Source organism: Magnolia sinica, chromosome 15 (assembly GCF_029962835.1).
Source record: "Magnolia sinica isolate HGM2019 chromosome 15, MsV1, whole genome shotgun sequence".
In the NCBI taxonomy this organism is placed as follows: domain Eukaryota; kingdom Viridiplantae; phylum Streptophyta; class Magnoliopsida; order Magnoliales; family Magnoliaceae; genus Magnolia; species Magnolia sinica.
This window is the reverse complement of record NC_080587.1, coordinates 9,618,450-9,762,628: the sequence shown is the minus strand read 5'-3', so window position 1 is coordinate 9,762,628 and position 144,179 is coordinate 9,618,450. Positions and strand designations below refer to the sequence as shown.

Here is a 144,179-nt window from a genome sequence, read left to right as displayed (position 1 = left end):
TAAAAGTAAGAAATTTTATAAGTAGTTGAGATGTTGGAGGAAATTAAAAATAAGGTAGATTAAACTCTTATATTTTAATTCCTATGAACTTATATATGCATTGGTTTACGGACAATATTAGTTTAAAGACTTACATGCTTATACAATTAATCTTACATACATCCATCCATCATGCATGCCCTCTAATGATTTGTGTCTATTCATAATGCATGCCCCTAATGATCTCCTTGTCTTCCCGAAATCAAGTAATTCAGGTGTGCAACGGGTTGTAAAATCATAACTAAATTATTGAAAATCATGTGTTGTGAATTACTTGAGTTTTGAAACACAATGATTTCTGGGGTGTCCATTCATCTTGGCATTGCAAATTGTCTGGATTATTTGGATGACATGCAGAAAACACCATACACAAAATCTAGATGGTTCGCTTTATATTAGAAGTATAGGTTTATTCCATCAGTGTTACTTAAAATATAATACAATGTTTTGCAGATAATTAAAAATGTGATAACAACATTTACAAGAATGCTGTGAAATTTTACCACCATGAATATACCACCAAACAATTTGCAGCAGCGGTAGCAGCTAATGAGTAAATAGATATGAAGGTAAATTACTAAACATGTTCCAACATATAATATCCTACACATCGAATAAATGCACATTGGTGATTAGGCTAATCAAAATATGATGCATACAATCATAAATTGAGTCAGATCATAAAAAGAAATACACACCATGAAGATATCCAACTTCACGTTCACATTAGCTCATTTGATGATGGACTAGATCAGATTTTTGGTTTGTGTGCATGCATGTGATGCACATGCCAATCCCAAAAAAAAATCTCTACTCTATAAAGTAAAAAATCTATCAAAAACAGGCTTATTATTTAAATATTCTTAAAATGCCGCTAACCTAAAATCCGGTCAATTGATCCAAACCATCCAGCTGCATGCTATTATTTAAACAACACATTCACATTTGCAAAATACATCTTGTCTTTCAAGATATCCATTTTTTTTTCCATCCAACATGGTTTTGCTACCCATGTGATGCAACCCAGTTGGTTACATATCAAATGATGGCATTTCTGCGCCCACCATTAGAAAACCGATAATTCAAGTGATTGGAATTTAAATATAAACATTTAAAAAATGTAATATAATTTAATTAGTAAATATATACATGCGTAGATAAGAGTACTCGGCAATACAAAATCTGAAGGTTCAGCCTAAACATATAGATCACATTTCTTTTGAGAGAGTAGTTTTGCAAAGTCCCCACCTTTTTTGGTATTATTAATTAATGTTCTTAAGCTTTTATATGGCACATACCCCATCATCAATTCAAACAGTTAATTGGAGGGTATAGTTGGGAGCAAGCCATGATCCAAGAATCACAATGATATAATGGCCCTCACCTTATGAATGAAGCTAATTTAGTCTATTTTTATGAGGCATAGACAAATAGTAAAATACTATTATTGTTCACTTGATTAGCAGATATGGCTGATTTTTTTCCATACTCATGTTAAGTCCAGTTTATTGGATGGGTTGTACTTTCATGTGTAAATGTTAGAAGGGCTTGCCTCGAAACCTTCTCTCTTCTTACTACTACGGTGAGGTTGGGAAAGCTTCTAGGAGTCCACCAATATGCATGTATTTTATCTGCTTAATTTATTCATTTTGTAAGATTATTTTAGGGCATGATACAAAAAATGAGGTAGATCCAAATCTTAGGTGGACCATACCACTTGAAACTTGAAACAATGGGGATTAAACACCCACTATCAAAAACTTTCTAACCCACTGTAATGTTTATTTGCCTTCCAACCCATTGATTGGATCACATCGACCTGAGCAAAGGAAAAATACAAATATCAGCTTAATCTAAAACTTTTGTAAACGCCTTGAAGTTTTTAATGGTGGCTGTTCAATCATTACTTTTCAATCACACTATTAAAAAGTGTCCAGGGTGACCCCAATCCTCCAAACTTTTTGCTTTAGTATGGCCCACCTGAAATACGAATGGGCCTGATGTTTTGGTTCCAAGATGGTATGTTAAGTTGGATTTCACATCATCATCATGCTGGGCTTCATTAAAAAAATAACGGTGTACATCTCTTCCAACTCTTTCCTTTGGTGTGGCCCACCCAAATCATAGGTTATCCTGATGTTTTGGCATTGGAAAATTACACATGTAATGTTCGGACTGAATTTCACGTTCATATCACGGTGTCCTCTAAAAAATTAAGTATGGGAGTTCCCTTTCCTCTCAGAAATCAAGGATGGGCTGGAGTTCCCTTTCCAACCTTTTTCCTTGGTATGTCCCACATTAATCATGGATGAGACAGTTTTTGAGAAGTTAGTCTAAAATTGGATCATGCACCTAATGGTTAAAGCGGATTTTAGAATCACATCACAGTAGGCTCACTTTAACCCAAAAATCCCTTTGCTTCCGATGGTGATGGTGTTTACTGTACTTAAATTCTCATCTCAATAAGTTTTCAAATAGTTTTCAAAACAAGTGGCTGACTACCCACTTGTACCGATTTGTATACAGGTTTTTCCTTACTGATGAAGAGCTGAATCCATATGATTACATGATTTTACTTACTGATGGAGAACTTATTTCTTATTACCTGAGAAAAAAGGACAATCTTAACAGCTATTTAGGTATTACTTAAATAGAAAGGCAAATTCCGAATAACTCTCCTGCAACATGGTCGCTGACGTCGATTTCTACAACCACACTACATCACAGTTGGCAGGTTTATAAGGTGAGTTATTCCCTTTCTTTCTTTCATTTTTTCTTTCTTTATTTTTTTAAAAAAATCTTTTTCAGGTTACATATAGCTTCTTGATATTATTAAATACCAACAAAAGAAATATGAAACATCAGTTATTTTACAAGAAAATTTTAACAATCCTTCTAAAAAATTATATTTGAATAGGGCTTCAAGATCATTGACATTACTATATTTGAGTCAACTAAAACAATAATTATATCCCTTATTAAAGTTTTTTTTTTTTTTCACCATACAAATTATTAAACTTTTCATTAAGGATGTACCTATTTATATACATCTCTGAAGAAGTTAATTATATGAATTCAGATCTCTGCTTGTCACAAGCAGGAGAATCTTGTTTTCATGCATTGTGATTGGATGATTGGTCCATGTCCACATTGAGGATTTCACCACTGCTGCGTTAAATGGAGTGTGTGATGATGTGGCCCAATTAGATTGCAACAAACAGGATTCTCCTAATTGTTACAAGTAGAGCATCCAAATTCTAATTATATATACAAATTATTGAATTTCTCAATAAACGTGTCCCTTTGTCTCTCCTTTTTAAAATATGTTTCTAACCATTCCCACTACTAGTTTTGTGAGAAAAAGCCGTGTGAGAAAAAGCCGCTAAATGAAATTTCTAAAAATATAAAGATTAACAAAAGAAGTGTGATAATTGATAGAATAGTTATATCCCTTATTAAAGTTTGAAGAGCTTACTTATACTGCGGAAAATCTTCAAACCCAAAGATACCCTGGATAGGTTCGAAATTGTTTAATTGCAAAGGCCTTGTTAGCTCTCTCTCTCTCTCTCAACTTTTTTTACTGGAATGATTTGTGGGGTGTCCATTCATCAAAGCATGCATCTTTTCTATTAATTGAATGACATGCCAAAAACAGTGTACTGCACATCCAATCAATATAGAAGGTCCACTTTGTAGATTAATGATAGAATACTTTGACTATAATACAAAGTTCTGCAGATAAATACAAGTGTGAGAAAAATACTTGGTATTTTTTTTTTCATATTAAGAAATATAAAATACAAGTATGGGTTAAGGCGAGATTGATATACAGTGAGCAACTCAAAAAATCATGTAACCCAAAGATAAGACATATTCTGAGTGGAAATACTGTTCAATTTTACTACGAGGGAAAGCAAGCAAATAAAAATGAGATGAAAGAGATAGAAGGAATGAAAATAGAAAAATAACTAATCTCAATACACTAATACACCATCAAAGAATTTTAGGGAGGTGAGGATAATAAAAGTAAAGGGAACTGATATAACGGTAAGTTATGTATTCTCCATTCGAGCATCCGAGGCTAGACCATTCATCAAGTCAATTATAAAACAATTATATGACTGAAAAAACAAATAAAAAAAGGCTCAGTCATTTTTTGGTTCTTATAGTTAATTGGTAGTTAATTGGTTGTTAACAGGTAAGGGCATGTACAAGGTGTGGAACAGCTGATGGAGATGTTGGTCGATCTGTTGGAAAGTCACGATCATCGTCATCCCCTAAATTTATTTCATCATCATCATCAAAGATTATGTTGGTCCTATTTGTATTGGGGCAATTCAAAATCCAGTGAATCGATCCGAATCATTCATTACATCCAGCATGCATTTCATGGAATATGATGGTAAAATTGCCAATTGATTATTCTAACAATTTGATCGGTAGCATAAAAAATGGATGGTTGAGACAATTTATGGCCATATATTTCTAATAAATTTTAATTTTGGGGAACAACTTGTATGGCTTGTAGAATCAGTTTTATCAGATAATCCATATATTTCAATAAATGAAAATAAAAATAAAACTCATGAAACCATTGGATCATCCCGATCGTTCCATTAGGTTGTCCAAGTGTCCAAATGCAACCAGTAGACAGATCCACAACCAAGGGTTTTTTTTTTTTTTTTTTTTCTCGCCTAAGAAATGTGTAAATGAAATCCAATTGGCCCAACATATGCACCCATCATGGCAATACAAAGTCATGTGGACCCAACATGTAAAATCATGACTAAAAACTCCAAAATTCATTTTGTAGCCCACTGATGCTTTGAAATGGCCAGATTTTTTTGGGTGAATCCATTCATCCTTGTCAGGCACATTTTCTGAATGGATTGAATGATAATATGGGATGATGGGCATCTACATCACAACTGGCCCCCTGGATTCTTGCATCTGTCTGATTTTTGGAGAGAACACAAGTGGACACATGACAATTGGATTGGTTGTAATTTAGGCATCATGATGGGCCTCACAAATTTTTATATAAATGAGCTTTTCCTACAAAGATAGTCATCCAACACCATACATGCCAACATGCACTTATGCATGCATGATTACAAGAAAAATGATGGTCTCTTTCTCTTTCTATGGCTATATGACTGGGTGCAGGTAGCAAATGGCACATCAGAGTTAGATCTGGATATTGACATTAACGAGTAAATAAGTGCATTCATGGGGAGTGGTGATGATGAATATGTTGATTTAAATAAACCTGAGCTTTCAAATATCTGGTGCCACTTATGCAACCGAACAGGCTCGAAAATGAGCGTGACGATTTTTTTAATCAGTACCAACCTGAGCCATCAAATCTTGGGTCCCTAACTATTCAACAAAACGGGCTTGGAAATGGCGATGAGGAATTTATTAATCAGACCCAACCTTGGCTGTTGTATCTTTCATGACTGATCATGCAACCATGTTGTGTTGTTTCATTCATGTGAAATGAGAATTATGAACTTCCCCAAACCTGGGCCATTGAATCTCACGTGCCCACCTATATATCTTTCATGACTGATTATGCAACCATGTTGTGTTGTTTCATTCATGTGAAATGAGAATTATGAACTTCCCCAAACCGGGCCATTGAATCTCATGTGCCCACCTATATATGCAGCCAAGTGGGTTCAATGAAAGCAGCACATTTCTTGCCATGTCTCAACCCGATTCTTTGAATCTAAGTCTGCTCAGTACATTCATGGAAAATGACACAGGGATGAACGTGATGAGGTTGATCACCGTCTTCCTCAAGGATAACTACTCCGAATCCATGGAGCTTCTCTGGACTCCTCATAGAGACTTCTTGAATCCACCGTCTTCCTCAAGGATAACTACTCCGAATCCATGGAGCTTCTCTGGACTCCTCATAGAGACTTCTTGAATCCATGAGGAAAAGCAAGGAAAATAGAAAATAAATTCTATAAAATTCGTAATTTGATTGATGATTGAGATAAACGAGTTCACAACCCTTTAAATAGGGATACTAAGCCATGGGAGAAGTAGGGGTGTACATCGAGTTGAACCGAGTCGAGCTGGCCTCAGCTCGGCCACTAGTTGACCTTAGCTTGAACTCGGCTCGGCTCAGTTCAGTCAGCAGCTCGGGCCAATTCGAGCCGAGTTCAAGCCAAGATCTATCCGAGTTCACCATTGCAGCATTTTCACAAACACCTGGATTGCACCTTTAAAATCTCACTGTATTTGAGACAGCAGCAATGGTTTTATAGGTATTTTATCAAACACCTTCTAAGCAACATAAAAATCAAGAAAAAAAAAAAAGGGTGTTGGTTTCATATATGATAGCTTTAAATTTTAAAAGAGAGAGAGAGAGAGAGAGAGAGAGAGAGAGAGAGAGAGAGAACTTCATATATATATATATATATATCTGTAAAAATTTACAAAGTTCAAGCACCGTAAAAAGGTGAACAGGGGAGATCTAACAAGATTTTTTTATTTTATTTTTAAAAAAAAAAAAAAACAATCGAAAGATCTCAGCGAGACGGCCGGGCTAGAGACAAAAATTGACTGGAACGACTAGCCGGAACGAAAGAGAGAACGAAGCTAACTGGGCCTCGTCCCGGGAGAAAACCAAATGGATCCAATTCCCACCTTGTCTAGGAAAGTGAGGCCTCTGATATGCGGAGAAAGAGAGGCAATCTCGCTAAAGAAAGCAGGGGTTTGATTTGAACTACCCAGGCGGGCCATCGCGTCCGCAAGGGCGTTACCCTCCCTGAGAGTATGGGAGAACACCACTTGTCCAGTGCCGACCATGACCCTGATTCGATAAATCCAGTATCTCCATTTCCAGCTTGGAGAAGAGATACCAAGAAGAAAGTTGATGACCAATTGGGAATCAGATTCAACAATAATTTTGTTCATCCCCTTGAACCTACACATCCGAATACCATCATGAATGGCTCTGAGCTCCGCATGAACATTAGACCCGAACCTGTACCCTTTAGTGAAAGCAAAGAGAAAATTGCTTCTCTCATCTCTGCAGATGCCTCCACCCCCCGCTGGACCGAGGTTTCCTAATGCCGACCTGTCAACGTTGATTTTGACCCATCAGTGGGAGGACGATTCCATTTTACCACTGAAATACGGGCTGATGAATTAGGGGAAGGAGACGAAGGATGGACGGGATTGGAGGATCTACCGAACGGCCTGACCTGACTGCTTGCCGGTCAGGGCCCCACCGCAGAAATTGGGCCTGATTTCACTCAGGTGCGGATGTTGTTGACGTAGGAAATCCACTACACAATACGTGCCGTCAACCTGGGAATGGAGGGTTCCACACCTTCAAAAACCACTGCATTTCTCGCAATCCAGACCTCCCATAGGAGAAAGTAGGGGGCTAGGATTTTTAGCAGGGAAGAATGATGAGAAGGAGGCGCCTATCGCTGCCACCATTGAGCTAATCTATCCTCCACCGAGCTAGAATTTTGGATGGGGATCTGAAATCTCCTACTCAGAAAATCCCATGCCGCTTATGCCAAAGAACCTGTCAGAAACAGGTGGGGTTTCATATACGTACCTTCCTTGTCACCAGCCACACTTCTTTGAGTCATTTCATCAAATACTTGGTGAGCAACATCAATATCAAAGATACCAAGTCACCGAACTGGTTCGATCCGAGTTCGATTCGAGTTGGGTTTGATATGAGTCGAGTCGATCTAGGGCCAGCTCGAACTCATTTTCGAGCTCAAAAAATCAGCTGGACTCGGCTTGAACTCAACTTCGAATCGAGTTGAATTGAGCTTTTTCGAGTCGAGTTGAGCGAGCTAACCCGGTTTGTGTACACCTCTAAGGAGAAGTTTTGGAATCAAACTACAACTAAAACTCCTAGAAATTGCAATATAAATAATAAAAATGAAAATAAAATGGGATTTCGACCGTCGTTCTGATGGTATTTCGCAATTTCAGCATGGACAATCTGGCATAGTAGGGTTGGGTGGCTAAACCCTACCCCAAAATCATATGTGGTACGTTGAATAACTCATTTCAGATTGCGAGATACGCTTGATTTAAGGTCTAACAGTCTGGATCACTTCTGTTGTCGACTTCCTTTTTTGATCCATCTTGGCCATGAAACTGTCCGCAACCCGCTCTATATCAGAAAATGATGGTTCCCTATTGTAGCCAACTGGGCTCTGTATGCAATCAACTCATGCTATAAGCCACCTTACTAATTGTTATCAGCAAATCAACAAACACTTATGATTGTTTAAGCCCATGCAGTACCACCATTAGCGATGTGGCCCCACCACAATCAAGTTTCAATGAGGCTCCAGCAATCTCAATATTCACAGGCCGCTTTGATGAGGCTCTACTCCAGTGATCTCAATATTCACAGGCCACATCATGTGAAACCCAACTCAAATCAGAATCATTTTAAGTTTTAGGTGGGCCTTAAAGGAGCACAGTCATATTTTAACATAGCCACTTTCCCATATGAGCCATTAGCATTGCTAGCTAGACCCAAGTTCGTCAAATCCACAGTCCACTCACATGATCGATAGCCCAGGCGGCACTGATGAATCTTGGTCCATTTAGATTTCTAGACTTTTACATGCACATAATATATATGGTGCACATATGTAGGGAGTGATAAAATACATGTTTTGGGAAAGAAGAAGCTTGTATTCTTGAAGCCACACACAACCAGTATTTATATAAGAATGAAGGAAAATTAAATATAGAAAACAATGAAGAAGAAGAATCTACAGAGATTACAGAGGAGATATATATATGGACTGGAATACAGCGATCCTATTCTGCAAATGAGCTGGCTGGATTTGGACTCGTTCCTTCAATACTCCCCCTCAAGCTGGGTCTAAAGATATTCGAAAGGCTAAGCTTGGAAGTGATTGCGTCATGCTGGTCACGTGAAAGAGGTTTAGTGAAATATCTACCAGTTGGTCCCCCAGTGCGAACATGTGGAGTTATAATTTCATGGGATTTAATTTTCTCTTGAATAAAATGACAATCCACCTCAATATGCTTTGTGCGCTTATGAAAAACCGGATTGTTAGAAATGTGAATGGTATCCTGATTATCACACATTATCGGCATATGTCTAGATGGAGAGAAGCAAAGCTCAATCAGAAATTTCTTAAGCTAAAGTAACTCACAAGTTGTATGGGCTATAACACTGTATTCGGCCTCAGCACTGGATCGAGCAACAACCGGCTGCTTCTTACTTTTCCAAGTAACCAAATTTTTCCTCACAAACGAGCAGTAACCGATTGTAGATTTTCGATCATCTTTGGCACTGGCCCAGTCTGCATTAAAAAAAACAGAAATAGACAAGAGTCCATGTTTGGAATAAAGAAAGCCCTTACCAGGAGAACCTTTGAGATAACGGAGAATACAATAGGCAGCATCCAAATGGGCAGCCCGTGATGAGTGCATAAACTGACTAATCACACTCACAAGATGAGAGATTTCGGGTCTTGTAATAGTTAAGTAAATAAGTTGGCCAATGAGTCGCAGATACAGACCAGGATCTAAGAGAGACTCACCAAGGAGAGAGGTGAGCTAATGATTGATCTCAAGAGGAGTAGCAACAGGTTTATAGCCCAGCATACCCATCTCATTGAGTAAGTCCAATGTATATTTCCTCTAACATAAGGAAATACCATAGCGAGAACGAGCAATCTCAATGCCAAGAAAGTAATGCAATGAGCCCAAATCTTTTACCTCAAAGGTACTAGCAAGATGGGACTTAATGCCAGATATAGTAGTAAAATCGTCACCCATAACAATGATGTCATCAATATAGACCAAGACCACTATGAGCCCATTGGTGGTACGCTTCCAAAAAACAAAATGATCAGAGCTACACTGGTGAAAGTGGGTAGCCTACATAGCATGAGTGAATTTGTCGAACCACGCCCTTGGTGACTGCTTACAGCCATAGATGGACTTGCGAAGGCGACAAACTTTATGCTCCTCCCCCTTACGACGAAACTGAGGAGGTAAGGATATATACACTTCTTCGTGAAGGTCACCATGTAAAAAGGCATTCTTGACATCAAGTTGATGCAGTGGCCAATCCAAATTTGTAGCCAAAGAGAAGAGAACCCGAATAGAATTCATTTTTGCAACTGGAGCAAAAGTTTCTGTGTAGTCAATGCCATAAGTCTGTGTGTAGCCTTTTGCAACAAGGTGTACTTTATATCAATCAATGGTACCATCGGGTTTATGCTTGACAGTGTAAACCCACTTATAGCCCACACATGTTTACCGATTGGTAGATCAACAAATTTTCAAGTTTGATTTTTTTTTGTAAGGCATTCATCTCCTCAAGCATAGCATGCTTCCAGTGAGGGTGTGCCAATGCCACATCCACTCGTATAGGAGTAGATACAGAATCAACATTGGCAATAAAAGTTCTGTAGAATGGAGATAATGACTGATAAGAAACGAAATGCTGAATAGGATGAAACGTACAAGGACTAATACCTTTCCCCGAGAAGCAGAAAGAGCCGAGTCAGGAGCAGATCTCGGAGCTTCGGATGATGGTGGAGGCAATGATATGGTGGCTCGCCCTTTTCTGTGCTGCAAGATAGATGAGGTTTGAGTGCAGACAGCCCTGTAAATGGACAGGTCGAGTGTTAGGGCGAGTGGAGCGGCGTGGTGGCAGTGGTGGAGTCTTAGAAAGTGATGGCGGAGAAGGTGAGGTAGGGGACGGTGAGTTTAGCAAAGGGATAAGAGTAACATGTGGGGATAAGAGAGGAGATGAAGCCTTCGGAGAAAAAAAAAAATTGAGAGACTCAAAAAATATCGCATCTAGATTGACATAGTGACGACCAGTATGTGGATCCACAAATTTATAATCTTTTTAGGTAGGCGAATACCCAACAAATATACAAGAGATGGATCTATCTGATAACTTTGTTTGAGATGGAGAAAAGTCATGCACATAAGTAGTGTAACCAAATACTCGAAGAGGAATATCAGTGACATAATGAACTTTCTTAAACAAAGAAATTGGAGTCTAAAAGTTCAAAGCAGAATGAGGCAGTAGATTGGCTAAGTAGCGTGCGGTGAGAATTGCATCTCCCCAATGACATTTGAGAACATGCATCTCAGTGAGGAGGCAACAAGTGATATTCAATAATTGTTGGTTCTTTCTTTCTGCCATCCCATTCTGCTGAGGAGTGGAAGCACAAGTGGTGTTTGACTCGATGCCGTGCTGACGAAGGTAAGAGAAAAAACAGTGGAAAGGTATTCGCCACCATTATCACATTGAAGGACATTGACTTTTATATCAAACTAATTAATCAACCAAACATGAAAAGATCTAAAAGTTTCAAACACATCACTTTTATTTTTAAGAAGATAGATCCGTCTCATCTTGGTAGTACAATCTATAAAAGACACAAAATGCCAGAATCCCATAGAGGAGGGAATAAGAGCAGGTCCCCAAACATCAGATTGAATGACAGAAAACATAGGATCAGAATCTTAATTCAAGACTAAAAGAAATGAAACACGTTTCTGCTTAGATAAAGCACAAGTAACACACTGAAATGTCTTAACACTACCAAAAAAACGATCAAAGGCTACGGACTATTGTAGTTTTTAGCTACGGATATAGACCGTAGCTAGATTGCTATGACTTAAAACCGTAGCTAAAAATGACCAAACCGTAGCTAAAGGATTAACACCTTCACACGTTCATACAACCTAGGATAGCCCCATAAGGGACTCTACGAGGCCCATTAAAACATGTGTGTTCCATCTAATACGTCTATCCATTTTGAAAGAGAATGTTAGGGTAAGAGCAAGAAATAAATTGCATAAAATGGAAAATGAGGGATGACCATATCAACAGTGCCATCGAAAAAAAATCATCCTGACTGACTGAAAGAAGATGGGCGATTGTTCTAGGTTGAACATAAGCATCGAATTGGTAAAGACTAACATGTTCACGCCCACCACCAATCATCTTTTGCGTCCTGAGATCCTGAAACATATAGTGAGATGGAAGAAAAATGGCAACACAGTTAAATTGTTTGGTGAGTGCACTAGCGGAAAGCAAGTTGGAGTCAAGCCCGTGGACAAGAAGGGTCTTGTCAAGGGAGTGCACTAACGAATTGATAATTACATCAGTAGGCCAGCTGATCAGAATCATGAAAAGCCTCCGCACTTGCGAAGATTGTCATGTCGCTACAAAGCTCATATCAAAGGTCATGTGCAGGGAGATTATGTTGAGGGACGATGTCCGATCTCATCACATTAAGGATGGGGTTTGCACCTACGGAGATTATTGGTAAATGCGTTATTTGTAAATGAATTAATTATTGTTTTCTTTCAAATTATAAAATCATTAAAGAAATGTTAACTGGTCTTTCTAGTGGTTGCTTGGATGCTATTTTGAAAAGTTACATTTTCATAAACCAAAATTTTGGTGGGTCACACACTAACTTGCAAAATGAAAGGCATTAGTTGGAATTGCTAGTGATGTACCAAAACAGCATGGCCAAAGATTATGAATCCAAAATAGGGCTGTTAATGGCCATGCTGAACCCAGTGTAGATGCAGGAGCATACTCAAAGTGGGCGGCCCGTGTGAGGCGAGTGGATCATGTGATGTGGGTGGCTCGTGTGAGGCGGAGCCCATGTGATGTGGGTGGGGCCCACGAGGAGGTTTGGCCAAAGAAATAACTCATAGAATGTGGGGCATGCGCTATGAGATAAAGGGATTGATTTACCATGCTCTATCAATTCGAGTTTTTAAAGCAAGTGGTTAATTGTCCTGCATCAAAATGATATCAGAGTAAGCATGTAATTTTTATTATCATTGCAGGGCAGTATTATCATACTATAAAAGTATAAGCTTTTTAGTACCTACAGCAATCTCCAAATTAATAAGGTATTTTCTTATCATATGACATTTTGTTGTAAAGGTATAAAGCTCTCTAACACTTGCAACAATCTCCAAATTAATAAAGAATTTCCTCGAACACATGACCTTCTACCATAGGCAATATGCTCTAGTTCCATGGACACGAGGGCTATTCTGATCTGAACATAAATATCAAAAAATCTCAATCTAATATATATACTCCAAAATCTAAACGGTCCACGTGAAGCAACACCTCATGAAACCCTTGAACCCAATTTTTACTTTGATCCAAAACTCTAGTCGGCCATGAAAAATGAAAACAGTTTCCTTCTCTGATTTACATTTCTCTTTGTTATGGCCCACCAGAATTTTAGATTAGGGTGAAAATTTGTCCCTTGGGGTTTCATGGGATTCCACATCACATGGACCGTTCGGATTAGACACCCATGACACGTGTGCAAAGGTCCACATGTGCTTCGGTGCACTGGTGAGCATGACTCTCTCTCTCTCTCTCTCTCTCTCTCTCTCTCTCTCTCTCTCTCTCTCTCTATTTAATCTAATGAATAAATATGTACACGTACATATCACAATCATTTTTCAAGGGTGTGTGTGCGTTTTGCTGATGCCCCACCTTCTTAGGAACATGACTAATGTCCTTAAGCTTTCAAACAGCACATGGGATGTCCAATCATCAATCCAGATCATTCATCATTGGGAGCAAGCCATGGTGCAAGAATCATGATCGATTGAATGATTCTAACAATATGAATAAGGCTACCTTTGGAATCATCAAACCAAATGTGCTACCTAACTGAGAGATCTCGTGTTAGGTAGCGTGTGCGTTTTTACCACCATTTTTTTTTCCGAACTGAGAGATCTCGTGTTTTGAATCATCAAACCAAATGTGCTACCTTTGGAATCATAAGCAACGCAAAGTAGGATCCATCAAATAGATAGTTCAAGATGATGATTGGACCTATTCTGCTTGTCTACTTTTCACCGTCCATTTTCCATGATATTGATTGGATGCCTAGGATCATCTCATTAGCATTATTTTTGCACCATGACCTATCCCTAATTATATGAATGGGTGGATAGTATAGATAGATGATTGGGCATTGCATGTGTCACTTAAAAGTTTTGGGATGTTGATAAGGTTACAAGTGCAATCAGTTAGACCAAAAGGTATAACTTCCAACCTATTAAGTGAATGTGACGTCCAATCTTCTAATAAGTTGCCCCGTCATGAGGATCACCTTGTGTAAAAATCACTCCCATCTACTCATCAGGTGGTTCACAAGATAGGAAGATAATTTCTAGCCATTGATAAGTAGTAAAATAAAAGTGTTATTTACATGACTGATGGTGTTTATGGGAATGTTATCTGGTGGATGTTACCCTTACCATGTGGGGCCAACTTTATGAATGCATTGCATATCCATACTGCCATCCATGTTTCAGCTTATTTTAGTTCGTTATCCCAAAAATCAAGCATATCCAAATCTCAAGTGGACCATACCAGCAGAACAAGTAGTGAATCTCCATTAAAAATCAAGCACATTTTTGGCTATCAAGCTTAAGTTGGGCTGGGTGTTCAAATTTAAGGCCCATTCCAGCTTGTTGAGTGAGTTTCCGAATGCCAAATATGGTCAGGCCCTCTCCCCCATGAGATCGAGATTTCCGGCTGCTGTAACACCCCGAGTTTTCAGGAGCCATGTAGGAACTTGGCCTCCAAGTTCCTGAGTGTCACTTATATCCTAATTATGGTGATTTGTACATAAATCAGTTTAAATGAGCAATAAAGAAATTGGCTGGAACATAAACTATAACCACAACTAATCTACTGAAATAAAAGCGGCTAAGAAAACACAAGTGTACAGGAACATCAAACGAGTCGCGCAAGGCGTCCCCTGACAAAATTTATATAATAAATGCCCAAAAGAAATGATGCGCTAGATCCTTACTCAACAACCCATAAACAACCTGCACAATCTACGGTGATCTACTCATAAGCTGGAAGTAGGAAAGCTCTTCCTTATCCATGCTCACCCCGCTTAGCTCGTCGAACTTTGCCTCACCTACATCTAGTAAAGGGTCTAGTTGGTGTTTTAAAACACCGTCCCAGAGTGGGAGTGAGTAGCTAACTTTGTGGGTGCCATCAGCCATAAGTTACATCAAATAACAATTACATGATGAATTTAATGAAAAGCACACATTCATAAATCATTTACTAGTCTTTGTTAATGCGTATGCATGAGTTATGTATAATGCATGACCTCACCCACAACACTCCCTCGAACAAGTTCATCTCACGGCTGCGCATGACTAACACTCCATCATTGCGACCTCACTCCTAAGTCGTCAAATCCTACCTAATAGATTGCATGAATAATGTTAGCCGAGTATTTAGTTAATTTCATTCATCCAATAGGTTGGGGAAAGTAGTACACCCTGATGATATCAATGCCCTCATCCATTTGTGAGGCCCCGACCCCTCAACGCGTGAGGCCAGGACTCTACGATCCTTGATCCCATCGGGGTCCCCATCTCCTATTGCAAGCACGTGGGAAGTGCTGGAAAGCAGGATCGCTCGCGGTCACTACGGGGGGGCTCATCACCCTAGCGTAAGCCGATAGCTTGTACACAGTGTCTCATTCCATCATTCCCGGCTTACGAAACTATGGATTAGTTTTCAACTATTGTCAGTGGGCGTCAGTGGGCGATGAGTGTTTCAGGTTCCAAACAGGCATGAACAAACATGGTTAACAAGCATGGTTAGTCAGTTGGTAGACTAGACTGCCCAAGTTCAGGCGAGCACGTAACGCACGACATCGGGTGCAAGCAACCCATGTAGTCCCACTACTGTCGCCCATTCGTGTCCACCCAAATCAGCTAGTCTGGTCGCAGGGCGTCCAACCAACGGGACCACCCTCACAATTCTTAGTTCCTGACTAACCCAGAGAAGGGGTTGTATTCAATATCACTTCTAAGTGGCTAAGGATTCATCTTTAAGTATAGATGGAATTATGCATAAATGCATTAAGTATAAAATTTCAGGATATTAAGATGAATGCAACTACTCTTAACAACATAAGTTAATCGTGTGTGCGTGTGGTGTTGGATTTCCTAAGAGGCAAAGGATAACACGTCACTCATAGCACAAAAATTTAACGAGAAATAAGGCAATCATACATGCTACAGAGAAGATCAAGCAAAAATTGGATGTGAAATGAACATGCAACACCAATTTCATGCCCAAACGAATTAAAGGTCAATCAAACATTAATTTATCATCGCATGCGTGTTAGGTAAACCTAGTATGTAGGTTCCTATCTAGATTTTCTCTAAATTACTCATGCACATCAATCTAACATCCACAATCGTTAAATTTATCGTAAAATTGGCACTTGGCCACCTAAGGATAATGGTCCGCACCTTAAAAGGAGATTTCCATTCTTTGAGATCTTAGGATTTGGGGATTTGGGTAAAACTATCAATTCCTGAATCAAAATCAAGAAAAACAACATTAATGACTAGAAATCTATACTGGGTTGCTTAATTGAAGGGAAAATATACCATTCTTACCTCCGATTCTTAGCATGGATGGATTTGGTGGAAGTTTTATAGTAGCCACCGGTTTGGTTAAGGAAATATCAACCCTACAAGTATCAAGATTCCCCTCACTCACACAAACAATCTCTCCCTTATCCTTCTCTTCATTTTCTCTCCATCTCTCTTTCTCTTTCTCTTCTCCTTCACCCAAAGTAGGGCATAAAATTCGTATGGGAGAAGGGGGTGCCCAAATGAGGCCCTTTTACAGTGCCAAATTTAGTGTAAATGGCCCCAAGGGTTGGGCTTTTACTATACTAGCCCTATGGGAGGAATTTTCTAACCTCTAAGGCCTACTATGGGGTGTACATATTGATATACACCGTAAGATAGTTAGCCCTAATGATGATTTACGTATGAAAATGATCGGCCCACCATTTGGAGCGTTGATTGACAGATATGATTAGAAGTCTGTTCAACGGTCACCAATAGTCGATCGGGGCTACGGCTATACGGATATGAGTAGAGAAATATCCTTACTCTACATGTGAAGTTTGGTCGTAAACCGACAGTCTGAAATTCTCAACTTTACATAAGAGTGGACGACTCAATTCACTTAAATTTCAGCTTCTTCCTTTAGGATATTTGCACTTCTCATGGACTCGTCCTTCGGCTCAAGTTGAGCGATTCTGAATACTACCCAGGTCTGACTCCTGTGATAGGCGTCAAGCTTAGTAAGACGGACATTATTCTATAGTTTTGGAACTAGTGGCCTACTAACAAGCGGTTTAGAGCTTGTTCGGAAAATCGGGGCATTTCTGGAAAGAATTAGGTATTGAGATTTCTCATAAGCAATTATTAGGGTTTAGATTAAATATGTTCATAGTGTGGCCTATTTATAACTAGTGAAAGTAGAGATTTGGTCATGATTATTCTAAACCGTCAGTTTTAAGCTAAAAGAGTAACGGGGTTGATTTGGTCTATTAGTTAAGATCCGGGCCTTATCCGACTTGGCTTCGGTTAGATCTTTAATTTAGTTATGATTGTCTTAATTAGTTAGCGATGGGTCGGTTAGATTTGGGCCTTATGTGAATAAATTATGGGGTTAAACTTGATGTTTAAGTGATCAGTTGGGTTCATTGGTTTTTTACGGTTGATCAATCTTATTTGTAAGGTTCTTTATCGGTACCAGCCGTGTATAAACTCACCTCGAGCATCAATGGTCCATAAGTGATGACGTGACTAGTTATTAAAAAAAAATTAAGGATTTTTGGCTAGCGAAAATTCAGGGTGTTACAGCTGTCGTTGCCTTCCCTTTATGGAAAAGGATCTCCAAGCTGCTATCTATCTTGGACAAGAATGTCCAATGGATTTTCGATCAAGGAGAGTGTAGTTTCTGGCATGATAACTGGTCGGGGCATGGTCCTTTGATTCTCTTGGCTGACATTCCAGTTCCAGATGGGCTACTAGAGCTGAAGTTGAACCAAGTGTTGGATATGAGTGGGCCCATTCCCCCGAGCTCAATTTTCAGTTTCCTCCCTTAGAGCATTATTGATTCAATTTTCCAGGCAGGATTCTGCCTCTCAGAAGGCCCCGATAGATGCATTTGGCCATTCACCCCCTCAGGTGAGTTCTATGTTCGTTCGGCCTGGAGGATCAACAAGGTCAGCAGCCCACGTAGAGAATGGGCCCGTTGGTTTTGGCACCCCAAACTCCCTCCCAAGATTTCCATGTTCGCTTGGTGTTCTTTGTCTCGTGTTGTTCCAGTTGATGGGGCTGTTCAGCAGCATAGTATTCAGCTCGCTCCCAGATGCAAATGTTGCTCGGCCACCTCACCCTCGGGCCCTTCAGATGAGTCTCTGCTCCACCTGTTGATCAACAACGAGCTGGCGTCGTCCACATGGGAGCATTTTGGGCGAACTTTCAATGTCCTAATAAGGCGAGCTCTCTCCATCGAGGCCAGGCTGAATTTTTGGTGGAACTCCCCGCCCGCGAATGGCCTCGCTTCCTTTATGTTCATGGTCCTCTCCTGCTTGATTTTCTAGGGAATCTGGAGGGCTAGAAATTCTGCAAGATTCGACAACAGGCCTCCATCTGCCCTAGTAATTATTGCTAACGTCAGAAGGTGGCTAATCCTTCTTTTCCAGTGGCCAGAAAGGGCTCCCAGTGGTGACCCTGGCTCAGGTCCAACGTCAGTTGCTACCCGCCCCGAGGTGATCTCGTCTAAGATCGTGAGATGGATCAGGCCCCCTCAGGGCTGGTCCAAGTTGAATGTTGATGGGTCAGCCAGGGGCAACCCGGGGCTGTCTGGCGGTGGAGGAATCTATAAGAATGACAGAGGGGCTTTCCTATTTGCGTTCACTAAAGGGTATGGGGTTGGTTCTAGTATTAATGTAGAACTACGGGCAATTCATGACGGGCTTTCCATTAGTTTGGCTAATGGGCTTTCTAAGGTGGCGGTGGAATCAGATTCCCAGTTAGCTGTGGATTTTGTAAATAGAAGGGTCAGGCCAGATTGGAAATGGAGCTATTGGCTTGCCAAAATAGACAAGCTGAAGATGAGAGGCCAGGTTCTCGATCTTTGTCCATATCCTTAGGGAAGGTAATGGGTCAGCCGATGGCATGGCCCGCTCGGGTAGTGAGACCCAGTTTCATTCTTTGATCCGGGACCGTAGGGAGTTCCCATCCCAAGTTAGAGGTCTTCTTTTTCTGGATTTGGTGGGCCTGGGTGCGGTCAGGCAGATTTCTTCCAAAGGGAGCATTTGAAGGTGTCTCCAGAGCAATCTGTTTTGGAGTTGAGCGCTCCTTAGCTTCGTTTTTTGTCCACCTTTTTCCTTCTTTCTTGTTGATCATGATAGGCTTCTCCCAGGTCCTTTTTTCCTGGGAAAGCCCGAATGTCCAAATCCATGTATATTTCCCCAACTTAAATGAAGGTTTCCTTTATAAAAAATAAAAATTAAAAAAAAAAAATGTTGGTATCTTTTCCTCTTTAAAAATTAAAAATAAAAAAATAAAAAAAATAAAAAGAAGAAGAAGAAGAAGAAGAAGAAGCACATTTTTTGCTATGTCTATCCTTTCTTGCTATGTCTCAACTCGATCCTTCGAATCTAACTAGGCTCAATACATTCATGAAAAATGACGGGTCCCTATTGAGGCCAACTGGGCTCCTAATGCAATCAAGCCAGGATATGAGTTGCCTTGCTAATTGTTACCCGCCTATCAACAACCACTTCGATTGTTTAGGCCCAGTAACACCACTAGTAGAGCTGTACATGAACCAAGTTATCTCGATTAACTTACTCGACTCAATTCGGAAAAGCTCAATTCGACTCTGCTCGAAATTGGGTTCCAGCCGAGTCCAAGCTCAACTCAGAACCTGACTTGAACTTAACTTGGTTCGAATCAATTCAACTCAAATCGGCTTCACTTAATATAATATTTTGTAAATATTTATATTTAAATAAATTGCATTATATATTACATATTATATACATTAAAGATGCTAAAATCTAAACTCGAACTCAGCTTGCAGGCTCGAACTCAAACTCGGCAATCAATTTCTTCTTCTCATCTAATTTATTTCTATGCTTGATTGTGTTTTTGTGCGTGCACACATTCGTGTTCAAATTATGTGCTAGAAAAGGATATAATTTGTGTGTATATCCTTTATTTAGGCATGCATCATGTGGGCCCACCCATAAAAGCCCGTCATTGTCAAATCACTTTGATTTGCCGATCTTAGCCATCTGATTCATCCCATCAATGGATATTGAAATGGGCAATTCATATTGATCATGTTAGAAAAGGTCTGATCATTAATCTAGACCCTCCATCATATGAAACTCCATCTTTGATTGCCCATTCATCTCAACTCACTTTGATCAGATGACCCTAACCATCTATTTTTTGGTTTTGGGAAATTCACAATCTATATCGAGTACATTCTAAATGTCTAATAATTAATGTGGACCATCAATCTTGTGAGACCTACCATCGATTGCCCATCCTTCTTAAGTCACTTTGATTGGATGAACCCGACCATTGGTTTCATGATCTGGAAAATGGACGTTCTGTATATAACCTTTAAGCATTGATGTAAATCGTCCATCATTTGTGGCCTACCTTTGGTTGCTCATTATTAGGATTTTGAAATGCGGTGAAAATGTAAAATGTTTTCAAAATTTTATATTTTAGAATTTACAATAGCATGGTTCACCCTTAAAAGATTATCAAATTTTTAAGAATGAAAACCATAAATTCTACAGTTAGGATCGCCGTGAGTGGTAAGATTCCCATGCACTCAGGCAGCCAGATGTTTAATCACAATTATTAGTTAAATTTATATTATTATAAATTATTATGGTTTTATTTTATTTATGTCAGTTCATTATTGGGTTTCTCCATTTATATGGTTAATGCTATATCAAGCATGACATCGTGCACACAAAAGTGCAGACTACCTGCTTTTGGGCACTTCACAAGAAATGTATGTTTTTGCTTCCTTCAAACATATACATTTTATGTTACTTGGCCAACAACTTATACATTTATTATATTTATTTGGCATATCATACAGGTTTCCTTAGCAAGATATTCTCTATGGCAATAGGATAGTGTTTTTATTTTTAATTTTTATTTCATATGTTCCTAAAAGTAAGAAATTTTATAAGTAGTTGAGATGTTGGAGGAAATTAAAAATAAGGTAAATTAAACTCTGTATTTTAATTCCTATGTACTTATATAAGCATTGGTTTACATACATTAGTTCAAAGAGCTTATATAATTAATCTTATATACATCCATCCATCATGCATGCCCTCTAATGATTTGTGTCTATTCATAATGCATGCCCCTAATGATCTGCTTGTCGCCCAAAAATCAAGCTGACCCAAAATTCAGGTGTGCAACATGTTGTAAAATCATAACTTAAATATTGAAAATCATGTGTTGTGAATCACTTTAGTTTTGAAACACAATGATTTCTGGGGTGTCCATTCATCATGGCATTGTGAATCTTCTGGATTAATTGGATGGCATGCAGAAAACACTGTACACAAAATCTAGATGGTTCGCTTTATAGAATAAGGATATGTTTATTCCCTCAGTGTTACTTCAAATATAGTACTATGTTTTGCAGATTATTAAAAATGTGATAACAACATTTATGAGAATGCTGTGAAATTTTACTACCATGAATATACCACCAAACAATTTGCAGCAAAAGTAGCAGCTAATGAGTAAACAGATATGAAGGTAAATTACTAAACATATTCCAACATATTATATACCACACATCTAATAAATGCACATTGGTGATCAGGCTAATCAAGATATGATGCATACATTCATAAAGTGGATCAGATCATAAAAAGAAATATACACCATGAAGATATACACTGCCATAGCAGGGTAGTGACATCTTGATAAATCAATCAGGTTCGCCCAAAAATAGACTTGTCAAGTCATCAAATTTTCTATTGTCCATTGTTTCCATTCATGTGGGAAACCCAATTAGTTGACCAGCCTAGTTTTGGATCCATCAGCCCCATGGGTCCATGGCTGCCAGGTTGGCATATGTTGTTGCATGCAGACTGCATTTGGTGTTTTGCAAATCGCAGTAGTAGCTACGGTCACCATGTAGGAAAAAAGGGCAATTGAAAACTTAAAGGGAAGATTATCCTTTTGTTCAGATCGAAGATGAGTCATTTAGGTATCAAACTAACAACATATTTTGGACCACATGCGAGAAATCAAGGGACAGAGATTTAGAACAGATCTCACATATTTTGGACATAGTATACAATTGATCCAGGAATTGTCTGCAAAATGCAATGGAAAACAACAATAAGAAGCCAGTTTAGCAAGTTCAAATATTCTATTAAATAATCACATTCATATGTACTCACTTAGCTTTGTATCTAAAAGGAGATATTTGCTTAGTACATAAGCAAATGTGTGTGGGATATCCCAGCAGCGCATCTGGCAGGCCACATATGTATGTTGACTGTGGACTGTTGACAATTATTTCAAATTGTACTTCTGGTCCACCAGATCTGGTCTGTAAAAGATAGAGATCTAGATAGAGAGAGAGAGAGAGAGAGAGAGAGAGAGAGAGAGAGAGAGAAATCTGTTGCAGTTTCCTTCTTAAACATCTACTGGCAGCCACCAATTCAAAGTATAAGATTGTTCTAATCAATAAATTATATAACAAGTGTAAACAGATGGATATGATGGGATGGGACCTGCTCTGTGCACTGAAATTTTTCTAACCTCAAAATTCTAGCCCTTTCATTTTGTGGCAGAAAACAGACATTATGTAAATGATGCATGTTCAACTGAGAGAAAAAGGTTAATGAGTCGATGGCTAGGAACATCCAATATGAGAATTGTTTTTTCCTTGGCATGCACAGTGAAACTGTATGGATGATTGAAGTAGAGGCTCCTCTGGTAGAAAGAAAATAAAATAAAAGTGCACACAAGAATTCCAGCCCTACTTGTAGAAACAGGAAACTGTTGCAGTGAGAAAAGATGATCGCATTCAAGCATTCAATATTTATGCATGTGGTATACACGTTTGAGATCGGTCGGTTCATCTATCAGTTGTACTCAACTATGGATGGGCAGTGTGTAAAAACCATTGGAGTATATTTGCCCATTTGAGCTTTTGCTGTTGATTGGACTTACTAGGAACAATCTCTGCCAATAGACGAGTGATTACTCTCTCAGCTTTTGTTGTTGATTGGACTTACTAGGATCAGTCTTTGACAATGGCTTAACCTCTCTCTGTCTACTTTGGCTGTTGATTGTACTTACTAGGTTCAATCTTTGCCAATAGCTTAACCTCTCCAGGTCGAAGGAGTGATTACTCTCTCTCTAACATGCCTTTGGTGTTTGCAGGTGATTTTAATAAGCAGCAGGTGGATACATTAATAATCAGGCTTGCATTTTGGCCCCAAACCAACAATTGTTCAGATCTAGGTTGAGTTGGGATCGGCGAGGACCGTAAATTGTTGACATTGTGGATCCATTGACGGTCCAACTTTCCCAAGAGCTAAGATTAGCCAACAGTAGGGGTGTCAGAGGGCCGGGCTAAGCTTGTCCAAGCCTGGCCCAACACTAGATTTTGTAAATCCCTAATTACGGTTTCAACATTGTAAATCCCTGATTAGGAATTCACCAATGTCTTCGGATATTCATTGATAGCAAATTAGGGTTTTAACATTGTAAATCCCTAATTAGGGTTTCAACATTGTAAATCCCTGATTAGGAATTCACCATTGTAAAATCCTAATTAAGGTTTCAACATTGAATATACTCGATCTCAAGAGAGATTGAGCGGGAGATTGACACAGAGAAAGAGAGAGACCTGAGAGAGGGAGATTGAGAGTGATTGTGCCACATACAGAGGTTGCTTCGCCACTCAATTGAGAGAGAGGTCTCGTTCTCCCAATCAGAATAGAGCGAGAGAGAGAGAGAGAGAGAGAGAGAGAGAGGGCCATGGTGGGTAGCTACTTGAGTTGCAAAGAGAGAAAGAGAGAGAGAGAGAGAGAGAGAGAGAGAGAGAGCAGCGGTCGATAGCTGCCAGAGTTGCAGCAGAAGGTGGAGCTACACACACACACACACACACACACACACACACACACACACACACACACACAGAGTCGGGGTCGTGGAGTTGCAAAGAGAGAGAGAGAGAGAGAGAGTCAAGGTCGTGGAGTTGCACAGAGAGAGAGAGAGAGTCGGTGTTTGTCGTGGAGTTGTAGAGAGAGATCAGAGAGAGAAAGAGAGAGAGTGGGGGCGTGGAGAATGAGAGTATGGAGCTAGGATCGGGTAGGGTTGCCTAAGTTTTTATTTATATAGGTCTTTTGTCAGTGCCTAGTTTTACCTAGCGCTGGCAAATGATCCTAAATAAGCGTCGGGTATACCCCATTTTGTTGTAGTGTCAAATCCCCACAACACTTCTCTTACTGGGATGGATACATTGTAAGTCGAAATGCTGCCAGAATTAATAACTAAACTTATTTGATACTTGTATTTTGTATACTTTATCTTAGAATCAAGGGATGAGAGGATGTAAATGAATTCAGAATAAATAAAATATACTGTGATGATTGTCTTCTCTATCTTTTCTTTATTAGTACTGAATAAGATAATCCCCAAGCCAAATACATTCGTTTCTTGTCGAAACAGAATGGCAACTCTACTGAGGATCTAACCTAGAATCTCTGATTGGGAATTATCTCATTCAATATTAACTTAGAAATTATTTAAAAAACTTCATCACTGTTTGGCGTCATATCGACGCCAAAATGGGGCTCTCGACAGGATCATCCTCCCCTTCATCTCTAAGATAAAGTACAAATTTAGTCGAATACTAACTTATAAATGTCTTGTATTATTCTACAGAACTAACTATAATCAATGGTGATTGTCGTAAACAAGATGACTTTTTTACTTCACACATAATGGATTTGTGATAGAATATGTTGGTAATCAATATCTGAGCCAAAAGAATCAGCCTACATCAACATAAAATGATAAGTCTTGAGCCAGTGCTGGAGTCATAACTGTTTCGCCATTGGGACAAGAAAACAGTAATCAGAGGACCCAGGCTATCGCAACTGTAAGAACAACTCCACCACAAGTGATCAAAGGACCAGTAACCTGAAACGCGGCTAGAAGAAACCCCACGCTTGCTCCGCCAGCACTGTATCTAGGAAAGTCCCCTTGCTCCTTAACATCACAAGATTTCCCGGCCCTGCCTATCGCAAATGTCCAATGGACAAGAAAAGAAAAAGGCAAGTCGCTCGTAGAGAATTCATCAGCCTCCGCATCTTTGCAAACGAGGCCCCAGCAAGCCATATCACGATTAATCGAATCCTGTGGAAGTGTAAAAGAGCCCGGTGAAACTCTTCTCTTATCAAGCCCTATCACCCCGATACACTCTTATCCCACCCCAGCAACTGCTTTGTCAAGGAGTGGAGAAGTTGCAGGGTCCACCACCGACTGTCAACGAGCGCATGGCCGAGATGGCACAGACTCAAAGGACTAACCATATGATATATGGAGGGGTCGAATGGCATATACACAATGAGTTGGTCTCACTAAGTGATTTAGTGGATATCATATACTTACCTATAATGGACCCAACATTTAGACGGTTTGATTTAAAAATTTTGATCTTTTTGCTTAAGCATTTTATAAATATTTTAGTACACATTTATATTTAAAATTAAGAGGTACTTTGATTTTTAAAATATTTAAAATTCAATAATTTCAAATTAAAATATTTAATATATTGCATAAAATAAATTTAAACTATTAATAGGTACTAAAATTTTAAAATATTAAAATTTTTAAATAATTTTACTATACTAAAATTTGAATAGTTTCAAATATGCATACACCATATTTAATTACAAAAATTTTGATTATCAAGAGAAATTTCTTAAAGTTTTCTAATTAAATTAAATTTAAATATTTTAAATAAGTGAAAGAAAGGGATTAAGTATTATACATCATTCCACATGAATATTTCTCTTTCAATAAAATAATAATAATAGTATTATTTTGTACTATTTTGTTCTTCTTTAGCTATTTTAATGATAAAAATAAATACATTTAATTAGATTAATAAAATTTATAATTAAAATTTCCTCAACTAAATATTTATTATGTGATATTTTAAAACGATTTAAATTTTAAGTATTTTAAAATCCTTGATAGTTGTAAATTTATTTATGAGTTTCACTATCATGCCCACACCTTGATGGCATATCCATGTTCACAAAGCTTTTTACATGATAGATGCGATGACCATAATTGATTTGAACCGTTCAATCATTCAAATATCTCAAATACAATCATTTACCTTCAACTCGCTGTATCTACTATGAATATTTTAACTTGTAATAAACTTCTATTCATAAACTTCTTATAAACAATTACAAAGTTGATAGGTCAGAAATTAAAAAAGGAGATAGGGTTGTCACCTTAGATATAAGAGATATCTCTTACAAATACTTTATTCAACGGAATGTATATAAAACAATGCTTACCTGACCAAGTTGTTCATTTGACTTCATAGATGTATAGGGAAGTGAAGATACTCATGATGAGTTTGTAATCTTTAAATAATGTATATAAACCAATGCTTACATGAGTAAGTTCTAATGATTGCAACATGAGTGGTTTAGTTCACCTTCTTTTTAATTTCCTCCAATATCTCAATTAGTAATTAGAAAATTACTTTTTAAAAACATATATATAATAAAAACACTGTATCATGTTATTGAGAATAGCTTGGTAAAGTATCATGTATGATATTATATATATATATAATATTATATATATATATATCATAAATGTGAGTCGTTGGCCAATTAACATAAAATGTGCATGCCGACTGAAGCAAAAACATACTTTTCTTGTGAGATTTTGGCAAAAAAAGTGTGATTTTTACCCAAGGTGATTCTCATGATGAGACAATTTATTAAATGTGTTGTATGTTTGATCGCAGGTAAAAAAATAAATAAATAAATAAATAGTTGAAATTATTGGTTGGGTAGACCGTTGATAGCTTTCCAACTGGTAGGACTTACTAACCTTCTCTCATGGGTCACTGTGTTCATGGATTCAAGCACCCATGTGGTCTGTGTGAGTTGAATGGTGTGTGTAAAAACAATCCGAGGAGTCGTATTTGGTAATTACCCTCCACTAACTACGTGGATGCTGGAAAGGCATGTGGGCCTACATCATGAATGTATTTCATCGATGTGTTGATCCATGTTTTCAGATTATTTTACAGCATAAGCTTTAAAAAAATGAGGTAGATTCCATTATTCATGTTTGGCATGAGCTAAAAAAAATAGACATATACCAAACACAGATACAGCATACATAGGAAACAGTTGATAAAAATATAAATAAATAAAAATTGAAGTTATTGGTTGGGTAGACCGTTGATAGCTTTCCAACTGGTAGGACTCATTAACCTTCTCTCATGGGTCACTTTCATGGGTTCAAGCACCCATGTGGTCTGTGTGAGTTGAATGGTGTGTGTAAAAATAATCCAAGGAGTCGAATTTGGTAATTACCCTCCACTAACTACGTGGATGCTGGAAAGGCATGTGGGCCTACATCATGAATGTATTTCATGGATGTGTTGATCCATGTTTTCAAATTATTTTACAGCATAGGCTAAAAAAATGAGGTAGATCTCATTATTCATGTTTCCATATCATAATAGGGCATGAGCTAAAAAAATGTTAAAAACAATGAGGCATATCCCCATCACAGATAGAGCATACATAGGAAACAGTAATGATTGAATTCCCATTATTAAAAACTTCTTAAAGCATATGGTAATGCTTATTTTCCATCCAACCCGTTGATCTGGTCACACATACATGGAATTTGTGGCCCCCAAGAAATTAATCTGGTCACACATACATGGAATTTATGGGCCCCAAGAAATTTTTAATGGTGAGTATTGAATTACAACATTTTCCTATGGAGTGGTCCACCTGAGGTTTGGATCTGCCTTATTTTGGGGCTTAAAATGGTCTGGAAAAATGGATGGACGGCTTGGATAAAACACATACATCATGGTATGATGCGTGGGTGCGAGACCGTGAACGGACTTCTCGTAAGAGCAGAGGGTCGGCCAGATGGATTGGCCCAGTAATGTATTTTCAAAATCTGGTCTGACAACCAGGTGCGTGAGCCAATAGGGCTACGCCCACCTTCTAAACCGTTTCGCCTATCTGAAACACTCGGCGAGCAGCGTCAATATCAAAATAACCAAGTCACCGAGCCGATTCAATCCAAGTCGATTCGAATTGAGGTTAGATCTAAGTCAAGTCGAGCTTAGGCAAGCTCGAACTCGGCTTAAAATTTGTTCGAGCTCCAAAAACCAGCTTGACTCGGTCCACATCCAATTTCGAGCCAAGGCGAGTCAAGCAAGCTGACCGCGCTAACTCGACTCATGTACAGCTCGAGTGATCAGAGTGAATTTTCCAAACAGTTCACATAAGACCCACCTTAACCTACAAATCCCTTTGCTCCACACACACACACACAACACACACACATATATATAGAAAGGGGGGGGGGTGCTCACCTTGGCACCTTCTTATGTGAGCACATTTACACACGTCATGTGCACGGATTCTAAATGGTCCACGTGATGCAGTACCCCTTGAAACCTCACAAGCCCAACTTTCAGCCCGATACAGAACTCTGGTGGGCCATTGCAAAAGAAAACAATTTCCTCCCTTGATTTGCATTTCTCTTTGCTATAGCCCCTTAGAGTTTTGGATCAAGCTAGGTGCAGGTAAAGGTTTCCGTGCTCTTAAGCCCAATAGATTACCACTTCCGTCTAAAGATTTATTTGGATACTTCGTGGCTAGCCATTCAAGCAATGGCTTGGAAAATAGACACCACAATTTTTATCCTAGCAAGGGGCATGTTATGGAGACATTAAGGCCCACCTTTGATTGCCATCCTTTCAAAATCACTTCAATCACTCCTATATGCTGCTCAAAAATGATTTAATAAATTGTGCCTTCGAAAAAAATAAAAAATTAAATAAAAATCACTAAATGCTTTGCCCGTGGTATGACATGACTAAATTACTCTAATGTGTTTTGTTTTGAAAATATCATTTGAACCAAAAAAAAAAATCTTACCCATTTATACACAGGAACCAAAAATATATAAACATCATATCTTTACTGAAAAGGTCAAACAAAAGTGAAGAAAGCTGATCCCTAATTCCATGCATATAAAAGAATATAGCTTTTCCATGCAAATACATCACATATGCAATGTGCCACCTGTACAACCATTCATGCTCAAGTAGTCTCATGTGCCACCACCAATCATAAGTACTTACGTCTCAATATTCGCATGCACAATAAATACTATATGCACCAAGAAACAATTTAAGTTCCTCACATATGCCACATTCCATCTTAGTCCTTGTTTCAGGAATGGACAAACAGGGGATAAGACAGTTAAACAAAACAGCTTGACCAGATAGCCTAGTCAAAACAAAGCAACCCAGACAGATGTGAAATACACAACTTTGTTTGCATCCAAACAGCCCCTAAAGATGAAGGGCGGCCTGGTGCATGCATTGTCATTTAAAATGCCTAAAAGGTGCAAAACCATGAATTAACATTTAAAATGCCTAGAAGGCGTACAACCTTGATAAGACATTTCAAAGATTAGATCAACCCAAACATCCGGTGGGCCACACATATATTTGGAGGTCATACTCCTATATAAATAGTGGATATGGCACAAAATATAAATCACGGGTATAGCCACAAAGTGGTTGGAAGAATTAAATATCCTCAATCCAAAGATATGAGTTACTTTGTACAAGTTCCTGGTCCCAACAATCCAGACCCCTACCTGTTGGCAATAAAACACATTTTCACGATTAGTATAATCCTAACCTTTCAATTCGTTGCTTGCGACTACAGAATTTAGTGATGCAGCAATGATCCATGTTCAAATTGTGATGGTCTCGGCAATGGTTCATCCAAGGCGAGGGTCAGCAATGGTCCATCCAAGGCGAGGGTCACAAACGCATGATCTGTGTAAGTGAACCATAGACCCCACTTCAACAACTCAAATATTAATATCAGCTGAAATAAGAGCTGGTCGGGTAGAGACGGTAGAATGGGAATATGCAACAACTGCCATACTAAAAGCACTTCTCTTCCAAAAGAACATGTAAAAAAAGAGCTCTTAGATGCTAGTTGTAACTCTCATTGAGAGTTTTCTCATATTCCAGCTCTACTAGTTAAGGCTCCACCATATTCCAGTTCTAACATTTCTTTAGCTGAGATACCCATTTTTATATAGAAATAATAGAGAGAAAAAAATGGCAATACTTCAAAAATCATACAAACATGCATACACATCATAGGACCACAAACGCATGAATCCACAAGCTTATACGTGAGTTACAAGCATGTGCACCGGACCATCTATGACCCACATGCAAACTAACATATGCAATTCCACCTTTCATAAACAAAAACTCAAAAGGTGATGTACAGATAATCTGAATATCAACAAAATCAGATCTGTGTAACAAATAACTAACAAGCCATTTACAACTTTCTTCCTTCTCCTAAAAAGAATCGATATATCTTGACAACAAATACCCATACGTCAGCTTTTGCAATTCTAGAACCCTGCCCTAAAAACTACCATTGTAACATCTCTACCTATCATCTTCCATTCCCAGTATAAGAAACCATTAACCAAATTCACATTGGGGGCAGCAGCCCCAACCCACACTGAACTTCGGTATATATCTGCCTCTCTGTAACAATAAAACCATATATCCATGTGAATCCAAAGTATGATCAGAGGTGCCTTCCATGCCCATGCCTGTTGCTGCGAAAAGAGTGAGACTGATGCAGCCAGACAGAATTTACCGAAGAAAGTAGCATTTGCTGAAAGATAGTTTCGAGTCACTTGACACGGAATTCGTGTCTGAATATTGTCAGATTTTGGGTGAATTTGTCTCTGTTCTTTGAATCCAAGCTCCGCGTAACATCAGCCATCAGCTTGTCGAAACAGAGGGAAAGGCGTGGCCGTTGATCAGCCGGCTGCAAGACAAATGAAATAATGATCGAAGCTCTGAGGAGGCATCTCTGACGCTCTTATTCAAATAAGAAAATTTCGGTATTGTGAATGATCGAAGAATGTTGGAGCTTAGAGCTTACCTGAGAAGCCAAAATTTGAGCTTTCAAATCACTGAATATCTGGAGTAATTACGGTCATGTCAGTAAAGAAACTACTTAAATGATGTAGATTCCATAACTTATGCAATAGCAATCTAAATCTTTCCAACCGTGCATTATCTGGGCTGTTCATCAGGTGGGCCCCACTATTTCTGTGTCGCCGCACAAAAGCCAGGAGTGCAGATCATGTGGGCCCCACATGCATGTTGAATTAGCAGTTGGCCTTTTTCTCGACTGCCCAATTATTTTAATATGGTGTATTGCACCTATTTCAGCCACTACCACAGTGGGACCACCCAATGAACAACACATGTCAACATTCACATTGGTAGATCAACGTGGAATTATATTCTCCTGTATCACATTCGCACTTTAAAAGCCAAAAGATCAAACTCAACAAGGCTCGACTCCCAAGTTGATTAGGTACTAGTTCAAGTACACTCGCATGACCCAAATTAGCTTATGTTTTCCATGCACTCGAAATATCAAGCTCGAGTCAACTCAGCTAAATTAAAAACACCATTCACGTAGAAAATCCATTGGGATAAGGCTTAGAAGAAGACGAAGATGATGAAGATCAAGATGTAAGTAGAAAATCCAGAAAACAGTAATTTGGAGGTTCCAACCACTACCTGTTCATTGATGAGTATCAAGCTCAACATAGGTCTACTAAGACTCCACTGATTTCCACAATCCTCAAACAGTACGATCTCAAACAGGGTTTTCAGTATCTGCTCAAACAAGACAATGTAAGAGTACATCTCTAGATATTCATAAACGAATTAGATGAAGATGAATCCCAAATACTAGGCTAAACAAAAGAAAGGAATTAATGTGTCCTGATGCATCATGATGACAGTGCCCTAAGGGACCAGCTATAAATGGGGGAGTGCCCCAAATATCCACCAGATTGAAGAAATTAACCCTTCGATCAATGACCTGTAAGATGGTTGAAAGAAATGTAAAACAGATGTAAAAAATCCAAAGTCGGGGTCTTCAAATCTGGATATCTAGGTAACCCACCCCCCCATCAAGGCCTATCATATCAACAGTCTGGATCACTGAACCATGAAATGCAGAGTATAGAGCAATGTTTTACAACCCAGACCAGACACTGACCTGTTCTTGACCTGGGAATCCAGTTGGATTAAAAAAAGAATTAACAAATAATGTGGATTTGGCATTGGCTAGGGTGCATTTTGTTTTCCAAATGCATTACAATTTTTTCAAAGAACTGTTGAACAACTGTCAGACCAGGTTTCCGGTTACCTGGCCAGTTTTCATGGCCATTTCAGATCCAAAAAATACAACCAGAGTCTGGCGAGGTCAGGTTTTTTCCTCTCTTTTTTCTTCTTTTTTTTTTTCTGAATGGCAATGAAAGTTCATTAAAAGAAACAGAGGTGCAAGAGAATAAAGGAAAGCCAGAACAACCGTGACCCTCTCGTCACTGACTCAATAAGAGACACTGGCAGCCAAACAAATGACATATCCCATGAAGAAGCATCTGAACAGACAAGCATCAGGACACTACAATTCCTCAAAAAAAAAAAAAAAGCTACGAAAGAGCACTTTGTTCACCCCCGCTGTAACAAAAACTCACTTCTGGGAACAAACTTGGACACTCTACGATATGTCGAGCAAGATTCATTGCAACCGGTGATGTGGGTGGCTCTCCCACGGTAATATTGTTGAAGTAGAAACCAGCCAAACAATCGACAGCAGCAGCACACTGGCACAGAAAAAACAAATTAGTTGATAGAAATAAAGCACTGTAGATATTCAGTGTTAGCCTCGAGAAAAAGTATCTAGTTAAAGCATATGCAAGATAAACAAATGAGGGAACATATAATGCTCAATCCAATATTTGCTCAGCCCAGGAAACCATACAGGCAGGGTCCACCTTTTTGTGACCCAGAACAATTAGATGGTGGGTGAGAGATGCTACACAATGTCCCCCATCAGATGATTCCAACCATGCATTCAAATGTAATGATTGGCTGTCATCGGAAGGGCAGTATCATCTGAAAGGTAAAGATACTAGGGCATCACCAACCCCATGATAGGGTCCACCAGACCAATAATCTGGATCAACAAAAGGTGGGGCCCACTTGCACTACAGCCAGACCAAACAAAAAGATATAGTTTCTTTTAACTTAGCATGATATAGTGATTGCTGAAGCAAAATCAGATATTTAGAATAATATCATACCTGGGATGAGATACTGGAGTCCAAACCTTTCAAACCAGATTCAAGAGATCCGACAATGTGCATAAAGGTGCTTGTATCCAGATTCAGAATGAAAACGATATGGGTGCTAAATAGAACCTCCAAGAAAGCAAAGTATGCCCTGGTAAGCTGGACACGAAACAGGAAGACAAGAAAGAAAAAAATTCTTAAACCAGTGTTTTAAATAGCAGACAGCGTGTACCGTAGTGCTCGCCCCTCTGAAGTGTGAGGCGTAGCTGTGTAGCATAAGCTACACACTACTTTTAGATTTTAAATCAAGGTTGTGCTTGGTTACACTAATATCAAAATATTTTGCACCAAATTAGACAAATTATAATGAAATTTAACAAATTTTCATGATATTTGGTGCAACCAAACACAAGCCAAAATAATGTGAAAGGGCAATGATTAAATATAAAGGCAAATAATGAGCAACAAAACTAAGTTAATATTGCTACTTGTATTATTTTTTACTAAAAGCTTTGAAAAGATCAAACTAATTTTTATTGAAAATCAAAAAATGTAACAAATCATTGAAGACATTAATTGATTTTAGTGTTGTAGTCGGACTCCTGCAGTGGAAAGTTGCCAAAAGAGAAAAAGAATCTCTCTCTTTCCCCTCAGACGTATCTTCATAATTTAAGTCAAAACCTTGTGCAAATGGAGTGGCAAAGGAAAGGCATGGAGGGTAAGGACATTGGTATGGAATCTTCTCAAGGGTGCTTGCAGGGACGATTTCAGCAAGGAGGAGACAAGGAAGAATGGCAAGGGCAAAGTAGAAGGAAGCGAAATGGGGCAAGCGAAGTAGTAGATGGTAATGGGGTTGGGACTAGGCGAGCAATGGTCACAAGTAGAAAAGGGATGGTGGGGACGAAAGATGGCCACAAAATGACACTATCCAAGTATCCAACACTCTACGTCACTAGATTTCCATAAGGTTATTTACTAGTAAATTTCTCGAGGGTGTTTGGGAGAGTGGGGAAAGTCATGGAGGTGGTTGTTCTGAGGGATCGAACCACCATTGCCTATCAAGGCTTTGTGTTTGTTCATGTGAGCATGGAGGAGGAGCTTGCTCATGCAGTAGAAATCTTGCATGGATAAAGCCAAAGTGGGACGAAACTTGTCCAAAAGGCCCGTTTCAAACCTGAGATCAAAAATATGGAGAAGGGCAAAGGTAAGATGGTTAGAGCTGCAACGGTGATTCCGATGAGGGAGGTTAATGGGAACCTCGATGAAGCTTGGGATGTTGGGATGAATTTTAGAGAAGGCGCTTCATCCTATAGGAACATTGTAGCTAGGGGGAATTGTGCTTAAAAGCAAGGGGAGGGGACAAAAGAAGATTTAAAGAGATGTGTTGGTGGTTCAAATCAATCAGGACGCAACTGAAGAGTCTTGGGAGTAGTTGCGGAATTTGATGGTGGCTTCGACGGAGGGGGGAGCCACCCTAGCTCAAATTGAGGGGTGATTGTCGGAGTGTTGTGGTCTAGCACCTGATGAATATTCATTGAGTGGCCCATTGATTCCAACGAGGTGTGGATCTACTTGCACTGATTTACTGCATAACTGGTGTTGTTCACAAAGATGCTCTACTTTACTGCATAAGAAGGTGGGAGGACTTTGTTTTTGGCAAGGAAGATGCATGGTGCTTGGGGAATTCTTTTGGGATTTTGGTTCCGAGATTTCTCCGTTGCAATGGCAACCTGTTTGGCGGAGGTAGTCAAAATCGACCCTGCGACGGTGAACGGGTTGAACCTAGGTGAGGGTTAAGAGAAAGAAATCTCTAACAAATCCAACCTTCCTATCTGTGGTGGTTGGGGAGAGGTGGTTGATGTTTAATATTCAATGGGAGGTGACTAGTGGATGCTCTCTCCATTGGGGTGAAGTCTGGAAGAGCAGGGAGGTCAAAAGAGTGGTCAGAAGTCACGGCGGTTGATTGAAGGAAGTTGAAGGATTTCGGGATGGCTACTCTAACAGAGCTCCGGAAGTAAGAGCTTGTGCAAGAAGCTCAACGAAGGAGAGGTAGGTGTGATTAGTGAAACCAGGGGGTCGACACATGGAGGCTTGTGCTCTGCAAGAGTTTAGAAGGCAGGCATGCCCCCTCCGAGCCTCAGTTTTGAAGTAGGCTCAAAGCTCGAGCCAGTCCCAAACAGTATTTTGCACAAAGCTACCAATGACCTAGAGGCTCGGACCTTAGTTAGGGACATGTAGATGAAGGTCAAGTTGGCATCTATCCCGGCACTCCTCCCAAGTCAATAACCTCAATTGAATGGCAATGAAGATAGACTTGATGTTTTGGAGGACGGCTCTGATGACAATACATGGCAGAGTGATGAGCTAGCGACGAGTGATGATCGGTCGAATTTCGACAAACATGTGAAAGGAGATCCAAATGTTATGGCTTTAATAGTGTCCCTGGCACACGCAAATGTTTCAAGTCCCCCATCACGTGCAGTTCTAATTCACTCTTCGGTGTGTGGGGCTTACTTAAGTAGCTCCGCTCGTGTGCTCCAAGTCCCCACGGGAGATTTCATACCCCTTATATCATCCACAACCATCAATTTCATTGTTCTTCGAGAAGCATGAAGGCAGTGGAGATTCTCTAAAGGGTTTATCAGTGTTCTTCTGAAAGCAGAGTCGGTGAATGTCGCATGATAGAAGGGGACCCTATAGGAGGGTGTATGCATTCCTAAGGCATATCATATATGGAAGGTGTTCTTTTCACAAGAGAACAGGGGATTATGGCAAACGTGAATACAGTGCATAATACATTAGGGGATTGCTTGAGTGCCACATAATTAGAGGAAGGGGAGAAGATGCTAGTTGAGTGAGAGCCAAGATCGAGTCTCTGGAAGGGGTTGTCGTGGTCACTCCTCTTCGAGCTAAGAAGATGGGAGGAAACACAGATATGATATGCATGGCTAATGCAGAAATGGCGGAGATCTATCATGATGCCTTGGATGTGGGTGGTTCGATCTCTGAGGAGCAATTCAGATGGGCCAAAAACATTCTGGAAAGAGTGGGGGAGGCTAGTGGGAATGACCTTTGGGATGTGGGATGAGGACGTCCATGCTTTTTCAATTTGTCTAGGCCATGGGAGCTTAGTGGCAGCAACTGTGCATGGGCCTTGTGTTTACAGTTTGAGAGACCAGTTCTAGGTGGAGCTAGACAGTGTAAGGTATTGGTGGGAGGTGCCTTGGTAGGTAATTTTAATGCGGTTTGTTTTTACTATGAAAAATCTAGGGGTAGGCATATAACCAAGGGTATGAAGCTTTTCTTGGACTAGGTGGCTCCCCACGAGATGGTTGACCTTCCTTTGGGGGGCACCAAATTTACATGGTCCAACAAGTAGGAAAATGCAATGTTGGCGTGTTCGGACATATTCCTAATGTTGGCGGATTGGGTTGAGAATTTTCTTTTAGTTACTCAGCATGGACCGACAAGAATTGTTTTTGATCATCGTCTAATTATTCTGGAGATGGTTGAAGACAATTGGGGTCCTAGACCCTTCAAGTTCGAATTGGCTTAGCTGGAAATTGACAGCTTTAATCAACTTATAGCAGATTGGTGGACTTCCATCTCAGTAAAGGGCTATGCTGGCATTAGATTGAGTATAAAGCAAAAGATGTTGGAAGCTAAAATAAATCTATGGAAGAAAGAGGTGCTTGGTACTTGGAAGGCTGAATTTGATTGGATGGCGGATGAGATTCATGCGTTGGACCTGTTAGAAGAAGGTGGTAGTCTCTCGGAGGAAGTTAGAAAGAGGAGGCCTGAGTTATCCTCCTCTTTTTCCAGGCATTCAAGGAAGAGGAGATAAAAGCGGTAGCAGAGATTTAGAGCATTGTGGCTTAAGGGGGGCAAAATTGCGCGCTTCTTCCATAATAATGCTAGTGAACAAGCTCGTGGGAATAAAACCTCTTCTTTAATTGCGGATGGGGTTCAAACCTTGGACAAAAGTGAGATTTGCAAATCTATAGTTCAATTTTACACAAAGCTTATGTAAGTTGATAGGCGGCCGTGACCACAACTTGATAACTTAGAATATCTAAGGTTCGTTGATGAGGACGCATAAATGTTGGAAGCACCAATTGTGGAAGAAGTGTTAGTTGCGCTAAGCTCCATGTGCGAAGACAAGGTTGCAGGCATTGTTTGAATTATCTCCAATATTATCACCATCTCCAACTTGACGATACCGATAACACTTGTAGCAATACGATAACACCGATAGTATTAGAAATTCCAAGCATCAACAATGCATTGCTAAGTATCGCCAACATATCGATATTGCCAATATTTTTAATTATGTAAATTTTAGGCATCGCTTGTATTGCCAATGTATCGATATCGCCAATATTTTTTACAGTGTAAATTCTAGGTGACGCTTGTATCACAAGTGTATGTAGGTGATATTTCAATAATATCGCCAATATAGAGATAACACGAAAAGTTTGTTTATTAAAAAATATATATTTCAATTTTTTTCTGAGCACATTGTTGTATGCGGTTTTCAATTTGTCAATGCTAATATTGATAATATCTCAATATTATCGTTATTGCAACATGCGCAATATCAAGACCACAATCTTTCATTTCATTTCCAATTATCAATGATTTCTTGGTAAAACATCGTTAGTTATCGATATTCTGGAATATCGATGGATGATTGGATGGTTAGATGGGAAGGTTAGACTGTTTCTTACGACGACACATGCCTTTAAGCCCCCATTGAATGGAAACTTATTGTGTATTCATTCTTTTTGCAAATTTTGTATTCCTAAATATGCAAATATGTGCATTTTAGCATCTCCTGAAGTTTCACTGAAAATTCTACTGTTTTTCCCATATTTTCCCACATTTCTAGTTATCAGCGATATCGATATTGTTTCTGTATCCCCAACCAACAAAACCTATAGCGATATTGATACTTCGAACACTGGTTGTGGGCCCCGATGGTTTCCTTATGATGTTTTATCAAAAATGGTGACACCTAGTTAAAAAGGATGTGATATATTATATTGTGGAATTCTCCAAGCGTGGCCAACTTTTAGTGAGAGCTTCACTCATAGCTCTAATCCCCAAGGTCAAAAGAACATATCATCTTAAAGAATTTAGCCGATTAGTCTTATTGGTGAGCCCTATAAGTCGTTGACCAAGATTCTTGCTTGTTCAAGGGGGCTTTATCGAAGGTCATATCAATAAATCAGGGGGCGTTTGTGGCAGGGAGAGATTTTGGTTAGTACCCTTATCGCACATGAATGCATTGATTTCAAACAAAGAGAGAGGAAGGCCAATGTCGTTTGCAAGCTGGATATTAAAAGGTGTATATCACGTCGACTAGGATTTTTTTAGATTATATGCTTGATCATTTTGGAAGTGGTAGTAAGTGGAGAGGATAGATTCAGGCTTGTGTTAAATCAACTTCATTCTCCATTTGGTTAATGGGTCATCAACAAGGCATTTTTGTGGGTCATAAAAAAGGCATCACGGGGTCTTAGGCAGGGGGTCCAGTAATCTCCTTACTTATTTGTGGTGATATGGGAAGGTTCTTAGTATGATTTTATTTTATTTTATTTTAACAATAGGTTCTAGTATGATGCATCGTAAGGGGAAGGAGAATGAGTTATTCAACGATAAGGCATCAAATGGTGGATGGCAAGTTTCTCATCTTCAATATTTTGGGAAGCAGAAGGTGGATAATCATTGGAAAATTATTGTTTGTTTAGAGGCAGTCATCCAAAAAAGCATTTTTGTGGGTCATCAAAAAGGCATCACGGGGTCTTAAGCAGGGGGACCCGTTATCTCCCTACTTGTGGTGATAGGGGAGGTTCTTAGTATGATTTTTTATTTTTTATTTTTACAATAGGTTCTAGTATGATGCTTCATAAGGGGAAGGAGAACGAGTTATTCAACGATAAGGCATCAAATGGTGGATGGCAAGTTTCTCATCTTCAATATTTTGTGACGCAGAAGGTGGATAATCTTTGGAAAATTATCATTTGTTTAGAGGCAGTCTCTAGATTGAAGGTTAACGTGGCTAAGTCTGAAATGTTGGGGGTGCAAGTAGCGGTGATCTTAGTCATCTTGTGGGTTTATGCGGGAGCAGCTCCAAGTCCTTTCCTACGACATATTTAGAGATGCCTCTTTGCGTAGGGAATCCGGCCAAACACTTATGGGATAGGATTATCGAAGGAATTGAGAGGAGCATAGCTACTTGAAAGGGTCATTATCTCTCTTTGTGAGGTCGGCTAACACTTATTAAGGCGGCTTTCTCTAATATGGCAATGTATTTCATGTTTCTTTTAAAATGCCGCAAGGAGGTTTTGGATAGGCTTAAGAAGCTGAGAAGAGATTTCTTTTCGAAAGGGTACCTCCGAGAGCAGGAAATTCCATCTCCTTAAGTTGGATGAGGTGTGCAGGTAGGGTTGGTCTCAAAAGGTTGGGCGATATGAATATTTCCCTTCTTAGGAAGTGGATTTGGAGGTTTGGATCTGAAGAACAAAGACCTTGGAGGGAGATTAAAGCTAGTAAATATGGAGTGCAAAAGGGTGGTTTGTTTGTGAAAAGTTCTTCGCTTTATAGAGCTTCTCATTTATGGAAGGCGATTGCGGCTACTGCGCATTGGTTTCGGAAGAGGATTGCCTTTGCTTTAGGTAATGGGCATCTCATTCGATTTTGGGTGAACATTTGGTGTGGTGATCATGCGCTCCAAGATCTTTTCCATAGGTTGGCTTAAGAACTTGGGACTATTCACAATAACAGATGACATGTTAGCTTCACCAAAATAATAATAATAATTAAATAATAATATGACCTCACTTTGATATGTTTTACTCCATATACATGCACAGCCTGAGGTACTATCATCGCCGTTGTCATTATCATTGTTGTCAAATGCGATCACATGTGCACATACTATGGATTAAATCACATATGCCATCATAGCATATGAGATCCTGACAAGTATATGCCATGGCATAGTTTTAGACGTGACCAATATGTAACCGCATATTTCCCAATGGTCAGAAATATGACCATTGGGAGCAATTTATTTTTTTCAATTTGGGGCACTTTTACCTAAAAATAGGCACTCATATCCCCTCTATTTTCATTATTCTTTACTACAAAGCTCTAAATCTCTTACTCTTTCTTTTTTACTTTAATTTCTCTACACCTATTTCAAGTGTGCTTATTTTTTATATTTCGTAAGTTGTGCTTGTTTTTTGTCAATTGTATTTGTAAATTAGGTCGTAAGTTGTAACTTATAATTTGTTTCAAGTTATCCATTTGTCAATAAAATTCATATGTTCGAAGTTTTTAATAATTAATTCTCTCTTAATGTGTGCTTGTTGATTATTTTGTTAAAATTACGTAAATATAATATATGTAATTAAATATATAACTTAAACACTCAACTCAAAATACAATGAAATAAGTAAAATAACCAAACCCAATTATGTGTACCAATTAGGCAAATTTTTCCTAATTTTTTAGAATTTTTTTCATTTTTTTCAATATTTTTATTTTTCAAAAAAAATATATATGTGCGAACACATGGGATTATGCAATCACATATGCAAACAGCATATGCTAATCACATGCGATTTGACAACATTGGTCATTATCATAGCACCATTCCAACTATTTGGTCAGCTATTTGCAAATCCTGTTTCAGTAACCATTCCTACCACCTTGATCCAATTCCTTGGTGGAAAAACCTTGGAAAAGAAATCAGTTTCAATCGAAAAAGAAACATCCACCTATTTTGACCGAATAACAAGCAGGCATATACAATCAGGAAAAACAGCCAAAGATATTTGATAAAAAGAAACGTAACCATACATCATAGAAATTGATTTCTTTTTTTTAACACTGTTAAATATCAGTTTCCACAATAAAGAGAGACCAACTGACCATTATGCCTCATTTATTCCATCATAAACCATATAAGTACGTAACGACCTCACATTTTCAACCACCCATGTGACTGCCCTTGCTGCTCAGTGATCGAGGGAAGCCCATAGAGAGCCATCAAAATAGAAGTCCAAGGTACATTTTCAACCCCTTCTCCCTCTCTCTCTTTCATGGATTTCTTGGGTAGTGCGTTAACAGATCAAATAATTAAACCCTTTTGCTTCTGCAACTGGTTGGTAGTAACGAAGCTATTCAAAATCGGTTACATAACAGTAACAGTCATAACCGTTATGTGTTACGTGGCCGTAATGACCGTTACAGCAAAACCAGCCGTAACGGTCCAAAAACATTTTTTTCAAAAAAAAAAAAAAAGGCTGTAACGGCCGTTACAGCCCGTATCATAACGGTAATGGCAGTGGCCGTTACTGCCACTATCTCCGTTATAGAACACCTTGGTAGTAACATGAAGGCTTTTTCTCAATGTAGATATGGCAGATGCGTGTTGCTTGTTGAATAGCCATGGTTTACCTGATATATGTTAGATCTATCACTGTGTTAACAGGTTTGGTTTCAGACAAAGGAATTGGTAGGGTTTCATATGCCCAATATCTGTATTGAGGGTAATGGATGATCATGCACGTTGAGCCGTGATCTTTTCAGTTTCCTAAATCTAGCTCATTGACAAACACCAAACGCTAACACCCACGTGCATCTCAATGAAATGCTGCCCCATACTCTATATTCAATCCAGGCCCCATACTCTCTATTTAATGATATCAGGTTTTGTATTCAACCTTATACCAGAAATTGCTTCATAATGAGAATATTGTGCATATTGTAACAATCAACAGGGACAGAAGGGTCAGATTCATAATATTATGCAATTACAGCAAGATATAGACATGATCACATGAATAATGCCAATTTGAAAGAATCACTAGATTAAAAAGGGTAAGTTACATATTATTTAATAGGAAAATACCCTTATATAAAGAAATACCATTGAAAGACTTCACTTAAACTAAGTACATTCACGAGCACAAATCCTGCACAAGTGACTCCTACCTTTCGAAATGCCAAAATATCAGCTAGAGGAATTGACAGTGTCATCTTCAGAGCAATATCAAGGGCATCTGCAAGAGCTCTATCACCATATAGTTCGAACACCCCGAAGTTGACATAATTTCCAGCCAATGCTGCAATAAGATGTGCATATCACGTTAAAAGCAGCCAACACATACTATGAAGAACGCATATAAATCCTTGGAAAATTATTCACTAAATAAATAAAACAGCAGAAATAGAAATTCCTATGCTGCCTACACTATTAAACAAAAAAGAAAGAAATAATAATAATATTCAACCTAGGATATCCCAATTCTGCCTGGTAGCAATATGCACTGTATCGTCGATTATCCCATGTATCGACAACAATAGCATAATTACTTTGAATTTAAAAATCGAAAAAAAATAAAATAAAATAAAATAAAATAAAAACTAGAAGTCCTCAATCTTTTCAATTTTATTACAGGAATCTCTTCCCAGGGGTGTTTTAACAGCTCCACTTGAGTTATTTGACATCAAAACACAATTTTGGCAGAAAATTAATTGCGACACTTATGGCCTTCCACAAATGGTCTTGCCCCTAAACAATGGAAAACTACTGTGCATAATTTTTTCTTGTAATCTTTTTGAGTACTGAGTGTGTTATAATGTGTATTTTAAGATCCATTTTCACTAAAAAAGTCCCCCATTTTCCTTATGTTTTTCCAACGCATACCATACACAGTGATGCATTGTATCTGTGATATTGATGCATTTCCAGAATGCAATAGTAACAGTGGAAGTGGAAAACAGGACCTAGTTGAGATTGCTAATCAAGAAGTTTTCCAAAATGACTACATTTAGGGTCTTGGGTCGACAATTCATGAAAGTGGAGACTTTGAGAGGGATGTTGCCCATATAATTCAAGCTGAGTGGAAGAAATGGGGATGTGCCTTTGGAGTTTTATGTGATCGCCATGCACCACAAAACTGAAAGAGAAATACTATAGGATAGCTATAGGACCAGCCATGCTTTATGGGACAGAATGTTGGGCAGTTAAGGAACAACATGTTCATAGGATGAATGTATCTGAAATGAGGACGTTGAGATGGATCAATGGCAAGCCAAGGATTGAATTGGAAATGAATACATTTGAGGGAACGTAGGAGTAGCACCGATGCATAATAAAATGAGGGAAAGTAGACTTAGATGGTTTGGTCATATGCAACAGACACCAAGAACTATGCTGGTTGTGAGTGAGTTGCTACAAGTTGACTAAAAGGGTGAGGGAAGTCCCAAAGGACGTGGGTGGAGGCAGTAAGAAAATACGTCATGACCTATGATCCAACTGATTTTATGGCCCTTGATAGAGTGGAATGGCCTAAGAAGATTCATGTAGTCGACCCCAATAAATTGGGATAAGGCTTAGATGATGATGATGATGATTGGTGCATGTTTCTATATCCTAGGGTTACAAGGCATAAAACACTGCATACATACATGCGAGTGTACGTACATACATATATACATGCATTTGTCGAATTTTATGGAATGAATGGAAAACCATGTCTGTCAATTTTTCCGCTTTTTTAAAGCTAATAACAGAAATATCATTAAAGAAAGATCCAAAAGATTGATCAAAGGCATGATAAAAAATGTTGAAAAGCCAAGGGGATATTTGATCGCAAATATCTGATATTGAAGAATTTAATGAAATGTCGAAGCATTGACTTGGCTTTGAACTTCGTGTTTGAGAAACAACCTGAGCAATTATTTCATTCTTTCACAGAAATAAAATAGCTAGGGATGTATTCTCTCTTAGGAACTTTTTTTTTAATTGAAAATTGACTAACTTTTATTAGAAAGAACAATAAGCAAAGGCACAAAGCCCTCAACACGAAAGCCAAATCAACAACCCAAATCCACAATAAAGCAATGGGCTTTGTCGACAAAGCCAAAGCTATCAAATCTAACTTAGCCTTCCTAAACACCTCCAGAGGTGCCACCTACAGTTCACTCCGACCAAATAGGCCACAAACCTGAAAGAATGACGAGTCACCACAATACCCTACCTTGAGGACCTACCACCTCCATGCCAGGCAAGGAGCAAGGATCCAATCAGATCTAGCATTACCCAACAACATAGGACTAGATCAAAAAAATAAATCCGAACCACCCTGGCAAAGAAACAATGCAGGAAAATATGATCCATGATCACCCTCCAACCAAATGAACTTTTTCGGATCCTCCACTGCTCTATGCTCATGGGATCACAAGCAACATGTAGAAAAGATCACACTGAAAACAATCCTGAGCTTGCCTTTTTTCACACACAACAATCTCACTCAGCAAATGGGAAGCCAACATGAAGAAGGCATTAATAAGCAATTCACAGAAAAACCTTTTGTATCCATTGTGTGTATATATATATATATATATATCAATACATGAGTCAAATTGCAGAGATTTTCAATAAAGACACATTTTGTAGAGAAAATGTTTCCAGTGTTCCATTTTTACACTATAGAGTTCTCCTTTTACAAGGATTAACACAACACCTAACTCATTAGCTCTACATAAACCTCCACCTCCTTCAGATTCCTTCTAAACTCAATATCCATGCAAGCTACCCCGAAAATTAAAAGCAATCCTTCACTGCAATGCCATTATTGCTCGTAGCTCTATAAACCTTGGGAGAATAGATGGCTAAGACTCATCCCCCACCCAGATGTCCTCTCATAAACAAACTTTGTCCCTTCCTAAGGCAAGCGCCTTCCTTGAACACCTATTCTGTTCCTTCTTTCCTCATCCTCCGCCATAAAATACTGATGGAAAAAAACTTCTATGGTCACTTATTTAAGCTTTTCTTTAAGTTGCCATTTCCTAGGGCAGGAACTGGTTGAAGTGATTCCTAGCAATCGTGGTAAAGTCATTCTATAGTTTCAAGCTCAAATGGTGATTTCAAGCACTACGATAATAGGTAAGATTACTGTTAAACTCTTCACATCATCAATTTGGTTGGAAGGAGATTTGCCTCTTGGTGACTTGTTAAACTCTCCACATCAACAATTTGGTCGGGAGGAGACTCACTCTTGGTGATCTAATGGCTCAAAAAGCATTCTCAATAGCCTTGGCATTTCTTGAGAGAATATAATGAAACTTATTTCCTTTTGGTAGACACCAATTTGGGTCAGATTTCCCAAATCCATAGCAAAGGAAACCATTTCACCAACAGATTGTAAAGTTTTGGTGTTACTTGTAGTTTAATGACTCAGAGTCCAAATGTAAATTGTATTCCTTAGTCAATGTTTGCATGTTTTCTCCCTTTACTAACAAAATTATTGGTTTATCTACAAAGTTTCTTAAGATCACTATTCAGTTCATGCGACACATCATGTGAAATAAATCAATGTCATATGAAAAAAATCATGGAATATCTTCTTAGAATATTTTTTGATGAACCAAGAATTTATTAGAGAAGCAAGTAAGCAATGCATCATATGATATAAATTAATAATGTCTTTTGACTGTAGCAAAGGTAATACTGAATAGCACACACTGCCACTAGCAAAGAAATGGTTTCAAGTGTTTGAAAAGCAAATTCACTGAAATGACACTGCAAAAATAAACAAAATAAATGGTTGATATACTTACCCCTGGCAAGAATAGTTAGGGAAATCCATATTCCCTTGTATTTGAAAGTATAAACATCAGCATTATTTGGAATCAATAAAATCCTTGACCCATAAGCCACAATTAATTTGCTGACTTCCCGGAAAAGAAGAATCCCATTTGGAGATGATGAGTCAAACGTCAAACGCTGAGCTTTGTTTAACACAAATTCTGCCATAAATTTTAATAACGGGGTTGTAACCTGCACAATTTGATTGTATCAGAAAGGTGACACTTTAAGCACAGGAATACATGACACTATCTACCAACGTAGATCTTTACCTATCAACATAAAGAGAAATAAGAAAACCATTCACTAGTGATTTAGAGTGCAAGAGAACATAACACATGTTTAACATCGACCAAAACTACATATCAGATTTCATTTCACAATGTCAAACCCATGAAAAGCACAACAAGTGATAAGTGAAACAAATAACCAAACATGGACATAAGATGCAGCAGAATAACAGAAAAATAGACAATGAAACTAAAGCAATTAGAGGAATGCACTTGGCTACACTAGGAGGTGGGTGGAGGTAGTAAGAAAAGATTTAATGAACTACAGTTTACTGAAGTTATGGTCCTAGAGTGGAATGGAGGAACAGAATTCATGTAGCCAACCCCAATTAGTTGGGATAATGACTAGAGTACACTAGGTAATGCGCGCCATTTGCTGACTGTTCAAGCTGAGTAGGCTGACTTGTATTACACTGTCACATATGACTTGACTACACTAGGTAATGCATGCCATTTGTTTGGCCTTGATTCAAAAAATAAAGCTAATTCAACTCTCGGGTGGGCTACCCTATAAACTTATACCTAAAACCTCTAAATTTATGTGGTATGGCCCAACTAAGTCTTGGAATACTGTAACTTTTGGGTTAATTCTTTCATCATGATGAGGCACATCAGATAAATGGATTGGAGGACGCATAAACACCATGGTAGTCCCTGCACAAAACTAATGGTGTGTTCCTTCCCAACTGTTTACTATGGTGTGCCCTACCTGAGTTTTCATGATCATGATATTTAGGTTCAATAGTTAAAATGGGGCAGTGTACCAGCTGGACAGGGTGGATCTCATGAAAGTTCCACCCGCATGGCTTTCTGTTTGCGTAACCCCAGTAGGTATAAAGCTGTGAGTTACCAAGGGCGGTTGGGGAAAGTTGTCATTGGTGAAAGAGAAAGTCGGCACCCATCTAGGTTCTTGGTTTCATTTCAAAATATAAACTATTGAGTGGCATTTGCGGATGAAATCTTAACCCCACGTTGTATGGCAAACATTTTCAAATTCCTAAAATACACATCTTTATTTAAAATGTTTATCATGTCCCTTAAATACACAAAGTTATCCACCATTGCAAACTAATTGTGGGGAGCAAAAATGTCCCCCACTACTCACATTATAGTATTAGATAGAAAAAAAAAAAATGGAAGAAGAAGAAGAAGATGATGATGAAAAATGAAAAAAGATAGTTTTCCCCTTCTAATTTTCTGATAATGGTCCATTCTGCTTTGATTAATTGAATGTCACTCAAATGTTGTGCTTTGATCCCCAAAATAGACCTAAATCCAGTATAAAATGAGTTTTTAAGCTTCATGTATGGTTGAAATGAAGAAACAAGTTTTAAAAATAGAGGAAAGTCAATTTTTTCTCTCTTTAAAAAAAAAAAAAAAGAAAGTGGGGGGGGGGCCATATGGCCGCATCATCTTGTACCAAGCCCGTATCGGTAATGATATGGCCTGTAATGACTGCTATGGGCCAAATGGACATTTCTTTTTCAAATGGACTGGTTCACTTCCATAACACGTATTCTGGCGGCAAATACAGATGAAACAACTAAAACCATGGTCACACTATAGTCTCCTAGTGCCCATCAAATAAAAATAAAAAATACAGCCTCCTGGTGCTTCAATAGACTTTTGAGTCCCAGGTAACCAATGGGGTTTTGAATAGCTAAACCCCCCCGTGCCCACTCGCCTATTTTGTTCCCTTTCCGTTGCACATGACGACTTTTGCTTGGTTTTTTATCAAAATTATGCTGCCAGTCACATAATAATAAATATCTACTGTAGGCAAATCAAAATTATTTCATATAAAAAGAAAAATCAAAACAGAAAGAAACTTACCTCCTAAAACAAAAAGAAACATTGATACGACCATTAATAAATACACCGTTGTTATGGAGATTTCTCCTAAGATACTAGAATAAAGCATGTGTCACCAGCAAAATGCAATTTTCCTCAATATACAGGCAAAAACCTTAATGAGCATTTCAATGAAAAGAACACCAAATTGTCACTTTTGTGAAATGAAAAAGGAGCAATGCATGTAAAGTGCCTTAACAAAGTAATAAATGAACAAAAAAAAAATTTGAAAGGTAATAAATTAACAAATATTGCACCTCACCTCTGGCGTATCTGTCCAATGAGATATGGCTTTTAAGAGAAGAGGCATGTGCGAGGGATATAACCAATCAAATAGTAAACCGTATGTTCTGCGACTGAATAAATCAACAAAAACCAATTGAAGTCACTTCCATCAAAATTAATGAGCCTTTCAATTGATCGGTGGTTCTGGAGAAAAGAAAATAAACCTATTTGTTGCCATTGTAATTCCTCTGAGATCCCGCATCAATCCAATCAATGCATATTTTACAGCATCAGTTCGAAACACAGCATCAGGAGTTGATTCCAAACTGATGAAAACCTGAAGAAGCAAACATCATTCATGAATAAAATAAACATCAACAGGGGAAAACCACCAAGTCCCATGTGATTGACATATCATCAGAAACAAGTGCAACAGGATATAATGTTGGTCTCTTTACATTTCAAGGATACAATTAAACCAATCAGTATATTCATGCACATGCAAAACGTTATGCAACTGGAAGAAGAATATGGCACCAAATATCATAAGCCATGCCCATGGGCTAAACGGATAATTAAAAAGATGCCACCTAAAATTTCGTATACTACAACAAAGAAAGTTAAGGCCTTTCAATGGATGGATGCATATTCAAAATGAACACCATAAAACTGTGTTTATGACATGTGTCGCAAAAAATTCTACATAGAAAATATGAAGGAAATACCTGCAATAGTGGATCCATAGAAGATTTGAATTTCACAGGACTATCTTCCATAAATATCAACCAGCCAATAGTGTAGTAAAACGTAGTTCTACTGCGAGAGCACCGGTATTCTTCTAAAAATGGAAAGTGTTCCCTCTGGACATAAAAGGACAAGAAATTAAAATCACGCACAATGCTTCCATCTGCATTCACCAAAAACGAGTTATAGGGTCCTGTGCGTCACCAAATGTAGAATTTTCGAGGTTCGGGATTCTGTACAAGCGCGATCACTGGTCAGTGACCAAAACCGTTGTTATGATAGGTGTCCCACGAGATGAGGGATGCCCGAAAATCTTACACATCGAATGATCCTAACCCTCAAAATCAATGGCCTACAAGCAGATGGTTAGGACAAAACACAGCAACTATCCACATTTAACACTTAGTTCGAAGATCAAAGAGTTAGAACCTTCCAATCTAGGAGATTTCCAGGGCATCCAGTCCACAGTGGAGCCCATCAGATCAACGGTCTGGTTCACTAAACCATGCGCCGCATATGCACAGAATACTGCCTGCCAGCAATCTGTATGTAAGCTGGTACATGATGCCATCAATCCTTTCTTACAAACCAATCGAGCAGAAAAGAAGTAACAGAAAATTATATAAGCATTGAAATTACAGTGTGATGCCCGATTATGAATTTGATAGTGTCTAACTTAAGGAGCAGCTTTCCAGTCATATATCTGCAGAAAATTCCCGGTAGCCAAAACATATTAGTACATTATTCAATATGACTCAAAGATGGCAAAGAAAATTGATTCCCTCTGTTAACTAAAAGATGTCATGAGGTAATAAGACTTAACCCAGATGCAAGCTCCAAGAACAGGCTTAAAGTGTGCTCAATGACCTCCTCACTCTGCATATACAGATGAAATATGGCAAGTTGACTCTCCAACAAGAAAATTAACATAAAATACAAATCTAATGGTCACCTCTGTGTAGCACTTAAGATTTGTAGCAATTTTTCCAACAATGACATTAAGTAAAACGAGATGGTCATGGAGTCCAAGAAGCTCTGACAATCGGGCATATAACTGCTGCAACAAACAAAAAAGAATCAAATATAAGAAACAAAATAATAACACAATGAAGAGGGTGAAGAAACAGGAATTGAGGTATGCTAGAATACATCTCGATGCATTACAAATGGATGCATATGGACTTTAACCATAAATTTAGACCTTCTCAATGACCCGAACTGTTTACATGATATTGCACCCCTTGGATGGAGAACACGCAAAATACTCTCAGATGGAATATCTCAATCCTTTAATTTTAAAAAGGTTATGTTGACCATACATATTCAAAGCTAAAGAGCCAGAAGGGTTGAAATGAGTGCATTGATTGTTATCCACCATACAAGTGAGACCCATCATGAAAACATTCTGGATGATCGGAACATGCCCAGATTCGAAGATTAAAGTCAGTATGCCAGAATGTATTCCAGCAAACCTCACAGGAATTTACCTTCGAAGAATGCATAGCTTGATCGCCTACATAGGACTTCCGGAAATGCTGAAAGAAGGCAAGAATAGCGCGATCGAGCCTTTGCTTGCTTAGATTTCCATATCGCTGTCAAGAGAACAATAGTGGTAAGGATGCAGTACCCCCACCCAAACATGGATATATACTAGTGCAAGAACATCAAGACATGACCTGCTTTGTCCTATTGATGAAAGGGCCCTCAATTGGACCATGACTTATAAGCACAACCAAAGTGCCACTGATGAGTGGGCGTCTTTTGAAAAATTCTTGTAGAAAGGATAACATACAGCCCTACTCATATGTTCAAAAAAATAAAGAGAATGAATGTAGGGCCCAGACAGAATGAAAGTTTATTATAGATATAACATATTGAACTTACTCATCTGTTCAGAAAGTTAAAGAGTATGGATGTTGGGCTTGGCTCAGTGGACATGGTATATTAGAGAGTTTGAGGTACTAGTGCCCCTGCTCCCCATCCTGTGTTACCATAATGCCTGAGGTCGAACAAGTGGCACTAAGGTTCGCTTTGATCCAGGCACATGTAAGAACATGGTTACTGGTATGCAGGTGAACTGGTAGATGATATGGTGCATGTTAAATCATACAGTGCCCATTGAAAGAAAAGGGGGGAAAGTACAGAGAGATATGATTCGTTTTTTGTTATGTATTGTCTAGGTACTAAGTTATATGCATCACCTTGAGTATGCATTGACCTCATCATAGAAAACATACAAAGCAATCGGATTAGTTTTCTATGAATGAAAAGATCCAAAAAAGTAGGATTCACAACCATTTTTTTTTAATATGTATTTTTTTGAAATTATGTTATATGCATCACCTTTAGTATGCATCGACTTCATCATGGAAAGCATACAAAGCAGTTGGATTAGTTTTCCATGCATGAAAAGATATGAACAAGATGAAGGATTCACAATCTTTCTTTTTCCCTCCTCAAAAACATATCTCAAATTTCTATCTTACATTCTTTTTATTATAATTAAAGTGTTCCTCTCACAGTCCAAGGATTCAAAACCCATTTTGGTAAACCGTACAGGTATGCACCAAAACCAGTACATATCGGCCCTATTGGCCGATTTGAGCCAATGCTCGCTAGCAAAAAAAAAAATATGTTGATATTTTAGCAGTGTGATGTATGATACGCAAAAACTTAAAAATTACTTAGAAATTGCATATGTGGCATATAAGACACCAAATTAAACCGTCCAAATTATGCATCCTAATTTAGACACCTCATGGAAGAAAAATGGGTTTATGTGATTATTGATGTCTATCAGATTGGTGGGCATTTACTGGACAGCTGATATATATAACAGTGCTATTTCAACAAACAAGTGTTCACGAATCGGGGGTTAGGATGGTTCAACCAATCTGATTTCGGTGCCATGACTTTGCAACAGTGGATTACACAATTTATCCAGTTTAATCTGAGTAAATGTGTGCCATGCATACAATTTCTGAGTGCTTGCATCAAGCATCACCCTTACAAAGTATCCATTAAAAATGGACTCATATATTGCAGCACACCACTGATATGGTATTGGTAAAAGATACAATGGAGTAATTTTTTGCCCACAATGATGTTTGCATGCAACCCAAGATGTGCATCAACTGGGCCTCACCATGAAGAAGGGATGACACAAAATCACGCTGATCTAAAACTTACATGGACAACAACACAAGAAAAATGGTTTTTTTTTAACGTCCTATTTCATCAAACAAGTGTCCACAAATCAGAAGTTAGGATCGGTCAACCAATATAAATGCCAACTGCTGTAGCTCATGTTACTCGAACTTCAAGTTATGCACTCATGATGGTGACTGATATAAATCCTGATTCTTCCCTGCTGTTATACCTGAGTGTGTAATCCACTGTCTGTGACATTTATCAACTGAAAAACACGTGCTGCCAGCTCTGCATCAATTATCTCTTGTGATTCGGTACTGCAAGAGGGAAAAATAAGACTGATAAACATCTAATGTGCTTAAACACGTTACATGCAAGACTGCAGTAGATGTTATATTACCTACAACCAGAGCTCTGTTTGATCTTAAGAATGGCAGCAATAATATGAACAATCCATGTAAGTTGTCCTTCAACCACAGAAAGTTCATTGCCATCACCACTGGTCGGTATCCTTGCTCTTTCCTGTATGAACCAGATAAACATTTGTCAATGAACAGATTGTAGAGCCATCTTGTTCTCAAGTATATTCTCTAGTAAATACAGTCATCATCCAAAATATGATGTGTCCATACCGTATAAGTTTGCAAAATAGGCTCCATAATCTTTATAACATATAAGCTACTGCTTTCATACTGTGATCCAGGAAAGAAAGCAAAATCTTGTGAGCAAATGCAACTTAGAAAACGAGTACAATTAAGAGACTATATCAGAATTCTACAGTTGCATGGAGCATAGTAATCAATAATCAATGAAATAAACAAGGTGAATAAATAATTTTCTATGTGGATACTGAAATATAAGGGTATGCATAGAATTCCTGGTTCCAAGGCTAATAAGATGCATACGACCAAATTGTGGTTCAGATAAAAAGGGGACATCCCATTCCTATCTCACTTGGGATTCGGGGGCACAAAAGCAGGAAAACACCGGCACACAGTGTGAGTTACAGACCACCGCAAACACCAAGCGTAATAAGTAAACTTGGGAACCCAGCGAACCACTTCTTGGCAGTAACTCAAATGCTGCCTAAACCACTTTACAGTTGATGATGCTGTACAAGTCCACAAGCCATTCACGAAGATTTGAACCTGGAATTTACAGAGGTATGGAAAGCATTCCAGCTGATCCTGAAGAAGTTCAACATTATCCAATGGATTTTCTGATAGGTCATCTGGAAATCCAGCCTGCAACAAATACCCAGCAAGGAAAGCGAAATTTGGAAGTGTCAATTTCTCTCAGTAAATGAAGTCTTAAAAATATATGGATTCCCAGTAGGTGGACAGAAAGTAAACAACAAACAAGAAATTGTACCTGCACAGAGTCCAACCTTGACGTGATAAAACCTTCAGTTATTTTCGGCACAAATTCATCCAACAGACTAGGTGTATCACCTTTCAAATAAGGAACAGATGTCACCAATCTGGACCAAAGCCCTAAAAGGTAGTAGACACTGCTGCTGGCCCACTAGCAAACAGACACGACAACAGAATCAGTTCCACACATCAACAAGGTTCAAGTTCACTTGATACTTTCAACAAACTCAAAGAGACCAAAAAATTCCAGTCGAACCTGCCATGACTGCAGGGACTTGGATGTGAACTCTGCTACTAAGCGTATCCAGTCACTATAGCCTTCAACATTCACAAGCTCCGACAACTGTACCATAAGTTACATGATTCTAAAAATGAGTAAGCATTTTCAATAATATACTAACCGCACAAAAAAGGAAAACTAAGTGAATGGTGTAGTCTCTTGGAATTGCATGATAAATAAAATAGAAGCAACCAGGGAAATATCTGCAAGCAAAGCAGAGAGAAGTGTCATCGTGAGTTAGCATAAAGATGCACAGAGCGGGGTACCTGGTAGTTCACTTTGAAGCGCCCAAGAAGACGACAATACTCATGATAATTATCGTGATCGGCAAGACCTGCACCACAAGCCCAAACATGTAATAATCCAAAGGGAATGCTTTAGGGCTTGTTTAGTAGAAGGATACAAAATACTTTCTATCTTGAAACAACACAACTTATTAAAAGGAGGAAACTACATCTTTATCGGAGCTCTCTCCCTACTCGCTACTCCTATCAAGGATAAGTAAAACAACTTGACTGTAAGGATTCCCAACCTCTAACTTGCCTATTCAATCAGTCCCTTTCGCCTAGATTGGGCATCAATCCATGAATGTGTAAGTGATGTGAATGCAAAACGGGCAGCAAGGTGGCCCTGGACGGTGGCAGCAAGGCTGTCCCACTTGTGGACAGCATGGATGTTACATACATCAGGTGGGCCACACAAAATATGGGAAGAGAGGGAGAGGGAGAGAGAGAAAAAAAATTGTGTGGAGGGGAGGGGAGGAGCTCCGCCACTATGAGCCCTCCCTAGAAATACAATACATACATCATCTTGGGTCCTAAATCTTGTGGGCCCACAAAAATGAAATCAAGGTGGGGATGGTATCCCCACCACAAGATCGAGGGTCTAGATGACCTCAACATGAGGCTATCGAAATAAACATCATGGTGGGGTCCATGGAGAATGGCCCCATCATGGAATGTACATATGCATCTTGGTGGGCCATTGGCCACACCTAGGGTCCAAAGTGGGATCTCTACCATCAACCAGTAGGCCCCACTTGTCCCACAGATTAAAACAATGATCTAAACCTAAGATCACCCACAGTTTGATCTTCCTCTTGGTTCTTTGGCTTCCTTAGCTCCGAGGCTTCCTATTTAAGGGTGGGAGATGAAGATTGAAGGGTTGGATTGAGAGTTTTGGGGTAGGAAGTGGGCCACACACTTGGCTATTTTCTCTCCTTGGAACTTGGACGTTCTCTCTCTTTGAGTTGCTTGGAGAATGGGTAGAGAATGAGAGAGAGTAGGTGGTTGTTGTGTAAGAGAGATGGGATGGAGTGATGAGTGGAATGATGGGTGGTGTGATGGGTGTGAGTGACATGAGAGTTAACTTTGGGGTAACAGGGGATGAGTTACTTGTCTTGGGGATAAAGAAAGTATGGCTTGTGATGGGTTGTGTACTTGACTAGTTGATGTGAAAGGGTGGGTAGAGAGTCTTTAGAATCTCTCGTAATTAGTAATGCACGGTGTTTCCTTGAGATATACACGGGCCCACAGCTCTTAGCCTGCGTATCGCATCGGTGCGCAAGACGCGGTGTTGGAACCGCAATGACGGTTCAGTCGCTAAGGTACAAGTTTCAAGTCGAGTCGACTCAGATCTATGGGATGTGACTTAAAGTCGCGTGCAATCGCTGTCTACAGGTCGCAAGTGGCCGGGATTCAAAGGAGAGGATCACAGGAGTTGGTGGAACGGTAAGACTAAGATACGGGCCTTATAGCTGGCCGCGTCTCCCACTGTGTCGTGGTCAGTTGGAAGTGGGTGTGGCCTTATCCGCTCGGGTGAGGGAGCAAAGCTAAGTTGAGTTTGACCAGCTCGTACATGGGTCCGCTATCGACGAGCCAGGTAAGTATTGGCAGACTACTAGCCAGGCGGATAGTGAGGTCTTTTCCACTCGCTGGGTTGTGCGGCTAGGGAGGCGGCAATTGGAATGTACTAGACCCCAATGATGATCCCAGAGATGTACTGTACTAAGATGTGGAGTTGCATGTTCATCATTTGAGTCATTCATTCACTATCTACTCGGGCTGGTGGTGTGCAACTAAATCATTATGTGTACCTTCGCAATGGCCACGATTTCGATTGGATACACGACCTGTTAGTAGGATAGACAACAAACCTACCATATATTGTTGTACCATATATTGCTGTAATTAAGGGCTGTAATTAAGGGATATAGATGCTGCTGTTATGCTGTAATTAAGGGTTGTAATTAGGGGATATAGATGTTGTAATTAGGAGATATAGATGCTGTTGTTATGCTGTAATTAAGGGCTGTAATTAGGGGATATAGATGTAGTAATTAGGGGATATAGATGCTGTTGTAATTAGGGAATATAGATGCTGCTGTTATGCCGTAATTAAGGGCTGTAATTAGGGGATATAAATGCTGCTGTTATGCTGTAATTAAGGGCTGTAATTAGGGGATATAGATGTTGTTGTTATGCTGTAATTAAGGGCTGTAATTAGGGGATATAGAGGTTGTTGTTATGTTGTAATTAAGGGATATATTGTAAGTAGGGAAAATAATTTCTATATAAGAAAAGGACCACTCGATTGAGGGTCATTGAGCAAATCTGACATGGTATCAGAGCCACTCTTTGCAACCTTGTCTTTGGTCCAATCTTCGTGGTTCTAGGCTCTGGTTTTCTGGTTTCTTGGGTGCGGGTTTTGGTTTGCAGTTTTTTTTTTTTTTGTGCATTTCGAGAGATTCTAGTTATGGCTAACAACGCCAACTCAAAAGTCTTTCAAACTCGGTTTACAGGGAAGAATTATGCTGCCTGGGAGTTTCAGTTTCAACTTTTTGTCATGGGAAAGGAGTTGTGGGGTCATGTTGATGGGAGTGATCCAGTGCCTACCGATCCTACGACGTTGGTTCAATGGAAGGTGAAAGATGCTCGCGTGATGACTTGGATTCTTGGGTCTATTGATCCACTACTTATACTCAATTTAAGGCCGCACAAGATGGCTAAATCGATGTGGGAGTACTTGAAAAAGGTCTATCATCACGATCATTCCGCCCGGCGATTTCAGTTGGAAACTGATCTTGCTTCCTATTCCCAAGGAACACTCTCTGTTCAGGAATATTTCTGTGGTTTTCAGAATCTTTGGGCTGAGTTTTCCGACATTGTGTATGCCGACGTGTCGACCGAGTCCCTCTCTATTGTTTAAGCAGTTCATGAAGTTAGCAAAAGAGACCAGTTTTTAATGAAACTAAGGCCAAAATTCGAGTCTATTCGCTCCAACCTGATGCACAGGGATCCTTCACCATCTCTTGACGTGTGTTTTGGAGCACTTCTTCGAGAGGAACAACGTCTTCTTACTCAATCTTTGCTTCCACAAGAGAATGTTGTCGCATATGCTGCTCAAGGCAAAGGGAGGGTTCGAGACATGCGTACAGTTCAGTGCTACAGTTGCAAAGATTATGGGCATATTGCTGCCCATTGTGCTAAAAAGTTCTGCAACTACTGTAAACAGAAGGGGCATATCATCAAAGAATGCCCAACACGCCCTCAAAACCGACCCGTGAATGCTTATCATGCTACTGCTACTAGCCACACTTCAGATGGGGTAACCAGCACTCAAAATCTTACTCCAGTGTCATCTTCCACTGCTGCTACACCTGCCCTTACACCAGAAATGGTGCAACAAATGATTGTATCGGCATTTTCCGCTTTAGGGCTGCAAGGTAAGGGTACTATACGTACTATACCCTCTCAATCTTGGCTTGTTGACTCCGCTGCATCCAATCACATGACCAGTTCTCCTGATATGCGTAGTAATGTTCGTAAGTACACTGGTTCTTCTAATATTCAAGTTGCTAATGGCCATCGTTTACCAATTACTGGGGTTGGTGATATCGCACAATCACTTACTAATATTTTTGTATCACCTGGGCTTTCTACGAGTCTTATCTCGGTCGGACAATTAGTGGATGATAATTACAATGTTCAGTTTTCTCGTGATGGTTGTCATGTGCAGGATCCGGTGTCGGGGAGGACAATAGCGAAGGGGCCTAAAGTTGGGAGACTGTTTCCATTATACTTTTCCATTCCTAGTATCATTTCTTTGGCTTGTACTACTGTCTCCAATAATTGTGAAGTATGGCACAAATGTTTAGGCCGTCCAAATAATGTTGTTTTATCTCATTTGTTGAATTCTGGTTCGTTGGGGAAAAAAAAGATTCTTCTTTGCCTCATGCTTTGTCTTTTGATTGTTCTACGTGTAAAATCGAAAAAAGTAAGATTCTTTCCTTCCCTTCTTCCGGGAGTAGGGCAAAGAATTGCTTTGACCTTGTTCATAGTGATGTATGGGGCATTACTCCTATCATTTCTCATGCTCATTATAAATATGTTGTGACATTCATAGATGACCATAGTCGGCATACTTGGGTATATTTTCTGCGCTATAAGTCTGAAGTCTTTGCTGTTTTCAAATCGTTTCTAGCATATGTTGAGAATCAATTTACCACTAGCATTAAGACTTTACGATCTGATTCTGGTAGAGAATATGTCTCATGAATTTCTTGAGTTTCTTCGTCACAAAGGAATTGTTTCTCACCGCTCATGTCCTTATACGCCTCAACAAAATGGCGTGGCTGAGCGCAAAAATCGACATTTGTTAGATGTTGCTAGGACCTTGTTACTTGCATCTTTTGTTCCTCCTAAATTTTGGGTTGAAGCTTTAGCTACAGCAGTATACTTGATTAATAGGTTGCCTTCTAAAGTACTAAATTTCGACTCTCCATTCTATCGTCTGCATAAACAACACCCTAGTTTTCTTGACTTACACACTTTTGGCTGTTTCTGTTTTGTGCATCTACCTCCGCATCAACGTCACAAATTCTCTGCGTAATCTGTGAAATGTGTCTTTATGGGATATAACTTATCTCAAAAAGGATTTGTGTGCTATGATGCTTCTTCCAATAAATTTCATATATCTCGTAATGTCGTTTTCTTTGAGCATCAATATTTCTTTCCTAGTTCTATTACATCATCTCCTGCAGTTTCTGTTCTTCCTCACTTTGATGATTTGATGTGCCCTCCTGAACGTTTCAAGCCTGGTTTTGTGTATGAACGCCGTCGACCGACTCTACCCCTTCCTGAGTCTGATCTGCCACCTGATCTCGTTTTGCACCCTCCTCGACGATCTGGCCGTACTTCTCATCAACCGGATAGGTACGGTTTCCCTCATACCTCCTTCACGGCTACCTTATCAACTGTGTCGATTCCTAATTCCTACTCACAAGCTGATAAACATGAGTGTTGGAGAAAGGCTATGCAGGAAGAACTTCAAGCTCTTCAAGAAAATCAGACTTGGGACATGGTCCCTTGTCCTTCTCATGTCAAGCTAATTGGGTGTAAGTGGGTTTTTTCTATGAAACTTCGGCCTGATGGATCTGTAGACCGTTATAAGGCTCGTTTGGTTGCCCTTGGTAACCGCCAGAAGTATTGGGTTGACTATGAGGAGACCTTTGCTCCTGTCGCTAAAATGACAACTGTGCGTACTATTATTGCCATCACAGCTTCTCAGGGATGGTCCCTTTGCCAGATGGATGTGAAGAATGCATTTCTTCACGGTGATTTACAAGAAGATGTTTACATGACACCTCCTCCTTCGTCATCAACGTCAAATGTGTGTAAGCTGAAGCGCTCTCTGTATGGTTTGAAACAGGCTCCCCGGGCTTGGTTTGATAAGTTTCGAGCTACCTTACTTCGATTTTCTTTCATCCAAAGCCAGTATGATTCTTCGTTGTTTCTTCGAACGACTTCTGTTGGTATCAGTCTTCTTCTAGTTTATGTTGATGACATTGTCATCACTGGGACTGATTCTGCCCTCATTGATCAACTCAAGCAAAATCTTCATGATTCATTCCATATGAAGGATCTTGGTCCTCTCCGGTATTTCCTCGGTTTGGAGGTTCAGTCCGATTCCTCTGGGGTTTTCCTGCATCAACATAAATATACGGAGGACTTGATTTCCTTGTCTGGTTGGCAGGACTCCTCTTTAGTGGATACCCCTTTGGAAGTAAATGTCAAGTATCAATGTGAGGAGGGGGATCTCCTTCCTGATCCCATGGTGTTTCGACAATTAGTTGGTAGTCTCAATTATCTCACTATTACACGGCCTGACATCTCCTTTGCTGTCCAGCAAGTCAGTCAATTTCTGCAATCTCCTCGCCACCTTCATCTTGCCGCAGTCCGCCGAATTATTCGATATCTTCGGGGTTCCTCTCACCGTGGCTTGTTCTTCTCTACTGGTACTCCTCTTTGCCTTGTGGCTTTTAGTGATGCTGATTGGGCAGGTTGTCCTAATACTCGCCGGTCTGTCACCGGGTGGTGTATGTTTCTTGGTGATTCACTTATCTCTTAGAAGAGTAAGAAACAGGATCGTGTTTCCAAATCTTCGACCGAGTCCGAGTACCGTGCCATGTCGACAGCTTGCTCGGAGATTGTGGCTCTATGGCTTACTTGCTGAAATAGATTTTCCTCAGTCTACTCCCACTCCTCTTCATGCTGATAATACGAGTGCTATTCAGATCGCTACCAATCTCGTCTATCATGAGCGTACCAAACATATTGAGGTGGACTGTCATCTATTCAAGAAGCTGTTGATACTCGGGTTATCTCTCTTCCACATGTCTCAAGCGATCTTCAGATAGCAGACGTCTTCACCAAAGCTATGACACGACTACGTCATCAATTTCTTGTTGGCAAATTGATGCTTCTTGATCAACCAGCATCAATTTGAGGGGGAATGTTAGTAGGATAGACAACAAACCTACCATATATTGTTGTACCTATATTGCTGTAATTAAAGGCTGTAATTAGGGGATATAGATGATGTTGTTATGCTGTAATTAAGGGCTGTAATTAGGGGATATAGATGCTGTAATTAGGAGATATAGATGCTGTTGTTATACTATAATTAAGGGCTGTAATTAGGGGATATAGATGCTGCTGTAATTAGGGATATTATGCTGTAATTAGGGGATATAGATGTTGTTGTTATGCTGTAATTAAGGGCTGTAATTAGGGGATATATATGTTGTTGTTATGCTGTAATTAAGGGCTGTAATTAGGGGATATAGATGTTGCTGTTATGCTGTAATTAAGGGTTGTAATTAGGGGATATAGAGGTTGCTGTTATGCTGTAATTAAGGGATATATTGTAAGTAGGGAAAATGATTTCTATATAAGAAAAGGACCACTCGATTGAGGGTCATTGAGCAAATCTGACACGACCAACCTCAGATCAGGAGTTTACCATATTGAGTATAGCTATCCAAATTTAGATATGGGACTAGTTTGGATAGAAGTCACTTCTGATGGACCCCACGGCTTGCGACTCCATGTATTATCATCCCGACTACACACTCCAGCTTTGTTGTTTCTTATGCATTGCATCCTCAGCATATGACATTTGGTTTATTATGTTTCTGCATTACGTGGCCTAAATAAGGCAATTGGTATTCGTCAGGGTTTGCATATTGCATCCTCAGCATATGACTTCTGGTTTATTATGTCTCTGCATTGCATAGTCTGGATAAGGCTAACGGTATTTATTGACTTGCTAGTATTTCCGCTTACTCTGGTATTGTACGATTTATGGATTGACAGTATTTTAACTTACTCTGATATTGTATGCTTGGCACATGCGTTGCGCACACAAGCACACACCCTCTAAGCTTCATAGTAAGTTTATGCACGACCATTGCATGCAGGTGAAGATTAGGTCGCAGCCGCATTAGGGCAGGAGCTTGTGCTAGAGCTTTAGAGTTTTTGTTTCAGATATGTATTTCCCTTTCGGCATTGTACTCGATTGATTTTATTAGTGGATATGTGGTGATGATGTTTTTTTTTTGTAACTAGGTTATGCTTGTGGTTATGCTCCTTTACAAAAAAAAAAAAAAATCATGTTGAAAATCCTCCTTGTAGGATCCCAGGATCGGAATCTGGCATATGGGTGACAGAAGCCGAGAATTGAGTACTACGGAGGCTGTCGATGCCAGATTCGGCGATTGGGAATTTTGTGAACACATTTTCCGAGTTTGGGGCGTGACAGAAGTTGGTATCAGAGCATAACTTGGGAATACCTGAGGATAACATCACATATCTACTGATAACTACCTTTCACTGTATGATAGTTGAGAACTTAGAATGATTAGATCACCGAGTTCGAATAAGTTAGAAACTTTCTGATATAGCCCTATCGTGTGTGCATTTGAGAGTGCTCAAGGCTAATAGGCCCCTGTTCCAATAAGACATGGCGCCTAAGAGGGCTAGCCGAGAGGCTCTCACGTCCGAGACCAATGCGGCCCCAACAGTATCATTAAGCGCGAATCAGCTTCAGCAGATGCTGCAGGCGATGATCGCGATTCTTCAAGGGTAGGGCAGTCGACCCACGGATACACCCGCCCAGACTGAGCAGGAGCGCGCGAGCTGCCTTCTACGCGACTTCAGATGGTTTGATCCCCCATGATTCCAGAGAGAGCCCGACTCGTCAGTAGCGAAGAGATGGAGATCTGAGGTGGAGAAGATCTTTGATATCATGAGGTGTACGACCCAGCAGCAGGTCCCGTTGGCGGTATGAGGCCGGGCACTGGTGGACATCGGTCGCCCGCGCGGCAGGGGCCGAGTTCAAGTGGACGTGGGAGGACTTTGTGGACCGGTTCAACCGGAAGTTCTTCCCAGAGCACATCTGTCAGCAGCGCGCTCTTGAGTTCGAGACACTTGTAAAAGGGGATATGTCGGTGTCCCAGTATGAGGCCCGATTTGTCGCGTTGTCAAGATTCATACCATACCTAGTATCTAATGAGGAGCGGAAGGCCCGCCGTTTCAAGGGCGGCTTGCGCCTTGACCTCCAGGGTCATGTCGTTGGGCACATGCTCCCGACATTTGAGCAGGTAGTGCAGATGGCCCAGGTTTAAAAGGCGGATTGGGCTGATTCGCAGAGGGTCCGTGACCAGAGGGGGGACCGGAAGAGGAAGGCACCCTCCAGTGGCTCCCAGCAGTAGCACCAACCGCAGCAGAGGTGCGTCGGCCGCCCAGCATTCCGAGCACCAGTAGCACTACCTCCGGGACCATTCCCAGGTGCTTGCTTTGGATGCGGTAGGACAGGACATCGTAGGCACAAGTGTCCCCATCCACAGCAGCAGTAGCCGAGGGCACCACAACAACCTCCACAGCAGTAGCAACAACCGCAGCACTAGCCTCTGAGGCCTCCCCCGCAGCAACAGAGGCAGCAGTTCAGGCCGCCACAGTGGCAGCAGTAACAGCAGAGATCTCAGAGGGGGCACGCACCTCCCCAGCAAGCTCAGGGCAGATTCTATGCAACCTAGCAAGACCCTCAGTCGTCAGCAGTAGTCGTCAACGATTCGTGCGATCAACCCTTGGGACCATCTTGTTAGATTAGTCATTGATGAGATTGTGAGGCTGCATAGTATCCCAGTTTTGATCATTTCTGACCGGGATCCGAGGTTCAGTAAGAGTCATCATAGTATAGATGAGGCGTCTTGGGAGCACGAGGCTGAGGATCGCGAGTATTATCCCCATCTCTTCATTGATTGATTGTATGATGTATTGTATTGTTGATATATATAATGCTATGTTTCCTCTTGCCTTATGAGTTATGTCTAGTTGCGTAATAGTACAAATTTCAAGGACGAAATTTTTATGAGGGGAGAGCTGTAAGACCCGTAGCCTAATCCGTACTATTCCACCAACTCCCGCAATCCTCTCCGTCGAATCCCGGCAACCCGCGACCTATAGACAGCGATTGCGCGCGACCTTAAGTCGCATACCGTAGATCTGAGTCGACTCGACTCGAAACTTATACCTTAGCGACCGCACCGTCGCCGCGGTTCCAACGCCGCATCTTGCGCACCGATGCGATACTCAAGCTAAGAGCTGTGGGCCCACGTATATCTCAAGAAAACGCCCTCATTACGAATTCCGAGAGATTCCAGAGAATCTCTACCCACCCTTTCACATCAACTAGTCAAGTACACAACCCATCACAAGCCATGCTTTCTTTCCCCCCAAGACAAGTAACCCATCCCCTCTTACCCCAAAGTCAACTCTCATGTCACTCACACCCATCACTCCACTCATCACTCTATCCCATCTCCCTTACACAACAACCACCCTCTCTCTCTTTCTCTACCCATTCCCCAAGCAACCCAAAGAGAGAGAACGTCCAAGCTCCAAGGAGATAAAATAGCCAAGTGTGTGGCCCACTTCCTACCCCAAAACTCTCAATCCAACCCTTCAATCTTCATCTCCCACCCTTAAAGAGGAAGCCTAGGATCTAACGAAGCCAAAGAACCAAGAAGAAGATCAAACGGTGGGTGATCTTAGGTTTAGATCATTGTTTTAATCCATGGGACAAGTGAGGCCTACCGGTTGATGGTAGAGATCCGTGTGGCCAATGGCCCACCAAGATGCATTTGTACATTCCATGATGGGGCCATTATCCATGGACCCCACCATGATGTTTATTTCAATAGCCTACATGTTGAGGTCATCTAGACCCTCGATCGTGTGGTGGGGATGGTATCTCCACCTTGATTTCATATTTGTGGGCCCACAAGATTTGGGACCCAAGATGATATATGTATTGTATTTCTAGGGAGGGCTCATAGTGGCGGAGCTCCTCCCCTCCACACAATTCTCTCTCTCTCTCTCTCTCTCTCTCTCTCTCTCTCTCTCTCTCTCTCTCCATATTTTGTGTGGCCCACCTGATATATGTAACATCCACGCTGTCCACAAGTGGGACAGCCTTGCTGCCACCGTCCAAGGCCACCTTGCTGCCCATTTTTGGGCAGGCTTGGATGGTGGGGAAAACACAAATATCAATTGGATTCCCAGCCGTGTGGACCCTGCCTTATGCATGTATTTCTTCCACACCGTCCATATGGTGGGACCACCCCAGCCGTGGGCCGAAAGACAGGCCAGGCCCAGCGATCAGGCTGCTGTCCAGCAGGCCTGGACATTTGAGGAAAACACAAATATCAACCTGCTTCCAGTGCAGGTAGGCCACACTGGCGTGGACCCCAACTTGATGTATGTGTTCTATATCATAAACCATCCATTTGCACGGCCTAGATCCGGTATGTTGTGGGCTGCACCGTAGCAGCAGCAAGACCGTCCACCTACTGACTGTCTGGACAAAGGGAAAACACAAATATCAGCTTGATGCTACAACTGGTGGGCCACTCCCGTGGACCCCACCTTGCTGCATGTGTGTACCCACACCGTCCATCCATATTTCCAAGGCCATGGGCCCATTTATGAAGCAGATCCAACACCCAGATGGGCCAAGCACTGCTGGACGGGCGTCCAGCAGCTGCTGGGCCGGCCAACCATGATATATATGTTTTATCCTTGCCATCCATCTGTTTGGAGGCCCACCTGGACAGGGCCACATTCAGTGGGACCCACCATGTATATGTTTCAGTCCAGGCCGTCCATCTGACTGGACGACCAGTGGGCCAGGTGCTGCTGGACTAACCGTCCAACAGGATGTGTGTGTTCTCATTCAATACGGAGGGTGGTTCAGCTAGACTTCATCTTATATCATGCTTTGGGCTTTTGCAAAGCATCATGGTGCAGGAAAAGCAGTCTTTGGCCTACCTAGCTTACACCGGATAACATTAGAGTTGTGATTCTTAATGTTATGTTTTTTCTTGGTCTCAAGTGGTGTGAATGCAATTTTGGATGGACCTAAACGAAGAGGAAGTGGGCATCAATCCATGAATGTGCCCCATTAGCATAATATATTCATCGTCTCCTCTTCACTTAGGTCCATCCAAAATTGCATTCACACCACTTGAGACCAAGAAAAAACATAACATTAAGAATCACAGCTCTAATGTTATCCGGTGTAAGCTAGGTAGGCCAAAGACAGCTTTTCCTGCACCATGATGCTTTGCAAAAGCCCAAAGCAGGATATAAGATGAAGTCTAGCTGAACCACCCTCCATATTGAATGAGAACAACACCCACCGAAACAAATTGAAAAAAAAACAAAAACAAAACAAAAAAAAACAACAACAAAACAAAAACAAAACAAAAACAAAAACAAAACAAAACAAAACAAAACAAAAAAAGAGCATACATTTGTATCAAGTAAAACTTCTATTTGTATCAGGTGAAACCTCTGCTTATCATCTGCCCCTAACAAGAATATATATCAGTGGGTAGATATCTGCTATTCCAAACTAACAAATTAGAGACATGTTCCTCCATTAATCAGGTCCAAATATCTCACTTTTCCAAACATTGATCTTTAGCCTTGACAAAGCTTCAAAGCATCCCAGAATCTTCCTTACATATATAAACTCCACATCACAAAACAACAATGTATCATCCACATATTGAAGATGGGTAAATTCAGAATACAATTTTCCATTATGAAGCCTTTATAAACTCTTCTCCCGACTTATCCAACATTCTGCTAGAGCTTCAATAACCACAACAAAAGAAACGTTGATAGGGGGATCCCCTTGAGCCACGGAAGAAGCATTTGAGCAATCCATTCACAAAAACGACAAAAAAAAAAAAAAAAAAAAAAGATGCCAATCCCACAAATTCCAGTTCTATATCCAGCTCCAAAGTGCAAAATATAATGGTAGGAACAGCTACTGGAGTGCAAAATCAGTATTTAACATATCATTATTGTGATTTGTTTCGCACCCCAATATCGTCGATGATATCACAGATTCACAAATAAAGGAAAACGCATCACTATCTAAGAGAAACATTAGGAAAGTGGTGCAATTTTTCAGTGAAACCTAAGGAGACGTTAAAATACACATGATTACAAACTTTATCATAACATGAAGCTCATTTCGATAATAGATCTTAGAAGGGGTGAGGCTTTGAGCTCCCATCTCCACAATATTCCAAAGCTGATCCACATGGCCTTCACATGAAAGAAAAGTAAGAAGGAACAGATCTCACAAACCAATTAAGACCAGAGAAGTGTTCCACTACTGCTAAAGGAAAAAAGTGTCGGACTCCGGTCTGCTCTGAAGTTGCGGGCTATTCAGCAAAGCCATGATTTAATTGACTGCTTGACATTTTCCACCCCAATCTTGGTGCGTTGGTTAAGAGTGGATTGCCCCAGGATTCCATGGTCCATGTCTACCACTTCTAGTTCGATCTACAGACACTGATATGGGCTGTTTTCTCAAAACACGGAAGAGGAGACTAAAAGATTGAATGGAGAGAACAACTATTTTTAGGTGATCATAGCAACCCAATTTATAGGCCCACCAAGGCCTTTACCATGGCTTAAAACAGTAAAATATGTGATGAAAAAACATTCAAAGTTGAGGAATAAACCAGATTTGCAACAGTTAAAATCAGCTAGAAAAAGAAATTAAATTCATAAAAATAAATTATTTGGAACATGAAATCTAGATCAGCTAGAAAAAAGAAATTAACTTCATAAAAATAAAATATTTGGAACATGAAATCAAGCAATGACCAGAACACACCACATCATGGCACAACCCAACATAGACCGACCAGACTTTTCGCGGCAACACATGCAAGTAAATTTTTTTCCGGCAACCTCACCCAAGGATCAAGCATGGAGAGATTTCTCTTAAAAGGGCTCAAGATGGAAACCCCAACTATTTATAAGGTGAAAAGAAATCCTCTCCTTATCCAATGCGAGACAACAAACGATGTTGACTTTTGCAAACAAAATTTGCTTTTCCCTTCAAAGTCCAAACTCAGAAGACTGCTTTGATAACAAACCCCCACCAAGTGTCATCTTGAACAACTTACTACATCTTCTCCTTTCTGAATTATATTCATAATGTACAGCTGATTTCAAGACTAGATCTTTAAGGAGCAGAACATCTCTACAATGCATCAAAGACTATCCATATACAGCCTTTTAAGCAGAAGACGTGTGAAGAAAACCATGGAAACTTTCTGCCCTCCAAGCTACCTTCATACAATTAAGCTCATTATGACTCGATATGAGTTGATTGTCGACATGATAACCAACACACTCTCTCTCTCTCTTCTACCACATAAATTGCTCATTATGAAATAGATCTGAAATCACTTTTCATCGTCATCATCTAAGCCTTGTCCCAATTAATTGGGATCTGCTAAATGAATCTTGTTCCGCCATTCCACCCTATCAAGGGCTAGACCTTCAATTAAACCATAGGTCATTGAAACTTTTCTTACTATCTCCATCCACGTCCTTTTGGGCCTTCCCTAGACCTCAACTCATACCAACTCACTCCTAACCGTTGCGGTTCTTGGTCTCCATTGCACATGACCAAACCATCTAAGTCTACTTTTCCTCATCTTATTACCCTTTGGTGCTACTTATAACTTCCCCTGAATGCATTCATTTCTAATTCTATTGCCACTCATCCATCTCAACATCCTCATTTCAGCTACACATCCTATGAGCATATTACCAAAAAGCTAGAAGCACTTGGTATACTGCTAAAGAAAATAATTACAAAACACAGAAGGTTATACTATGAGCAAATTATCTAATGACGAAGCAAGTACATCTAAGTCACAAATCACAAGTCAAAAGCTCTAAATGAGGTTTCCAGATTGCAAACTGCCTACCATTAACCTTCAAAACTTCCACAGAAAACATAAAGTTTTCTATTATGTCAAAAAAAAAAAAAAAAAATCCCATGGTCATTGAGAGGAAGACCAACCAATTAACAATAATATACTAATACATCCAAAAGCAAACAGCTCAATACGGAACAATAAGTATCACAATAATCAAGAGGAGATCACAAAATTAGTCCGAGAGGTTGCTGACTACCAAAAGTTTAAAGAGTGATTTTAAAAAGTAAAGCAAAATTATCATGGTAAGTAACAAATTATGAAATACTCAGAAAACCAAAAACAAACAATGAAAGCAATAAGAAACAGCGAATTATTCTTCAAATCATCAAAATAGATTCGCACCTTGCCCTGTTTGCAGAATCTCTTTTGTTCCTGTCATTAGATGGGCAAGAAATTTGGATCGTTCAGTATCACTGGTGAACAAAGACCGCCTTACAGAAGCAAGTCGCACTAAACACTCCAACGCCTGAAAATATGAAACAAATAAAATTATATCATCAAACAGCAGGTCCGAAATAGCAAGGAGTTTGAACAAAATAAAGTACTTCCCTCTCTCTAGACGTGATTGAAGAAACAAATAAGAACTTGTATTGAGACAGGTAGCTTGGTGGGTTTTGAATTAGAGTATAGTAGAAGGTTTACAAGTTGACAGTATTTAGCACATTCATGAGGAGCTTCTTAATGCTACCAAGGGGACTTATGTGACAGAGATGCTAGCTCAGATCTGAGAAGGATTAGTAGACAGCAATGATCGACTGTTTTTTGGTACTTTCTTTGTAATTTAGGTGGATGAATAAGATGCTTCCTTAATGCTACAAAGGGGGCTTATGCAAGTGCCGAGATGGGTGGCAAAAATGTTATTTTCTTTTCTTTTCTTTTCTTTTTTTGGCCCAACTTCCTTTGTCATTGAGGTGGATGCAGTGTTCAGAATATTGGTATCATATTATTCATTATATGAATCAAAAACTGAGGATACAGAAATATGTCGTAGTATCACCGATATCATCGATTATACACAGAAAAATAACAGGAAAAAGGTGGAATTTTTCAGTGAAAATTCAAAAGATGTTAAAAGATACACATTTACACGTGCAGGAATCAAAACATTGCAAAGAACAACCATACATAAAAAGTTTCCATTTTATAGGAGCCTAACCATGTGTTGTCGAAAAAATCAATATAAATCAAATCTATAGAATTTGTAGTGAATCGATAGATGGGCCAACACCCATTCATATAACAAAATTTCTACATTAATTAACAGTGAAAAACATTTTCCAATTAAAAAAAATGGAAAATTAGGATTTCACCAATTTCCCCCATTCCTCACCTAAATGTTAATTTATTCACAACAAATCCATGTCAATGCATGAGAATCATGCATAAACATGGATTTCCATTAAATCTATGCCGACATTTGGGGGGGGAATGAAGTTTCTATAGATTTTTCAACACCTTTGAGTTCCGGCTCACCTTCGTTTTGAGTTGAGATTTCTCCCCAAATCCAAACTTTAATTCAATAAAAAACATGAGTGATCAAAATCAACTAAAGAACAAAATTCCAAAAAAAAAAAAAAGGTTTTTGAAAAAAAATCAATTTTTCTATCAATTTTTACCTATTTACGGATGTTTCCCTGATATTGAGAATAATATCACTGGTATTGGGGATATCATTGATGCTATCATCAATACTAACAAACTTTTATACAGGATCATTCTCAAAAGATTGGCATGCCAATAATATCACGAAATATAGGTGATATTTAAATATATAAAAAATTAACTTCCAACAATTTCTCCATTGCCGACTTCACAATACCAATAATATTGCCAATATTATGAACACTGGGTGGAGATAGGAATCTACCACAAATTATGAAAATTCCTATTTAAACATGACTGGTGAATCAGAACATTTTAAGCAGCTGACCCCAAATAGCTGGGACATAGGTTATGATCGTGGTGGCAGGGGTGGGTGGGCGCTCTAGTTCAATGCCATGCCTTTGAATATCCGCTAAGTAATGACATTTCGTCCATATCGACCATTGCTTAATGGTATTAGTCACCCCCATTACGCGTTGAAGGGGAAGAACCAATCTATTATGAATATGAAAAAACAAAAACAAAAATTAAAAAAAAAGGTCGTATCACCCGTCCGTATCAGCACCAATACAAGGTTGTTCTTGTTCCGGCAGACATGGGCTGATGCAGCCATTAAGGCCTCATTTTGATTTTTTTTTTTTTTAATTTTCAGATTCTCTTTTTTTTTTCCACTTCTTTCTTCATGTCAACCATGAAGGAAGCTTGGAAACTAATTTTAGACTACATCTAAGCTTATTTTGAGGGTCAAAACATAAGATTTTAGTGATTTGACTAATCAAAGAGGAATGGACCAGAAATATAGGAAGAATGGGTAAAACATCACTTATTTTCATTTTTCAATGTTCTTTGGTTGTATTCATGTGTAATGGACCCTAGTCCACCAAATCATGCTTGATTTGTGTTCAACTATGATCTATTTGGTTGACTTTCAGCAGGCAAAGCTGATAGACAGCATTCTTATCAAATAATGGCATGATACATCATTGGATGCATGGTAAAAAAATGCAAAAACGATAGATTCTGATGTTTTACTCTCTTTTTTTCCCATGTTCCGTTTTTTAAGATTTTTATTTGACTTTCAGCAAGTCAAACCAACAACAGCATTCTTATCAAAAAATGGTCTGATACACCATTGCAATGGATGTTAAAAACACAAAATAAAAATTAAAAAAGATAGATTCTGATATTAAACATTTTCCTATTTTTACAGTGTTTTTCAATATTTTTATGCGAAAAACTTTCAGCCAGTATGGACCAGTATTGTCTGATATATGACCCATAATGTATCATTTTTTTACCCAGCCAATGCACCCAGCGACACCGTTATTCAAAACCTTGTTCAGTGCATATCAATCAGCCACCACAGTTTCCTGGCAAATTGTTATGCCATAGGTATGCTGAATTTTGATATGCAATATTTCGGAAGGCAGACTTCAAAGGGTGATCATGTGAAAAAAAAAAAAAAAAATGGTGATAGGATAATCAACTTGAAGTATCTCCAAACAAAATAACATACTCATATAACCACAATTTCTATCCTTAAATAACTAATCAAGAAGATTGTGGTTCCAATTGTGAAAGAGCTAAAACCCATTATGCTTAAAGCAAAAGTACAAAATGAAGATTTGCTTGCCAGAATTGCATGAGAAAGAATGAATGTGGAAAAGAGCAACTTCCTTGACAGTTTGACAAAAATCAAATAGTTAAAAAAGGAAACATTGAGCTTCTCATTTGCTAACCTCCTTTGAGAGTGGGGGATTAGTGATTGCATAATAATCAAAAAAGATCTGCAAAGTTGAAGGATCTTCCAAGACTGATTTCCAAGAAGATGGGATCTGTGAGATGACCAAGAATAAATATTTTATTTCAACTACTCATTAGAGCAAAATCTCTACTGCAACCCAAGCTATCATTGCGAAAAGAACACTTCCATCCAAAAAAATGTATTTATGGTTTTAAGAGACTGGTTTACCTGCACAGTACCAAATTCATCTGAACTTTCATCTAATGATGTCCCAACAAAATCGAAAGATAAACACTTCAGTGAAAGAGAAAGTGCTAATTCCTGCAACCTGTTGACGACTGCATATGGCTCGAACGATAGAACAGAATCCCAACAAACAGAAAAAATGAGACCATCAAAATGATGCAAAAGTAACGAAGGCTCTGGCATCATTATATCAATAAGCCAGAAATATTTTATTCAGAGCACAACATTGCAGATTACCATCACTCTTAAGCTGGCGTAGTGATGTTAAAGATATTTGGAAAATTTGAAAGAGCGACTGATCCCTGAAATGGCATGCAACTCTCCGATGATGTGTCGAAGGCAATCCCGGATTAGGCTGAAAAATTCAATGGTCAAGAAACATATTAGCAGGGACAAAGTTTAGTGGAAGATGTATCTGGTCATAATCTACTTATATGTCAGCATGCATGCATGCATACACACACACACACAAATATATATATATGAACTTCGGTAACAGAAGAAACAGTGTAACTGGATATATTCCACAACCAATTATGGATTTTAAAAAAATCCTTCACATAGAGAAGAAACAGTGTGACTGGATAGAGTCCACAACCAATAATGGATTCTTCAAAAAAAAAAAATCCCTCACATACAGGATCAAAGATATTTCACATGCATGAACCCGCAGTTACTGTATAGCATGCTTGTCAAACTATATAAGGCCAACGATAATATAGAATGTCAGAAAGTTGCTTGATAAACAGCAGCTTAAGCAATCTTTGCACATAGTGACAGATGAGTTTCAAGCATTGAACTGTATAAAGACTAGCAGCTGCACTCACACAATAGAGAAGATAAATACACTGAACATATTAAGAATGTTTTAAACAGATCCCTTGTCAATGAAAGTTTCCCCAGTTTTTGGAGGTCATGAACTTTACTGAAAAATTCCCAACTCTAAACCTCCATGAATTCTTAAAAACTCCGACAATTTGGAAACCACCACCAATTATGCATGATCATTTCAGAGTGGACATCAACCAGATTATATGCAACAAGGCCAAGAATCGAAGGGTCTAGGCGAAGAAAAAGGGAGAGAGACTGTTTGCAGAGGGTGTGAAACAAAGATGTGTCCATGGAGATATGACTCAACTCAGGCCCTAGAGGTTTGGGAGAGGATGTGAATTATCATGGAATTTGAGCAAGGGAAGTGAAGGTGACCTTAACAAGCATGAGCAAAGGAAAGGGGGTGGGAACACATGATATACCTATATAAGTGTGTAAGATAGAAAGTGAAATAGGAATGGTTGGGTTAACTAGTCATTTCAACAAAACTTCTAGGCAAAAACACACATACACTCTAGATGAATGGAAAAGAAGAATCCTGATAACTACTTCCAAGACTTAAGGAGGTGCACAAAATTGCTCAAATATTAGGGGATCAAATTTACAAGTCAGGCTAAAAGAACGAGAGGAAAGTGTAAATCAGAAATGGATTAAGATGGTGAGAAGGGATGTGAGGGTTGTTTACTTATTGCAGATAGGTCCTCATACAGGAATATCGACCAAAAATATTCAAAAGATGGGATAAGGCTAAAATGACTAGGGTAATGATGCATGTGTGTCTCTCCACAAATGCACTTATAGATATATGGCTGAGTGTATTGCATAATGTTCAATCCAGGTGCAACAAGGTTCCTCCGGTGGTGAAAGTTGAAACAAGAGTCTACCTGTTTGCCAAAAGAAGCTAATGATCTCGTGGATTCCCTACCTAATTGGAAGCTTTAGAAACCTTTGTTTGTTAGGCAATCCTTCATGCCCTTTATCTTTTTTTCTTTTTCAATTGACAAGAAATGATGTTATTCGAGGAAAAAGGAGAAACAGGAATTCATTAAAGGCAATAGATAAGCGTCTTCCATTACAAGATATGGCTTACAAACTCTTGTTGCCTGAAGCCATAGAATCAGCTTTCCTAGAGGCAGACCTAAAGTAGATAGGTCAAGTAGTAGGTCCTAACTTGATCTCGTTACTCATGAAAGACCACCTCCATGGGACACAACTCGACCTACCAGAGGCCCAAGGCAAGGCACTTTGTAAACCACCTTGACGATGGTCAAATCCCCTTAGTTGCCTAGAGAGCAGCATCAACAATTAACTTCCACCAGTTGATAGGAGCAGCTTCCAAACGACCTTTTTTCTTTTGGGGGGGGGGGGGGGGGTTCCAGATTTTTTTATTAATTGAAAGATGAAGCAATATTATTCATGCCAAAAGCAAAAGAAGACGACAACAAAAACAAAAACAAAAACAAAAACAAAAACAAAAAAAAAACACGCAAAGTGAAAAATAACAAAAGAAAAGAAAATACAACCCCACCCACAAGCCCTGCCTGAAAAGAGCTCAAGGCCTTAGGGCAACCAATCAAACAGAAACTGAAGGGCCTGGTTATGAACAACCATCGTTGACCTATTAAGATTCTGAAAGACCCAATTATTCCTCTCAAGCCAAATCAACCACACGCTAGCCAACAATGCAAGCCTCCATTTGTGGACCCCAAAGGAACCCCCTCCTCCCCCATGCGATTTCCTAAACAAAATGTCAATCGAGCGAGGCATCATATAAAGAGACGTCTACATATCTGAGGATGCCAGACCAAGTAATCCTCGAGAAAGAGCAATGAATGAATAGGTGATCCATCGACTCCATCCCCAGACATAGCAGACAAACAATAGGAAGCACCGTATTTCTTTTGGAGGTTGAGTCGACAATCAAGATCATATTCCGCCCCGCAGGCCAAGCGAACACAGCTACCTTAGGAGCCCATAGGACCACACGTGTGGTATGTAAACAATCCCCGACATGCTCAAACTAGGAGAGGCGTTGGTACAGAGAATCTACTAAACTTCTCATAACGCCAAACAAGGGAATCAGCATCATTCGAAGAGAGGAACAAATTCTGCAAACAAGACAACAGGCAAAGCAAGTCATCTAATTCAGAGTCTACAACAAGGCGAGGCCCAAAACCCTAGCTTAAAAAGGGGCTAGCCACAGAAATGTTAGCCCTCGACACAAATTAGATAGGCCCAGGAAAGGTGCCCGAAGCGAGAAATCCCCACACCAGACATCTTCCCAAAACCTAACTCTAGACCCATTACCAATAGCAAAGCTAATATGCTCAAACACAACAAGGGCAGCTCTGGCTATAGCTTTCCACGAAAAATGAGACACAATAAAGGGAGGAATCTTTAATCCACCAACCCATGAGGGATAAACCATACTTAGCAACAATGATATTCCTCCACAAATTATACTCCTCCACCCCAAACTGCCACTCTCATTTACCCAACAGGGCAAATTAACGATCACAAAGCTTCTAATCCCTGCACCCCCCTCATCGTAAGGTCGGCAGACCTCAAACCAATTAAGGAGATGGAATTGAATTATCGAAACCCCTCCTTCCCGTAAGAAGTTTCTTCTGAGCTTAACAATACCATGAATAACCACCGTAGGACATAGAAATAAAGATAAGCAATACAGGGGAAGGTTTGAAGTAATATCAGGTCGGATAATAAGAATAAATAACAGGGGGAAGTTTGAAAGATATTAAGGTTAGCCTTCCCCAATAGAAAGCAACTTGCTTTTCCAGGGGCTTAATTTCCTTGAATTAGTCCTAGTTTTGGATTGGTCCACTACAAAAACGCCTTTAAACTCATCACTAAGAAGGTTGCAACTCACCAAATTAGACAAATATATCTTTGATGCAAATCCATGGAAGAGCAACTCAAACATTCTGCCATCTTGCTCTTTTCAAATACCCCACATGGTCGCATGCAGGAGCATTCTCCATAACACTTTCCCATTTGTTCTAAACTGGTTAAAAGACCAAGCAGAGCATAATGCACCAATCAATTTTGGATGCACCCACGAAATCTCAAGATTTTGGAAGAAGAATGAATACCAACTTTAAAACTCACAATGCAAGATGAGATGGCCCATCATCCCCTTGTCTTTCAAACAAAGAAGCAAATGCTAGGGAGAACCTGATTCCATTCCTCAAAATTGTCAAAAGTGATTATTCTATTAAAAGTAGCCTTCCAATAGAAGAAGACTTCAGCCAGGAGTACCCCAACTTCAGCAAAAGGCAGCTCAAACTAATTTCCCATGGCAAGGGACCTAAAGAAGTCCCAAGGGACAAAGCAGCACCTATTCTGATATCCCTCTCGTTTACTAGAAGGCAAGTCTATAGTTGCAAGAAGCGTGAAGCTAAGTGGCAACAGATCGCATGCAAGATGGGGGACAAAGCAAGATGGGGGAACATCTATTTAACATGTTAGCAAGTATTGTGGAGAACGAGTTCGAAGCATGAGTGGCACCTTGATAGAAGGATTGTGCAAAACCATCTTCAAGCATACTGAACAAATATGATATAGCATAACAAATTCAAAATGCAAGAGGTTCCATTAAATTCCAAATTCCACACTTCTCTACCCATGATATAAAACCAGTTCTTGACAGGGTCATTTCTAACTGAAAGTGAAAATAGATGCAGGAATCTACGTGCTAGGAAAGAACTTCCAATCATGTGTTCCTAAAATCTATTCTAGCTCCATTACCAACTTGAAATCTCATTCCTTCAGTGAAATAATCCCCACATCTCTTGATGGGTCAGTAAAGGATGAGATGTCGCTCACTTCTGCTCCTAACCCCACCAGGCATCCATCCCTATCTCTTTACCATATTAGCTAGCCATAATATTCCTCCAAATCACATCACTTTCGCAGCTGAATCACCACCACTTTGAGAACAAAGCCCAATTTCTATCTCTAATTCTTACAATTCCACTACCCTATTTGACTATTAAACTTCTTCCCATTTCATAAGATGAAATTTATGGCCACCCATATAGTCGTCAAAAAAAAAAAAAAAAAGTTTATCATCTCTCATCCCTCCCAAAGAAAGTTTTGTTGAATCATCTTGAGCAATGTTTTCGAATCGCATGCAACAGCAAGGTGATGTGCGCATATGCAATCAAGTAGCCCCTTTTTTCTTTGAAAAATTTAAAAATCAGAAAAATCAAGAAAAATGGTGAATTTATGAAAAATTAGGAAAAAAAAAAAATATGTAAAATGCTATAAGTGTAGGGACTTGTTTTTATAGTTTTATAACCAACTTCATTAAAGTTTCATTAAATTTATTACATCTATTAGACTATTCAAATGAAAATGATGTGAAAAAATCAATGCATCATTGCATATACTCAAATGAATTCAACTAACAACTACTCAAATGAATGCATTAGACTACTCACATTTGAGTAGTTGTCAGTTGTTAGTTGTGTAGGGTATCTATAATGAAAATCTCCCTAGAACTAGATTGATTACGACTGCTCAAATGAATGCATAATTGCATATACTAAAAAATGTGAGAATGAGAGTGGTGAGAGTATTATAGTAGTAAGAGAGAGTATGAGAGTTAAGCTTAAGAGAGAATATGAGTAATAGAGTAAAGAGAGAGTAGGATAGAGAGAATAAGAATATGAGAGTATTAGAGTAATGAGAGAGTAAGAGAGTCAAGAGAGAATAAGAGTATTAGAGTGAGAGAGAGAGAGAGAGTGTGTGTGTGTGTGTGCGTGCGTGCGTGTGCGTGTTTAAGAGGCTTTAGGGCGTTGAAAATGGAGGGGGAGTGCTAATTTATAGGCTAAAAGTGAAAGAAAATTAAGAAAAGAAGAAAATAGAAACAGAGAGTATGCGATGGCAAAACCGCATGAACTGATGAACATGGCTTATGCAAACACATAAGCCCCAATGGCCCCAAAACCGCATATGCCACTGTGGCATATGCAGTTCAAGGACCCAAAATGGTATATGCCGTCACATAATCGCTCATGTGGTCGCATACGACAACATTGATCTTGAGCATCTTAGCGACCCTTCTTGGGATTTTACAGAGAAAAAACTCATGCATTGTGAGATTGGCAAGTGCAAATTTAATGTGTAATATCATGCCCCCTTCACCACCCACCCCCACCCTAGCAAAAGACCCACCATTGAAAGCTGCTTTTTGAACCTTTAAACCACTGGATCCCAAGTAGATAATGCACATGGATTTGACCCAAGCAAAAGCCTCAAGTATTTTGAAGGAAGAGAGGTCTGCTCACGGCCTTAGACACAAGCACCCTAAACATGTCATCCACCACATTTAGATCTGTAAATGTTGGTAATAACACTCTTGGACAATTAGATCTGAACACCCACAACCACTTCAAAAGCCTGAAGGTTTCCGTTGATGATGTAAGCTTGAGAAGGATCCTCATCATAGAAAATGATTGTTTCATCCTTAAAATGAAGGTGAAAGATAGCTATCTAAGACTTGCCAACTCAAAAGCAATTGAGAAGTCCCCTATCCACCACACTCTAAATGAACTTCGTAAGGCTTTTAGCCACAATCACAAAATCCAGCAGCTCTCCATTCTGACAGTTTTCTGGCTACTTTGAGGAAGAGGAACTGTGGTTGTTTCTAGAACTCCTCTTCCCCTTCAACTCAAATCATTGCCTTGATCTTCAGAGATATTGTGGAATGGTCTACTGGCCTATGCTCTTCTGGCAGCAGTGATCCACCCCCCTAGTGTCTGTTGGGCCTTTGACCCGGTTGAGTTGTATAGTCATTTAGGCCTTTCTTTTTGTTCTTTTCCTTTTTTCTTTTGTTTTCCTGCTTTTCTATCTGTTTTCGTATAGTTGTGTTTTCTATTTCTTGTTTTCTTTTGGCCTTTTTATAAACCATCTTCAAAAAAAAAAAAACAAGGAGATGGGATATCTTTATCAGGGACCCCTTTAGCTTTCAAAGAAGCCTGAAGAAGATTCATTAAACAGGGTAAAGATGTGTGTAGACAAGATACAATCCTCAGGCGACTTCATTCATTTATTGCTAAAGTTCATTCTCCTGGACTGATAAGAAAGGAAGGACCACTCTACATGACTATGCATCTTTGCCGTATCATCTTGCGAAGAAACTTGGGTTCCTGCTCCTTCCCCTCAAATCAACACATTCATTGGCATTAAGGATTTCAAAATCTGAAGATTGTTGATGCCCATAGAAATTGAGACAACACAAAATCCATTACGTCTATGAGGTGATTGGCAAGAATCTTGAAGAGACTTCCCACAAAACTAATCAACCTGAAGACGGAATATATCCATAGCCTCTCTTCAGCACTAGACTAGGGCCCCGTTTGTTAAATCTGAAGTCTAAAGACCGAATCTGAAATCTGAAGCCTGAATCTGAAATCTAAAGCTTGAATCTGAAATCTGAAGTTAAAAAACTTGTTTGATAATTATGGCTGAAGTCTGAAAATTAAGTACTGAATCTGAAACAAACTGTTTGTTAACAAACATCTTAAATGTCTGAAACATGTTAATTTGACACATATGCCCCTATCTCTCGTTTGGAAATGTTTTACATTATTAAGAAATTATTTTTTATTAAATGAAAATAAAATCATTATACTTAATTCAAATAAACTAAAATACTTAATAAAAAACTAAAATATCATCATAAGGCCCTCAAATCCTCTTAGCAGGAAGATAGTCACTATGTGTTGTATAGGATTGAACGCCAATAGCAACAAAACCTTCAAATAAGGCCCACCTTATATTTACATGCTATCCAAACCATTTATTTCCCAATTGGATGAAGTGAAAACACCTAAAATATAGCTTGATACAAAACTTTTGTGGCCTATTTAAGTTTATTTTCCATCCAATATGTTCATAAGGTCACAAATACCTGTATGAAGAGGGGGGAAAAAAAAATTTATATTGATCCAAAACTTCAGTGACCCCAAAAAGGGTTTCAATGGTAGACCTTCAATGCCCAACTGCTTTTTGCAACTTATTTTTCGTCTCGAGCTTTAATACGAGCTCGCCAAATGGATGGACGGTTTGGATATAACACATACCTCATGATGGGACCCACAGAACTTCTGACGTCAATACAATAGCTATATAGCCGTTGTGCGGTACACCAACAAATCCGCATCCTACTTGGATGCGGATTAGCTATTGACAGGTTGAATAGCGAGATTCGCTACCGAAGTCACATCATCAAGTTCCATGGGCCCACTATGATGTATGTGGGCCCACTATTATGTAGTTGCTTTATCTACACCGTCCATCTATTTGGAGATTTAATCTTAGAGCATGAGTTAAAGAATGAGGCAGATCCAAATATGTAGTTGACCCCACCACAAAAAACAGTGGGGAGATTGATGCCTACCATTGAAACCTTCCTAAGGCTCACTGTGATTTTTATTTGAAATCCAACCCGTTCACAAGTTAACATAGACATGAAAGAAGGGAAAAAACAAATATTAGCTTAATCAAAAACTTTTTTGGCCTATTTAAGTTTTTAATGGTGGGCGTCACTCTCCCCACTATTTTCTGTGGTGAGGTCCACTGGAGCTTTGGATTTGACTCATTCTTTGGCTCTTTACCTAAAATTATATTTCCAAATGGATGGACGGCGTGGATACAAATCATACATCATGATGGGGCCCATGTACCTTGGTGATGTAACTTCAGTAGTGAGTCTCGCTACTCAACCTGTCAGTATCCAATCCACATCCGCGGAAACAGATTGGCTACTCCCCTGCCACCAGCCAATGGTTGGTGCTATGTGGGCCCCACCATGATGTATGTGTTTCATCCATGCCATCCATCTATGTTTCTAGATCACTTTATGGTATGAGACCAAAAATGAGGTATATCCCAATCTCAAGTGGACCACATTACAGGAAAACAGTGTTTGAATGAACGTCGACCATTAAAAACTTTTTAGGGGCCATAAAAGTTTTGGATCAAGCTGATCTTTGTTTTTTCCATTCATCTAGGTCTATATGACCTAATCAACAGATTGGATGTCAAATAAACAGTACATTGGGCCTTAGGAGAATTTTAATGGTGGATATCTAATCAGTATTGTTTTCCTGTGGTGTGGTCCACCTGAGATTTATATTCCTCTCATTTTTGGTATCAAGCCCTAAAATGATCTTTAAAAATGGATGAATGGAATGGATGAAACACATACATCATGGTGGGCTCAAAGAAGTGCCTCATGTTAAAAGTTGGGATATGTACAACGCAAGGGAGAAAATCTCTCTCGCAAAGGGTAATTTTGGATTAAAAAAATAATAATCACAGAGCGCATTCTTCTCATTCCGTATTAAGCTAGACTCCCATCACGGAAAATTTTCAACATAAAACCGTGGAGCGCTTTCCTTCTTATGCGTTAACAAACACCACTGAACATGGAAAATTTTCCAAATTCCGCGTTAAGTACAAAAATTCAGAGTTAACAAACAGGCCCTAACTTGTCAATTTCAGAGGGACTTGAAGTTGTACTCTGTTTTTTCCTTTCTCTTTTACTAAATCGTGATTTACCAAGGAGAAAGGCGCAGCACTGTTCAAGAAATGAAAATCAAGCTATGGCAATATGACCATATGATAGCAAGGGTCAATATAATGGTAAAGGTCATTATCTAACAGAGAGGGAAAACGGAAAAACAGAAGACCTAGAAAAAAGTGGGACCAGAAACTTAGAAACATTAAACTCTTTTAATTATTTTAAATAGTTACCTTATGCCGTTTTAATGAAATATAACCCATTTTCTAAAAAAAAAATAATAATAATAATAAAGAAACAACCCATCACATAGCTAGGGGTAGCAATGGGCCGAGCAACCTGACCCTGCAGGGCTAGGGCCTGGGCCCATAAACTTCACCTGAGGGTTGGACTCGAGCATGAATTCTAGACCCGAGCCACTAATGAAGGGCCATGACAACGGGCAGCAATGGCTAGGCTAGGGCCAGACCCTAGTCCCCTATGCACCGGCCCAGCCCAGCCTCGGCCCTAATCAGGCTCGGCTTGGCCCTATAGGTCCAGCCTTATAAGGAAAATAGCGACATAATCAAAGGTTTGAAATAGTCTAAATCTAAGATTTTTCTTGTGGTATCCCATCCATCTAGACAAGTCCTATCATTTTGATGATAGATACATGGCCGATCAGAAAGTGCTTTTTTGTATAAGATATGAAAGTTGAATGGGACCCTCACAATTGTCTTCAAATCGTTCACCCTTTTATACAATAGTGACCCACTTAATCACTAAACCAGGCCAACGGACCAAGCCGGGCCATTTATCATTGGCCCTAGCCCAGCCCCACCTAGCCGAAACATTAGGCCTCAATTTCATGCCCAAGCAAGCCCTTGGGCCAAGTTTAGGGGCCCAAGCTCTAACCCACAGAACTTGGCAGCCCAACCCTTACACGCGACCAGCCATCAGTTGTGCAGCCATCACCCTCAATCACGACCAGCCCGTCAGCCCAGTCCAATAATCAAATAGGCCAACATAAAGAATGGACAGTTTAAAGAAAATTGTTAGGGGTTCCCATCAGTTCCCATATAATGTGCATGTATAGTTTACAGACGCGTGTTCAATTCAAAATCATGTTTCAATGGCCCAAATTGTTAGTGGTTCCAATCGGTCCATGATTGACATATCATACCTTTGATCCTTGGCACGAACTGGGCTTATAGGACTAGGGCCATGCATTTTGTGGACTAGCTCCAAGCTAGGGCCAACCCCATCCCGGCCCATTGCCACCACTCCACGTAACACTTTTTGTCTCACATAACACCATTTTATGTGATGGGACTCATCGTACCCAAAAAAAAAAATTTCCTAAATTGACATTCCAAACCTTTAATCATTTAGGTATTTTAACTCTTTTTTCTTATGGCCCGACCTGGCCCTCTAGGGCTAGGGCCAGGCCCATGTGTTTGGTGGACTAGGTCAAAGCTAAGGCCAACCCCAGCCAAGGCCATTGCCACCTCTAAATGTAACGCATTTTGTCTTTTGAAAAATGTGATGAAATGTTGTTAAGATTTGAGAATGAGTACAACGGATAGGCCAAGAGAAGAGAGTGACCCTATCATCAATCCAAGTATAAGGCCTAAAACATAGGCCCCATGAGATGAGGGGCTAGAAAATACAAGAGATAACAAATTAGAAGATGTGGCCATCAGCACTAGCGCTAATCACAAGATAATATATTTGGTCTCTGCAATCTCCCAGCCTGTGGTCATAGCACAAGACCAATCCCTGAGAAGCTCCACTTTTTAAATAGTCATAAATTCTACCCTTGTAAAAGCCCACTCAGCTAGAGTAGCCTTAGCACTACATTTCATGCTTCCCATCCACCTTTCAAAAATTCCCAAGGCTGTTTGTTTTCTAATTCACTGGTGCAAATACTTGTAAATAGGTAATAATTAATTACCAGTGTAATTCCTGCACTCTTTTCAATGCTGACGCTGATTGGTTGCTTTTTTAACACTAAAATCAAGGAGGGTACGAATTTCATGTGGGACCCACTGTGATGTAGGTGGCTTATCCACGCCATTCATCTGTTTTGCAGGTTGATTTTAGGGCATGAGCCCAAAATTAAGGCGAATCCAAAGCTCAAGTAGGCCACGCCAGTGGGAATTGAATGATTACCATTAAAAACCTTTAGGAGGTCCTAAAAGTTTTGGATCAATCTGATATTCGTGTTTTCCCTCATCTATGTCTATGTGATCTTATGAATGGGTTAGATGATAAATAAACAATCTTTTGGAGCCTAGGAAGAAAAAACTTTTCAATGGTGGATGTTTTACGCCCACGGTTTCCTGTAGTGTGGGCCACTTGAGCTTTGGATCTGCCTCATTTTTGGGCGCGTGCCCTAAATTGTTCCAGTAAAACAGATGAACGGCTTGGATATTTCACATACATGTGGGGCACTCAAATTTACGTTGGTACCTTTGGGACAGTTTTCGAGGAGGAAATACTCCGTTCATTTCAAACAGGGGTAAAAATTAATAATTTGTTATTTACTTGTATTTACCGAAGAAATGAAAAATCAAACACCCCCTAAATTATACCCTTGTCAAACCCACTCACCTAGAGTGGCCTTAGCACATTTCATGCTTCCCATCCACCTTTCAAATTTTCCTAACCCTTGCCAAATCCACTCGAGTAGCCTCAACACTACAATTCATGATTCCCACTAGAAGTCATACACTATATAAACAGTAAAAAGCACCATCTTCCATGTTCTTTGGCACAACCCCATGCCTAGGGTCAAAGTGATTGCGTGTTTGGGTCGTAAGATGATAAATGGTGCGTGGAATTCTATTTTTCCATTCCACTCGATCAAGGACCATATGCTCAATGAAAATACAGATCATCAAGTATTTTCTTACTACCCCCACACACGTCCTTTTAGACCTTCCCCTTGTCGCTTTAGAGCCACCGACTCACTCCTAACCAATGCAGTTCTCGATCTTCATTGCACATGACCATCTAAGTTTACTTTCCCTCATCTTTTTTACCTACTGGTACTACTCCTAAGCTCCCTCAAATGCATTCGTTCCTAATTCCATCCTTCGTCATCTTGTCATCCATCTCAACATCCTAAATTCCGCTATGCTCATCCTATGAAAATGTTCCTCATTATCCCATAAAGCATGCCTAGTCATACAACTATCCTATAAAATTTCCCCTACAATTTGACGGGTTTGCATAAATCACGTAGAACTCCATAGGCACATCTCCACTTCATCCACCCAGCTCTAACAAGCAACATCCTTCTCTAGTTCTCAATCTCTCAATTCTCACCAACTATCGAGCCAAGATGTTATAAATGGAGAAGGGCATCGAGTCGAGTCAGACTAGATTGGGTCCAACTCGACTCGATCCAATTTTTCTAAGAACCTGATCCGAACTCGATCTAATCAAGGACCGAGTCCAGCAAGGCTGACTCGATCCAATCTGAATCCTTGCTAGCCTGACCCGAACCGAGTTCGCTCGGTCAGGGAAACCGAGTCGGTCGAGTTGAGTCTGTCCGATTGATTCGGACTGGGCTAAGTCAAGTCAAGCCAGAGACTCTCGTGCTAGGAAGGAAATTGGGAGAAAGAGGGAGAGAAAGGAGGAGAGAGAAGAAGAGAAAGAGGGAGAGAAAGCAGGAAAGAAAGAAGGAGAGGAGGGAAATCAAGAGAGAAAGAGGGAGAGAAAGGAGGAGAGCCAGGGCCGAACACTGCAGCCAAGCCAGCGAGGTCCTGACCTCAGTTGGACCACCAGCGAGCCAAGGCAAAATATACAGAGAAATAAAATTAAATTAAAATTAAATGGAACCCACCTGATGAATGGAGGAGGATGAACGGTGAAGATCGATTGTTGGGCTGCTGAGTGGCCTGAATTCGGATCGAGATGGGTGCAGCGCCGCTTGGGTAGGGACGGGTTAGGGTTCGTCGTTCGGGTAGAAAAGAGGGGTAAAAGTTTTTTTTTTAAAAAAATTTTAAAGATACTTTACACTACCCGACCGGATCGAATTCCGAAACGGATCGGATCAGATTGGACTGGCTACTGACCCGAACTCGACTCGTTTTGCGGTCGGATCTGAGTGGGTCTACTCAATCCAACCAAAACTTGGCTTCCGGTTCGGGTCGGATCGAATCCGACTAGTTCGATCGAGTCGGGTCGGATCCTACCCACCTCTAGTTACAAATGGTCGCTCTAGGTACAAAACTAATCCTTTAGGCTACTAGTATAGACATCATAACTCCATAAGAGTAATTTCGTGTTTCACTTGGGGCGTGTTTGGATCGTAATTCATTTTGCTCAGAGAGAAAGAGAGCTCTTCCTTGCAGCAAAAGCTAAAAAGCATTTTTTAGACCATAAGCAATATTAAGGTGTTCAGCATTCTTTTTTTACAATTTACCAAACTAAATTTTGTGGCATAACTAGCTGATTTGCTGTTGTCGGCAAAAAAAAAAAAAAAATTTGCTTATGCCAACGCATACAAATGCAACCATAGAATCATGGCTTCCTTTTTCTTCTCTCCGCTATTTAAACCACTAATTGGGGGATGTGGACCTAGTTATGCTCAGTGTTCGCATTGTCAACGAATTGTCGATAATATCGCCGATAATATCGGTGTCGCTAGACTAGCGGCACCAAAACCCCCATTTTTCGTTTCTCTCTGGATTATCGGCGAAATATCGGCGATATCTTCGATAATTTTGAATTTTTTCCAACAAAATAGGTAAAAAGCGAAAAAAATCGAAAAAAAAAAAAAAAAACCTTTGATTTCGGTAATACTGGTTGATGGTTGATCGGAACTCGGAAGAAAAGAATCTCGTGGGCAGAAATCAACAGCGCTCGTCTCGTGTGACTCACAAATACATGATTTCGGCGAAAAATCAGGGATTTCAATGAAAAATCAGGGATTGCGGGAGATTGTTTGAAACCCTCGGTCGAAAATCGCCCTCTTCGCCGAAAACCCTCTTCGCAGACGAAATGCAGGATTTTTGTTTTTTGTTTTTTTTTTCTTTTATGCTTCAGAACTACGAAAGCAAATCGGCGCATGGTGCGCTTCAGCGTACTGAGTAAACTTTCTGGGCCCACCATGAATGTATGTGATTTATCCACGCCGTCCATTCATTTTTCTAGTTCATTTTAGGGGTAAATCCCAAAATTAAAGCATATCCATAGCTCCAATGGACCACACCACAAGAAACAATGAGAATAATGATTTTCACCATTGAAACCTTCTTAGGCCCCCACAGTGATGTTTATTTGTCATCAAACCTTTTTTAAAATATAAAAGGGCATGGAAGAAGGGTTAAAATAAATATCAGCTTGATTCAAAATTTCTGTGGCCACCAAGAAGTTTTTAATGATATGCGTTCAATTCACACAGTTTCCTGTGGTGTGGTCCATTGAAGATTTGAATGTGGTTCATTTTTCGGATCACGCACTAAAATAAGCCTTCATATATGATGGACGGTGCAGATGTAAGGTACATACTTCATAAGGGGTCCCACAGTTATTGGCTACTATACCTCACACCAACTATATAGCTGCTGTAGGTACGTGTCGTGCGAAGACGAGCACTGATGCTCCTCGAGCTCCGAGTTGTACGAACAGTTCAAAGGAGATCAAAGTTACATCGGCCCCACAGTGATGTATTTATTATATCTACACCGTTCATCTGTTTTTAGAGTTTATTTTAGAGCATTATCCAAAAAAATGAATCATATCCAAAGATTATATGGACCACACCATAAATAGCAGCGGAGATAATGATTTTCACCGTTAAACAATTTGTAGGACCCACCGTAACGTTTATTTTGCATCCAATCTGTTCATAAAAACACAAATATCTGAATGAAGAGGAAAAACAATTTTCATATTGATCCAAAACTTTTGTGACCCCAAAAAGGGGTTTCAATGGTAAACGTTCAATCCCCCACAGGTTTTTGCAGTGTGGTCCACTTGATAGTTATATCTGTCTTATTTTTCGTCTAAGGGCTTAAGACGAGCTCTTCAGATGGATGAACAGTTTGGATATAACACATACCTCATGATCAAACCCACATAACTTGATGACGCCAGTGTGAGACAACACCAGCCAATCCGCTTCCGGACTGCGCCAGAACAGAAGTGAATTGCGTACTGAGTAAACTCAGTGGGCCCATTGTAATTGCGAATTTGATCCACTCAGTCCATCCATTTTATTAGATGATTTTAAGGCACAAGCCAAAAAAATGAAGCATATCCAAAGCTTGGGTGGACCACACCGCATGAAACTGTATGAATTGAATGCTTACCATTGAAAAATTCTTGGGGCCACAAAAGTTTTGTATCAACCTGATATTTCTGTTTTTTATTCATCCATGTCCCCGTGATCTTATGAATAGTTTGTATGACAAATAAACATCACTGGGCCCTATGAAGATTTCAATGGTGGAAATTATTATTACCATTGTTTCATATGGCGTGGTCAACTTGAAACTTAGATAAATTTATTTTGGTTATTATTAGAATGATTTCTTATGGAAATGTATGCTTTTTTGGGCCCCATTAAATGAAAACTTATTATTTAATAATTTTTTTACGAAGTTTTATTTTCTAAATATGCAAATATGTATATTTAGGCATGTCCTAAAGCTTCATTAAAAAAATTTCACCGTTATCTCCATGTTTTCGCATTTTTCTCCGAATTTCCGGTTATCGGTGATAACGATATTATATCTTTATCTTTGGCCAACGAAACTTGTAGCGATACCGACAACTCGAACACTGGTTATGCTTATGTTCAAGAGAATAAAAGTAGGTTTCACATTTCTTTGGTTGAAGAGGAAGGAGATTTGAAGAGCACTAGTTTCAATACTAGTGGGGTTGCAGGTAGAGTTGGGCACGGGACGACTCGACTCAGCAAACTCGACTCATCCCACTCATTCAGATCCGACTCGACTCGGCAAACTCAACTCATCCCACTCGTTAAAATCCAACTCGATCTGAACCGAGTGGGTGAGTCAATCCGAATCGAGTAGACTTTGTCCAATCCAAACTCAAACCAAGTCAAGTTCGGGTCACCTAGTAGCTCGACTCAACTCGACCCGAAATCCAAATCGGTACTAACTCGACTCAATTCGAAACTTGACTCATACATATATTAAAATAATAATAATAATAATAAATAACAAAAACTCAGATGTCGTGTAGCTGATGTAGAGGCTGCAATTCCGACAAGTGCGCCTAGGTTTTGAGTTGTGTTTTCAGCCCGTGGATACCTGCTGCACCTGACCCAACTCAGTGCTGACTTGACCCGACTCGGTACTTGTGAACGGGTCGGACTCGGTCCGGATTAGTCCAGGCCAGACCCAGACTCGGATCGGGTCAGGCATGCTGGACTCGGTACCGAGTCAGGTCGAGTTCGGGTCAGGTCTATTTCAAAACCGGATTAAATCAGGTCAGCCCTAACTCAGTTCGACTCAACTCGATGCCCAGCTCTAGTTCCAGGGAATCATTCCACACCCACGACATTTTACTTCTTCCGTACTTTCAAATCAGGACTTTTTTAAGTCCTGATTCAAAATCGTCTGAGGGATCTAGACAGTAGAGACGGATTAGACTGCTGTTGATATGAAGCAATCCAGTGCATTCAGTTGTATGAGAAGTGCTGGTTTCAGAATTACTGAGAGAGAGAGAGGGAGGGAGAGAGAGAGAGAGAGAGAGAGATTCCCATGTACAAACTTTTGGGACTGCAGGAAGGGATTGATACATTGACATTCTTAAGAAGATGTGTTGTTCTTAGTGACACCAGATAATATTTTCTGAATGTGCCACCACAAAACATCTCCACTATGGTGTACTATCTGCAGTTTTCTATGGTGGATTATAAATATGGTATACTAATTAAAGTTCCTCCACCAACTTTCAGAGCAACATGTTTTTTTATTGGTCCCACTCCCATCTCAGCGACAAGGTTTCACTTACAAATGGAAAGAAAGATAATTCAGTTCTCATCAACTGTGAAAAGGCTCACCCAATTTGCACATGATATCGAGTAGAAGCAGACTAACAAAATGACACAGGAAAAAAAAAAACATAACCAGAGCTTTTTTCTGTCATAACCGTGGGCCAACCTCCACTTACAGGTCTTTAGAGGAAATATATGGAAGTTGAAGTATCTAAACAATAACTAAAATTTTGTGAAAAATTAAAAATAAAGAACAAATATTATGCAACTCAGTAGATGATATATTCTTTCTATATAAGATAATGACCATTAATTAAGTGTATAGGATGCTCAAAATATCTAAACAACTACCGAAATTTTAAGAGACATGCATATAGTTACCAGTTTTCCAGTGAATGATATCATATATGGACATCAAGGATACAAGTTATTCTGCAGAAATGTTACAGACATGGCAAACACTAACCTGATTCATCTCAGACACGAGCTGATTTAATATCTTCAAACCAATGGAATAGTGGTCTAGCGATGTCTGATGAAAATAAAAGGTATCTGTAAGGGTTCTTGCTGATAATCTAACTCATTGTTTGACCAATTATGCTTTCAAGCATGTAGAATTGGAAGCATAAATCAACTTAAAAATGTACAGGTAAAGAAATTTATACGAATACAAACATAAAATCACTAATCATGTAAGCCTAGAATACTCAGACTTCCATCACAGCAATTTAGATTCCAAAGATAACCAGCTTCACACAAGCCATATATCATTCTGTCCTTGTCACGATTGATGGACAATAAGCATATAATTCATCAAAAATCTTGGTTGGTAGTAATAAAAACTGAAGTATCCAAAGGGCTTCAAGTCCTTGCCACTCTTTTACTGCAAGTGTTTCTTCGCTCATCACGATTGTGTCCAAACAGGTAAAACAAAGCTTGAAATTGAACAGCAAAACAAAATCAATGAGATCCCGATGACTATCACAAAGTGGTTTCAGCAATAAATTAAAGAATCAACTGAAGAAATTCCCCAACAACTTGAACTGGTAAAGACTCCACCAAAAATTGACATTAATATGTGAAGCAATGAGTCAATACTCTAAATTCTCTGGTTTTTAAAAAAATTAAAAATTAAAAATTTTTAAAATGTACGGAAGAAACAAAATCTAAAAGCAGAAACAGAGAGCCACACGGGAACAAACAACAATTTCAAATATCTCTATCCCTGTATCACACCCCTCCTCAGGCCTCAGGGTAATTAACCCTGAAAACTAAAAATTATATATCCCAGGTTTCCAGAAGCCCGATAATCCTTCCAACATGCAAGAGATGACATGATGCGCCATTCGCAAGCAGTCAAACTTGGGTATGTTCAAAAGATTATAATCAAATGTCAATGATTCCCTTTCCAGCTCTCTGCCTGGGTTCATCACTAGCTCTAGAGGTCAAACTTAAGTGTGCTCAAAAGATCAAAATCAATGTCAATGATTCCCTTTCCGGCTCTCTGCCTGGGTTCATCACTAGCTCTAGAGGTCAAACTTGAGTGTGCTCAAAAGATCATAATCAAATGTCAATGATTCCCTTCCCGGCTCTCTTCCTGGGTTCATCTCTAGCTCAAGAGGTCTAAGGTAAGGTCATCCCCTTTCTCCTGTCTTACATTTGATAGTGGTGAAGATTCCCACTCCGCTAATGGAGAGAGCTTCCAAAATTGGTCTCATTAGAGGCTTCTCAATTGGAGAGTCCGAGCTTGATATTTAACACCAATTTGCGGATGATACTCTCATTCTGAGTGGAAGAAATCTTATCTATCCTAGGGTGGAAGAATGCCCCTTATCAAATCAGCTCCCGCTCATCTTCCAATGTATTTTCATGTCCCTTCTCAAGATTCCAAGTATTGTTGTAGATCAAATTAAAAAGCTCCAAGGAGATTTACTTTGGTAAGGAAATTCCATGTCCCTTCTCAAGATGCCAACTAGTGTTGTAGATCAAATTGAAAAGCTCCAAAAAGATTTAGTTTGGGAAGGAAAAGGTGATGGGCATAAATTCCATCTTGTTAAGTGGGATGATGTGAAGAAACCCAAGAGAAGGGCAGGGCCTGACTAAGAAAAAGGATAATAATTCTGCTAAAGCCATAGCTCTGCTTCAAGAAGTTAAGTAGGCGGAGAATTTCAAGGTGACTCTAGTAAAGCTATAAAATGGGTTGTACCAAGATCATGGCTGTGGAGGATCACAAATTCAACGGAGGAGGCTTTAGACATGTGTATGGAATGTCAGTGAATTTCTCTCATGTGCATAGGGAGCTCAATGCCGAAGCAGACTCTCTTACCAAAGATGTGGCAGTCAGGGGATCCCTCATTGTGCTAGATAGAAGACAACGTTTGCAAGTAGATGCCTTTGCTACGTTTTAATCGGACTAAAATTGGGCATATGGAGTGCAATTTTAGTAACAATGGGAGTGGAAACAAGGAATTAGTTAAGATTGTCGACCAAGAAATTGCCCAAAATCACCCCTGTTGATACCTTGATAATTCGTGAGTGGAGATTTTGAGAAAGGAGTTGCAATCCTTGAATTAAGCTCCCAAATATATAAATAAACAGTCCAAAAATCAGCACAAGTTGGGCCCTAGGGTGGATTGTGGGCCCACATTATTGTTGCGCCCTACAGTGGGCCTAGGTGGGCTGTGGCCCTGCATCACAAGACGAGGAAGGATATAACTAGAAATGAGTGCATTCAAGGGAACTTAGAAGTAGTACTAATAGATAGATGAAGGAAAGTAAACTTAGATGGTATGGTCATGTGCAAAAAAGACCACGAACCGTGCACGTTAGGAGTGAGGTTGTACAAGTTAAAGGCTCTAAAAGGGCAATGGGAAGGCCCAAAAGGTCGTGGTTGTAGGTTGTAAGAAAAGACCGGATAACATGTGGTCTAACTAACAATATGGCCCTTAATATGGAGGAATGTTACTAGGTGCGACAACAGTGTGGCCACAGTCTCCATGGGGTCAGTTTGGAGTATGTCCGACATTCCGTAGAGATTTATAGTCCCACGGAACGCGAACGCAACTCACCTACAAGGTGGAGGACAAGACGGACAGATTCCACTTCATAGGTACCGTTCACGTCACGCAAAGGCTCGCTCAGAACATGTACCAAGCCAAGAAAGGAGTGCTCCACTCCGAAAGAGAACGAACGGAAAGAGAATGAGTCTTGTCGCCTTCACAGATTTTTGCATCTGAATGACCGAAAAAAGAGAGCCAAACTATGTTTGTTTCGGATTTGGAAAGGTCGGCCAATCGGGATAAAAAAATGATTGCCTAGCTGCACTGAGCCCACTAGGTATGGGATATGCACGGGGGGTGGTCCCTGGCATCTCCCAAACGAATGCAAGTTTATTCATATTGCCTATTTGGCCAGAGGTATGGTGATGACAATCAGAACTTATTACCAAGAGCAAGAAAGGTTTGTAGAAACAGGTTTCATTTCACTGTTGGCTGTTGTGATAGGGTGAGGTTTTAGCTCCATGTGTGGATTGATGTGGTCAGCCTTGCAGAATCTTTCCCCTCTATTTTTGCTCCATTTGCAAAGGGGCAAAGGCGAGGGATTGTAAGCATGAGAAGCAATGGTATGGACTGTGCCATCCAGGAGGAACCTTAGAGATGAGGAAATTCCCATTCGCTACACTCATGAGCTTGCTGCATGGGTCAAGAATTAACGCTAAAGAAGATGAAGCAAAGATGTGGGTGGGGGGAAAATGGCAAGGTCTCTTCACAGTCATTCTTGTATTCCTCATTGGCAAGGGTTGTTCATGCTTCCCCACTTGCAAAAGTGTGGAAGATCCTCAATGCCTCAACAGAGGTCAAGTGTTCATGTGGATAGCTATGTCAGATAAGATCCTTAAGATCGACCACCTCAAAAAAAGGAATCTCACAGCCCCCAACATTAGTTATACGTGTAGAAAGGAGGGTGAGTCGCTAAACCATATTTCTTTCACTGTGAGGTTGCTAGGGATATTTGGGGGCATTTTTCTCCCTTTGTGGGGTATTTTGGGTCCTGATTGATTCAATCCCTGCATTGGTAGCCGGTTAGGATAAAGGCCTTGTTACCAGTCCATCAAAAGATCCCTTGTGCTGTTTTTGTGGTATTTGGAAAGAAAGGAAACCTACAATCTTTATATGGTGACTCCAGCAATGGCTTAATAAAAAAGGAAGATCACAGTTCATGATGGTCAAATGGGCTATGGTTTGTCTAATGTTCAAGTAACTATGCACTTTGATGGCCTTGCTAGGACCCCTTTGTAAATGAAGATGGCTCTGTCGTTTGATTTTGTTTATGCTACTCGGGTGGGGGCTTGTTTGGATGTGATTTCTCATCACGTCTGTTCAATTTTGCTTCTTTGTTTGGTTTCTTTTTTTCAATAAAATTCAGTATCATCCAGAAAATGTCAGTATCGGTAAAGGCTGAGGAAAAATAACACTACAACATAGACAAGAGTATCATTTCAAAAGAGCGACAGACAGGAAACTAGATATTGTAATGAAGAGAATATTTCTATCAAAAGAAATCAACATCAATAAAGTAGGTTGTCTAGAAAGGAGATTTCCAGCAAAACATTCAACTGTAAGTGCACGCACCATACGCAAACAGGACAGATTTAAAGCCAAAACAATGTTTGACTGCACTTGAAGCAGATAAAAGAAACGGCATGCATTCTCATATTGGAGTGCTATGAAGAGATCAAAAAAGATCACATAATAGTTACTTCGAATAAAGCCCTCTGTAGAGAAAACACATTTCAATAATACCAATCACTATTAGACACTACAAATCTTGCAACCCTATCAGCACATGGCTGGATGTCAAGACTAGTAGCACTTTTTTTTATTACCTGAAAGCACATGTAGAAATTGTCTGAATGCAATTGTGAAGTGTCTAACTCTTACATGATTGTATCTGCAGATATTCACTCAGTGTAGCTGAGGTAAGGCCCAAGTAACCCAAATGAAGGGCTATCCACTTTTTTTCAGGCACAGCATAAAATTCTTTTATCAGTTTAATTTCTAATTTTCGATTCTCCAATCCATCAACACTTTTCCCTTCATAAATGGTGCTTAATATACAACATAATAAACATAGTTGCAACTTGCAAGAACCTTTTACTCAAGTTGTCCCTTCACTTCCTTAGGCATTCACACCTCCCGACATTTTTGCAAAACATGTCCTCCCTGCTCACGCTCACACTTTGTTCAACTTAAGGATCAAAAGACATAAGTCTGAACATAACTCCCAAACCAAGTGATTAAACCATTGCTTTGCTAAACACCTGTAGGAGCTGAATTGCATGGAAACTGGCAACCATTTCTTGTCTGATGATACACAAGTTCTTCAATAAATAAGAGAGAAGGTATTGAATTTAGCCATTTAGTTCAGAACATCAAAGTAAATGGTACAAGGTCACTGAGATTGACACGGATTCAGTGGCTATAGCAAGTGCTTAAATTTTTCAGGGGAAACAAAACTACACTTGAAGTGGACAACCATGCAAGATTGGGAAAGATAAAGGAGCAGTTAAACCATGAAAAATCCACAATTAAACGTATTGCCAAGATGAAATAGTAAATGACAGATACTACACTCAGCGTATGACATTCCTATGAAAGCAATTGTCCTTTTTCGATCCACCTAAAAGCATAAATTCATTTGAAAGTAAAACTACAGTGTCAAACAAATGGCGCAAAGAAGAGAATTTGAAGTCTCTTTTTAAACACATGACAATCATGAACCCAAATAGATAGAATTCAGGTCACCTGACTCAAAAAGTTTGCGGACTCCTTAACAACGTCTCTGAATCTGTCATCATCAAACCACCCAAACTTTGTAACTCGACAAAACAGTTGAATCAGAGATCCAGTTACAAAAGGCTGCAACTTAGGTCCTCTGTTGGCCAGATAGCTTATCAGGTAGTTTCCTTCAGACAAATCGCACAAATCAAAGTTCAGAAAATTTGAAATAAAAATATGTATGAAAACTAACAATGCAGAAGAATGGAGGCGAAGAATGGAGGCCTGAATGTGAAGGATAGAAGTTACAGATTGCGCAGTTACACGAGTATCCAAAATGAAAATTAAACTAGGTGAAGAATTTAAACATTCAAACGATTTTAAAAATCTAATGTTTCTAATGTACCTATAGTATTCATCCATGAGAAATAAGAAGCAAACCACAGGGTAATAACTACATGGCCAAGAATAAATGTAATGGGATTATGGAACAAGATAGATAGCCAAGTAGAATTATAGTCCTCCCCTAGCCATGGAGGCATGGGACCCACCTGAAACATGATATGATGCTCCATGTTTTGTGTAACCCCCTATTTCAGTAGCCAATAGGAGGGCATAGAAGGTGAGAACTACAGCTCTCACGGACTACAAAACCAATCCTCTAAATGAAGAGCCAGTTGCCAGAAAATGGTGAGGACGTTTGGCTCTATGCTTTAAGAAACTATCACAAAGTAGCACAAATCATTTGGCATTTCATGCATGATATGCTAGCTGCAATAGACTGCAGGATGGAAATACCAAGTACATAAAAATTAAGGACTGGCCACAAAATACAAAGTAAAGATCTCCTTGTTAAGACATAAATATTCATGAGCTGAATAAGATTATTACGGATATCAAGACGGAGCTGCAAAGAAAGGCTGTGCTCTGTCACTTGCTTCAACAAGCTTGAACTTGCCAACATCAATGCATAAGGAGTCAACGCATTGTCCAGAATGTATTGACATTGTGAGATGTAATCAGTGTTCACAGAAAAGCATTTCAAAGTGCTCTCCGCATGAGCTCTTTCAGCTGAATCCTGCGAGTTGTAAAGCCTTTCGCACAAGGCTTCCAGTTGTGCTAAGCTGTCCATTGATGTAAGAATAAGAAGAATTTCCAATTTTTCAGATGTTCAGGAATCCGCCATTAAAGAAGTCAATAGCTTCTCCTTCGCACGTATATCGAACATACATCTACAAATTTCCCATGAAATGTTGTTATATATTTAATTAAAAAGAGTAATTGTGCTGGATTGTTTCAATTCAAATTGAAAACATCATATTGCCAACCAAAAACTGGATCGAATAGTACTACCACTGGAATGTTGCATTATACACAAATTTACAGCACGTATATTTCAAACTGAAATTGTTCAGTGTTACAGAAGGTCAAGAGACGCTCAAAATATAAATGGCACTTGAGAAAGCCTCATAACATTGGCCATTCACATATCACTGCCACAAGAGGAGTACTGATCCAACAAACAGAAAGGTCTCAGCATCAATCCTGCAAAGAAGAAGGCCAAAAAGAAAATTAATTGGCATAAATGAGTTTGTATATTCGGCTATCTAAGATGAAGAGTGGAAATTGACAACTAATCATAGTTATCAACAACCAAAAGTGCAGCAAAGAACATTCTCATTTTTCACTTTTGGCAGTGCCAACCCTACAAACTGTTAATTGGCACACTTTGGGGATGGATCTGCACTATCCAGACAATGGAACAACTATTGGATAAAGAGTAGCCTAAAAAGCATGCTCACTGGAAGTTCATAACTATCCAACCCATCTCCTTTTTTCCATGGCCAAGACAAGTTTACACAAATGGCCCGAAAGACAATCTACATATCTACCAGTTACAAATGCAAACCACTTAAATACAATTGACCCATCATTAAGGTGGCCTCTAGTGGGTGGATCCGGAACTCTGAAACTCCGGAACAACTCAACTCAACTCGACCAAGTTAACTCAATCAGATTTCATCATCATTTTTTTTCATTTGGAAGCACCATCCAAATGGGATTGGTTCTATACTCAATCAATCTACACAATCAAACTCCAACGAACAATAATCTACACAATCAAACTCCAGTTCCACTAAAGAAATCAACATCAGTAGATCATCTAAAGCACTTATTAAAACGTTATTGAAAGTAATAAAGTCATGATTGCCCAGTAAGCTTGATTGGAAGTAATCAAATTATGCAATATTAATCATTAGTTCTTGCATGAACAATGCTAATTCAGAGCCTCAAATTCTATGCAATCAAATTGCATTGAGAGCTCTACAATAATGCATGACTCTGAACACTATAAAAGAAATTGAAATCTAATCAACTGATAACCGTTAGAAAAAGAAATAAGAATTCCATCCATTAGTGCACCATCCACAAGTGCTCCTTATTTGTGAGCTCATGCAAAAATCAATAGATGGAGCACAACAGTCAATGATCGGGACCATTAGCTGGGTGTGTCTCACCGTGGACCAAACACATTTGGGAAGTCTTGGGAAGGAAATTGATTTCCATGGAATCCTAGCATTTGCTAGTAGCCAAAGAAAGCATCACGGAAAACATATTCCTTCTCCATTACTTTACAATAAGATCATGGAAATCCCCGTCACCCAAAGGGAGCATTAAATCAATTTCCACGTAAATTTTGGGAAATGGTGGAAAACTTTGACCATTTTATTACTCCTTTCTTATCGTCCTCGACCACCATCTACGCGGCGTTTTGCTGTGTGTCATTTTTTCTTTTTCGTTTTTTCCTTTTTTTCCTTTTTGCACGGATTTAACATGCTTCAAGCAAGCCATTCCCAACGGCATATATGGAAACAAAACACAGTTTTTGTGAACACATCACAGTCCGCGGTTCTCCTTTTCCAGAGATTCCACGGGCACTTTTCATTACCTCACTCCGTTTTCTCTCAATACAAACACAGAGACCCAGCCCTTTCGTATTGCAGTTAACCGGCGGGCACCATACGATGAACAGTTCGGATCATGGCCCACCATGCTACATGCATCCAATTTGAGCAGAACCAACCAGATAAGGAAATTGATGAGCTGCGCTCTTGCTGGATTTCTCCATTATCTAAAAATCTTGAAAAAAAAAATCTAAAAAATGAAATAAAATCATCTAAAATTACTGCAAGAAAGACGAAATCGGAAGCATCTCATCCTATGATCAGATCTACTCGCAGATTAAAACAAAATCGACCTTTAAAATATCATAAAAATCAACGAGAAATACCAAAAAAAAAACAAAAACAAAAAAAATCGTCAAATGGATAAATCTAGAGTTTGTTTTCAGATGAAATTTCAGGTTCGGATTGGAGGACAAAAAAGAAAATAAAAAAGTAAGATCTTACATGCGAAATCTCTTGTCGTCTGAAATCGAGAGATGGAGAGGGAGAGAGGGTTTGAGGATTTTTCAGACGCGCGTCTGACGAAGAGAGAGACAGATAGAGAGGAAGAGAGAGAGAGAGTTTTGGAGTGGAATTTTGCCGACTTTATAAGCGGAACATTTTCTGGCTTGCACGTAATGATAAAAACGTCCATCCCCTCGTTTTTATTCCCCCTTTTCCCCACGAAGGCTCAGTGCTACATGTGCTAGCGCCCGCGCCGGCGCACGCTAGCTCAACCTTGGCCGATTTATAACGTGCGCTGCACTGGGTTCTGGCCAGGGGCCAACCCATCTGGGCCGTTCGCGGTACATGCGGCGTGGGTTTATGACAGTCCATGGGATCAGATCATGATTGCATCGACGATGGGGCCCTGGATTGCCATTGACCCAACCACGGGAAGTTCCTGTCGTCAGAAGCTAGGTGGGATCCAGCACGATGTTTATAAGAAATCCATCTGTCTTTCCTTTTTGGGAACTCATTGCGGGAGATTAACCAAAAATAGAAATCGAGGCAGATTCAAAACTCAAGTGGGCCTCACGGCTAAAAAAATGAGAGAAATGATTATTGTTAAAGTCTTTCTGAAGTAAGCCCGCGTGATGTTTATATGCCATCCAAACTCACAAAAATACTAGATGGCCCAAAACTTCTTTGCCCCTCTAGATGATTAAGATTAGTCGTTCCATCCCCACTCTTTTCTATCATGTGACCCACTTGGAGTTTTGGATCAATCTAGTTTTTGTTCTCATGCTCTAAAATGATCTAACAAGATGAATGAACAGGGTGGATTTCTAACAAACAATGGGAAACGAATCGGCTACTCCCCTGCCACCCGTCAATGGCTGGTGGTCGGTGCTCTATGAGCCCCACCATGATGTATGTGTTTCATCCATGTCGTCCATATATTTTTTCAGATAATTTTATGCCATAAGACCAAAAATGAGTATATCCCAATCTCAACTGGACCACATTATAGGAAACCGTGTTGAATGAGCGTGGACCATTAAAGACCTTTTGGGGGTATAAAAGTTTTGGATCAAGTTGATCTTTGGTTTTTCCCTTCATCTGGTCCTGTATGACCTAATCAACAGATTGGATGTCAAATAAACAGTACAGTGGGCCTTAGGAGGATTTTAATGGTGGATATCCAATCACCATTGTTTTCCTGTGGTGTGGTCCACCTGAGATTTATATCCCTCTCATTTTTGGTATAAAACTCTAAAATAATCTATAAAAATGAATTAACCGAATGGATGAAACACATACATCATAGTGGGGCCCACAGGGCACCGACCATCAGCCACGGAGATGGTAGCAGGGGGAGTAGCCAATCCGCTTCCCAAACAATGGGCAGGTAATCCGTGTCCGCATATGGATGAGTGTTGCATGTATAAACACCGAGCCTGCACAAGTTAGCTCATCGCATGCTGATGTCCTAACATGCGCCGTAGCGTTGGGCTCTTGCCCGGAGCCAAAACTGGGCCATTGAAGGTGCAGGCGGCGTGGGCTCATGAAGACCCGTCGGGTGGAAATCATCGGTCACGTCGCCGGTGGGCTGTGTTACATGTGTAACCGCCAACATCCGCTCACGTCATCTCATCGCGGACTGACGTCCTAACGTGCGCCGGGGGCATGAGGACTGTTGCCCGGGGCCAACCCATCTGGACCGTTGGAAGTGCAAGCGGCATGGGTTCGTAAATCATAACGATCCGTGTGGTCTAAACAATGGGGCGCCTCTCCAATGGAGTGCCTGCGGAATCATGTTGAGTGGAAGCTTCTAGCCGCCGAACTGGAGCTCATTAGATATTAGACGGCTAGAAAGAAAAATGGCATGCGGTCCAGATTCATTCAGCGAAATCTGATGATGAGGCCATGAATAAGAACGACTTGTGGGGCCCATGGCTTGGACGGTCAAAAATGGCAAGTACTCACCACCTTAAGGTGACCCAATCATCCGGGAAGCTGATTGAACGGTGACCCAACACCGCGGATTCCCTGGTACCCCCACAGGACCTGAAATCGGATTGCATGCCGAGCTCAGTATGCTCTTATGGTACCAAGTAAACTCAGTTGGACCCACCTTGAATATATGTGGTCTATCTACACCGTCCATCCGTTTTTCTATCTAATTTAAGTGGTTGATCCTAAAATTGAAACATATCCAAAGATCAAGTGGATCATACCACAGGAAACAATGGGGATAATGATTTCCACAATTGAAACCTTTTTAGGCCCTACAGTGATGTTTATTTGTCATCCAACCTGTTCATAAGATCATACGGACATGGATGAAGGGAAAACAAAGATATAAGCTTGATCCAAAACTTCCATGGGCCCAAGAATTTTTCAATGGTTCAATTCAACTATTTCCTGTAGTGTGGTCTATTTGAACATTTTATATGCTTCATTTTTGGATTGAGGTCCTAAAATTATCTGATAAAATTGATGGATAGAGCAGATAAGATACTTAAATCATGGTGTACCTCACAAAGTTTACTCCTTAGGCCTGGCATTATGCTTCCCACATGACCTATGCAAGAGCTTCATGTGACAAATTATTTTAAAGAATGGGCCAAAAAAGGAGGCATGTTAAAGGCTCAAGTAAACCACACTGCATTAAGCAATGAGAATTGAATATTCACCATTGAAAACTTCTTAGGAGCCACAAAAGTTTAGGATCAAGCTGATGTTTATATTTTTTTCCTTCACCAAGGTTTATGCAGCCTTGTGAGTAAGTTAGATGGCAAATAAATATTATGGTATGGTAGGCCCTAAGAAGGTCTGGGCATCATTGATACTGCTACGATCCTTCAATCTATCCACTTTTCGAGGCCATGCCAAAAAATGATATGTCAAAATGGATGAAGAGTGTGGATAAAACAGATACATTATTGTGAGCTCTATAGATCTTCTGACAAGATATTCCATCCTTATCTAGGTCTTAATGGGGTCAATACTTCAATTTTGGGCTCATACCCTTAAAGTGAGCTGACAAAATGAATGGACAATATGAATAAAACATATAATCACTAGTGGGGCCCACAGAGTGAGTCACTAGGGATAGTGGTGTTTTGGGGTCACCACCCCATTTGCTTCATAAAAGTAGTCACTACAAAGTCCTGTTGGAATTCCAAGACAGTCAAGTAATCAAATGTTCCCATCTAAGCCTGGATTGTCGGAATGACTTCCCATTTCGGATGAGTTGTAGATAATTGGGTTGGATTGAGTTTAGCCATCCGCCATCATCGTCATTGAAGCCTTATCCCAACTAATTGGAGTCAATTATACAAAACAGGCTCTGTCATTCCACTCAATTATGAATAGCATCTCCAATTAAACCATAGGTAATCAAATCTCAAAATAAAACATCCACTTGTATCTTTTTTAGCATTATTATTACCTTTGTTAAAGCCTCCAACTTGAGCCCACTCACTTTCACTGGCCTGTGCATTGAGTTATAAAATTACCCTCTTGGTGCTTCATAGCCATCTTATATTCAAGTGTGTTGATACCTCACAAAACCAACTAAATAATTAATTGACCAAATCTAGCTGCTAAAGCAAGCAGGCTATCATTTCACATTTATGGCAACGGATGGTCCCATTTGGGCTAGGTCGAGTCTGTCATGCCTGGGCCCAACTAATTTTGTCAGACTCGGGCTTAGTCTTACTTTACCAGGCCCATGTTTGGCAGGTAGATCTCAACTGTCAGGCCAGGTCCAGCCAAAACTGTCCATTGCCACCGTGGATTTTCCCACTTTTCATGTGGGTGGATTGGTGTTAGGTGGGTCACATCTATTTTATTACAAGACAATAAAAGCATTCATGAAATCTAGTGATTAAATTAATTCATAACATATATTCTACAAAACATTGCCAGATTGGCATCTAACAATGCCCTGTGACCTGTGGCAAACACGTATCAGTCAGCGATTAGTGATTATGGAGCCCAACAGAACAATCAAATGATGTGATGTAAGTGTAACAACTAAAATCGACCAGCTCCCTTTTTGCATTTATGACTGTTAGGGTCCAGATGATTTCCCCCTTCTTAGGTAGGTGGATTGAAGTTAGGTGGGCCTGAAATAATAGCAGATTTTGCTATTAAACTAGTAACATGTCTTTTGTCAAGAATTGCCAGTTTGCATTTGCCGGTGCTTGGTACTTGGCAGTGAATACAGCAGTGTCGTGCGATGGACAATAAAAGTGTTTTGCGCATCCGCTGCATGCTAGGAGCAGAAGCAATCTCAAAATAAATCAAACAAGCAAATAGACAGATGAAAATCAAATAATCATAAAGAAACATAAATTTTATATTACTTGTAAAAAAAATTATTATAGAAAAAAACTACAGCACCAAATAACAAATGATCCACTATAATATAAAAGTTACAAGAGATAGAATAACCCATCAAGATGAAAATCTGAGATTTTTTCTAGCAAAACTCTAGAAATTGTTTAAGTTCTCGTTATGATATTCTAATCGTGTTTAGAAGCTTCCCTATATAATTCTGTAAAAAATTAAAAACAAAATCCACACTTTTTAAAACTTAAGTATTCTACTTCGTCAACCCTACGTGACCTTTGGTCGACCAAAAACATTACAAAAACTCTCAGTTGACCGAAATCAACTTTAGTTGACTGAGAACATTACAGGGAGTTTCAGTCAACCTTATTGGAATTCAGTTCACCGAAGTCTATTGGACAGATTAAAGGCACCTTGACAACACATAGAACCCGATGGATTCATCAATACTCCAATCTGATGATTATTATTGACGGGTTCTAATTTTCTCATGCGATGATCCAGATGATTTTTCCCTTCGAGGATCAATGAATTAGAGTTAGGTGGACAACCTTCAAGTTTACAACGAGGCATTAAAAAATAAGTATGAAATCTAGCGTACTCCGTATCATATCATATCGGTCGCTGTCAGTACAATGGCTGGTGCCGAAGGCCCGCAAAAATAAGGTTGGCAGGCGTTGCATGACCAATCAAAGACCATGCGGCCAGCATGCAACATAAACAATTATAAATTTAAATACCTTGCATGGCTCTGACGGTGTTTGGAAGGGTGCAATTTGCAATTGCAAAATATTGAAATGGTGATAGTATTCAGTTGTGAAATGGGTTGGTTTCGGATTTCCTTGTGCACCAGCATCACTTGACCCAACCCATTTATCTGTAATTGGGTCCGGATAGTCATGCTCGGGTTCAAGAATGGAACTGCTGCTGAAGACACGTCCGACTAGTCAGTTATTGGATACATACAAACACATGCATCATGGGCATGCATCCGTACATATAGCCTATTAATTTGTTTTGAGTTTTTGGACGGGTTGTGACAAGTCATCTTGATGAGGTGCGACTAGACTGTGACAATGGAACTGTAGGGCCCACCTTAATGTATGCATTGTATATCCATAATGTTCATATATTTTTCTCAAAAATTTTAAGGCATAGTCCCAAAAATGAAAAAGATAGGAATTTCAGGTGTACCACACAACATGAAATAATTGTTATTGAACTCCCACCGTTAGGAACTTCATAGGGTCCACCGTAATGTTTATTGACCATCCAACATGTTGATAAGGTCACAAAGACATGAATGAAAGGAAAAATGTCAAATATTAACTAGATCTAAAACTTTTGTGCCTTGTGAAACGTTTTTAACAGGCAATAACCATTATTTCATGTGGTATGGTTCACCTGAAATTTCTAACTGCTTCAATTTTAGGACCATACCCTTAAAAAGCTAAAAAAATAGATGGACGACGTGGATATACAATGCATATATTAAGGTGAGCTCTACAATTAAGGTCTCATGCACATCGGTGGTTAAGGGTCGCAGCCAAGTCACACTCATTAATGAGTTGTGTTGGGGATCCTAAATCTTATTCCAATGATCATTTCATCTTTGGCCCAAACCTTCCATTAGGAGCAGATTAGGCTCGTGGACCTACGGTTGAATCGACCCATTGCCACTGCCACCTGTTTCTTAGTTAAGGAGGAAAACTCGTTGATTGGAGAGTTGTAAAAGCTCATCCTCTCTAAAGGAAGAAACAAACAACTCGGCCATCAACGTACATGATCACCCTACTCAATATAGTCACGGCTTGTAACACCCCGAACTTTTCAATACCCGAGTATTGAAAGTTCTCAAGTGTCACCATGAAGTTTAACTTAGTATAGACATGTGTACAATACCAATTTAGTTATCCTAACCTTACATCTATTCTTCAACATGAATCTGACCGTTGAGAATGATCTTCATTCATAGATTAAGTCATTTGACCGTTAATTTTAAGACAAAATCATCATATATTTAAGTACTCTCACTTGTCCATCATAACCAACCGTTTAGCCAACTATTCACCGATAGGTAAAGATATCTGACCGTCCATTTTGAGTTTTAACCACCTGATCATAGTAAACTAACTACTTGATATCGACATCCACTCATACACATATTAAATTGAAATTATGATTCATTCTCTTGTTCACCACCTATGAATATGTTTAACCCACCATTAAAACTACAATCTTATAAACTTACACATGTAAACAAGTCACTTGAATCTAACAGTATACATGTTCTGTCTCTTGATCACTTCAAAAATCCACTTGTGATCATCCATTTACAAAACTGACCTTACACTCACTTATATACATTATTAGAGTAGTAACCATCAAGTTTTTCTATTTTTAACATGTCATTTGACTATTCATTATGTTGGTTAATATATGTACATTTTTTTAATTAATTTGGTGAATAATTCTTTACTCATAATGATTTAGATATAAGTTCTTTTGTAAGAATTACTTAGAAACGTGCCTATAACCATGTGGAACCGTTAGATTTCTCAAAACTCTCATATCAACAATAATTACGAAAACGCCATTAACCTAAACCATTGAATTCTAGATCATATAGTTCTCACGATCCGTTTGATGTGAAATTTTATGTTATGCTTATGCATCATAAATTAACCATACGTATCAAATTTTAGCCCTTACATCATTATAAAAATGACCCAAATGACAAGTCAGCCCCTTAACCATTAATTTTGGTGTCCATCGAGTGAAGAAACCTCGTGGGTGGTTGTAGTAGGATATTTCTCTTTATATGAATGACTTGGATTGCCCATAATATGGACCAAGTATGAAATATAAAGACCTCACTTTGGTAGGTTTTTCCTTAGGCGCAAAGTTATCATTTCAAGGCTTACCAGCTCTTAATAAATTTGGGTCTTCTGATTTAATCACTTTCTGTCATCTATTGCAATTCAAATCTAGACCATAATTTAGTATCATATAACTGCAATGTTATACGAAATTTAGACCCCGATCTATGATCTCTCGTCCAAGAAAGAGAAAGAGAAAGCCTAGTTACCCATCATCCTCCTCATCCACACGTGTGGTGTTCCATCTTGTTCAAGTGATGTCATGATTCATGTAAAACTTTCCTACATCGAGATCTACCTGGGGTTTAGATCTAAGGCTAAGATGAGGAATTCCTTTAAAGTTTACACTAATTTGAGTTGATATGATTCATCTTGTTTTTGCATACTTTCATATTAATGTATTTTTCCATGCAATTGATTAGTTTACCATTATCAATTTTTTTATCCATTTGAGAATTATGGTTAAGGTATGATTATAATTATGCGTAATTTTTATGAATTTATGTGTGTTGATAGATACAAGCCTTATTCTTTGCTAATTTTGAGAACGACGTGCGCTTCCACTATATATTGAGTTGGTCTTTTGCTCCTCACATTTTATTTTTGTTGAGTTAGTTTATTTGCTACTCTTCTCTTTTATTGAGATGGTTTAATTTTACTTGTTTCCTTTATTAGGTTAGCCTTGCATTACCTCCCTTTAGGGCTTGAGCATGTGTCTTGGAATTCCAAACCTTCATGGTTCGATTTATTTCTCTATTAATGCAAGTGATGTATTATAGGACTCATATATAGTGGTTCATATATATTATCGTGAAGGTAATTGTTTCAGGTAGTTGTCCGCTTGGTCGGCACGTAATCCCATAGTTTGGTGAGTGGTGTACAATCGATGTAAGTAAATTATCATGCGTGTTACATCACTTATCGGGATGGAATGTTACAAATAGTTGCTCTATGAACATAACGTGTCAGGTAAATCCTCCAATCACGTTATTGTGTCGCCTTGAGATATTCACATGAATTCACATTAATGTTGGACACGCCGGTGAATCTCCATAGTGTGAGAATGCGGGGCAAGTCGAATTTTCTATAAACTATATTTCATATTGTGGTGATCACTATGTATGATGGACTACACACACTTTGCTAGGCATGCATTCATATATATATTGGTTGCGCATACTAATACCACTCATAGTGTTGGAGTACGAGACGTATCAAAACCCTATATTATTCTTATGAATCTCTTAAATTATTATTAATGTTAAAGGATAACCATCATTATAATTAGGGCATTGACCTTCTTCAACCATATAGATATTGCAGGTGAATTACAAGTTGATGATACGGCCGATAATCATTCTATGGAAGATTCTTTCGAAAAGAAAAAAATAAGGATAACACTACGAATTGTTTTATTTATTTTCCACTGCAAACTTTAATAATATAATAAGCTCTCATTGAGAGGGCATTAAAGAATTATTTATATGCCTTTTATTCTAATGAAATAATAAATACAGTCGTTTTATTATCATGAATGGATACCTTCGTGAATATAACTGGATGTGATTTATCTATATATTAAAAAAATGTGATTTTGAAGCATCCAATTTTTACATTATTAATACTCGGAATTCTCGAGCACGAGTATGTACCCGGGCTGCGAAAATTCGGGATGTTACAGTGTGGGTGGATCCCTACCTGTGGGGCCCACTGTGATGTATTTGCCTTATATTCACATTGTCCATCTGTTTTGACAGTTCATTTTAAGACTTAAATCCCAAAAATGAAGCAGATCCAAATCGTAGGTGGACCATACCACAAGAATCAGTCATGATTAAATCCCCACCATTGAAAACTTCATAGGACCCACCAAAATATTTATTTTCCATCCAACTTGTTGATAAGGTCACAAAGACCTTTATGAAGAGACTACACAAATATTAACTTGATCCGAAAACTTTGTGGCCCATGAGAAGTTTATCACGATCGATTACCAATGTTTCCTATATTGTGGTCCACCTCAAATTTGGATTTGCTTCATTTTTGGTATCATTCCCTAAAGTGAGCTATAAAATGGATGGATGGTGTGGATATAAGACACATACATCATGATGGGCCCCATAGTCAGGGATCTCGGACCCTCGTATGGATATAGTAACTTCCCCATACACCCGTAGGCTAGGGGTCATTTGGCCGTGTTAGTTTAAATCTCGTGGAGTCCACTGAATTTTGAAACTTACGAAATTAAAAAGATTTAAACATATTCACTTTCAAGTAGAATTTAAAAAAGACTCTTTCGCTACATTTTAGAAGAATCAAAATCCAAAACTTTCAAAATCCTCATTATTAAATTACCCAAAAAAACTAAAATCACAGGAGTCTATGCTACCAAATGGGGGAACATTTGGCATGCATCATAGCATTGTTTGCATAAGGATAGTGATTTGAACGAGTCAACCTGTTATGTTGGTAAAAAAAGAAGTACCAACACTCTGTGGGCCCCACTGTAATGTATATATTTTATCAGCCCCGTTCGTCCTGTTTTACAAATCGTTTCAGATCAATTTAGGATATAAGCCCACAAATAAGGCAGATCTAAGGCTCAAGTAGACCACACCATGGGAAGTAACAAGGATAATGACACCCACCATTACTAATGCCCACCGTCCAAAACTTCTACGGCACCCAAGAAGTTTTTAATGGTTAGTGTTCAATCGCCATTGTGTGGTTCACTTGAGCCTTGGATTTGACTCATTCCTAGGCTCATTCTTTAAAATGATATGAAAAAATGGATGAACGACGTGGATAAAATCCATACATCATACATCATGATGGGCCCCGCAGAGCCCTGGGATCCATTCCGTCCAGTGGGGGCAAGACGTAATCCACTTCCAAGGGCGTTACTCAAATTACAGCTATCCGGATAAACGAAATGTGGGAACACAACTACCCATATTTCCCATATAAGTGTGGTATGAGTAAACCTTGGACCGGCAATTTTTTTGTCCATACCTTACCTGATGAATGGCCTGGATCTTTGACGCGTGTGACACCCAGCAATCGGAACTATGCCCCTTATGTTAGTTGTCATGCAAGCTTAATGTTCTATCAAAAGTTCAAAATATTAAGTTTCATCTGGATCTCCATCTCCCATAAAGCTGGGCATAATCTGACCCGATTTAACAGATCCAAACCGATTTAATGGATTCGACTCGATCCAATCCGAACCGAAGGCCAGGATCGGGTCGGATCAAGTAGGCCCACTCAGATCCGACCTTACATCGGATCGAGTTCAAATTAGTGGCCAATCCGGACCGATCCGATCCGATCCGGGATCTGAACCGAACCGATCCAATCTGATCCATCCATCTCTTTTAACAGATAATTTTAGGGCTTTTCCCCAAAAATGGAGTGTATCCAATCCTCAAGTGGAGTACACCATCGAAAATGGTGTGAATTGAACATGTATCGTTGAAAATTTATTGGGGGCCAAAGAAGTTTTAGATCAAGCTGATATTTGTTTTTTCCCTTCATCCATGTCTTTCTGATCTTATGAATAGGTTAGATGACAAATAAGCATCACTGGGGCCTTACAAAGTTTTCAATGGTGGAAATCAATACTTCTACTTTTTCCTGTGGTAAGGTCCACTTGAGCTTTGGATATGCATCAATTTTGGGTTCAACCCCTAAAATGATCTAGAAAAACAAATGGACAGTGTGGATAAACACATGCATTCACGGTGGGCCCAAACAGAGTTTAGTCAGTACGATAAGAGCATATTGAGTTAGCAATCCAATTTCGTGTGGTACACGCCAACTATACAACTCTATGTAGTTGGTGTAGATACGTGTCGTGCGAAGACGAGCGCCGACGCACCTCGAGCTCCAAGTTGTACGAACGACTCAAATGAGATCAAAGTTACAGGGGCCCCATCATAACGTTTATTTTCCATCTAATTAGTTAATAAGGTTAAAAATACATGGATGAATAGGAAAAATAAATGTTATATTGTTTCGATACTTATGTGATCTCCAAAAGGGTTTCAATGGTAAACGTTCAAACCCCTGCTGTTTTTTGCAGTGTGGTCCAGCTGATCTTTATATTTGTCTTATTTTTCGGCCCAAGCCTTAATACGAGCTCTCCAAATGGATGGGCGATTTGGATATAACACATACCTCATAGTTTGACCCACAAAGCTTGCTTACGTCAATACACCATCAACCAATTCGCTTCTTAACCGTGACTTGTACTCCATGTCTCCACCCACTTCTCTCTCCTCTGCACTGCCCTAATCTCGCCTCCCGATCCGAACTGTACCCAACCCCATCCGACTCGGTTTTCCTGACCGAGTCAGACTCAGTTCGGGTTAGGCCAGCAGTGCATCGGATCGGATCGAGTCAGCTGACCCACACTCAGTCCCGGATCGAATCGAGTTCAGATCAGTTGCTTGAAAAATTCGGATTGAGTCGAGTTGGACCCAATTCGGTCCGACTCGACTCGATGCCAACCTAGAATCTCCCCTTTGTTGCCTGCTTTTTCGTTGTGAGAGGTTGTTTCCCTCTTTTAAGATAAGCTTGTTTGATCGAGAGTAAATATCAGTAAATAGTAGTCAAATCTCAATAATAAAAAGTGTTTTCTGTTTAAAAGAGAGGCTGGGCTAAAAAAAGAGACAAAAACTGGACCACGAACTTCGTTAACCCTACTATGATGTATGTGTTATGTCCACAACATCTATTTAATTTTTTTTTCCAGATTATTCTAAGACATGAGGCAAAAAATGAGGCAAATTAAAAGCTCAAGTAAACTACACCACAAAAAATAATGGACTTAACAATGGCCATTATTAGGCTACATTATTACAGCAATCAGTAATGAGGGTCAAATATTGCATATCAGACCCCAATTATTACCTGATTTTGTGTACATGATAATGCTTAATGTCATATTTTAATCGTGTTTGTGATGTAGGGTGTAATTAGGAGCTTGGACTGAAAAAGGATACTAAAAGCATGAAATTAATGCTCTGATGACGACAAGGCAAGGGACGGACTCTAGGGGACCAAACATCGACAGATTTACATGCCAGAGATTCGAGAAAATCGAGGAAATAAAGCTCAAGTGGCCTGAAAGTCGGCCAAAATGAAAGATCACAGGGCTTCCATCATCTGTTCGGCTCGAAACTTCATACATGGACTGAGGACTATAGATTAACTGTACACGTCAAATTTGAACCATTGGATCCCTGTATAAGTGGCCCAACAAATAGATCATCCCCTTTAATCCTTAAGTGGGGCCCACCTGATCAGTGGATATGCTTAGGTTTTGGAATCAATGTCTTAAAGTTATTAGGGAAAGGAATGGTCGGATTAGATTTCTTATATACATCAAGTTGAGACCCACCTTACATGGTGCGTGTGCACAGTACACGTGCACTGGATGAACACCGCACCTTAGGAATCAGTCAACAGAAGCTTGGACCGATCTTTCCTAAAAGGAATTTAAATTACTTTTTTGCCGCCGCTGAACAGAGATTGCGGACAGGTTTTCGTGGGCCACCATGATCAATTGTACGGATGATCGAGACCGTCCATCAGATTTTGAAGGGCCCTATGATCACGTCTTAGGTGTCAGAATCCTAGAAGGAAATAAAGGAAGATTTCCAATCGTCTAAACGGAAGATAAATGGTGCAATGAAATAGTCTGCGGGCCACACTGAAATCACTCCAATCTCACCATACTCGACCAGTTTTCCGTGATAAATCCAATGAACGTACTGGATTTGTCGAGAAACACCAAGAAGTGGGCCTCACCAACGTCCAGCGTTAGTTCGATGGCGTTGCTTACGCACAATCGTGAGATCCGGAATTTTCAGGCAGTTCCATGATCAAGGGTGTGATCAGATGCATGATCCAGACCGTTCAAAGTCTTGAGAAGGGGGTCATACTTCTTCCTATGGTGTCAGAATGGATGGATTAGATGGTCATCCACGCCAACACAAATCCAACGCAGCGGTTTTGTGCGTTCTCCTTATGCAGGAACAGAGGTCTATTCCTGCTGCGATTTGGACTGTGAAAAGAGGTCGGTTCGTCCGACTATAACCACCGCCCATTCCTTCTCTATAAAAGGAAGTAAGAGAGAGAGATCTGGAGGATCCGATTGTGGATGTGAGTGCAAGTGATTTTTTTTCTAGTTTTTCTATTTTAGTTTTTCTTTTCTTTTCCTTTAAGAATTAGTTAATCATGTCTGTGGTTAGCTAACCTCTTAGCTAGGGCTAAGAGGTGAAGCTTGTGGAGTGATGGGACTGATTTTAAGGCTTTGATTCATGTTTAGACTGAATTTGATGCTAGTTTTATTTAAAGGAATTTCTCTAGTTTTTAATGGTTTGTTGTGACTGAAATTACAATAGATCTGCGATGGCTTTGAGTATTTCCTTTCCTTTTTGTGATTATGAAGTCAGGAAGTACTGTTGTTCACCATCGTCTCCTAGGCCTGGTTGGATGACGGCACCCTTCCTACCGTTCATACATCTCCCAGATTGACTGTAGATCAGTTTAATTCTGTTATTTGCTTTGTCTCATGGGCATGGTTTTGTGATGGAATCCATTCTAATTTACTTCAATCTTATCTCTTGAAAGCTAGATCAAAAGACGTTCAGATTTGATTTTCAGGTTATATTTCCAACTGGATGAAGATGGGACTCAAAGTCCAGTTGAGTTCATAAATCGACCGTAGATCGCCCTGATCTCTACAAGTGGATCCTTGGCACCCTAGTTTCCTACCTTTAAATTTCACAAAATTTATATTAATACTTTCACCATTATTCCCTTAATTTCTTTCAATTTAAATTTCATCTTATTCTAGTTCTAGTTCTACCAAGTTTCAGGTAACGTACAAGTATCAATTCCTCGGGATTCGACCTCGGTCTCACCGAGTTTATTACTACATCACAACCCTATTCTTGGGGGGTGAACAAGTACTAACTGGCTCAGTACCTCCCATACTAAATCGATCAAGGATTAGTTTAAGATTAGGATTTTCTAATTTTAAGTTAGAATTTTTTTTTATTTTTAGAAACTAATCTGTTTTCCTGTTTTGTAGGACCTTGACATACACATTTTAAATTGGTAATATCTTTCTAATTTTCTAGTCTTTCTATTTTCTATTTTAGATTAGGTTTTATCTTTATAAACTTTCTAATTCTAGGATTTCTTCTAATTTAGAAACTAATTGTCTTTCTATTTTAGGTTTTCAGTTTTCCTAATTTGTTTTTAGTAACTTTCTATTTTTCCTTTTAGAAAATTTTCTTTTTTTAGAAACTAGTTTACTTTAGGATCTCTTGTTATTTCTAGGCTTTCTATCTGTAAAAATTAACTTGGTTTATTTTGTTTTGCAGGTTCTTAATTTAGGACTTCTAATTTGGTAACTTCCTTCCAACTCTTTTTCTCTTATTTTCTAGATTTGTATTTGTTACTTTCTTTTAGATATAGGTTTAGATTTTGAATTGAGGGTTGCGAGTGTTTCATGCCCAAGTGGGTTCGTGACAACGCTCTACGTCTCAAGGAGGATTGGTTGAGGGGTTATCTATCCATCGTAGGATTAGATACCACTTGAGATCCTCAGAGTTAACTGAGGTTATGGTCTCAAATCAAGTTCTTCTATGCCAACCTAGGGTGGAGGACATCCAAGATGAGAATGAGGTGCACCAAGCACCCCCACCTCGTACTTTACGAGATTATTTACAACAAGCGGGGGTGAGTATGTCCTTATGCATGGTTTTTCTCAAAAATACGAGACACATGAATATCAAGCCAAAGGTGATTCAACTCCTTCCAAAGTTTCATGAGCTTGAATCTGAAAATTCGTATCTACACTTGAAAGAGTTTGATGAAATCATAGCCACTTATACTTTCCTAACGTGTCTGAGGACACGGTCAGGCTGAAACTCTTTTCCTTTTCTTTGACAGAGAAAGCTAAGACGTGGTTACATTCACTACGTCCCCGATCTATTGGTACATGGAATGGCATGACAAGGGAGTTCATAAAGAAATTTTTTTCATTTCACAAAACGAACACCCTTAGAAAGTCAATCATGAACTTCGTCCAAAAGGAGGATAAAACATTCTTCCAATGTTGGGAGCGGTTTAAGGATCTTGTCAACTCATGCCCACAACACAGATTTGAAACGTGGTGCATTACACATTTTTTCTATGTTGAATTGACATCTTCCATGTGCCAATTGGTTGAGACAATGTGCAATGGAGAATTTATGAATAAAAATGTCGATGATGTGTGGGATTACTTGGATAGACTTACTGAAAACACACAAGCATGGGACATATACCCAAAATTAGATACCACTTCTAGGCCCACTGAATCAAAGGAAATGGGTGGAGTATACCTTCTGAAAGAGGATGATGATCTCAATTCTAAAGTGGCTAATCTCATAAAGAAATTCGAGGCCATGGAATCAAGGAAGGACAAGGGTAAGGAAGTTGTTTGCGGTATTTGTGGTTGTAACAGTCACACAACTGAAAATTGTCCAACCATATCTGCCTTTCAAGAGGTACTGACTGAGCAATCCAATGCCGTAAATAACTATCAAAGACCTTTCAATGGACCTACCTCTAATACGTACAATCCTGGTGGGAAAAATCATCCAAATTTTAGTTGGAGGAATGGACAAACTGATACCCCTCAAGGTTTCTTTAATCAGACTTCACAACAACAACAAGAGAAACCTCAAGAGGATCTGATTTTAAAACATTTTGAAAAGCAAGATCAGTTCAATAAGGATATGCTACAAGTCTTGCAAGACCTTAACAAAACATTACAAGGACTTAAGGCTGAAAACACGATTGGGAATAAGGGGTGCCTCTCAGCTCAACCTCTTCCCAAACCAAAGCTGCAATATGAAGTTGGCAACCCAAGCTCTTCAAATCAAATGAAGCATACTAAATCCATCACCACTCTTAGGAGTGGGAAGATTATTGATAAAACCCTTCCGGTTAGGCTTAAAAAGCCTCAAGAGTCAGAAGAGGACAACAATGATGGATCTAGTGATGCCCAACAAAAATTAGAACCGGAACTTCTAGAGAAGCCAGTTGCTCCATTTCCCCAACGGTTGGTTGCACCAAAACCTCTCTCTAACTCTCAGGATATTCTAGAGGTGTTGAAACAAGTGAAAGTCAACATTCCTCTACTTGATGCCGTAAAACAAATACCTTTATATGCCAAATTCCTGAAAGACCTATGCACGACCAAACGACGACAGAGTATTCAAAAGAAGATCTTCTTGACTGAGAAAGTGAGTGCCATCCTGAAGCAAGACGTGCCGCAGAAATTCAAAGATCCCGGTAGCCCAACCATATCATGTGTAATCGGGGACTATCGAATTGATCACGCACTTCTTGACTTAGGAGCGAGCGTCAATTTGATTCCCTACTCGGTATACAAACAGTTAGGCTTTGGTGAATTAAAACCCACCCTAACTACACTACAACTTGCTGATCGTTCTGTTCGTGTACCAAGAGAAATAATTGAGGATGTGTTGGTCCAAGTTGATAGATTTTACTACCCTGTAGATTTTATCATCCTGGACATCAAACCCATCAATAACATGAGCTCTCAGATTCCCGTCATTCTTGGTCGCCCATTCCTTGCCACTTCAAACGCAATTATCAATTGCAGGAATGGTGTCATGACTATGTCTTTCAGAAATATGACATTGGAGTCAAACATCTTTTTCAATAACGGCAGAAACTCAGAGGATGATGACGATTTCTACGACATTAACATGATTGATTCTTTCGTGGAAGATAGAACGCCTCTGACCTTATCCTCTGACCCTCTAGAGACGTGCCTAGCACACTCCCATGACTTGGATGATGACATAATTAGGGAGACGTGTGCCTTGCTTGATACTGCGCCGGTACTTGAAGTTAACCAGTGGAGGCCACAATTTGAAGAATTGCCCCAAACTGATGTCGTGCCTCTGTCGTCTAACCTCAAGCCACCGAAGCTTGACCTAAAATCTTTACCCTCTGATTTAGAATATGCCTATTTAGGTCAAGAAGAGACATACCCAGTGGTGATTTCATCTCACCTTGAGAACAAACAAGAGAGTATGTTCATTTCTACTCTCGAAGAAGATAAAGGAGTTATTGAACATATCATCACAGATCTCGTTAGGATGAATGAACTCCTTTCAACTGAATGTTTCGACTCTTTGGACGATTATTTAGTACACTTTGTAAATTCAAACGATCCCATGATACAAGAAATAGTAGATGCCTCGCAAGACAATACCTCGGTAGTTGTCACGGACCGAGAGAACCCTTATTTTGAAGTACCTCCTCCCCAAGATCCTGAATGGTTACCATTAATGGAGGAGGATCTGAAAATTAAACTAAAGAGTGAAACTTCAGCATGTGTTGAGACTACACCACCTACTACAAATTTTTCTGAATTTCATCTACTTATAGTCTCTGATTCATCATGGTGTACCAATTTCAAATTTTTTTCTGCCACAGGTGAATTGTATATACTTTGGACACTTCAGACGATTAAAAGAAAACTTTATGCTGAGGTCCCTCAATTTCTCTGGACATTCACGTTCCATGACATCCAAGCCTACTGCAAAATGGGCTTTTAGATGATCTTGTTGAAAAACCTTCTGAGAAATTTACCAAGATACTAGCCGACGGAAGAACCTTGATGCATGATTGAGTAGATTTTCCGTGCTTTCACAGTTGAGGATTAAAATTTACTGCTTTCATAGGACTATGGTAGTTTGCTTTATGTTGTTCTAGGATAGACGGTTTTATGCCATTAGGTTAGTTTGCTTTATATATTATTTTAGGATAGTTTGCTTTTGTTAGTTTCTCTCTCTTGTGCTGACCTGCTCTCACGCTGATATCTTTGGAAAGCCTCATGATTCTTTCATCCAGGTACTATCTTTCCTTCACTTCTCATTTACTTTCAATGTCCCATGTGCATTGCATGTTTATTTCTTTTACATTGAGGACAATGTTAATTTTAGGCTGGAGGTGAGAGATTAGGTTACCTAATCAGTGTTTTCTTGATCTTGAGCAAAATTGTGAAAAATTTTAAATTTTTCTAAGACTTTCTTGTGAATTCGAAGTGATTTTGAAGGATAAGGCACTTAGAATTTCAAGATAAGTGATGTTGGTAATTTATGACTCTTGGATTCAGTATCTGTTAGATTTCACAGTTAAGTATGAATTGTTAATCCAGAATTAGAAGTTGTAAACGTTGATTGAGTCATGATTTCACATGTCACATCTTGTTTCACATTAAGGTTTCAGTTTGATATTAAAGGCTTAACTTGGTAATCACTAAGCAAGTAAGGACTAGTTTGGAAAATTTGCCCGTCATAATCAATTGAAGAAAAAGAAAATACTTCGCTAAAAAAAATAAAAATAGATACCTTTGGAAAGGGTTGGGTGAATAATCTTCACCATATCTTTGCTCCCTATAGGTGTAGATTTAATTCCCCATGCATGATATGTGAAAATGATTGGGTGTACAGTCTTCACCATAGGTTTGCTCCCAATAGGTTGGATTTGATTTCCCTTCTTGGCGTTACTTTTAATGGAAAAATCAAAAGCTAGAAGAATGAAAAGATGAACTATGAGGTAGGTTTTGGTTTTGATTGTCATAAATTCTCTTATTGGTTACCAATGATATCATGAAATAGAGAAGTGAATCTTAATGTTGCTAAGCTGAGATTACACTATACACTCATGGACCTAATGTTTAAAAATTTTCTAATCAAGGGATTAATATTTTGAACTTGATTATGAATTTTAATGCACGCTGGAGTCAGGAGAAAATAATGCCTAACATTCATGAATCTTAGAATTCTAGTTTCGGGATCGTTTTTTATAAATCACTCGAGTTTATAGAAATTGTCATGTAATTCTTAACTTATTTTTCGCATACTTTGCTCGGGACTGGTAAAATGCTTGTTGAGGGTCGTGTTGAGGGTTGAATATTGCAAATTAGACCCCAATTATTAGTTACTTTTATGTATATGATAATGCTTAACGTCATATTTTAATTGTGTTTGTGATGTAGGGTGTAATTAGGAGCTTGGACTGAAAAAGGATACTAAAAGCATGAAATTAATGCTCTGATGACGACAAGGCAAGGGACGGACTCTAGGGGACCAAACATTGACGGATTGAATGTGCGGCTCCATTTAAATCGAACAACTATGACTCAAAGCGCCAAAATACGTAGATACATTGGGAATCAACTATATATGACCGAGTTCTAATAAGATCGGTCACTCATTCAGCCAGTTACACAGTGTTGCTTAAGATGACCAGGTGATAGTTAGAGGGTGGGATTCGTCTTTTGAAAATAGGTCGCACCTCTTCATTCCATAAGAAAGGACTTTCTCTCTTCAACACAAATAAAACAAAAAGGAAATTTTTATAGTCATCCGCGAAGATCAACTACAGAACACCTTTCTGGATTGAGAACTTTACTTAATACTAAATCCAACATATGAGCGTAAACTCGAATTACAACTTAAGTTAACTGCTATTTAATTATTATTACGGATTACACTAAGGAATGTAAATATCAAGTAAATATAAAAATTACATTAAGAAATGTAAATGATTGATAAAGATGAGGATTACACCAAGGAATGTAAATGACTAATAATTGAAATGATAATTGAAATATTGATTTGGTTTGGTTGGTATGAGACGATTTTTTTTATTAAACGCATTTGCTATTTATAGCCTTGAGCAAATCATATGGATGCTTCTCACATTCTAACGGTTGTTATAATTATTTCAGTACTACTTGTTTACCTTGCTTCTATACATGTCAACTGTTCCGATAATTGCTTCAGTATGACTACTTTTCGCTCAATCACTTTCTCTTAATGGATGACATGGCGCTGCTTGATAAATACCATCTATATTATTACAAAATCCTCTTCACATACCTCTAAAGATATTTAAGTATACCATACAACTCCATGATGGTTACGTGTAACCTTTCCTAGTTGGCTCTCATATGAAATGTAAAAAATAGGAATAAACAATGATTATTACTTATTTACCCCTGATTATCTATAATTACTCTTGGATTTATTATCGAAGTAGACCTAAGGTCAACCTTAATCCAATAATTGAGTAACTTTTTAAAATCAATACTCATGCTTCTTCTTATTGTTTTTCTTCGTCTTTTTTTTATAAAAAAATAAATAAATAGATAACTCTCTCTCTCTCTCTCTCTCTCTCTCTCTCTCTATATATATATATATAATATTCTTCTTTATAAAATAAAAAGATGATGGAAAAAAATGGAGTAAAACCAATCCATGTGTGATGTCATATGGTATAAAACACGTGAAACTAAAATTCATTTATGGTATAGATTCTTTCAAAGAATCAATGCCAACAACACTTCATTATTCCTAGATGAATCACATTTCTCAACTAGGTTTCTTTGAAAATCTTTTAAATCTTAATTACGCGAATATAGTTTGTTTTTTTCTTTCTTTTTTAAGTTTATAAATTTTCAAATAAGTGGTTATTCTTTCCACAATTCCAATTTTTTTCTTTTTTGTGCCATTTGAGTTAGATGTTATATGATCTTTCCCGCTAGTACCTTTCTTAGAAGACATAATTGGTTGATACCTTCCTTTAACCATCATAGCATTACCATACAATCTCTTATGCATTTTTCCATAGAATTTTCGGGCAAGCAATGTAAATATGATTGCCTCCATATTGATAATCAAACTATCATACAAATCAGGCATGACATAGCAGAACTTGAACCTTTTATTCATCGTCAATCTTTACAATGATGGCCGCCAATTCGATAATCAATGTAGTGTTATTGTGAAAAAGATAATTCCTGTGTATTCAAGTAATATAACTACCGTTGAAGAAAAATCTTATTTAACATTAATTTATTTATGTACATGCTTCACAATTTACCTCATAAACCTGCGGTGGTTTAATTGGACACGTTTAATAATAATGAATAATCTTGTATAAAGAAGAAGATCCATATGACTAACTAATTTTTTTAATCAAATATCTCATTTTTATCTTTATGGGCTTATTTTCTTTTCATTTTATTAAAATTATACAATATTTATTTACCATAACTATGTTCATCTTCAGTTTTCACAGTATGTAATTGGATCCATCAAGCTTCAAAACCTCAAATTTAGTAGAATTTGTTCTGGCCATCTATAATATAATTACAAAATAAATGCCAACATCAATCTTGTGCTAAAAAACTTCTTAACCTTTGGCTCTAATATCAATTGTAAGTGCTTGTATTTGAAGCATGCTTGGATTTGTCAAATTTCATAGACAAAATACTGATTAGATCTCAATTATACCTCAGTCCTCTACAACACCTCATGAAGATCGGCTCAACATTTTAAGACTTAAGGACTTGACATGGTTTCCAGATAAAAATCAATGTATATGCTAACCACCAGGTTGAATGACCCTATAAAGACCTTAGGTTAGGTTAATTTGAAACATGGCATTAAAATTTTTAATATGCTTAATTTATAGTGTATGTTCACTGAAGTTCGGTCAACCCAACTTATTTTAGCTAATCTAGCTTCAGATTCGGCAAAATTTTCATATTTAATGGAAAATTTCTTGCAAGTTCATCCAACCCAACTTGGCATCAAGCCAGCCCGAAAGTGTCTCGGATCAAGTTTCCAGCAATGTAACTTTCGGATTTCAAATGAATTCGGCCAGCCAAATTTTTGGTTCGGGCCATACGAAATTTTGATAAATTTTATTCCGCGCAATCTAATAGTTGTTGAAACATAATCATTGGAATCCGGCCAGCCAAACATATTTTTAGGCTGAATTTCCAATTCATTTGGCTATAAATAGGAAACTTCTCTCATTCATATCTAAAAAAAAAAAACAGTGAAAAACCTTATACAAGTCAAAGAGAACTCAGGTCCTCCCAAAGCTATCTGTGTGGCAAATCATATTTTATTTAGCTTATTCAATTCATTTTCTTAAGTTAGTTTTAAATGCAATTAGAGAGTAATCTATATATTTGCTTGAGAAATAGATAATTGAATCTTTAACAGTTAGGGTTTATATTCTTTGAAATACATTAGATCCCTATATTCTTTCTAGTTGAGCATATATAGCTTTATCGACATTCAATGAAGAAGATCACTACTAGAAGCATTGACTTCATCTTCAAATCAACATCCCATCTTCAGAAGATAAGTATTGTTATTGTTTTATTTCATTTGAGTTTGTTGAGATTCCTGAAAATCTCATTTCAGTTGATTGTGATAAGCCCATGAAAATCACAAAGGAGGTTTTATTTTAGTAAGATCGTGAAAATCACAAGAACTATAAGATGTTGTTAAAATGAAACTGTGAAAACCTTGAAATAGTGAAAGCCAAAATTACGAGGGAAATAATTTTGGGAGTGGAGTAGGTGTGTGTTAAACACCAAACGACTATAACTCTTTGTGCATTTATGGTGATTATTTTATTTGATTCTCTTTCATTTATTGATTTAAAAGATTGATTTCAAGGACATAGTAAAATAAGGTTGTCCTCCCTAAAATAATAGGTGAAAGTTGTCTTATGAATTAATTGGAATCATGGTTTCAATACAGTGTGCGATTGATAATATATTTTCCGCATTTTATTATAAGAAATTGGTATAGTCCTATTCACCCCTGTCGAGGATATCGATGGCTCATCTTTCACCAATTGCTTCCAAATCCACATACGATTAATGTACGAAAAATAAAATCACAATAGAAAATTGGTAAATTAAAAACTCAATGCCCAAAGATGCATAGAGATTTACCTAGTTTGGTGATATACTTTCATCAAGGGGACAACAACATGGACCTTAATTCTCCATTGAAACAAGAGAAATCATAAATACAAGGCTTATATATTTCCTACTCTTCCATTATATAAGGAATCTCTCATTAAGTTATAACCAAAAGATTATTTCTTTATTTACGTATATTCCTCTTTATATAAATAATACACTTGTAAAATGGTACAATCGGCAAAGCCTAGGAAAACTAAGCTTTACTGCATAACACATAAGAGGGAATATAGGAGTGTTGTTTTCCAAAAGAAAATTTTAATGTATTTATACTTCATGCGCCACCTTAACACGTGAGGCACCACCTTAACAAATAATGTTAGCTTTCCATCATTTAAACCGATTATGGAGACGTTCTAAGAGGGGTTGATAGCCATTGGTTTTTAAATGCATACTTGATACTAAAAGAACCATACATACATACATACATATATATATATATATATATATATATATATATATATATATATATAAAGTTTCATTGAACAAGGGAAATGATAAGGATTTGTTTTAGGAATTGTTTAAGGGTTGGAAGAGTGTTTTGTGAGAAAAACAAAGATGATTTACTTGTGTTAACTTTTTTACTCACTTCTTTATAGTATAGGTTTAGGACATTTTAAACGTTATTACAATATTGGGTAAAATTTGGCTAAATAGGAGGATGTTGTCAGCCTTTCAATTGATAACACTTCTATCCTTTTAACTATTCCACATTGAGTACCTGGCTCCCACATTTCTTCATATGTGCGAGTAACTTGGGCAATATCATCAGTGAGATTGGTTAACAAAAGTTATTTGATGACCCACCATGATGAGTGTTTGATATCATTTTTATACTTCTTTTGCACCACCTCCAATTAGTAAGTTGGTTTATAAATGAGCAAATCTAAAATTTAAGTAGCCCGCAATACTAGAAAAAAGTGTGGATGAATTGCCCACCGTCAAAACATCTTAGCCTCCTATCTCTGTCCCTCTCTACACACACACACACACACACACACACACACACACACACACACACTCACTCATATTTGGTGTAGTTGCACCATTTCCTTTTGTATATCTCATTCTAGTTCATGTATTCCTGCTATATATATATATATATATATATATATATATATATATATTGGTATTTGGCCAATTTTACCATTGTAATTAGTTATATAAATAAACTTTTTCATGTATATGGCCATTCAACCAGGATAGTCGTTGAATATATTTTAAAAATATACAAAATATAAAAAGGGAGAAAAATAAGTTTTTACCTTTTGAACATATTGTAATTTAGTAGTTTTATTACTTTTGCCTATTTGTACAAAAAGATAGTCCTACATTACTTGGGTATAGAAAAAAGTACGTATATATATCATAATTCTTTTATTTGCCTTTTATGAATGCACTAAGCTATGCCCAAGCTCAAATGCGCATGCAAGCTCGACTAAGTCGAGAAAATCAATTCGAAAACCATTGACTAAGTAGGGGATTCGGCCCCAGGATGACATGATTTAGACTATTTATAATGGTCTTGAGAGGCTTAGTTTGAATTCAAAATTTAAGTTTTTAACGGTCTTGAATGTGTGCCAACGTTTTTTGCCCTTTCTTCTTATGTCTTGATGTGAAACATTAATTCAGACCATTTTCACTATAAGAAACGTATCTCATATTCATATATGGTCTATCAAATGCATTTAATAACAGTGAAAAATGGATGACTCTTTATACATATATTTTTTAAAACCATTCCTCCACTAAGTTTATAAAAGGAGGCTATAACATGAGTCTTATTACAACACAATTCATGAACAAAAAACTCTCAATTTTCTTTCTCATTCTTTCTTCTTTTGCGGGGCATACGAAGAGTCATATAATTCGTGTCAGGTGTTGAGTTAATCAATGGCCAATGCATGTCGAAGATATTCACACCGGGAGTTATATCCTGTAAATAACGTGTCGAGGGACCTACTGCACCGATTTAACAAATCGAGGAGTATAAACTATCTTAAAATAACGTCTGGATCCGCTCCTTAATTTAACTACAAAATTAAAGTCATACAACATAACAATCGTCTCAATAGGTGTGAGGTTCCTATTCTCTCTCTCTCACACTTATTTATTCGATTTCATTTTTTAAGATTATTCAAACAATAGTTTGTCCTTTAAAATCTTTTGCGTGAGTAGCTAACTATCCCATGTGCTCATTCTTTTCCATATTAATTGGAAGTCCATACAACAAAAGGCCGCGTGAGGCCCACTGCAATGAGCACGTGGTATCTACTTTGTACATCAATACACCAACTCATTATATAATGTGTTTACACCTATTTTTGGCGCCTTAACGTGGACCAATGAAAGATTGGCACATGTCGGCACTACGGGGCTAGTATGGGCAATAATCTCACTCATGCCGAAGAGTATCTTTGTTTGATATTCCTTCAATGTTGAACACTTCGTTATTAATGTGGAGGTAGAGACCCTCATGCGCGTCTTTAGGAGAATGAATCGATGGATGACATGTGCTATTACTGAGGCAGCGTGCCCAACATATCTATAAAAGACCCACCGAGAGAATGATTCTTATCACATATCTGGCTATGATATACTTAATGAAACCATCTCTTACAGTCCTTCCAAAATGGGAGAGTTTCCTAAAGATGTTTGGAGAGTCTATATCATTCGAAAAGTTCCCAATATTGGGAAATCAGACCAGTATCTAATCCAACCAGACTATGGTTCAGACCCAAGTCGATAAAAAATGAACAACAGCTAGATCAAGCCCTGAGCCATACATCGATCAGGACTAAAAGAGTAGGAGAGCTTGAGGACATGATCCCCTCGTTGTAGTTCGATTATGATTAAGAGTTTGGGAGATCAGGATGTGATAGGTCATGTCCATCTATTCCTTCAAGCACTCCAAACTATCAAGGAACGACACCCCAGGTACAAGCGCAGAAGGCGACTCAATTGGGTAATGTAAATGCACGAACAACTTTAGGTCCGAAAATGGCCCCGATTCCCTTGAAGGGTCCTTAATATTGCCTTAGTTTTCTTCATTAGAAGGATCTTGACGTTTCCAAGACTGGTCCAAATCTGATTAGTGGGCCATGAAGATCTTTGTAAACGGACCGGCTATAAGAGGAATATCCTAAAAGCAGAAGTTCCGGATATGTCTAGAATATTTTCTTATGCATAATATGAGTTATAAATGTAAATGATTCGTGATTAACAAGGAAACCCATCGTGGGTTTTGTCGCCTCAATAACCTATAAAAGAGATAAATGAAGAAGATCTCAGGGTACTACGCCAAATGCATTTATTTACTTTTCAATTTATCTTAGCATAGCCTATTTTAGTTCTAGCATACATTGCTGCTGCTTCCATTATAATATCATAGGAGTAGATTTAATATCTGTAACCTTAAGTTGCAGGATCACGATCAACTGAATTCTGATTTAGCTAATCATACTCATTCGGTTACATTATGCTGACTATCTGCCTCGATTTTCTATTTTGATAAATAAATTGGGTATTTATCTCTCGTTTATTTTATTTTTTTAGTTGTTCGATACATTGTCAGTTGTAATAAGCCATATATTCAAATATTAATAAAATCGATATTATTTAACCTTAATCTATCTATCTTTATTCCTTTGAGAAATATTAAGTTAAAGCATTGGCAAAAGAATAACTCCTTAATTTTGTATATGCAAGTCTATTGTTACAATGTTAAAAGAAAACGTTTTGAATAGCTAACCCTCATCCTTTCATAAATTGCCTGAACACCAATAAGATGTTGAGAGGATAATTAAATCATGCGTTCAATATCTAATCAATCTGTCTTAACATAGGACACCAACAGTTCAATCAAACCTTAAGTTAAGTAGACTTGGGCACGCCCAATCATCATATCGACTAACAGGTGTAGCCCTAAGTTTAATTAGGAATAACTCCTTAATTTCGTATATACAAGTCTATTGTCACAAGGTTAAAAAAATACATTTGGAATGACTAATCCCTATCATTTTATAAATTGCTTGAACACCAACAAGCGATTGAGGTGATAACTAAATCATGCATTCAATATCTAAGTAGTTTGTCTTAACATAGGACATTAGCGGTTCAATCAAACCTCAAGTAGACTTTGACACGCCCAAGCATCATACCAACTAAAACAAAAACCAAATACAAGCATTCATTAACGGGTGTGATCCTAAGTTTAATTAAGAATAACTTCTTAATTTCATATATTCAAGTCTTTCGTCACAAGTTTAAAAAAATACATTTGATATGGCTAACCCTTATTCTTTCATAAATTGTCTAAATACCAATAAACGATTGAAAGGATAACTAAATCATGTATTTAATAGCTAATTGGCTCGCCTTAACATAAGAGACCAATAATCCAATCAAACATTAAGTTAAGTAGGCTTTGGTACGCACAAACATTATACCAACCAAGACAAAAACCAAATACAAGCCTTCATTAACAGGTATGCCCAGGCTTTAATTGAATTTGTAGACTCATGAATTAAAAAGCAACAATGCGATGCCTTTTGGTAAAAGTAGCCTCTTCACCTTATGTAAATGTATCTTCCTCTCTCGCTTCTCTTTCTGCATGTGTTGAACGTGTCATGCCCCTAGTCTAAACGAGCAGATGAAATTTGCTAAAAGCACAAAGAATCCTAGCCATGAAATTTCTCACTCGACGAGAGCAATTGCTACATTTTGTAGGCTAGCCATGCGCGCGCCATAAATTGAACTGAGATGAATGTTCAATTAGTAATTTATACCAATGGCCCATTCACCATCGAACCTTTCAATGGTCCGGATCTTGGCCACCCATACCGTGTGGACGGGACGCACTATAACTCCCATGCATCGCGATGCACTGGACAAAGCACGAGAAACCATGAAAACACCGAGACTCATGCCATGTCCACGTGACACATGACACTTGCTCGGCGATGCCAGAGAATCTTCTCACGATGAGTGGTTCTTTGACCCCACACGTGCACGTGCCAACGTGGGGAAGCGGATTGCGTCCTGCCCCGCCTGGACGGTAGGGACGCTGTGGGACCGGTGATCTGTGGGGCCCACCATGATGAAAGGGTTTTATCCACCTCCATCCACATCATTTTAGGTAGGAGACAAAAAATGAGGCAGATCCAAATGCTCAAGTGGACCACACCACGGTAAGCAGGGATGACAATGACGTCCACCGTTGAAACCTTCCTAGGGCCCACCCTAATGTTTATTTTCCATCCAAACCGTTCATAACGTCACATTGATATGGATGAAGGGAAAACTTGAAAATCAGCTTGATCAGAACTTCTGCGTCTCCCAAGAAGTTTTCCATGATAGGAGTTCAATCCCCACTGTGTAGTTCAATTGAACCTTGGATCTACCTCATTATCGGGATAATATCCTAAAACGATCTGAAAAAATAGATGAACGGAGAGGATAAAACCCGTAAAGCACTGTGGGCCCCACATAGCTCCTGCCTGGACCGAGCCCATCCAGCGGGGCTGGACCCACTCCACCTGACATATTCAGTAGAACGCTGACTGGGGGGCCTATCATGGTCTATGTTTCTTATATCTACGCCGTCTATCCGTTTCTCCATATCATTTTACGCTATCTGCCCAAAAATGCAGCAGATCCAAATATCAGGAGGACCATACCACAGGAAACAGTGCTGATTAACACTTAAAAAACTTAGATCAAAGCTGATATTTGTGTGGTCCTTTCATCCTAGCCTTTGTGACCTTATCAACAGGTTGGATGGCAATAAATATTCCGGTGGCTTTCAAGAAGTTCCCAATGGGGCGTTCAATCACCATTGTTTCCTGTTGTGTGGTCCATTTAAGATTTGGATCTCCTGCAATTTTCGGCCAATATGCTGAAATTCTCTTGCTAATCAGATGGACGGCGTGGATATAACACACGTACATCAAGGTGTTCCCCCCAGTCAGGGATCCACGGAAGCCGCGTCCATGGAGATTCCCTTTCCATGGACTGTAGGAGATCTAGTACGGGCAAGTGGTCTCCACCACTTAGGTGACCATGCGCAAAAGTAGATCTTTTTGCCTATCACGTGAGACTCACGTTGATGTTGACCCTTAGCAAGATGGACGCGGATTTGGAAATTGAAGTGACGTCACTCAGTTCTGTGGGCCCTATCATGATGCATGTATTGTATCAACACCATCCATACATTTGGAGAGATCATTTTAGGGCAAGATTCAACGAATGCAGCAGATCCAAAGCTCGAGTGGACCTCACCACAGAAAAAAGTGGGGATAATGACGCCCACCGTTAAAACCTTCCAAGGGCTACCATGACGTTTATTTCATATCCAATCTGTTCATAAGTTAAAACATACATTAAATTAATGGAAAACACAAATATCAGCTTGATCGAAAACTTCTGTGGCCTCCAAGAAGTTTTTAATGATAGGAGTTCAATCCCCACTGTTTTCTGTGGTGGGTCCATTTGAGCTTTGGATCTGCCTCAATCTTTGTTTTATGCTCTAGATTGATCTCTCCAAATGTATGGACCGTGTGGATATAACACACACATCATGGTGGGCCCCGCAGAACTTGGTGACGTCACTTCGGTAAAGATGTATGAACCCATCATTAGCTAATCCGTGTCCTAGCAAGGCATTTTCAACGGTCGGCCTCGTCCCGACCGGATGAGTTGACTTGAATGACTTTTAGGGACCCATCATTTTCAAGGTGGATCCCACCATATAGATGATGGCATAGATGGCTTAGATGTCCCGCAAGAGTCGTCCCTGTGATATGAAAATGTCGTGTAAGTCATTTGATACTCTGGCAGCTTAAGATGCTTGATACACAGGCACCGAGGCATACATTAACTAGAATTAAATCAACTTAATCGTGGAACCCAATGTAGGTCGCTACATCACTGTCCAAAAAATGGGTCTGGTTGATCAATCCCAGCCTTTGATTCATGGTCACTTGTTTTTTGCAATAGGCCATTGGAGGTTTTTTCATTTGTAACTGTCCAATAGATGTCCACCAACCCCATTGTCAGACAATCAAATAACCATGATTTTTGGTTGATGATACATCTAAACGGGGGCCCACAATCTGGACCGTTTAATTTGAATTACTTGAATGCCACTTTTGCAATATCTATAAAATTTCTAAGTGCCTGCGTATCATCAATAACACGCGACCAGAGTACCGGAGTTTTCTCATTCGGATTTCCCTTTAAAAAGCCATGATCATCGGTTCAAATTGAATTGTCAGTGGGGCCCAGTGAGCTCATCAGGGGTGATTTTTTCCATTCTTTCTTTTCCTTCCTTTTATTTTTGACGCCTGTGTCCTAAAAGTCGGGCCGACCCATGATTGAGGTGGCCCCACCAATGGGAAATAAGTAACAGGGATGCCCACCCTTGATTGTACTGGGCCCCACCTAGTTGCAAAATGGCCTAATTTCTGGCCTGTCACCTCATCCAGGTCAGATGCAGGGAATGAATTGTTTGGATTTCAAATAAACGATGGTGACATCCATGCACAACCATCTGTGGGCGTTCCCCTCTAAATTATTTCCTGCTGGTGTGGGCCACCCGAGTGATGGATCCGCCTGGGTTTTTGACTATCCATGGTAAAGAAAGAGGAGTCTCTGATGGACGGCCTAGATCTCACGTATACAGTATAGCGGGGCCCACACAGTTCGACTGCATAGGATCATTTAAGTCTATGGAAAGAGATCGATACAATATCAATATGATTTTTAACTGCCTGCGTATCACCTATCACTCTGTCCAGAGTATCAGAATTTTTCCACATTCTAGATGCACCATATCATAGTGCGAATTGGAGGCGGATTTCCTGCCAAAGCCTTTCGCAGGAAGTTCCTGCGGGGGAAGCTTAGGTGGGGCCCACCGTGATGTTTCAGAGAAATCCACCCCGTCCATCCATTTTTTGAGATTATTTTAGGACGTATTGCAAACAATGAACCGGATCTAATATTCACATGTGCCGAAAACGTGAGGATTGAACATCCACAGTTGAAATATTCGTGGGGCCACAGAAGTTTTGAATCAAAATAATATTTGTGTTTTCAATTCATCTCAGTAGTAATGTTGTTATGAACGGTGTGGATGGCATGTAAACATTACTTTCGACCCCGGGGACATTTCAACGGTAGGAATTTTCCTATCCACCTTTTCCTTTAGTGCGGCCCACTTGAGTCTTGGATCCTTCTCATATTTGGTCTTAACTCCTAAAAGTAGCTCACAAAACGGATGGACGGGGTAGATTTCTACCAAACATCACTGTGGGCCCCATCTAGGTTTCCAGCGCAGGTGCTTCCTGCAAAAGGCTTTCCAGGAAATCCGCCTGATGGGCCGTCCTGTGTCTCCTGACCATTGACAGCCTGAGAAAGATCTTTGGATGGGAAGAATTCTTTGTAGATTGTACATGGCCCGTAGATAACCATGGTTCTTGTAATTACAAACATAAAATTAAGGGCATGCAAAATGGACGGTAGATTAGAAGTGGCCTCACTATACACTTTTGGGTCTTTATTTGAACGGCCGTGATCATCCCTCAGTGTGATGCCGGGGACCATGCGACATTGACAGCGAGCCATTCTGTCTGATGGGCTAGTTTGGGGCCCACATGTATCTGAAGTTACGAAGGTAATGGGACCATTTTGCACCGTTCTATGGTGCACTAGCTGTACAGTACAGTCCATCCAATCCAGCTCACTCATCACTCGACCAGGGATGGACGTGATGAAGTCGAGCACCGTCTTCCTCATGATTTCTACCGGACTTCATGGTTTTCAGCCAAAATTATTAAATGTCCAATATGGCCTAACCACGGTATTCTCCTAATTTTTTAAAGCCCTTTTCATGTTGGGCCACTCCTAAAACTCAAATGGATTAAAAGTTATAATCAAACTAAAACTTAATACAAATAGTAAAAATGGAAATAAAATAAAGTTTCAACCATCCATATGATGGAATATAGCAAATTCAGTGGAGGCAATCCGGTGTAGCGGGTTGGTTGGATAAAGTAGCTTCTCCTCCTCTGAAATCATATGTAGTATATCATAGCCTGAAAATCACATCAACCATATGACGCAGGGAGGGACATGATGAAGTCGAGCACCATCTTCCTCAAGGATAACTACTCTAAATTTATGGAGTTTCTCTAGATTCCTCATAGAGATTACTTGGTCGGGAGAAGGAAATAGAAACAATTTCTAATAACTCCGGAAATAAATTAATTGATAATAAAAACAAGTTTACAATCCTTTAAATAGTGATATCAATACTAAGAAGAAGTTTCAGAATCAAACTCTCACTCATGATTTCTAATAGACTTTATGGTTTTCAGCTAAAAATATTATGTGTCCAATTTGGCCTAACCACGTTATCCTTTAAATTTTTCTAAGCCCTTTTCATGTTGGGCCTGACTTATAAAACTCAATGAATCAAAAGTTATAATCGAACTACAACTTACTATAAATAGTAAAAAATGGAAATAAAATAAATTTCCAATCGTCGATATGATGGAATATCGCAAATTCGGTGTAGGCAAGTTAGGTGTAATGGGTTGGTTGGCTAAAGTAGCTTTCTTACTCCAAAATTATATATGATATGTCCAATACAACAATACAAAAATCAAGTCTCTCAATGGTCCAGAGCGGCCCAACCCAAAAGGCAGTGTGACAAATTAGGATTCAACTAAATACAACAATACAAAAATCAAGTCTCTCAGCAATGAGATTCGTAATGGGCCTGGCCATTTAAGCCGTCAAGCAAGAACTAGGTCGCTCAACCCCATCAGTTCAATTGACTGTGGGAGATCTATGTGCTCAACTGATGTTAGGAAGCTTGATTAATAATTGTGCTAGACTAATAGGTTCCCTTGGCCCATTGGGCCTAAGGTGCCAGCCTAAGCCCATCCAAAGTGGGTTGGTCCAGGTTTTTTGCATACATAGGGGTGTACACGAACTGAGCTAGCTCGGTTAGCTTGCTCGACTCGACTTGAAAAAGCTCGTTTTGACTCGGTTTGAAGTTGAGTTCGAGCCGAGTCGAGCTGACTTTTTGAGCTCGAAAATGAGTTCAAGCTGAGTTCGAGTAGGCCACAGCTTGACTCAACTCGAATCGAACTAGTTTGGTGACTTGGTTACTTTGCCATTGATGTTGCTCACCATCTGTTTGATAAAATGATTCAACGCCATGAGAAGTGAAATCTCAAGACCCATGGTTGGAAATCACCAGATCTGGAGTAGAAATATGGCGAGAAGCAGATCTAAGAGAAAAAGGAAAGCGGTTTCTCTCTAAAAAAAAAAACTCAATGCATTTGGATTCCTCTTCTGTCTTCTTCTTTTACCTGGGTTTGACAAAGTAGTAATTTTAGTGGGAGGTTTGATAAATAGTAGGATTTTGAAGTTGTAGTTCAGGTGTTTGTGGAAATGCCTCAACGGCGAACTCGGCTCAATCTTGGCTCGAACTCGGCCCGAGTTGCTGACTGAACTGAGCCGAGCTGGCCAATCAGGCCTGAGGACCGAGCCGAGCCGAGTTCGAGCTGAGGTCAACCAGTGTTCAAGCCGAGGCCAGCTCGACTCGGTTCGACTCGATGTACACCCCTACGCATACATACCGCCACACACTCATGATGTAGTGGAATTTCACAACCTAAGGGTACTCGAACCCTTGACCCGGTATTGAAACTCCTAAGAGTCTACCACCGGACCAAGAGTAGCGACCTTGTTAATACATATAGGTGACATGTTCTAGCACGACATATGTGCAACCATCTAAGTTTAAGTTCAAGCACACTACATGCACATGTGACATATGTGCAACTATATAAGTACAAGCACATCGCATGTATGTGTGGGCTGTCGTCAGTTATTAAGAGCATGTGTGGATTGGTGGAGTTGAAAAAGTAGAGTTGACAATGAAAACTTTGTATTTGAGGAAAATCATGGATAAGAAAATTCATGATTTTTATTTATTATTATTATTTTTTTATAAAGACATGTTTTAGTTTTTGTGATTTTCAGGAAAATATAGAATGTTCAATTGTTTAAAAGGGAAATTTTCTCTCAAAGAGTGTGGAAACGAGGATTATTACATTTTTGGAGGGAAAGGAAAATGTCCATTTTAACAAAAATCAAAACAATTTTAGAAAGTTTAGTTTATTGTCCCGATTAGTAGAAAACATCACATATGTGGAATCTTTTCCATAGTAAATCAGAATTCCACCCATCCAAATAAACTCTAAGAACCCCAAAAAAAAAAATGTGGCTAATGCATCCATATGCCCCCATCAATGATTAAACACCCAATATATATGTACATGTATGCATGTACTACCAACCATGTTAAGCTCTCTTCACACCATTCAATTCACCTTTTCTCTCTGAATTTGACAAACAAGGAACACAACAATACGTCACAACAACATGACCAAATCAACTAGTTCAACAAATATTCATGTATAGCTCGTCGCGACAAAACTTGACTCAATCCAAACAACTCTGAGGGTTTTGTGGTCCAACTATTGAGCCATTCAACTTGGAGAGTTTGAGGAAGCCATCTTTTTTTTATAGCTAATTATTTACTTTAAATAATTAGAATACTATGATCACTTAATGGATTCAAGAAAGAATCCATTAGGAAACGGATGAGTGGAAAGACGCACAAGGATAGAATTAAAATGAATGCATTTGTAGGAATGCAACAATACTAATAGATAATAATGTAGACAGCCCACATTAACAAATTATGCATCTATCTTGAAATAGAATAAATGACTTGTGGGCTTGAAACTTTTAGAAAGTCTAACTAACCAACTCAAAACCTACATTTATAATAAGGTCATGGGTGTCACGCCCCAAACTCGGAAAACGGGCTCGCAAAATTTCCAATCGCCAAATCCGACGCCGACAGCCTCCGTAGTGCCCCATTCTCGGATCCCGGCACTCGCATGCCAGATTCTGATCCTAGAATCCTACAAGGAGGATTTTTAGTATGAATTATTTTATTTATTTTTTTTGTAATAGAGCATAACCACAAGCATAATCAAGTCAAAAAATAACATAACCACATATCCACTATATCAAAAACTTAAAAAACAATGCGGAAAGGGAAATACAAGGTGATTAAAAAGCTCTAAAATAGCCAAATGCGCACTTCTGCCTTAGCACTGGTGCTGTCCAACGCTACCTGCACGCAACTGTTGTGCATAAGCTTACAAAAGCTTAGAGGGTGGTGTAAGGGTGTGCGCAAGGCAAGCGCCAAGTGTACAATATCAGAGTAATGTAGAAATATGTGGTAAGTCCATGAATGCTATCAGTTGTACCAAAGCTATGTGATGCAAGACATGAATACTATCGGCCATACCAAGGCCATGCGATGCGAGACCTATGTAGCCAAATGTCATATGGAGATGCAAAGCAAGCATGCCAGTACTCATCAAGTACACATATTATTATAATTCTTCTCTAGGATATCACCGGGGTCTAGTACACTCCACACTGACTGCCGCCTCCCTAGCCGTACAGCCCAGCGAGTGGAATAGACTTCATTATCCGCATGACCAGTAGTCTGCCAATACTTACCTAACTTGTCGTTAGCAGACTCATTTGTGAGCTGGTCAAACTCAGCCTGCTTATAGCCCCCTCACTTGGGCAGATAAGGCCATACTCCCTTCTAACCTACCACGACACAGTGGGAGACGTAGCCTACTGGTATTCGGCACTCGGGCGCTCGTGTATCCACTCGGTCTAGACGTTGGAGCAGCTCCTCGTACCAAAAAGGTTTTGAGATTTTTACCCAAGGACATCCTAAGTGCCCACAATGCTAGAACCAAGTATTTTCGGTATCCAATATGGCCATCCATGATATACCTGTGGAGCCACGGCCCTGATGTCGCTAGGGCGTACAATGATTAAGTCACACATATGCGAGATGCATAAGTCACACCGTCAAATCATACAGTAATCCCGCGTGTACCGCGCGCTCATGTGAGGCACTCCGTCCCATAAGGAGTCCCGTAAATGTTTTAGCCCAACGGCTTATGCTATGATTAAACATTCCTCATATCAAGCATACATATGATGCATATGGGCATGAATCATGAAGCTATACTAAGCATGTTATAAAGTGATGAACTGTCCTTACAATGAAGATGGGCCTAGATGGCCTATACTACACACAACAAGTACGGACCTATCAATGGGCCCTAGGGAGAGTTATAATGCGGACATTTAACCAACATTATTCTTACAATATGGACGTCAAACCAACATTGCTTCCAAGGCATGACCCGTCATAAAACATCATTACACAAACCATGGAGGAATCATACATTGCAATGAACCCTAAGGACATCCCGTTGGACCTCGACCCATGGGCCTTATATTGATCAAGCGGGCTGCACCAATGGGCCTTATGTACATTGCAATGGGCCATAACCCATGGGCCTTGAATACATCACAATGGGTCTCATCTCATGGGCCTTACATTCATATCAAGGTGGGCCTCAACAACGGCCATAAAAATGACAAGTGGGCCACATCGAATGGGGCATAAGTATACAAAATGGGCCACACCAATTAGGCCTCATGCATATTAAATGGGCCATACCCAATGATAAGTGATGATAATGATTTCCACCATTAAAATTCCCAAGGCCCACGATAACATTTATTTCCCATCCAATCTAATCATAAGATCACACTGGCATGAAAGGGGTTTTAATGGTGGACGGTCAAACCCATTGTTTTCTATAGTGTGGTCCACCTAATCCTAGATTTGTCTTAATTTTGGTCTCAAGCCCTAAAATAAGCTTTCAAAATAGTTGGACAGATTGGATGCAACACATGCATCATGTGGAGTCCACACACATGGCCCACCAATTAAATGGATGGTTTGGATATATCACAGACATCAAGGGTGGGGCCTACTGGCTGTCCAGCAAATGCCTGGACAGCGTTGATAACACATACATGGTGGGTTCCACCGTCCACTGCCGTGGACTGTGTGAATAAAATACATACACCGTTGTGGGGTCCCACCGTCCAGTGGTGTGGACGGTGTGGGTAAAACACATACACCATTGCGGGTTCCACGTGGGGCCCACCATAATGTTATTTTTTTCCATTCAATTTGTTAATAAGGTCATACAGACCCGTGTGAAGAGGAAAAACAAATTTCGTAATGATCTAAAATTGTTGGGACACCTAAAAGGGTTGCAATAGCAGACGTTCAATACCGCTGTTCCCTGTGATGTGGGCCACCTGAGTGTTGTATATGGCTGATTTTTGGGGTGGCCCACTGGTCAGAGGGGACCCAACAAATGCACGGTGTTGATGATCACAACACATCATGGTGGGGCCAACGGCTGGGACTGTAGTCCCTGCTATCCGCCCATCAAAACGCAGCAGCAGCAGGGGCTGCCTGTTTATTTTTTATTTTTTATTTTTTTAAAAATCGTGTTTTCTCACGGTTTTTAGTGCGTGGGGCCCACATCGGAAGAATCCACCCCGCCCATTGGTTCTCATAACCCAAGATAAGCCAAACAAGCCCAATATTCGATATATTTTGGCGTATCAAAACATCAGGATGAATTTCAATGGTAGACACATTGTTTGCTATACTATGGCCCACCAGAAAATTGGATTAGCTTCATTTTTTGGCTCAACGCCTAAAATGAGCTGGGAACGGAATAAACGGTGTGGATTGGATCAATGCACCAGGGTGGGGCCTGTGTGAGCGGCCCACCCAAAAGCCTTAAAAATTCCTCTTTTTTTGTTGTTATGTGAATCCACGTCTAGCGTCCCTGGATGCTGGACGAACTACGTGAATATACAAATTCTTCAAGGTGGGTCCCACATGGACGTGGCCCACCTGATAGGATCCATTTGATATTCGTGTCTTCCCATCACCCTAAGGTAGGGCCTACATGGTTTGGACAATGTAAATCCTACACGTCCATCAAGTGGGTCCCACAAAGGTGGATGACTTGGATAAAATGTATACATCAAGGGGCCAAAATCAAAAGAAAAGGGAGAGAGAGAAAGAAAGAGATGGAGTGATGGAGGGACCCCGACACTATGGACCCTCCCTTCCATAATTTAAAACATACATCAAGGTGGGTCCCAATACATATAGGCCCACCAATCAAAATCAACGGTGAAGATCCTTTCTCCACCAAAATGTACGGTCTAGATGACCCTATGCAAGGAAGATAAACATCATAATGGGGTCCATGGAGAATGGCCCCATCATGGAATGATCATGAGGATCAAGGTGGGCCATCGGCCACATGTAGGGTCCAAAGTGAGATCCATACCATCAATGGTAGGCCTCACTTGGCCCATCATCAAAATATGAAAATCTAGCTTATAAAAGTACCCACCGTTCGATCTTCTTGGTCCGATGGAACGCCGATCTCCTTGTGTCTCACTTTGATGGTGGAAGATGAGAAATGAATGGTTAGGATGAAGATTTTTGGGAGAGAAAGTGGGCCACACAACTCATTTTTTCTCTCTTGGAATGCATGGACGTGCATTTCTTTGGTGCTTGGAAAAATGTGTTTTGAGAAATGAAAGAGAGAGGGTTGTAAGGAGAGAGAGTGATGGGTGATGGATGTGAGGTAAGTGATGGGTGAGGTGATGTTGTGCTTGACATGTATGGGTGTATAAGATAGAGGGTGAGAAAGAGTTAACTTGGTGGTTGCTTGACTTGAGGATAAAGAAAATATTGATTGATTGATTGATTTGAGTGATTGATTATGAGACATTTTGTAGAGATTTTCTTCGAATTGCAAACGCGTGGTGTTTTTCCTCGAATTAAACGCCGGCTTACATCTCCTTGCCAGGGTATCGGATAGGTATGCAAGACGCAGTGTTGAAACCGTGACGACGGTGCGGTCGCAATGGTACAAGTTTCGGATTAAGCCGACTCAAATCTATAGGATATGACTTAGGGTCGCGCGCAAACGTCAACCATAGTTGACAGGTTACCGAAATTCATCGAGAAGGATCACGGGAATCGACAGAATAGTACGGACTAGGATACAGGCCTTACAATGGGTCTCTACCAAGCCATTAAGTTTCATAGGTAAATTTGTAGAGCAAACAACGATGATTTCACTGCCCCATGCCTTTTATGTTAAGAGGACACATGACAATGTGGAACTGCAACAAGTGCATTGCTGGCGACCCATTCAATGGCTCAAGCATGCATGGAATCCCAATGTTGTTTAGCTCAAAAGTGTAAAAAATAGTATAGAGGCAACAATATTATTGTCGCCTAAATCTTTACAAATTCAAACAGATTTTAGGATATCTCCTAAGATTTTTTTAAATATCAGTAAAGGAAAATTAATAGCCGAGTAGTGATAATATTGCCTCCTAAGGGTAAACAAACATTTTACCTCTCAAAAATGGTCAAAGTATTTGTTTATCACTTATCAAAGAAAATATATGATGACACGTGTCGTAACGCTCATTTTTTTAATAAAATAAAATTTATTTTAAAAAGAATGAGTGAGAGAGAGAGAGAGAGATCTGCCGATCTCATCTCATCTCACCTCGTATCTCTCCTTATCACAACTCTCCCTTATATCTCGTAGTCTCACAACAAACCCCCTCTCTTAAGGAGAGAGCGTGTGAGAGTGAGAGTCCTATTAAGACTTAAAAAACCAAAGAAAGAAAATCGTAGGAAAAAACAAGACAGAAAGTGAGAGAGATGCTTTTGAAATTCGCCTATTCATATTATTACAATGATCTTATTTTTGTTTTCTTTTTGCAGTAGTTTAATTCGGTATTGATCTACACATTAGATGGATTGAATCAATCAGACATCCATTATGTACATCTAACTCATCCACTTGGAAAGGTACACTGATGTGCATGACTTTAGGGCTGATGTGCAGAAAGTGTGATTTTTTTATGATGTATATCAATCGATATGATATGTACAGTTCATGTGTTTTCTAAAACTCAATCACATAATGATTTCGATAATCAGACCTATTCAACACCTCAATGGATCGTACCGATTATAGATTTAACAAGGTTCTTCTTTATGATAAAGAAATTGAATTAATTCCAGAAGAATAATTCTTTGCGCAAGCTACAACTTAACACAAAGAATTACATGACCTAATCTAAGTTATGTGATTAAATCCTTGTTGTTCATCATATTCCTAAGATTAAAATTAATTAAAATCCTAAATTTTAGACCAACCGGATTATTAGATGGGCCGTATTAATCTGAGGTAATGGTAGATAATAAATCATATGTCGATCTATTATGTGGAACCATTGAATGGTTGAAATCTAGCTCGATCTGGATCGACTATCAAAATTTGAACATCGGATGATAATGATATCTAGATTTGATGATCGATTTGACCATCTAGTGGGCTGCATTAACTAATCAATGTGATAATTATGAATTATAATAAATTAATATATGGATGATTGGATTAAGATGATCATCGGTTGTCCCTTAAAATTTATCAAGTGGCGATTAATGGTTATCCTTGATCCATCTATTAATGTGATTTGAACCTTAAATTATCAAAGTATATAAATCTTCAAAATTATGTGTAAATCAACACAAACTGCATAAAAATTAAGAATTTAAGGGCTAAAATAAAAATTTTCATGAAGTCAAGGGTTCTAGCATAAAATTTCATAATATTAAGAATGCCAGCCGAACCTTTAAAAAAATCCACTTTCACGACTGTTACTGAAAACAACCCAAATGTGCAAAAAATCCAAGGGCCAAATTCTAACAACACCTTAGTTTTTACAATATTGTTTCCTAATTTATAAATTTATTTAAATGAGATATCTTGTTATTTAAATAGATTTAAATCGATTAAAGGTGGGCCCCACCATATGAACTAATGAGATTAGAAAATAATTTCATTTATATGATTTTAGGGAATTCTAATTCAAATCAAACCATTTTTTTATGGAATCATTTCTACCAAATAAAGGTGAGTGTTCTTGATGTGTTTCCCCTCCATTAAGTTCAAACAGATTTATTGATGATATATTCTACGTATGTTTTAATATTGTTATTGTGATCACTTATTGGATTTGATTGAACGTATAATTTTGATTGTTATGTAATTAATAATGTGATTTATTCAATATGTTAATATATTCATTATTCAATGTGCTAATATAGCCAATGATATGATTTACTATGTTGGTGAACTTATGATCTGATTTTCTGTATAATTGTAAATTGCGATATGACTTGCTGAATGGATATAACTATAAATTGATTGTTGTGACAATGTTATCAGTTAGAATGAAAAGTACAATGATTCAAATATGAAAATAAGAATGATTATATGATATATCATTTACGAATACTTAATATGCTTATACATCTATCATTTGCATGTAAGATATGTGTTGAATTCTTGGGGTACCTCCCTAAATGGCATACCAGTTACACCTGGTAGAATCATTAACAGAAGCTCACTATACCAGTGGCAACCTACTCAAGGAGTAGATGTGGACTTGCCTATGCCTACCAAGTGGTAGAAGCTTACTAATGGATAAATGCGGGTTGATGAGTTTTCAACTCAAGCAGATGGACAGATTCTCACTTGATGTTCTCACTTGATGCATTCATATATTCACGCTTTATATAATATTTACATTTTCTTTCTGAACTTATATTATATATGACTGTTATTATTCCATTCTAATTTGATGTGAAAAATCATGTTTGGACTTATCAATAGGCATGACCAACTTACATTGTATTGATGTAAAACCATACAGATATGATTGAGGGTGAGCTAGTGGCTCAAGAACAAGAGTATGTGGTCGAGCTAAAAAAGGAACCAAGGGGCACATGCCCCTACTTAATATAGGAATAAGTTACTGTCCTAAAATAGCCATATTATCATTTTAATTCCATTCGATGTTCTTAGATTATTATTTCTTTCTTTCAAGTTTGTTGGACAATATTTATTTTATTGCATAATATCTCGAATGGGTTGGTCCTTAACTATGTTAATCATTGATTACTGAAATTTATGGTTGATTTCTTATTCATGAGATATAGCTGAGTATGAATGGAAGTTAGATCTATAGTACTACTATTAATTATGCAATTTTTGTGTAAGCATATCAAATAATTTAATTACATTTGGCGTACAAGTCATAACGTGGATCTCAAGTCCTAAGTACATGCCAAGCATCTAAAATCTAGGTCGTGACACATGTCCTCTAACATTCAAATCATTCCACATGGTGTGTTTGTCCTTCAAGTTGTTATTAATTATATCAGAATTCTACGCTAACCTCTATAAATAGAGGCCCATCCCTCTCATTTCTTAAAAAAAGACACACGAATAAGCATTAGGCAAGAAACACATGAGAGAGAGAGAAAGAGCAAGAGTGAGAGTAGAGCAGAGGGCAAGTGTGAGAGTAGAAAAATCAGTGAGAATATGTCTTCTCAGATGTCTTCAATCTATCTGTAATAGGGTGTGTCGATGCCATCGACAGATCATGTGTTGATCCCAACGATAATCCACTTGATCCTGTCAAGAAATTTCAGAAAATTTTCAGTTGCTAGTTAGACAGTTTTTAAAGTGATACTTTATCCCATCGAAGGTGGCTTCGATCCCATTGACTGACCTTCGATGGCTTTCAATCTTATCGAGGTTCATATAGATACACGAGTGCAATTTGTGGAAGTGCGTATTTTGTTTCCTAATTCAGTTATAACTCTATATAAGGAGTTGCATACGTGGAAATTAGGGTAAATAATATACAAAGAGCTTGTAGAGCAAGAGGGAGAGCAAAGCTAGAGTTTTGTGAAGGGATTTTGAGTTTGTATGGATCGGTAAGTCCATTCATCTCTTGTAATTCCGCTTTCATAGTAGATTCGATGTTGCTTTGTACTTCTTTTTTTTGGGCAAAGGTTTGTACACCTAAAAATCGTGTGATTTCTGTGTGTTTGTGTTGTGTTTGATTTCGTTTTGTTTGAATGAATTCAACTTTGCTTTCGTACGATCCCCAATAGTATGCCCCATCCAAACCCTTCAACCTAATTTACACTAGCATAAAAGCCATTTCATTAGTTCAAGTTTGACAGTGTAAGGTTGAGATCCGAAATCTACGATCATCTTCTCTTTGAGAGAAGTGCCTTAACTCTCATTTTCTTCTCCCATATCTTCACATGCATGGGCATCAATTTGGTCAATAATTTATCTTTTATATTTACATTTTGTATATCCTCCTCATACCCCATTTGCTTATAGTTTGAGTGAATCTTAATTATATGCTCTACACCTTATCGAATTTTATAATCATGGTGCATCAAAAGTTAAGTCTGCATACACATTATTTTTTTAAAAAACTTTTTTAATCATTCACATATTGTATTTATTCATCTCTCTTCTTACAACTATTATATCCTTAAACCCATCTTACGTTGAGACATTGTGGTCTTCTTATTAGTAATTTGAGTGAGTAGTGACTTATTATTTGTTAATATTTCATATATTGTTGGATAATTAGCATACGGCATTTCACTCTTTTCTTCCTTTCTTATAGTTACTTCTCCTTAAAACCCACCCTAGGTTAAGACATTGTAATATTTTTAGTGGTGATTTGGGTGAGTATTAGCATACTAGTTAGTTTCTGACATTATTGGAATTGCATAGTCGATTAGTGTAAGGCCTTTTTGAACTTCGAAAAATTAAAAAAAAAATCTTAAATTTCAAAAAAAAGAAATCGCTCGCAAGCACGGGCAGTAAAAAAATGCCTAATTTATTCCCTCACCATCACTGAGGTCCTTGCTTATAATCCTTGGTCACAGATGTTATTTAGGAGTCATCGTAAGTTGGAGAGTCTTCGATTTCTTAACCCAAAACAATTTTAGGAGTCTAGTCGACCATAGATTCTAAGGCTTTATTCGATTGGTGGCGATTCCAAGTCCTTCAAACAAAATATTTTAAATTTATTCACATATCCATCTAAGAACAATCTAACAAAAAGCAAAATATGTATTACAAACACAATTTTTGGTGCGTGGGATGACATCCAAGAATAAGATGGAGGAAGTGGACATAAATGTAAGGCTATCAATGGGTCGAGCTATCCTATTTGGCCTTCTGACCTGGCCTACTTTGGGCCATGGTTGAGTTGGAGTATCAGAATTGAGGATTGGTCTTAGGCTTATGATTTAGGCAAGTTTTTCAATTAGGTAAGGTTTGGGCCATGTACAGCAGCTCGTCAATCGACCCAAGTTCAACTTGACCCGGCCCATTAGGGTTTGTAAAGGTAATTTTGTAATATATCCTCATTTACTTTATTGTGTAGCTTATATTTATTTTATAGCTTATGATCCACTTAAGAAATACTTGGACTTGGGCATGACTATTTTGGCTCGTCACAAGCCGATTTTAGCTCGGATCTTTGTTGAACAATATAAGTCAAAGATAGAGCTTGGCTGGACCTTAACCACACCTATTGACACCACTACTTATATGGTGGGGCCATGTGCAATAAAAATTAAGAACTAGAGTACTTAGGAGTGAGGCAGTTTAAGTGGAAAATATAAGGAAAAAGTCCAAACGGAGATAAAAAGAATTGATAGCTTTTGTCCGTGACGGAGGAAATCCTCTGTACTAATCTTTGGAATTTTGACCATAATAGTCTCGTGGTATTGTGAAATGCCCCAAAAATTTGTTCTCTCGAATATATTATTTAGTTGGCTTTCTGATAACTTTTTAGAGAATTAGTAGACGAAAATACCTCTGCTTTGAAATTTGGTTCTTTACGGAACTTTTTTTCTTTTTTCTTTGGTGTTTTCCATAAGTTTCTTCACTTTCAAATGCGTCTTCCAAGGAACCACCACCACCCCTTTCAAATGCATTTTTCGGCATACGTTTACTACCATTAACTTCTCCTATGAATGGACACTACCGACAACTTCTAAGGCCCTACAAAAGGGTTATTTTTGCTCTGACGACCACATTTCTTAGAGATAAAAGCCACTGATACATGAAAGATATTTTAAATAAATTTTTTATTTTATTTTTTATATAATAACATTTTCTTATAGATGAAAGCCACTTTTTATTATGGATAGAGAGCGATATCTGTGGTTATTGTTGTCATGGGGAGAAGTGATTATCGAATGGGATTTAAGGTAGATAAAGATGGTTGTAATTATCATGTGAAAGACAAAGGAGGAGATAGGATTTGGATTTTGTAATGTATTACCTT

At 39.0% G+C, this 144,179-nt stretch overlaps 1 protein-coding gene and 1 non-coding gene across 4 annotated transcripts; both read right to left on the bottom strand.

The window, feature by feature from the left end:
- Positions 1 to 30,515: 30,515 nt before the first annotated feature.
- LOC131227118 (uncharacterized) lies at positions 30,516 to 98,982 on the bottom strand. Of its 3 annotated transcripts, XM_058222835.1 has the most exons (30): positions 98,802 to 98,982; positions 96,745 to 96,936; positions 96,283 to 96,623; positions 95,419 to 95,579; positions 90,081 to 90,146; positions 72,516 to 72,633; positions 72,261 to 72,370; positions 72,028 to 72,123; positions 69,029 to 69,152; positions 54,297 to 54,364; positions 54,007 to 54,093; positions 53,749 to 53,901; positions 53,526 to 53,621; positions 53,010 to 53,069; positions 52,778 to 52,899; positions 52,607 to 52,694; positions 50,715 to 50,819; positions 50,180 to 50,284; positions 50,051 to 50,103; positions 49,867 to 49,930; positions 49,209 to 49,343; positions 48,708 to 48,820; positions 48,521 to 48,614; positions 46,090 to 46,309; positions 42,457 to 42,587; positions 33,466 to 33,612; positions 32,857 to 32,985; positions 31,889 to 31,987; positions 31,239 to 31,277; positions 30,516 to 31,121 (listed from the first exon to the last, which is right to left on the bottom strand). In XM_058222835.1, exons 3-30 carry the CDS (start codon positions 96,521 to 96,523, stop codon positions 30,984 to 30,986), a joined length of 3,162 nt encoding a protein of 1,053 aa, XP_058078818.1. In that variant the 5' UTR covers positions 96,524 to 96,623; positions 96,745 to 96,936; positions 98,802 to 98,982; the 3' UTR covers positions 30,516 to 30,983. The 3 variants fall into 3 exon arrangements, with proteins under 3 accessions (XP_058078818.1, XP_058078817.1, XP_058078819.1); XM_058222834.1 differs by having other exon boundaries at positions 96,283 to 96,936; XM_058222836.1 differs by having other exon boundaries at positions 50,180 to 50,281; positions 96,283 to 96,936.
- Positions 98,983 to 114,090: 15,108 nt separating this feature from the next.
- Positions 114,091 to 114,197, bottom strand: LOC131228321 (small nucleolar RNA R71). Its single transcript, XR_009162829.1, has one exon. It is a non-coding gene; the product is annotated as a small nucleolar RNA R71 (small nucleolar RNA).
- Positions 114,198 to 144,179: the final 29,982 nt, after the last annotated feature.

What these genes read in the sequence shown, in the direction of transcription:
- LOC131227118 (XM_058222834.1), bottom strand. Translation starts at nt 96,523, where the DNA reads ATGGACAGCTTAGCACAACTGGAAGCCTTGTGCGAAAGGCTTTACAAC. An exon ending in CATACCTCTGTAAATTCCAG is followed by an intron (nt 53,070 to 53,525) that starts GTTCAAATCTTC and finishes CCTGGATCACAG; the next exon opens with TATGAAAGCAGTAGCTTATA. An exon ending in CTATGGATCCACTATTGCAG is followed by an intron (nt 48,821 to 49,208) that starts GTATTTCCTTCA and finishes TTGCTTCTTCAG; the next exon opens with GTTTTCATCAGTTTGGAATC.